We start from the raw sequence: 144,179 nt of genomic DNA on the forward strand, positions 1-144,179 counted from the left end.
GGTTTTAGGGCTCAGTCCTACCAGACCTCCCCCATTTCAGACACTAGTAGCAAGTCCCAAGTCCTCAGGCTACCTGTACTTCTATCTAACTTGGCTACAAATTCAGGGGTTCCCACACCTCTCACACCAGGTCCAATAATTCACTAGAACAACTCACAGAACTCAGGAAAGTGCTGTACTTAGAATTACCATTTTATTATAAAAGGTACAACTCGGAAACAGCCAAATGAAAGAGATGCATATGGCAAGGTCAGGGGTGGGGGTGGTGTAGAGCTGCCTTGCCCTCTCCAGCTGTATCACCCTTCCAGCACTTCCAAGTCTTCATCAACCCGGAAGTTTCTCACACTTCGTTGTTCAAGAGTTTCTATTGAGGCTTCATTATGTAGGTTGATTAAATTATTGCCCATTGGTGGTTGAACTCAATCTTCAGCCCCTCTTCCCTCCCTGGAGGTTGGGGGGTGGGGCTGAAGGTTCCAACCCTCTAATCAAGTGTGCCCCTAGCATCTCCCTTGAAACCATCTAAGGGCCCAACTTGAGTCATCTTGTTTGCATAAACTCAGGTATGGAGTAAAGAAGCTCATTATGAATATCAAAAGACACTCCTATGACTCAGGAAATTCCAAGGGATTTTAAAGCTCTGTTCCAGGAACTGGGGGCAAAGACCAAATATACATTTCTTGTCATACCACAGTACTTGAGTGAGGTACCTCTCTAGCTCTGTAGACTCTTTTGAAGATTAACTGGATCAAAGTAGCTAATTAGAATTTATGAACATTAATTACCTTTCCCTAACCAACTGGTTAAATTAGGCAGTAGACCTGTTTAGGCCTTCCCTAACTTTTCGTCAATAAAGACCTCATCTATTATAATGCCAGAAAGGAGCTTATGTTTTGAAAGATTTTGCTTCTCAAGCTGGTAAATTAAAAATGGGGGAACTCAACGCGTTATTTATAGTTGAAGAAGTAACGGAAAGATACACAGAACAGGTTAGCTCCAACAACATGACCCCACCAGATTGATAACCTTCCAACCAAAATTGAAGAAAAGGCTTATCTGTGTGGCTTCACCTCTGGGAAATGAGTGTCTTTGTATTACAAATGTCTCTGAGTAGAAAGAAGGAACATGGATAATGTTAGAAGTCTCTAGGTTATGGAATTAGGAGCAATTTGTAAACACAGAGAATAAAAATAGAAAACAATGAATGCATGTCCATTTGGAAAACTTGTAAATCATAAAAGTAACTTTTAAATATACAAAAATAAATGAACTAAAATGGCTAATATCTTGGTAGACTTCTAAGCACCCAATTCAAAGCAGATCATCTTTAAGATTCTTTCTAACTTCTAGTATTCACTTATTAACAAATATTTATTGAGTGTCTTCTTGAGCCAGACATCGTTCCAGGCAATGGAGAGAGGGAAGCAAAAGATGCTTGAAATTCTTGCCCTCACAGAGCTCGTGCTCAGTGGCTCAAAATGATTATCATGGTCATAATATATGTTGTACTTCACATATCATATACTATATATCACATCATATTAATAATTGTAATAAGTACACAATAAATATCAGATACGCTAGGGCTGTGCTAAGCATTTTACACGGATAATTTCAGTTGCTCATGAGATTGGTGCTGTTATTATCAAAATCTGAGACCTGGAGGGTTCAGTCAACTGACCAAGGTCACATAGCTACTAAGTGGCAGAAATGAGATTGGTCCCTAAGTCTGGCTGGTCCACACTTTTAACGCCTACTTCTAAGACAGGATTTTCTGCTGGCACTTCTATTCCCTCCTTTTAAAGAGGAAGGCTTTGAAGCATAGAAATGTGTGTATGTGTGTGTAAAATCAGTTTTAAAATTAGCAAATAAAATAATGATTGCTGAGTTTGGCCAGCTGTTTGGAAAATCCGGGTGCTTCTGGCACTCTCTATTGGCAAGACATCAAAGCTTCCGTCCTAATGGGAGCTTATCCCTGAGACACTGAGGCAAGCTGTTTAAGAAGCAAGCAGTAGAAAATTTCAGGTGCAAAATCGTTGGCTGGGATGATAAAGCAGGAACTTGGAATACCCAGGTTTGGGCAAAGGAAACCCTGAAATACTTATTTGAAGGGAGGAAAACCCCTTGTTTGGGGTGGAGTCAGGATTTTTTCCTTCTTCTTTTTTTTTTAAGGCAAAAACAAAAAACAAAAAACCCAAAATGGGCAAAGAGCTCTTGGAAGTTGTGGGCGCAGGGAACAAAATACAGCCCACCTGCCTAGTATTACGTAACAGACCTGCAAGCCAAACCCAAGTGGGGCACTTGAAGTGTTCCTGAACGATGGCCTCTGAGCCTGGGGCAGCCGTCGCCCTTGGCTACACGTAACTTAAAAAACACCAGCCAAGGTTTCTTCTTTCCTGTAAACTCATACTTGGTTTGACCTGTAAGACAAGATGATAAATGGTTGGGCAGGGCGGGATGGGGAGGTGGGGAGTGAGGGAGGTGGGGGGGTCTATTTTCCTTGTACCCCTGTCTTTGAACCGCAGGCCACATGCTTCATGAATTCCTTCCCTCAGGGCAATGGAAATAAAATTACCTGCCCGAGGAATTTCACAGTGAAAAATGAACCCGCAGCCACGATGCTAGGATCCTTCCTAATGCAAAAGTTTAATGGGGGGAAGAGAGGCCACTCGAGGCAGGAGTTGTAATGGAGCAAGTGAAAGGGAACCTGTATCTGAGAGACAAGAGACCTGGGTCCCCTGTCCTGAGCAGGTCACTCCCCATCAACTTCTGCATATTTAAAACCAGAGTATTAGAGATCAGGATCTAAAATGTTCCCAGTTTCTCCAGTAGGAAATTGGATGATTCCAAACCCTGGCAGGGGTAGGAAGGGCTTTGTAGTTCTTGGTGGAGGAAGCATGAGCTGGAGGGATAGCATTTGGCCAAGGAACAGATGCAGCACCTCTTTCATGTGAGCCTGGGTGGAGGCTGGGCTGGGGCGACCCGCAGAGCACAGGACGTGATGTACAGGCAGCGCGGACCCTCCTGGGCACTGGGAGAAGCTGGGTCATGCCTTGATTATCAGCGCCTTGCAAAAGGAAGCTGTCTTCATCTTCTTTATTTTTAATCTGTGACTTCCTTTAAGGTTAGAGAAAATAATTACCTTCAGCTGTCTTTTCCAGTCTCCTTCACAAAATAATGAAAGTAATAAAAAGGGAGACAAGTATATAATCTTGATTTTATTTCCCCTCCTCCCCTCTCCCTCCAACACCACCCCTCCCCCATACCACCAAATGGTGATTTGATTTTTAATATGAGGCCTCCTCTGAAGGTCTAACCGTTTTGAGCAAGTTGTAACTCATCCAGGGAGGCTCACTGTCCTGCTGAGTTCCCTTGGTGGCAGGGGGTGGTGGGGGGGGGTGTCACCGGCTGAGCTGATGGAGACCAGGGTCTGAATCCAGGGACTTTCCTGGACAGCACTGCTTCTCACTGTCTCAAACTAGTTTTTAAAAATTTCAATCTGTCATGGACTAATACTTTTATAAAATTCAATAAAAACCAATTAACGGAGAAATACAGTGAAAAAAAAAGACATACAAACTACAAACCTGAGTTTTTTATTATTAAATTCAATAGACATATAAAAAGTATTCTGTCAAATTGTTCTAAAAGTTTCTAGTTGCTTGTTCTCAGTTTTGGGGCTTGGTCCCAGGACCATACTTCAGTCTGTGTTTCTTCCTCCGCTTTGCCTGGGATCAAACCCGCTCCTCCCCAGGCTGCCTGTGGGACCCGCACAGGCTGCTCTTGGTCTTTTTTTTTTTTTTTAAATGAAAATTTATTAGAACTTTTCTCATTTTTTTGTTTAATTTTTTTTTTTGGGAGATCAGCCCTGTGCTAACATCTGCCAGTCCTCCACTTTTTTTCTTTTTTGCTGAGGAAGACTGGCCCTGGGCTAACATCTGTGCCCATCTTCCTCCACTTTATGTGGTCTTTGACGCTCAGGTTCATCAGTTGTGAGGTGGGGAAAGTAACGCTGACCTTGTAGGATTGCCTTGGGATTGACCGCGGTGGAACGTGTGCGGCTTCCAGCGCATAGCGGTTGCTCCGCAGAGAAGGGGCGGGCCCGACTTTTCGCTCCTGCTCTTGAGTGCACTTGCTCCTCAGTGCGGGCTTTTCTTTCTCCTTCTGCCTTTTGCCTCCCACCCCCTTGCTATTGTTCATCACCGCCCCTCACTTCGTCAGCCCTCCTGCTCTAGCACCCACGAAGATGCCGTGGCTTGTTTCTGTCCCCTGATAACTACAAGCTCCACAGGGCAGAGACTAGATCTGTTCATTTACTCCTATTTATCCCAACTCCCAGCAAGGTGCCTAGCACTCCGTAGGCGACCGAAACTTGCTTAATAAAAATATATAATGTCCTTGTTAAAACTCTGGGCTGGTAGTTGGGGTGAAGGAGCAGCCTCTACCCCAGGGATGACCAGGTACAGATCCCAGAAAGTTATACATGTTCTTTCCTATTACCAAGGCCCACTTGGCAAAGGGAAGGCCTGGGCCCCATGTCTGTTCACATGGGCTGTGGATTAGCCTGCCTCTCAGCAGAGCCCTGAGCTCCTGTGGAGCTGAAGGGAACAGAAGCAGCTGTGTTTTCTTCTCCAGCCACAGAGAATGTCCTCACAACCACATACGGATGTTAGATGGGGTGGAGGTGCATGGGAGGTGAGAGGGGCAGAGGACTAGCTGGCATGGGGAAGGGAAATAAGGTAAAATATGGTACAAAATGATTTAGAATCGTAGACCCACAGAATGTTCAAGCCAGAGGAGTCCTTAGAGGTCATCTAATTCAGCCCTTCCAGAGACATGCTAATGTCACGTATGGACTCTGGGGCCAGATGTCCTGGGTTCAATCCAGCTCCATCCATTCCTAGCTGTGTGACTTTTGGGCACGTTTTTTAACCTCTCTGTCCCTCTGTTCCCTCTGTAGACATGCTTGATGATAATATGTCTACCTTGTAGGGTTGTAAGGACTTAAATGCAGAAATCCATGGCTTATCTTAGTGACTCTTACACAGTAAGTTTATTTAAGAGATAGCAGTTATTATTCTTTTATCTTTTGGGACAACTGAGGCCCAGGATTTGTTTAAGGTTATAGAACTAGGTGGTGACAGAGCCTAGACTGGAATCCCATTCTCTCAAATTTCAGTTCTGCCCCTCCCCTCTTTTTGAACAGACACCTAAAATCTTAGAGCTGAAACATAGCTTGGATATGATCTATCTTCATGCTCCCATTTAACATATAAGGAAATGAACATCCAGGGAGGTTGAGTGATAGGCTCAAAGTCACCCAGCAAGAAAGTACTAGGGCCAGAATAGATCACAGTCTTCCTGACTATGCTCTCCTTCCGGGCCACGCAGAGAGGCTGTTTATGATGAAAAATGGAGATGGAGTAGGAATAAACACTCACGTGCCACATTCAGTCTTCCTCTGGGAAGTCTGTGCAATCAGGGAGCAGTCTAGGCTTCAAATTTTTCCTGGTGAATTAGAAACTGAATAAAAATGGCAATTCAGCTTTGGAAAATTCTGAATTCTTCAGCTTTTGGAAATTTTTAGAATTTGATGGCAGCATTTTCGCTAAAGAGTCTGTCCAAAGAAGTCAGGAGTCTAGGAATGAGCCACCTGAGTGGCAACGGTCTGGTGTTAGTGGGACCTTTGTCTCCGAACATTCTGAGTCCTGAAGTGTCTCTATTTCTCCCTCTCTGTCTATGTATGCATTACAGAAGCTATACCAGCACAGTGAAAGCATTTTGAAAACTGGGATACATAACAGCACCTATAGCACTAACTCAGGTATAGTTGGGAGGGTTAAATGAGTTATTTCATATAAAATGCTTAGGACAGTGCCTGGCAGGTAGTAAATGGTCATTGCAACTCTCAGCCTCTGTAATCTTTGTTTTAATGGTTCTAGAGTATTCCATAGGATGGCTGTATTATAGCTATTGAAATGTTAACCACTGTGTCAACGTGATTATCGAATGCTGATTCTTTTCCTAGCCTTGGTTCTGATCTTTCACCGTTTTAGCTAATGCGTTGATGAACAACTTAATTCGAAAGCAGGGGTCTGCAAACTGTGCTACTTAGGCCAAATCCAGCCCACCCCTTATTTTTGTAAATACAGTTTTATTGAAACAGACACTCCGTTGAAGTATTGCCTCTAGCTGCTTTTGCCATATAATGGCAGAGTTGAGCAGTTGCAACAGAGCCTGGTGTTTTTACTACCTGGTCTTTTTCAGAAAACATTTGCTAATTCCTGTTCTAAGTGAATAATAATAATAGATATGTAAAAAGGTCTTATTTTGTTTTTTGCATAGATTATTAAAACTGTATGTATATATATGTATATATATCTGTATATCCATTTCCCACTAATTTAATGCCTACAACTCTCTTGGCATGTTTCTCTTGAAGAGGACAGTGTGGGAAAGGGAGGGAGAAAGACAGCAGGGCACAAGTCCCGCCCTAACAGGTTGTTAGATGCTGTGGAACCCGTTTTACCTGGCTGTTTTCTGAGTTCATTTATCAATGCGCTTCTTCTTTTAGAATTTTTCTTCAAGGTTCAAGGCTTTGTTAAGTGTAAATTTCCATTTATCTTATGAGGAACATTTGGTACTAGGGAGGAATATGAACTAAAAGAAAGAGTACTGGGCTTGGAGCTCAAGACCTGGGTTCCAGACCTTTTTTTTCACTAATTTGCCACATGACCTTGGGGTAATGACCTATCTTCACAAGATTTCCAGTTCATTCCCAGATTGTCTGTGTGGCCCAGGCTCTAATTGTTTTCCTCTGGACAGTTGAGATAGTCTCCCATCTCCTGGCCTCTCTGCCTTCACTTTGCTCCCTCCAACCCACCCTCCATCTTTTAAAGTGTGTCTTCAGCGATGTCACTCTCTCCCTCAAAAGTTATCCTTGGATCTTCCCTTTACATGTTTTAACCTCCCTGAGACTCAGTTTCCCATAGCAAAAGGTCTCTGGGAAGGTCTTCTTTTCCATGAAGACAACAGCAGTCTACAACTAGGTTATTGTGAAAGTCTTATGAGATCTGTAATTTATTGTTCTAAATGCAAGAGATTACCACCACCGCCACCACAACCACCACCACCACTACTACAACCACCACCACCACCACCACAACCACCACCACCACCACCACAACCACTACAACCACCACAACCACCACCACCACCACCACAACCACTACAACCACCACAACCGTTACAACCACCACTACAACCACCTCCACCACCACCACCACTACAACCACCACCACCACCATCACCACAACCACCACCACCACCACCACAACCACCACCACCACCACCACTACAACCACCACCACCACCACAACCACTACAACTACAACCACCACCACTACCGCCACCACCACCACCACCACCACCACCACCACAACCACTACAACCACCACCACCACCACCACCACCACAACCACTACAACCACCACCACCACTGCCACAACCACCAGCACCACCACCACAACCACTACAACTACAACCACTATAACCACTACCACCACCACCACCACCACCACAACCACTACAACCACCACCACCACTGCCACAACCACCACCACCACAACCACAACCACTACAACCACCACCACCACTGCCACAACCACCACCACCACAACCACAACCACTGCAACTGCAACCACTATAACCACTGCCACCACCACCACCACCACCACTACAATCACCACCACCACCATTGCCACCACAACTGCTACAACCACCACAACCATGGCCATCACCACCACAGTGGAATAGACCCCAAGAACTCTGCTCCCTTGAAACTTGGGCCAGAAATCCTACTCTTTGGGAAACTCAAATACTAGAAGCACTTTTAAAAATCTTTTTCCTCCATCCAAAGTTCTGCCTACTGGCCTGGCATGGTGCAGATGCTTTCACAGGCAGCTGGGATTTTCATGTGTGCCAATAGGCTGCTTGTCCAAAGTATTTGACAATACTTAATCCTCTGACTCCCCCACCTCCCACACATCTACTCTTTCAGTGTTCAGCCTGTCTAAGGATATCTACAAATAGACTCTTGTTTTATCTTCAAATAAACCTTAGAAATAGGCACAGCATATTATTCTTCTATGATAGATAGAGAACTGAGGCCCAGAGAGGTGAAATGAACTGGTCAAGATGAGACAGTCATTTTGCAGCTCAAGTGGGAGTAAAACTCAGATCTCTTAACTCTTGGTCCTGTGCTCTTTCCTCCTTTATAAAAATATTTTTAAATGGCTTTTTGTCTTAAAATTTCCCACACCTGGTCTTAACTCTAAGTAAAATTTTTGTGTATAAAGTCAGTATTGTGGAGCTAAGAGAGAAATTGGTGGGAAAGAAATCTCATGCTAATAGGCTTTGATGCTAGACAGGAACCTTTAAATGGAGAGAAAAAAACAAGCTACAGATGAAATCTCTGCAGAGGAAAAGAAAATGATGTTTGCTTGTAAAGAAAAGGAAATTGGGCCATGCTACCAAGGTATTCAACTCAGATTAATTTCAAGGAACACAAAGACTGTTGACATGAGAACTTCTGCATGGACATGAGAAAAAATATACTTTACTAAGGTTTGAAAGCCCGAGATAATTTCTTTTCCTATTCCGTTTCCAATTTCTTTTCCTAGGTCTCGGCTTCTTCCCTATAAAATGAGAGGGTGGGTATATTACTCAGCTTGGCCTGAGCTTGGCTGCTGTAACAACGAACCCTCAAATGTTAATGGCTTGCAACGACAAAGACTTATTTCTTGCTCTCTCGGATGGGCTGTGGCTCTGCTCCAGGTCTCCTTTTCTCCTGGATCATTTTCCTGGATCATTCGTGGCACATGCCAGTCTCATGGCAGAGAGAAGAGAACCAAAGGAGACCCATTATTTGGCTACTCAAGTTTTTGCTGGAAAATAACATATATCATTTCTTTCACATTTTTTTTTTTGGCCAAAGTGAGTCACATGGACAAGTCCAGTGTCAATGGGGTGAGAATTGAGATTCTCCTCAAAGGGAGGCCCAATAGGGAAGGGCCCTGTAGGAAGGAACAGCACATATTTTGACAATAATACAGTCTACTAAAATGGGGTTAAACTTAGTATATTGAACTGTTTCCTGAACATCTACACTTGGATGTCTCACCTCAAATTCAACAAGTCCAAAACTGAACTCGTCACCTTTGCTCCACAAATATGCCCCTCTTTCTACATCTCTTCTCCACAGAAATGGCCACACCATCTATCTACCCCATCACCCAAACCAGAACTGAGGACTTATTCTAGCCTATCCGTCCTTGGTCTCACCTCTCATGTCCAATTGTTAACTGAGTCCTGTGGATTCTGCCTTTCACGTTCGTCTCCTTCTCCCTGTTTCCTCCAACACTGTCATATCCAAACGGGGTTGATGGAGGCCTGATCTACTATAATAGTTTCCTCATGAATTGCCACACCTCTAGTCTCTGGTATCCAGTGTGGGGTAAAGATTTGAGGGGAGAGGACATTATGAAACCCAAAAATTGTCACAAGATCAGTAAATTAATCCTGAATAAATGGTCAGTAAATTTTTTACTCAAAGTATAGATCTTTCTCCTTTGCTTTTTTCTCTTGGAGGAAGGGATAGGAGACAAATACATTTAAGAAGAGTTGTCATCTTCCCACATTAAATATCAGTGAATTCTATAGTCCTACATTTTAAAGATACAGACAAAGATGATGGGAAATGGAAGCCCTTCAGAAAAGTAGGCCTTCTCACTGTGTGAGGTGACACATTTGAATGGTCTGTTCACCCTGGAAAACAGCCCATTTGATGTGTGGAATTTGGGTTGTCCTTGTTCACTGCTGCTTCTCTGCACACCTGTTCCTGGCCTCTCAGGTTCTAGGGTCTCCAAAGGGAAAGGTAGAGCAGGAAAGGTGGGTGGTGGGTAGGGCCTCAGTCAGGAATGGTGGACCTGGGTACAATTAACTCCTGCCACTTCTCCAGATGTTGGTGACATGAAATTAGAGAGACACACCGTAGGAAGGGACCTCAATTACCAGGGAGTGAGTCAGCTCTACATTTAAAGGTGAAGAATTGAAGTCTCAGAGCAGGGAAATGGCTTGCCCAAGGTCACCTAGCAAGTTAGAAGCAGGACTGAGGCCAGAAGCCAGAACACCTGCATAACAGTGCAGTCTCCTTACGCTGTAACCATCTGTGGCACGGTGCTAGGGCATGTTTAAGGGGAGCCATAAGCCTTGTGTATTGGACTCTTTTCATGAATTTTCTTTTTCAACTATTTCATCTTCTTTTACTGTCACTGACCTTAGCATTGTTCGGCCTATTTTCAGACACAGCAAATACTTCTAGAACTCTCCACTGATATATTTGCATTCGACTTAAAGCCCTGTGGGCCCTGTTGTTGGAAGTGGGCTGGCCAAAACCTGGCTCTACCACTCACTGTATGACCTTAGGCTACTGTTTTGTCTCTCCGAGTCTTGGTTTCCTCGCCCAGAAGATGAGAGTGATAATAATACAAGCCTCCCAAGCTGCTTCTTGTAAAGACTAAATGAGAAGTACGTGGAATTCCTGGTACTGAATTTGATAATTCAATTTGTCACACTTCTACTGAAGTGCTTGCTTAGTGCAAGGGGCCAGAACAACAAAGATTGCCAATGTCACCAGCAAGCACTGGCCACAGTGAGCTCACTGATAACATGGCGGTCTTCTTCATCCACTAATCAATAAATGCAGAATGACAGAAAGTCAGCAAGAAGGGTGCACAAGGCAAAGAAGTAACACAGGGATGGAGGGATGAATTCTTTCCAGAGAATCATAGGCGGCCCTCTGAGAAGGCAATACTGAGAATGTTTTAAAAGATGAAATAGAACTCTCTTAGGTGAGGAATTGGGGTAATTTTAGGGAAATGTAATACCATGAGCAAATGCATGAAGGCATGGACATGTATGGTTTCTGGAAAACTACAGTCAGTAATTTAATACGGCTGGAATGCAGAATAGAAGTGAGGTAGGGGATGGTCAGGGTGGGAAATGAGACTAGAGAGCTTGGTCTGGGCCAGTTCATAGGGCGGCTGCAGTGAGAGGCTCAGGGGTAGGAATTCAGCCTGGGCCAGAGCTCGCAGGATGGTGGCCTGGAGTTCAGCTCAAAGATGTGTTTTGCCTGATTGACACGGGGCCTTAATTTAGGAGGGGCATGCACTCTCCAATTTTACTTTCCATTGTCTTCCTAGCCTTGACCTTGCCCTGCTACTTCTCTTATTTATTTTTTTTGTGAGGAAGATTAGCCCTGACCTAACATCCAATGCCAATCCTCCTCTTTTTGCTGAGGAAGATTGGCCCTGGGCTAACATCCATGCCCACCTTCCTCTATTTTATATGGGACATTGCTACAGCATGGCTTGACAAGCTGTGCACCAGTGCGCTCCCAGGATCCAAACTGGCGAACCCCAGGCTGCCAAAGCAGAGCACGTGCACTTAACCACTACGCCACTGGCTGGCCCCTACTTCTCTTGTTTTCATTCATTGCCTGGACCTTGAAGGCCTTTGAGCTTGAGAGGTTTGGAGCAGAACACGGATGAAATCAGATTTGAGCTCTAGGTTGATGTCTGTGGCTGGACCCCGGGTGGATTATAGCGGTTAACGCTGGCGGTGAAGAATCCTGTTAAGAGACAATTGTAGTAGTTCGGTTGGGAGAAGACGAGATCCTGTTCTGAGGGAGAGGCAGAGGGTACAGGGACAGGGAGATGAAGCTGAGAATTATTTGGGAGGCAAAATCCACAGGACCTGGTAATAAATTAAGATGAGGATAAAAGAGAGAAGAGCTAGACACAAGGGTTTTTGAGGGCAGGCTGTGTTATGACTAGTATCCCTGGTGTCCGGCCCAGTGCCTGACGCAACATAGAACCTCAATAAATAATTCTTGAATGTATAAATAAATGGATGAGGGATTTCAGATGGTTCTCAGGGTATAAACCTGAGAGATGCATAGTAGGTATTCACTACCTACTCAGTTAAATGTTACCTCTCAGTTAATTTACCCCTCTGAGCAGTGCATTTCTAATAACCATGAAGTTTTGGCTCCTGTTTTATTTATTTATTTTTTGTGAGGAAGATCAGCACTGAGCTAACATCTGATGCCAATCCTCCTCTTTTTGCTGAGGAAGATTGGCCCTGAGCTAACATTCGTGCCCAGCTTCCTCTACTTATGTGGGACGCCACCACAACATGGCTCTAAAAGCAGTGCGTCGGTGCGTGCCTGGGATCCGAACCGGTGAACCCTGGGATGCCACAGTGGAGTGCGCACACTTAACCGCTTGCGCGACCAGGCTGGCCCCTTTGGCTCTTGTTTTAAACTGAACACCAATTCCTCCAGATCCAGCTAGCCCAGGGAAGCCCACTGAAGGAAATTGGCTGGCTTCTGAGAAGCATAAATTGGAGGCGCTTGTTAAGGGGGATGTTGTCTGATAGTTCCCTTAGGAGACCTGGGCCAAAAGAGTTCAAACGCTGAGTTCTGTCTCTTACAGAGATAAAAGTTAGAGGCTGTCCAGATCTGGGGCTGCCAGGAGGCGGGGTGCCTTCTGCTTGCTTAGCCCTCTCGCCACTGCAGCAATAACAAAGATACAACCAACAAAATGAATAAGTATTCTATGGATTGAAGAGATAGTGCTTGCACTGGCCAAATATTAAAATATCAAAGGTCCAGGAAAGGAAACAGTTAGAGGGCTTTAATGTACCATAAAGGCCCATTTCATGCACCAGGCAGGAGTATTTCAGGGCAGAGATGGAATGATGTTTTATGTCACCTCTGAGGCATAAAGGGCACTTTATGAGTCAAAGGAAGCCAAGTTCTCAAATGGCCGGAGACTGGCAGGTTACTAGTTTGCAATTTAAACACCAACCCAGATTCCAAAACAAAATGACTCCTGGCCCTCCTTGCCTGAGAGAGTTTTGCTCAGGTTGTTAGAAGCAGTGGAGTGGGATGTGTGCCCCAGGGCCAGGCAGATGGCATCGCAGTTGCTCCAGTCACCAACGGGACCAAGCCCAAAGTGCCGATATTAGCTGATGGGCCCACGCTTACCTAGCCTGGGGGCCGAGGGAGGACCCTGGGCCCAGAAGATTGGGAAAAAAATAAATAAAATACTGGGTTCTCGGGAAATGCTTGCTGGGTGAAGATTGAATGAAGAGTTTTGCCTCGTTCACATCTCTGCTCAAATGTTTCTTCTTCAGGAACCCATTACTCTCTATCCTCTTGCCCTCTTTTATTTCCTTCATTGATATATAATATAATATCAAGAAGTGAAGCATGGTGTTTGTTTCTTAATCGTCTCTTTCACTTTTAGATGATAAGCTTTATGTGGACGTGAGCTCTCCAGTAGAACATTGCCTGACACAAAGAAGGGACTTGTAAACAACTGTCCAATGAATAAATGAATGAAGGCCCCTTAATTGTGCTAAGGCCCATGCTAGATGATTCAGACCTGGTCCCTTCCCTTTTATTTATTTATTTTTTTTTGTGAGGAAGATCAGCCCTGAGCTAACACCTGCCAATCCTCCTCTTTTTGCTGAGGAAGACTGGCCCTGAGCTAACATGTGCCCATCTTCCTCCACTTTATATGGGACGCCGCCACAGCATGGCCTGATAAGCAGTGTGTTGGTACACTCCCAGGATCCGAACCCGGGCCGCCAGCAGCGGAGCGCATGCACTTAACCGCTATGCCACGGGGCCGGCCCTGTGGTCCCTTCCCTTTTAGTGCTCGTAGTCTAATGCGAAAGCCAGCCACCATGTTATATTGAAATTATCAACATCAGTGTAGAGCAATATGCAGTCTGCTAGGGGGCACCAAGAAAACACCTAAGCAAGCTTATTGGAGAAAGACAGGGAAAGCCACCAGGAAAGTGACATTGCAGCTGAGATATGAAGGATGTATAGGATTAGCCAGAAAGAGACATGGGGAGAGTTTTCCCAGCAGGAGAAATGACTTGTGCCAAGTCATGGCACACCCCGTGATGTGGCTGAGTAAAGATGTGTTGAATGAATGAATACATAAATGAATGCCCAAAATGTACAACTTATTTTTCTAATCATTCATTCAAAGAGCCAGCCGAAAAAGTGCCTTTCCACTAACGTGTCATTTTACTGAATTGTGCATTGGCCTATTTTGTTTTTCCTCAAAGAAAATATAAACATTCCCAGGAGCATACGCAGGTTGACATAGGAACGTGGAAAAACAAAACAACCCAAGACGGAAAAGAGACAATACATAATTATTTCCTTCCGCAAACACTCACCCAGCCTTTAAGAAAAGAAAAAGGCTTCAAGTATCACCTAGTGAGGTATGCTGAAAAGGACCCAGGGCTGGAAATTGGAAGGATGGGATTCAAGTATTACGTCAGTGTTTCCCAGACAGGTCATCTTGTGTCTGTCAGTTGTGGTTGCTGAGCTGTGAGAATCAAATGAAAGTACTTTGTGAACCAAAAAGTGATAGACAAATAAGAGTAATTTATTATTATTCTTCCCACTCAATTTATTATTTTAGGCTTTTTTAATGACAGAGTAAAATGCCTTTTTGCTTGGTGTACTGTTCTAGGAATTGTAACACATGTATAGATTTGTGTAACCACCACCACCATCAGAATACAGGATAGTTCTATCACCCCAAAAATTCCCTCATGCTTCTTTGTAATCACATCTTCCCTGCACCCCTCACCTCTGGCAACCACAGATCTATTCTCTGTCACTATACTTTTGTCTTTGTGTAGATGGAGAATGACAGATAAATGGACTCATACAGCCTGCGATCTTTTGAGACTGACTCCTTCCACTCGGTAATATGCCTTTGAAATTCATCCAAGTTTCTGTGTATCAACAAGTCATTCTTTTTATTGCTGAGTAGTATTCCATGGTGTGGATATACCAGTTTATTTATCCATTCTGCCACTGAAGGACAGTTGTTTCTGCTTTTGATGATTATGAAGAGACCTACCATATCCATTTGCATACAGGTGTTTGCGTGAACGTAAGTTTCCATTTCTCTAGAGTGAATACCCAGCAGCGGGATTGATGAATCACAGGTTAAGTATATGATTGACCTTATTAAAAATGCCAAACCATTTTCCGGAGTGGCTGTGCCATTTTGCATCCCCAGGAGCGCAATTTACTTTTGAATAGAGGGAACGTGAGGCCCAGAGAGGAGAAGTGACTCGCTTTCAATCACAGAGCAAACGAGGAGCTGAGGATAAGACTCTTGGAGTTGGGTGAAGTCCCAGTCCTGCAGCACTTTTATTAAACTGCGATTTAACACTGTTCACTTCACGTAATCCTCAAGACAACTCTTTGAGGGGAGGTCTGTTTATGGGTTTGTTCACTTATTTGCCCCATTTTACAGGTGAAGAGACAGGTGGGAAGCAAGGTGTAAGAAGGAAGTGACCTGCCCAAAGTCACACGACTCACACATGGTGGACAGAGTCGGCTCTAAGCCCCTGTTCCTCCCACTGTGCTCATTTCCCCTTGACTGTTGAAAGGAAAAGCCGGAGGTTCATTTTAAATGAATCAACATTTCCACCCTCATGGTTATGCTACATCACAGAGGAAAAATTTCCATGCTTTCATAGCGTGAACTGGGTTTATTAATAACCATTCCTCCTCAATTGCTTCAATTTTCACGTTATTAAAAAGGTAAAGCTTGGCTCACTTGTCATTTTCTTCTCTCTGCTTGGAATGGATTTTTTAAACTGGGGCTAGGACGGAGAAGTGAAAAGAAGGATTTAGATGTGGTGCCCATTGTGCCTGCCAGGCAGTTCCATGCCCCTCGGCCTCTTTCCTGTTGGCGTTTCAACAAGGAGCCGTCTCCAACCTCAGCCTGTGTTGGAGACAATTTGAGAGGGCAGGAGACCCACTCCGGTTCCAGCGTCTCATATCCAGTTTCATGGCTGAAAGGTGTTGAGATGGTTTTTAGTTCAAGGCTGTTTATGTCAGAAGGGAAAACCTGACAGATCACTTTCAGAATTCGGCCTTATGTCACTCCCAGGCTCAAGTTCTCTGCTTGAGTCCTGAAGACAAATAGGTAAAAGGAAGGAAGCAATATAGAGACGGCAGGAGGAAAAAGAGAAAGAAAATAATGGAAGAAGGAGAAACAGAAGACAAAAAAGAAGCAATGAAGAAAAGAGGAAAAAAACTAGAGAGAGAAAGAGAAGGAAAGATGAGAAATGCTACAGAGAAGGGAAAAAAGACTTGAAACCCGGTAGTTTATTTTTCTTCCCTGGTGTTTGTGATGGATTATCCTGGACTAGCTGGAAGGGAACAGAGTAATTGGCCTGAGCTAATTAGATCTTCTCTTGATTTTGTGTTTGTTAGTTTGACTGCTTTGTTCAGAACTTGGCGGGGAGTTTATCGTATATACTCTGCTAACTGGTTTACCTAAAGTGAGATTGAGCATGAACAAAATTGACGTTGGATTTGCTGCTTCAGACCACACAGAAGAGGGGAGAAAACTCAAGCACACACTGATGTCTAGGTGCAGTAGCAGACCTGACAGGGAGACCTCACGGGCCTCTTGGAGTCCTGAGGACAGCAGCATTGACAAGCATGGCTGGGCTGAGCTAACATAGAGTGAGGCCCCAGGAGCAGTGTGGTACCCTCCTAAGAATCTTGAATTTGCAGTCAGACAGATCTGAATTTAATTCTTGGCCTGGCTACTTACTACCTTTTTGTCATCTCTGAGCCTCTCTATTCCCACTTGTGAAATGGGATAATACTGCTTACCCTATCGGGCAGAGGCAAGAGTTATATGAAATAGCAGGGAAGATGTTTAACAGCCAGTATGGCTTTTAGGAAAGGTTTGGTTCCCCCATTCCTCCTTGCCTGGGGAACCGTGTCTGGGAAGGTCAGCCAGAATACTTCTGTTGTTGAGGGGGACTGACACCAAGGTGGTAGGCTATGCCCCAACCATTTATTCACCCTAGTTCCCATGAGAATCAAATTCTGGGACTTGAACAAGGCTTCTTTTCTTCCTGGATTTCAATTGCCCTATTGGTAAAGTATATCCCGAGCAATGACCTATAATGCCAAACACTTGCAGTCTCTGTAACATATACAGAGATTTTGGATTCCCCTCTGAGTGTCCTTGCTCTGTTTGCCTCTCTGACCACTCTCCCTGGGCCTCTCGTTTCAGCTCAGGCATCACCTTCTCTGGTCTCTTCTCCTCCAGGCGCTGGGTTCTGTGCCCCTCCTTGCGGCTCATCTGGCATTCTCTACGATTATACTTGGAGACTATGTCGTGCTGTGCAGTGTATATTGGCGTATTTACCTCTCAGAATGCAAGCTCCTTGAGCTCATGAACTTGCTTCCATCTCTGAGTCTCAAGTTCCTAACCCAATACCCACTAGTGTGACTCTGTGCAAGTTACTTAACCTCGTTATCTCCATTTCCTCATCTGTAATATGAGGATAACAACAGTACCTAATGGCTAATTGACTTGGTACATGTAAAAGCTCTTGGTACTGTTACTTGTACATAGTAAGTGCTCAATGTATATTAGCTATTATAAATGCCATTTTGAATGATTGAATGAATGAATAAATATGAATAAGACATGTTCCCTGCTATTAAGGAGTTTGGTCTAGTGGGGAAATGTGTATAAACAGCTCACAATGAAAAAGGTTGTATTAAAGTAGAAATCCATTAACAAATATAATAATAGAGAAGAAAGATTCATTTAAAATTTGACCATTAAAGTAAGGATGAAAAGTCAAGAAGCACGAAATTTGTGTGTGTGTGTGGGTGTGTGTGTGTGAGTGTGTGTGTGTGTGTGTGTGTGTGTAGTGAGGAAAAGGGGAAGAATAGGTAGAAAGTATCTTAATACCAAGGACTTAGGCTACGAGGAGCTGTGAATGAGAATTCTCCAATTTGCTCTGAGTTTTTTAGGTACCAAAGCAGAAAATTAGGCCAATTTTATATTAAAAATCTTTGATCCTCGCAGTAAGAGATTATCCAGGGATTTTTAGCAAGGGCACCATTGGCGTTATGGGAGGGATGATTCTTTATTGGGTGAGACTGTCTTACATATTGTAGGACATGGGTCTTCCCTGGCTTCTGCCTGCTAAATGTCAGTTGTGTCCTCTAATCACTGTGACAGTCAAGAAAATGTTTCCCCTTAGGGGGCAGAACTACCTCCAGCTGAGAACCACTGAACCTAATCCATCTGGTTTCAATGGAAGAGGATGTCAAGATTCAGAGAGAGGACTTGACTATCCATGATCTCTCAGATCAATAGTGTCAAATCTAGGCCCCAAACTCATGTTTCTTGACTCTGGTTTGGTTTCTACTAATGTTCTATTTCCCAGTGTTTTCTTTATTGTTGTTGTTTTTAATTCTGTTAATTTTATTATTTCAACCATATATTGAAGCAAACTCACTCTTTGCATTTGAAGATTATGCTTTCATTTTCCAATCTGTAAACTATTATCTTGCATGGGGAGACACTGGGGAAAAAATGACCAGTTATCTCATGGGCAGAAACCAGAGGGCCTCAGTGCTCTCAGAAGCTTAGAAAGTTCTGAATGAGAAGTCAGAGTGCCCCATCTCCTCCACTGAGACTGCGCCAACATGGTTTCCTGAGATTTCCCAGACCAGACAGTTTGACTCAGTGATTCCAAGAATTCAGAAGGAAAAGCCCCAATTCTTCCTTTTTTGGCTGCATTTTTTGGTGATTCTGATGGAAGCAGATGGAGGAGTGGAGGACTGTGTCTCTCTGTGTGATTATTATCCTAGTTCAGTGTTAAGAAACTCCTTGCAGATGCTCTGCTACGTAAGGAGGGGCCAGGTGTGATCTGGTTATCTTTGTCAGCCTAAGGATTGGCCAGGACCTATAGATAACTTGGAGGGAAGACTTCTGGATTTACAGCTGGAACCTGACCTGAAGTTTTCTGCCTCTGCAGCTTAGGTCTGTGTGATCTTGATCAAATGCAATTCTCCTCTGGGAACCTTATCCTGAGAGTACCGAACTTCCGTGGTTATTGGGGGTAACCTCGTCAGACCATACTAAGAGAGTTCTTTGCCTTTTCGAGGCAGCATACCACGGCAGAGAACACCAGTGCTTGATATGATTTCCTTTCTTCCTCATGAATACACAGCTAAACCTCATCCCAGCCCCCCTGGCACTTATGATGGAGCCAATGGAAGGTAGGTAGAAGTGACATATTCTTCTTTGCAGGGTACCCCACACACTCTTTCCCTTTCTGTGGCAGGCTTAGAGGTCACATGTTGGACATGGCAGTGCCACAAGATGGGAGGAGTCTGGGCCCCGACTTACCATGAAGAAGACTGCCCCTGAACACTTGATTAGACTGTGGGATGGGCGAGAAGGAGATGTCAAATCTCAGTGGCTTAACACTAAACCTGTGCTTGTCATAGATATAGGTGCTAGCCTAGCCTGACTAATCCAATTGTTAGTATACCCAGCAGACAATGGGAAAAACAAATGAATGAACACTGCTTTCTTCCTCTCCCAGCCTTCAATCCCTGTCCATCTGCTCTCAGGAGAGATTCTGAAGAGAATACTCAGAACTCATTGAGAATTTTCGTTTGTGTCCTTCTTTATCCAATACAATCTGATTTCAAAATCCATTTTTTTTTCCATCGAAGAAGCATTGCTCTTTGAAAGGCCAACAAACCTATGGTTGGACCCTGTTTCTGGAACTTACTCTATGTGACCTTGGGAAGGTCATCTTATTGCTGAGGAGCTGAAGCTCAGAGAAGGACGGTGAGACTAATAGAACCCATATTACTGGATTGTTGTGAAGATTAAATGAGATCACGGACATGAAGCACCTCGCACGGTGCTTAGCACATGGAAAGTGCTCAATGAATGTCGGTCCCAACGTTCCTCATTCTCCCTGAAGAGTGAAGAGCTTTGTTTCCTGTCAAAGAAATCACTGAGCACAGGGAACAGTAGTTAAGGGATTAGGGGAGAGGTATGTAGGCATTTCTTGATCCCCTCACCCCAATGGCAGCTCCATAAAAACCCATCTTTTGAGGCACTCCAGACTAGAAGAAGGGTAGTTTTTTCCAGTCTTGGCTCCTTGGAGAAATAGCTGCGCTTCTTCTCTGGGCTTCAGTTTCTCTTTAAAATGTCAGGGTTGGACTAAATGACCTCTGAGAGCCCTCTAGCTCTGTCCATGTGGAATTCCAAGTTCATATGAGAAGACTGAAAGACTGCAGAGAGAAAGGCATGAGGATGGGGAATGGGCTGGAACAGAGGCTTAGCTGTATCATATAACATGTCTCAAAGGACACAAGCCGTGGTCCAAGGTCATACAGAAAAGATTTACAGTCTTGGAGTCCATAAATAATCCCTGGATGGTGGTGTCCTTTAAAAATCCAGCGACCCTGGATGCCACAATAGGGGAGAAAGCCCGTTATTCTTAGAAACTCGAATGTTATTGTGAACTTTTGCAGGGTTGGATTGAGGCTTGCTTTCTTTTCCTTTTCTTGTCTTTTCTTCTTCCTCTTTCTCTTCCTCCTCCTCTTCCCCTTCCTCCTCCTCCTCCTCCTTCTTCTCTTCCCCACTCTCCTCTTTCTCTCTGGGCTCCTTTCCCCTCCCTTCTCCTCGGACAGTCCTGGTTTGCTACTGACAACTACTTTTCCATTTTTCAAGAACTTTGCTTCTTTCACTTCTCTTTTTGATGCATATGTTTTGTTATCTAGTTTCCAAACCAACTTATTTAGCTTATGGATATTTTTCCCATCTCTTATTTAGCCTCAGCCATCTCTCCAGATACCATGGAGAGAGAGCCAGGTCACTTTTTGATTAAACAATCTTGGTGATTTAATAACAACACTGATAACAGACCAACTGGTTTATAAATTCAAGAGACCAACTGGTTTATAAATTCATTTTAACTACTACTGCAGGCAGTTGAGGTTATTGCAGAAAGAGGTTATGTGGTGTGGTGAGGGGGCAATTCTGAGAAAAAACAAGTTGAAGACAAATCAGCTCTTTCCAATGCTGTTTATAGTCTCTAGGATAATTACGAATTCCAAGTTTTGGGGGACAAGAATCATTAACTCCGACATTCTAATCAACCTTGAAATTAACTCCAACCTGAAACTTCAGCCACTGAGCAGACATTTTTTGATGTGCAATTGTGTGCTTTTTTTCTTTGGAGTAGAAGATGAAGAGCACAATTTGGAATCGTGTGGAGAGTGTTACCATGGCATTTTATTCCCAAGGTGCCTTAATTACAATTACAGAGACACAGTTACAGGGAAATATAGAGATTTCATTTATATTAGGCCTACTTCCTTCCCTTCTTCTTCTTCTTTTTTTTTTGTGAGGAAGATCAGCCCTGAGCTAACATCCATGCCAATCCTTCTCTTTTTGCTGAGGAAGACTGGCCCTGGGCTAACATCTGTGCCCATCTTCCTCCACTTTATTTGGGACACCGCCACAGCGTGGCCTGACAAGTGGTACACCAGTGCGCGCCTGGGATCTGAACCCCAGGCCGCCAGCAGTGGAGTGCTTGCACTTAACCAATACACCATGGGGCCCGCCCGCCTTCCCTTCTTCTTAATATATACAGGTGGAATATTTTGACTAGAAACCACAACACCCCATATTCTTAGCACATTGCCCAGAAGAGGTGTTGTATTCCAAAAGTCAAATGATTTCATTTTCTCAGCCACCCTGTAGCCTAAGTGTCACTATCACCATTAGAGATGAGATTGCAGGAGTTTTGGACTTCAAAGTGGTAGAACTAAGATTTGATTCCTGGTCTTATGATTCCAAAACTTTTGTTCTCACTCTTGTGCCCAGAAATTCCTTCTACTTACCATTGTTTTGCTTACCCAAAGTCGACACCAATGTCTCTCTTTTCTTGTGGAATACAAAAATTTAAAGGGGACAAAACTCTAAACAAAGGAAATATAATAATGTAAGTTTCCATTTTCCACTGAGAAAGCATTTCATGGTTTCATTCATTCATTCCCAATAAACTGTCATCATCATTGCTGCATTATCACAATTTTAGTTTTTTTTTAAATTTTACTTTTGTGGTCTGAATCTTCCACTCTATAACTGTAAGCTTCTGCAGGAGAGAAATCATCTCTGCTGCATTTGCTCTTTTCTATCCAGTGCCAAGTTCAATGTCTGATGTCTGTTGGGTGCTGACATACTAAGTACTCCCTACTATGTGATTACTTTTAACTGATATTTAACTGGTGGCTTCCATGTATAATCATATAGGACCATAAGACCTCAGGTCATTGAATATAGCTGGGGAGAAAAGATTAAAATTGGGAACAAGTAGTTAGCGACAGAAGACACTAAGGACCAAGTGACCAGTGAGTATTTGTGTTCATCTGTCAGCACCTCCATTGTGGTAGGAAATGGATGAAGGGACTGTGCTGGTTATTCCAGGTTGGTCCTTCACATCTACCCTCTACTCTTCTCTCATTCGCTCTGTGCCCTGGAGTCTGACCTCTATGGAATGTATTGCCCAGGCTCCTTGACCTCTGCTTTCCAGTTGAGTTTCTCCAGTAAGTGCTGGCAGGATACTGGAGGGCAGAAAAGAGAGGGAGTGAGTACTGAGTCTTTCTCCTCCTCCCTGCCTCACTGTGGTTTGGGCAGTGGCTGCTTCCCTCTACAACAGCAGTGCCTGCTGGGCAGCCCGTCCTCCCACTCACCGGTCTCATTGGGCTCTGGTAATGCTGGTCCCTCTCCTTGTCCTTTAGCCATTGGGGTGACAACAGCTTTTTTCAATTGTTAATCTCTGGATACATTACTATCCCTCATTGATTCCCTTAACGCTGTCCACACCTCTCTAAATAATCTTTTCGTTAAGTTTTTTTCAGTTGACACATTGGGCCTTCTGTTCTTTGCCAGGACACTGACTGATACAGGGAACATTGGACTGTATACTTGCAGATTATGTGTTAACATGGGCTGGTCAAGCAGAGCCTCTCTCCTGAAGCCAAGGACACATCTGCTTAAGTACGTGAGCAGAGGCTAATGGTCTCTATAGCTCTGTGTAGGCGCTATAGCTCTAAAACCCTCACTCCATTATTCACTCATTCATTCATTCATTCATTCATTCATATGTTTATTCAATTAGTCAATGAATATTTCTGAGGTGGCCACTGTATGTCGGGCAGTCTTCCAAGCTCTGAAGTTAGATCACTAATAAAACTGACAAAATAGCTGGGTGATTGGAGTTTACATTCTAGCTAGAGAAGACAGTCCCTCCCTCCCTCCCTTCCTTCCTTCCTTCCTTCCTTCCTTCCTTCCTTCCTTCCTTCCTCCCTCCCTCCCTCCCTCCCTTTCTTCCTTCCTTCCCTCCCTCCTCTCAGGTGGAGATAGAAGCTATGAACTAGGAGAGGATAGTGAGTAGGGCTGCATGGTGCTATGTTTGCTTAAAAAATTCACCCCCAGAACAAATACTTCTGACTAGTTTTGGGGTCACTAAGTCACAACTCTCTAGAGGGTGAAATCTTGTGGTTCCCTTTCTTGCTACTGGAAAGCAGGCTAGTTTCTATCTTAGACTGCCAATACTAGTCCCAACAAATTTAATCTGGGTCAAAGCCTAATGATGTATGCTTCTGTCCTTGAGCAAAATCAAGTTTTCATGCAGTCATGGACCGAATTTGACATGGGCTGTTGCTCAGCTGAAGAGATGACTTACATTTTATATGTAGACTATCAGATCCAGAAAACAAATATAATCATGGCAGTGCCTGATACAGCACCTAGCACAGAATATGCATTGAACAGGTATTATCATTTCATCCTCACATCAACCCACAACCTAGGAGAGAATTATTATACCTTTCTAACGGATGACAAAGATGAAGCTCGAGAGGATTCAGAAGAAAGGATGTAAAAAACAAAAGAAAGCTTTGAAATAAGATACATGTGACAGATGATTCAAACATAAATATATACCCATGGGCACATTCAGGACTGTGTTCAATTCCCTGTATACTTCATGAAACATCATTTTTTTTTAATTCCCACACAAGTTAGCATCTTAGTATATAAATGAGTGAAAATATTATAGAAATATATTTGAATCCAATTTAACTCACAAAAATGTATAAACCACTTACAATCACTGTTTATTCCTGAATGTTGGTAGTGGCTGACTTATATCAAACCCCATAGCTGACCACAAACACTGGTGTAGCGGCACCACTGCGGAGAAGCATTATTAGTGATGACTTAGTTCAACCATTCTCCAACTTTTCCTCACCAAAGACTTATCTTATTTTTTTTCTTCATAGTTGTCAAGTTTTAAAAATAATTCCATATTTTATCACTGTTAATTAGTCAAATAAAAATTAAAAAGAGGGCAGAATGAATTTATCATTAGTTTAATACTTTAATATTGCTTGCAAAAAAATTGCAAAGTATTTGAAAGAGTGTGGCAAACACAGAAAGGTCGAGAAGCCATCATAAATTGTATGAACAGTTAACTGCATATTTGTGTGGTCACCTCCAGGCTCTCCACTTTTTCAGAACTGCTCTCTGGTCTGTTTTATTATGCATTCCTATGTGCATGGGCATGAGGCCAAGTTCTGTTTGCCTGGCTTGGAGTCATTATACCCTTACCTTGTACACAAACAAATATTTTATATTGTAGTAGAAAATCTATTGAACGGGAAAATCATCATGACATTTTGTTTATAGGAAAATTGTTTATAGAGTACAAAACAGCATTTACAATATACTGTCATTTTGTAGTTAAAAAAAAAAATGTTGACACTGAGATGTCCTGCTATGCATTTCTTTATTTTCTAAAACATCTACATAAGCTTGTGGGACTTTTGGGTTTTTTAAATCTCTATTTTTCATTAGTAAAATATAACTTACACACAATAGAGAATACAAATTTTAAACTTATAGTTTGGTGGATGTTTACCACCTAGATCAAGGTAAGAATCCCTCCCAGGACCTCAAGAGGCTCCCTTATGCGCCCTCCCAGTTAATACACTCTGTACGTGTCACAGCTATTCTGGCTTCTGTCACCATTGATTTGTGTTTCTCTCACAATTCATAAAAGTGAGATACTACAGTTTTTATTCAATTGCACTGCTCTTCCTCTGCTTGTTGTTATGCCAGCGAGCTTGAGGCACGTCCTGTGGAGTGGCAGGTTGATGTTTTTCATTGCTTTGCAGGATTCTGTTGTGTGTTTGTCGGCATTTGGGTCATTTCCAGCTTTTGGCTATCATGCATACCTGCTGTGAGCATCCTGGGACGTGCCTTTTGTTGTAGAAATTAACAAAACTTTTGTTAGCTATACGTTTAGGTGTTGAATCACTCGGTCGTGGACTGTGCCTTTTTCCATCTTAATAGATCCTTCCAGTTTTCAAAGTAGTTGAGCCAGTTTATACCACTGTCAACAGTGCGTGAAAGTTCCAACTGCTCCACACTCTTGGAAATGTTTGGTATTGTCAGGGTTTTTTTGTTTTCATTTTTTTCACTTTAGTAATGCTTGTGGATATGTAGTGGCGTCTCATTGTGGTTTTAACTACATTTTCCTGATGGCTAATAATGCTAAACATGTGTTTATTGGCTATTTGGATATCCTCTTTCATGAAATGCCTCTTTAAGCCTTTTGACCGTTAAAAAATTATCTTATCTGTTCTATTCTTTTGACTTATAGGAGTTCTTTAAATTTTTTACTGTGAATCCTTTGTTGGGTGGTGTAAATATCTTTTCCTACTTTGTTGCCTTTTCACTGTCCCAATAATATCTTTTGATGAACAGAGTTTAATACTAATAAAGTCAATTATATGAATCTTTTTCTTTATGGTTAGTGTATTTTGTGTTCTGCTTAAGAAGTATTTGCCTACCCCAGTGCCATAATATACGCTTTTCTGTTATCTTCTAGAGGCTTTATTTTTTTTTTTGCCTGTCACATTTTGGTTTATAATTCATCTGGAATTGAATTTTGTGTATGTTAGAGTCCAAGGTTTATTTTTCTCTGTGTTAATATCCAATTCATTCAGCATTCAGTTATTAAAAACATCATCCTTTCTCCACTACATGGCAGGCATCTTTGATATAAGTCAAGTGACTGTGTATGTGGGCTTCTGTTTCTGGAATCTTATTTTGTTCCATTAGTTGTTTGTCTACTCCTGTGCCAATACCACACTTATTTTAATTACTGTAAATTTATAGTAATTCTTGAAATCTGGTAGTATAAGCTCTCCAACTTTCTTCCTCTTTTTCCAGGTTGTGTTTGTTTGGCTTGGCTCTTTGCATTTCCATATAAATTTTAGAATCAGCCTGTTGGTTTCCATGTAGTGAGTGTTGTCTATGCTCTACCCAAATACCTTCAGATTCTTTTTACTTTTTATGTCTGCCCTCCTCCTCAGCTTCTGTATGTTTTACTTCCTACAGCCTGCACCTGTGATTCTCTTTGAAGGACTCGTTGAAAGCTACCGGAGCCACTTTTCCCAAGTGTACAGAGAGCTGGAATTGCTTGGGAGTTTATGTCCTCCTGGGGCAGATCTTAGCAATGACTAACTGGTGCATGATACAAAAGTCCAGCTTATTTGCCTTGAAGGGGGAAAGCTTTGAGGTGTCAGTTACTCTCCTGAGCTTCATTGTAGGATTAGGCTGAAATCTGAACTTTGTTTTCTTTCTTCCCTCTGTGTCTACTTATCCATTTCCTGACCAGTTTTTTTCTAAGTCACTTGCACACAAATCCTCGTCTCAGGGTCTGCTTCTGGGTGATCCAAACTAAGACATTACAGAAAAATGTTGCTGAGATTTTAATTGGGATTTCACTGAATGTATAGATCAGATTGGGAAGAACTGACAAAATTACAATATTGAGTCTTTCAATCCATGAACATGGTATATCCTTTAATTTAGACGTCTTCTTTGATTTCTCTCAGTAACGTTTTGTAGTTTTCTATATACAAGCTTTGCAAATCTTTTGTTAGACTAATTCCTATGTCTTTGATGTTCCTTGAAGCTATTATGATATTTCAAAAATTCATTTTTTGATTGTATATTGACCTTGTGAATTTAGTGGTCTTACTATATTCACGTGTTAGTTCTAATAATTTGCCCATAGATTCTTTTAGATTTTCTACATATATCATTAATGTCATCTGTGTATAATAGCAGTCTTATTTATTCCTTTCCCATTCTTGTGCTTTTTTCTCTCTTGGCTTATTGCACTGGCCAAGACCTCTAGTACAATACTGAATAGAAATGGTGATAGTGCAAACAGCAAATTTCACTCCACTGTACACCATGGCCACATGATTTCCTCAGCTCAACCTTTCATCTGAGAAGTATTGTAGGAATAATATATAATCTCAGTTATAAGAAACATAAATTTTATGTATTGATAAAAATTTGGCATCAAACCTGTGAAATATGCAACTTATCTATTGTCACTTGAGAACCACTGACAGTGTATTTAGCAATTAGTGTATTTACCATCATATTTGTGAATCAGTATAACATTCAGAGATTAGGGGTAAGGCTTTTCAGTTAGTCAGTTTTTATAATATTACATTCTGAGTTCAACATTCTTATCTGGCCAATCTATCTTACCTTTTCCACAATGTTCCCAAGAGAACTACACAAACAATAACAAGATTAGGAGCAAAGAATTTTAACTAGTAATAGCCCACGTATTCTATTCTCTAATGTAGGACCTCTTCCCCAAGGAGTCCTTCATTGACCTGCTCAGATGAACTCAGATGAGTGACCTGCAAGTTCCCCCACATACCACTTTCTACGCCTGTCTTTTGTCCTTATTTGTTCAGTGACTTCCCCAGGAGTGGGGACATGCTTGGGTCATGCATGCCTTATTTATTCAGTGCTCTATCCTAAGATCCCAGCAAGTACCTGGTGTAGATCTACCATTTACTGACTCTTACCTAGTATAAGAGAGTTAGATGTCTAAAATATTACTCTATCTACATGACACAAAGCCCCAGTTTACTCATTCATTGTTCGGTCACTCAATAACTATTTATTTGAGGACATGCTAGCTGCCAGGACCTGTGCTAGCTGTTTTCCATCCAATATTTCACTCAGTTTTCACAACATCCCCACAAAGTAGATGTTATTATCCCCATAGATGAGCAAACTGGGGCTAGGGTGTGGCAGAGCTCATATCCAAATTTAAATCTGTTTGAATCCAAAAAAACTAATTCAGTCTAAAAGAAAGAATACAGTAGAAAGAAAGCCTAGTGGGGAATGGTCACTGCTTTGAAAGATCTGAATGGCTGGAATGTGGCACAAGGAGGGACTGTTATGTATGGCTTTAGAAAGCAAAACTGGTACCTGTCACTTAGAAGCTCCAGATTTCAGGGAAAAACAAATAGGAAGAAATTTCTGGTAAGAATAGCTGTTCAACAGGAGAATGGTCAGCTTTAGTGCTATGAGCTACACAAGCTGTTATTCTGGGACATACCCAGTGCTAAGGTATGAATACCATGGGTCACTATGATGCCACCCTGCTTTTTAGGAGTTCGTAGTCTGGAGGTAGAAACAGCACATTATGCCCTAATTAGTCAGTTACTTGTTTACTGCTTGAGAGTGCAGTCCAAGGTACTATGGAGGCACAGAAGTGGGCGCACTCGACAACTCCTTCTCTGCAGAGACTTCCTTGAGAAATCTGGATGTAGTTCGAGAAGGGTGTGAGGGGAAAACTAGGAGAGTCTAGGTGGAGAAGAGAGGGGCACTCCAGGCAGGGCGAATGGTGTGTGAAGAAGCCCAGATGCCTAAAGAGCCTGCACAGTGTATCTGGACAAAATGCTAGTAGCTTAGTTGGGTGAAAGGCTAGCGTGAAGTGCTGGGGCAGTGACCTGGACAAGCAAAGGCGTCAGCTCATGAAGAGCCGTGAAAGACCTCCCAAGGAGCTCGGACTTTGCCTTGTGATTCACAGAGTGGAGTTCTAAGCTGAGGCTTGCCCCCAGCTGACAGTCTATCTCCTCCATGCCTCCCAGTGTCTCTTAGCTAGTCCTATTTCTGCCCCAGTGTGGAAAACGTGTTAATTAATGATGAAAACCACTCTGCTCTCCAGGCCTGTAAAGGCTTCCTGGGAGCACTTTGCAGAAAGAAGTCTTGTCTGTTGCTGTCAACAGTTCCTGTGACTCCCGTAGTAACAGGATTCCTGGTCCCCATCTCATGGGTGTGCCTGCCTCAGCGTCACTCAGAGAATCACGTCACCGCGGCCTGGTGCCCCAGTGTGCACAGACCCATCCAGGCCTGGAACCCGTCAGAGATACAGGGAATTAGATGTGTCAGGCAGAGAGGGGCCGGGCCTTGAGGGCTGGGACAGTTTCCACACAGCTTTTTGACTCCCAGAGGTGTTTGTGGAAAAACAAAACTTTTTGCAGAGGAATGAGGAACTCCCCTCACTACCACCTTTTCTGTTTTTTCTTTTTTGCCCAAGTCATTCTTGTATTTATCTCTGTTTATGACTTTGAAAATATGTTATAGGCCAGTTTATTTTTTAGTTGTAGTACCAATGAAATTATACTTCTCTGATGCAAATCCTCTCTGGCTGACTTTCTCAAGCATTCAGCAATAGGCCACATCTGCAGGTGGAAAGAAAGGGGAAGACGGTCCAAATGTTTGGGGGCAAAGGCTGAGGGGCACGTGAGAACTCAGATGTGATTTACTTGGACAGGCGTTTCAATTCTCTAGTTCACGGCCATTTAATTGGGTAAATCTCCTTAGTAAGGAACCTCAGGAGTTAGGAAAAATTCCTCTCCCTCCCCGCCCCCAACACTCTCCACTCCCATCTAATTGGTGACTATGATGGTTATTCTTCATGTATGCACCTCCCCCGGCCCCATTTTTTTACCCTTCTCTGGCCTGCTGTTGACGCAGGAAGGCTGACATCTACAGATCACATGACCCAGACTCTCCTGACATCTGGCTTCCAGTTGGGTTGGCCAATGAGAGGCACTGGCATGAGATCAGAGTGGAAGGGGAGAGAGGCTGGACATGTTACTTCCTACGCCTCATCACCCTGCCTGGCCATGGTCCGTAGAAGCTGTGTTCCCAGATATGGCTGGAGCTCCTGTTGGGTCAGCCATCTTCCTTGGCTCCTGATTTCTCTGGGCTATTGTAATACCGTTCTCTTCCCTTGTCCCCTCGGGTCTGAGGGTGGCAATGCCTTTCTTCCCTTAGTTGTTCCTGGTTCCCTTAACCCTGCCCATAACTCTCGAGGGGACATTTTATTAAGCTTTCTTGGGTTAAATTCTTCTGAGTGTTCCTCCTGTGTCCTGCCAAACCTAGACTGACAAAGTGGCCAAGCCTATTAATTTTATTTCCCTGGTATCTTTCTCTTTTTTCCCCCACTAACAATTGTCTTCATTTCCAGGTTGGATTTGCACGACAGCCTCCTTCCTCCCTGCCTCCAGTCTGGCCAGCTTCTCTCATCCTCAAGCTAAAGCCAGACGCTTTCCTAAATTGCACATGCAAGCATGCTACTTTTCAATTTATAATCCTTTCATGGCTTTTCATTCCTCTTCAGGTCAAAGCCAAATTCTCTATCTGCTTACAAAGCCCTCCCTGGCACGGCCTCAGCCAGTCTCTCCTTCCACGTGCCACTCCCTCTCATGGGTTCTATGCTCCAGCTATGCGGATGCACTAGCCTCATTCCATGCCCGTCTAGCATGCTTCTGCTCTCCCAAGAAAATGGCTGTACAAGTAATATTTATGGAGCATTTCCTATGTACCAGGCACAAAGCTAAGAGTTTTTTTAATGGATAATTCAATTTAATTCTCACAACAAACTTTGTGGCATATAATATTATAGTCTCCATTTACAAGTTGGATAATCTGGGGAACAGATATGTGAGGGAATGTTCCATGTCACTCAGTTGGAAAGTGGTGAGACAGGTTTCAAATCCAGGCAGCTCAGCTGCAGAGGGCACACTGCCACTGGTGGGAGCCCGAGAGCCAACTCTTCCTTTAGATCCCAACTCACAATTCACCTCCACTGAGATATTTCTCCCGATGCCCTCCAGCTGAAGAAGTCATTCCCTCCTCTGTGTTTCTACAAAATCCTCAACTCAATCCGATATACTGCAGCTGTCGGTTTCCACGCCTATGGATGGTACACACATGGACGGGGAGAAGGCTCCTGAAGGAAAGGTCATCTGCTTCCTGTCAGTGTAGGCACTGAGGTGCTGGGCACGCTGTGTGTGTTCAATAGCTGGGGAATGGGTGGGTGAATGAATACATTTGGAAGGATGGCCATTTAGCTCAAGCCTGTGTCTGTGTATATCAGAAAAGGGAAGGTCAACTCCAAAGATCTCAGACGTTTTGTTGAAATTCCTTGAAATATATGGAGAACCTCTCACATGCCAAGCATTATTTTAGGCATGGGGTAAGAACAATGAGCAAGGTGGACGTGTTTCCCCAACTAATTGCTACATTAACAAACATTGAATTCATGAGTGAGTGAAGGAATGGAAGGAGAAAGGAATGTAAATCACTACCTGAGATGATGTTCTGTAAGGGCTATAAAGAACAATAAAGCAGCAGAACAGAGAGAAGATAATAGAGGGGCAGCTCTTGGAGAGGGAACATTTGAGCAGAGGCTTCCAGGAGGCAGGAGAGGCAGTCCTGTGAGGACAGCAAGTGCAGCCCAGGCGGAGAGAGTTCTTGAGCATGAACAAGCGTGGCGCATCTGAGTGAGAGCAGGACCTTCAGGGTGGCCAGGGCACAGGTGTGAGAGGGACAGGTCAGAGGAGTCAGATGCTGGCGGGCATCGGAGGTGGCAAGGAAATTTAAATTTATTCTAACTGTGAGGGGAAGACATTGATATTTTTGATTGGGACAAAGACATGATCTGATTTTCATAACAAAAGGTACCTTTCTGGCTGCTTTGTGGAGAGCACATTATTTCAACTCTCAGAGTCTCTTGACCTCCACTGTGGTTAAGGTACGTACCATTAGCCAACTTGTTAGTAGTAGTAAAAATAATGATAAAAACAGTGACCAGACCTAAAGCAATTAGACACTAAAAATTTCAACTATGTGCTTTTTAAATTAATGTAATAATTTTCTAGTTATTAAACATGTGCTATTTGCCCAGCACTAAGGTTCTTCATATATTTAACTTGTAGGGATGTTATGAGAATTAAATAAGATAATGATTTTTTTCCACCTGGAAAAGGAAGACAATGAGACCTGGAGAGGTTGAATGATCTTCCTGAGATCATGCAGCTGGCAAATGGAACTAAGATTCAAACTTCAGTCTGTCTGCCCATCTGCCTATGCTTTCCACTCTGCGCCACTTCTTCTCAGGTGTAAATACTGGCCTCTGGGTCTACCGTTATCTGTACATCATGCGGAGGCAGCAGAGCAGAGGGACTGCTAACATTTATGTGAAAGAAAGAATTAGTGGGGCCAGTCCACTGGCGTAGAGGTTGAGTGCGCGTACTCGGCTGCAGCGGCCCGGGATTTGGATCCTGGGCGTGCACCAATGTGCCGCTTGTCAAGCCATGCTGTGGTGGCATGTCATATAAAGTAGAGGAAGATGGGCACGAATGTTAGCCCAGGGCCAGTCTTCCTCAGCAAAAAAGAGGAGGATTGGTGACAGATGTTAGCTCAGGGCTGATCTTCTGCACAAAAAAAAAAAAAAAGAATTAGTTTGATTAATTCTCTCAACAATCCTGTAAGAGGGACATTGATGTAATTACCAATCCTTACTTTACAGAGATAGAGACGAAGGCTTAGAGGTGGCATGCATGAATCACAGAGGCAGAGTTGGACCCCGGTTCTGTCTGACTCCAAAGGCCACGCTCCCTCCTCTATACCAATGTTGTCCAGTGGAGCGTTCTGCAGTGATGGAAATGTTAAGCAATACAGTAGGCACTTGCCACCTGTGGCTACTGAGCACTTGAAATATGGCCAGTGCAACAGATGAATTTTCAATTTTATACAATTTTAATTAACTTAAATTTAAATAATCTCATGTGACTTGTAGCTGCCACAGTAAACAGCTTAACTTGCACCACGCAAATTAACTAAAGACAAGGACTACCCATCTCTCTTTGTCTCCCTCCCATCCCTCTCCTTTTTTTTACTTTCATTACTTACTGAGGACCAACCATGTTTAAGGCAGTGAGTGGATGAAGGGGAGGGTGGAGCATGGATGATCAGCCCCTGTGCCTGCTCTGGCTTCTGTCCAAGGTAGAGAGATTAGACATGTGTATAAATAACTAAAATACAAAGTTGAAGGTTTAATGTTCTAAGTGCCATAAGAGAGGAGCAGATAAGAGGCGAGGGGATAAGAAGGCTCACCCTGTCTCCTTATAGGGCTGTTAGGAGAGTGTGAGATAACTGATGTGAATGTGCGTTAACAGTAACAGACTTCGTAAATGTCAAGCACTCTATAGACGCAAGCCATCAAAAACAGAATTGTCTTAACCTTGTGAGTTGATAATATTCCAAGGGCCTGCATCCATGAGCTCATTTGATCTTCACAAGCTCACTGGGAGGTGTGCATGCAGGCTCCCATCCCCTTTCTGTGATGTGGAAAGGGGCGCTCAGAAAGGGTAAGCAACTGAGTAAAGACAAAGAGTTTGTTGGGACAGAGTCTGCTGTGCATCTCCAGGTTTCTTGACTCCAGAATCAGGGATCTTTGTACCTCCCTTGCTGCCCTTGGCAGATTTTGTGAGTCATTATTATCCATCCACCCTTCTTACTGGCACCAGCAGGGCTCCTAGGGAAATGATCACTGAGGTTTAGGCAACTGTGCTGGAGCTAGCTGGGATGTGCTACAGCTACACCCCTGACCCAGGGCAGGCCTTCTGGATGCACAAAGGCCTTTGTCATAACAGAGGATGCGCCAGAGAATGAGGTCAGCGGTGAGGCCATCCTGACGCGGCCACAAACAGACCCAGATTCCACAGCCCTGCAGGTGGTCCAAATGGGCAGACTTCTGAGGGACCCACCAGCATTCCTGGTATTTATTCCTGAAGGATCTCAGTCCAGGAGAATAATAAAACACTGGTGATCTGAAAGGTTCAGAAGTGCCTTCTAATGTTTCATCCAGCTCCTTCTTTATACACATGGGAAGATCAAGACTCAGAAAAGGGCAGAGGATTTGTACAGCCAAAAGCCAGTTAACTCCCACTTCTGTTATGTGAATTGTATCTTTCTTGACCCCCAAACCATGTCTCCAGTAAAACCATTTTAGTCTGTCTTTGGGGTTTTTTGAAAATTTAATACAAAGAACACCACACGCAAGTGATTGCATAACTGCACGAGGATGTCTTCACAAGATGGCTGCCTGAGGTCTGCCACGGACTTGAGAGTGTTAGAGCTAGGAGGGCCCTTGGAGCTCATCCGTCAAACCCCCTATCTTAAGGGGGTGGGAGGTGTGACCGAAACCCACCTTGTTTCGTGACTTGCTCAGGTCACATAGCAAGCCGGTTCTTCACTGAGACAGGAGTTGTGTGCCAGGAACATACAGTTGAGAAGCTTTGAGGGGAGGGCACCTGCCACGGGCACAGGGTCTCTGCTCTGATGGGGAGCCAGGCAGATGACACATACGGATAACCATTTTCCCTACCTCCTTATGAACTTAGAGTCCCTCTCAGAGGTTCTGATGCAAACGCAGCTCAGCTCCCCTCTTCAAGGCCCAGTTTTAGTTCTGCTTCCTTCAGGGAGACGTCCCTAACTTTTCCAGTATACGCCTTCCTCCTAACTTTCCCACTATGCACCAATTTCTCTCTTCATTTCCCCCTTTACATTTTTATTGTCCATCTCACTCCACTTTGACCTTCTATGGGATGCACAACACTAAGGAAAGGGAATTAGCATGTTTTGAACACCTACTCCAGGCCAGGATTTGCCTGATTATCTCATTGAAGCCTCTCAACAACCCGTGAATTGGATGTCATTATCCCTTCCTCAGAAGGCAGGGTGCTAAGTCTCAGAGGGCAGAGGGAGCTTGCCTGAGACCACACCGTCCATACCTCATTAATTTAGTCAGTAAAATTTTATTGCACACCTGCCATGAACCAGGTACTGCTCTAGGTGGAGTAAAGCCCTTTATCTCATGGAAAGCTTATGGACTAATAAGGGGGGCAGAAAATACACAACTAGATAAATTTATTTAAAGCTCCGTCAAACAGAATTGCTTATTGTTTCTGAAAACATCCAACAACTTGCCTAGTTTGGCTCCTGCTTCTTCCTCCATCAGGAAATCTCTCTTTCTAACTTTAAGTGTTCAAAGTCCACACACCATTCGAGCTCATCTCTACCAGGAAGCCTCCTCTGGTCCTTCAAACTGGATCATAAAAGCTAACATTTATGGAGCACTTACATTGTATCAGATAGTGTTCTAAGCTCGTTACATGGTTTAATCTCTTCTTATCCTCTCAACAACCCAATGAGGTCAATACCACTTTATCCAATTTTACAGACAAGGAAACTGAGGCTCAGAAAGGCTAAACTTGTCCCTCATTGCTCCCTTATTTGCTGTGTCTCATATGTGGTTGAATTAGAATTAGAACTTGGGCAGGCTGTCTTCAGAGCCCATGCACTTAAGTATTACTCTATCTTGAGTCAGACAGAACTCTTTCCACTTCTGAGCCATGTTGAAAGATGCTGTTTGAGGAAGCCTGGTGCAGGGGGAGATCATAACAGTGGTAGACAGTGGTCCAGGAGTGAGCTCAAACTCAAGCAACTATGTCATCTCTCTGGACTTATTATGTTCAAGGCATAGTGGGAGACACAAATATTCATCATACAGGATCATCTGTACATAAATATCCTCTGACATAGCCCCTGAGACTCATAGTAGATGTTCAATAAAGGTTTGCTGAATCTGAATCTGGGTAGGGTAAATATGGTAGTTCTTTTCTCCCTGGTCACACTCTGCCTCTCCAACAAATTAGGTTCCCTTGGTAGTCTATCACTGAAACATGCTACCTTAGAAAAAGAATGTATTTTTTCCTTGTTCATTATCTGATTCTTCTACATATAATCTTCATGCTAGCTGGACCATGTCTTATTCATCACCACAAAACACAGTAGCTCATGCAGCATATAACTTACATAAGATATGTGGTAATTGCTTAATGAATGAAAGAATCCCAAATGGAAAAGCCCTTTACATTTGAAGACCTGCCTTCCTGGCCACATGGCCACACCTGATTGGCCTAATCTGAGTCAGGTGTCCATCCCTGGTCCAATCAATTTCTCTCTCCAAGTAATTTGGAATTGGAACTTAGAGATGGAGTCAGTTGGCTGTATGAGACAAGTCAAAGAGTCCTGTGAACTTTGAGGCTGTTTCAGTTACTCTGGCTGTAAAACAAATCTCCTTAGTGGGGCACAAAGACCATTTATTATGCTCATAGATTCTGAGGGTCTGGAATTTAGACAGGGCACAGCAGGAACAACTTGTGTCTGTTCCACCATGTCTGGGGTCTTAGTTAGAACATTCAAATGTCAGGGCTGGAATCATCTCAAGCTTCATTCACTCACGTGTCTGGCAGCTGATGTTGGCTGCCTACTGGAGGCCTCAATTCCTTTCCATGTGATCTGACCATATGGGCTAGTTTGGGCTCCTCACAGCATAGTGATTAGGTTTACAAGAGTGAGTGTCCCCAGAGAGAGAGTCAGGTGGAAGCCATATTGCCTTTTATGACTTAGCCTCAGATGTCATGCAATGTCATTCATTCTATTCATCAAGGCAGTCACAAAGTTCAGCCCAGCTTCAATGGGAGGAGAAATAGATTCTGTCTCTTGATGGGGAGTGGCCAGTTTCTGGAAGAACATGTAGGATCGAAAACGTTGCAGTAGTCAGTTTGGAAAATACGGTCTGCCACAAGTGCAGAGGCAGCCATTTAGGAGGCAGCCATGATGGGTTATGTTCCAGAAGAAAAGTCACAGATGGATTATAGGGAAACGGGCTGATGAATGGAGCAGACAAACCAAGGAATGGAGAAAAGAAATACCACTTGGCCAGAGAGAGCCAGGGTGTTAGAGGTTGGGTTCTCCAAAGGAGATAGAGTCTGGGGTATAAGAGATCAACACCTGTGAAAGGAAGTGGGAGGAAGCAATACTAGGCAGAGGGAGAAGTTGAACTGTGATTGAGGTCCGACAAAGCTTCAGCCAACACTGACTGGGTATTCTGGAGCAAATTTTGCCCACCAGAGTTGTCCCTTGTCGGGTTGAAATGACTGGGTTGCTTAATCATGGAATGTGGGCTACTCCAACAAGGATATGACCTTGGATGAGGTTAGCCTCTATAACTAAGGCAGACCCTGAACCAGCTACAGGAGCTGATGGCTGGAAGCTTCCTGCTGATGGCACTCCCTTCAGCTGGGCAATAGGTTTTTTCTCTAAGGGGGATCTGTGTGGTGCATCTCTGTGTCTACCACAAGGGGGAAGACTTTCCAGTTCTCACATGTTCTGTTTGTCTGTCGTACAAATGGGTTCCATAAAATACCCTTCCATGTTCACAGTACACCATTCTCCATTAAGTTAAATGAATTTCCATGTCTTGCAACCCAATATACCAGCCTAAGGCTCTGGATCTCAGTTTCTCTACCTATAAAGCAAGGGTGTTCGATAGGCCTTCTTATTTTGAAATCCAGTGATTCTTATCCACTTGGCCGCTGCCTGTTGCATAGCCAGCTCTGCAGAAAGTGCAACACAGCTCTCTTGTTGTTGAGAGCTTCTTATCAGATACAGACCCAGACAGACACAGTCTGGTTTAGCTGTGTTCATGTGATTTATTCGCCCCATTCAGAAGAAAGCACCAGGTGATATCTGAGCTGTGGCAGCAGTCAGCTGGCTTCCAACACATTCCAGGTATAAAAATAGTTCATAGGAGCACCAAGCTCCAATAATTCTGACTTCACACTCTAGGAACCTCAACATGGCCTGGAAAATGTTGGCAACCTCAGTTCCTACCTCTGAGCCCCTAGTTTCTCACTTTGCAAGGTACAACAGTGCAAATGGAAGCAGATTGTTGGGGGCACTAAGGACGTGGATCCTGGGCGATTCTAGCAATCAGACTCTTGGCCATAAGGTTCTTCTTCCAAAGAGCAGAGAACAATAGATTTGGACAACATACAGTTTTGGAGTTGTACAAATATAGATTTAATTACATGTCTATCACGTTCTAATCGTATAACCTCAGTCTCTCTCTTATGTTTTCCTACCTTAAAAACGTATCTAAACCCTATCTCACAGGCTTATTTTGAACACTGAAAAAATACTGTTATAAAGCATTTAGCACAATGCCAGGCACGTTCTTAATGAACATTACTAGCGTCAGAGAGGAACACAGACTTTAAACTATGGAGCCTCTACTCTGCTCCGGGCGCTGTGATAAGTGGCCGGAAAACAAAGCTATCAAAACATGCTTCTGACATGAAGGAATTTCAGTAGAGTAGGAAAACCAAACTGTTGTTCTAAGACAAACTCTGTCACATCCCAGCTACATGACTTTGGACACGTCATTTCACTTCTGTGGGTCTCAGTTTTCTATAAAATAGAGATAATTGTACTTCATTCATAGCACTGTGTTGGCGACCATATGAGATGATGTGTGATAAGATGCCGGGCACATGGCTACCCTTGTTGAGGATCTCTTATTACACCGTGAGCTCTGATCTGGCCTGTTGGCCTTCACTTTTCTGTGGGCTGCTCAGCAGAGGAGACTCCTAAACACCCTGAAACCTCAAGGAATTTTCCCAGCCTCTGTGGCCATTTGACCTTCTCCATATTTTACTGGACATGTTAAAGCAGAAGTTGGAAATCATAGTGGACCAGGTGCCAGGAAACCCCAGGCTCAAGACTGTGCTTTGCCACTTTGAGGTTCAGAAAAATTAAAGCACCACACAGTTACAGCGTCCTCATTTATTGGGGGGATGAGATTTGGAGTCAGGAGCTGGGCTTACAGTACTGACTCTGCTGTTACCGTGAATTCTGACAGATGAGCCTCAGCAGGAGGCCTCAGTTTCCTCATTTGTGCAATGACTCTAGGCTGTCCCTCCTTCACAGGGGTGTTGTGGTATTCATGAGACAGTGCCATAACCTATTTAGTACAGTGTCTGGCTCAGAGTAAGTGATTAATAAATGTTCCCTGTTATTAATGAATATTTTTATAACTCAAACTTAGGAGACGTAATAAAAATGGAGCTAAGAGATGAAGAAATTAGTGCTCAGAGAGTTAATTTGTGATGCTTTATATTTGCGATCTCAGAGTCTGAAACATAGGAAGCACTCAATATATATCTGTCCAATCCCTCTCCAGACAAATGTCAGTTCAGTCCATGTATCATTTTTGAAGAGCATTTCTTTTCTCACATTTTCAGTCTGACTTGTTTTCTCCCAAGGGGCTTGAATCCTTACTCTGTAGATGAAGATTATTTTTCCTACCGGGAAACTTCAGGCAAGGAATTCCTGGGGAAAGTCACAGGGAAGCGAGATGCTGCTTGTTTGCAGAGACAGTCGATGGTCTTGAGTCAGGCCTGGGGTCCCAGGTCCCATACTCACTTGGCCCCATCACTCCAGGCTGTTCATGGTTTGGTGATCACCACTGATGATTCGTGGAGAAGAAACAGTGAGTCCTTTGTGCTGACACACACACACACATGTGTGCACATGTGCAAGTTCCTTATGACTCACCTAATCCTCTCCTAATCACTGCTGATGACTGTGGAAAGCTGGATGGTTCCAGGGAGGGGGCTCTAGTCAAGTGCATCTCTCAGTTCCCAAACTGACTGTATGGACTCAGTGACTCACTGCTCAAAATGCAGCGAGAGAGGACACCACAGTCGGTTTGGCTACCACAGACCATCTTGGAAGCTATGGAGCCTGAAGACAAATCACATTTCTGGGCTTTTGAGAGAGCTATGAAACCCCTTAAATTTAGATTGGGCTCTCTTCTGGGATCAGTCATCTCAGTAAGAGACGTCATTTCGTTATGAAAACCTGCATTGAAATCATAATAGCCCATCATCATGCTGTGCGTTCATGTGCTCCCGGCCTACAGAGATCATCTGGCAGAGGCCTCGAGTTCAGTTGCAGAGTTATTTCCCAGCCCAGGCTCTTTCCAGTCCACAAACAAGGGTTTAGTCATCCCCAACCTGCTTAAAAAGGTGCTAATAATTTCCAAGTGCCTCTCAGGTCCTTTGTGGGCGTTCTGTACAGTCTCTCAGTTAACCCCCTCCCCTCCTCCATGAGATACACATTATTGTCCTCACTTCTTCGAGTTCACAAAGACTCCTGTTGTTTGAATGATTATCCAAGAATGGAGGAATGGTGGCAGAGCCAGGAACTGAATTCTGGTTTGTCTGATTCCAGAATCTCCACTCTTCCTACTAAACCACACAAGCCCGAGTCATGGCCCTCCTTCTACCCCACGATTTCTGTGCTCCTATGTGTCAGATGCAATGATGTCCTCTATGAACCTTTGTTTCTCGTAACTTAGCCCAGTTCCTGACGCACCACGGACAACTAAACACCCATTTTTCACCCAAAAATGAAAGGAGAATGTGATAAAGGGTGTGACACTGGGCAGGACTCAGGTTTTTTGCTCATAAAATGAGAAGTTCGGTTAGATTATCTCCTGGTTTTACTCCCACTTGAACGGTTTAGAGCAGTGGTTTTCAACACAGGCTATGCGTTCAGATCCCCTGGGGAGTTTTCACCACCACCAATGCCCAGGCTTCTTTCCAGAGATTTTGGTTTAATTGGTCTGGAGTGGGATTCAGACATAAGCATTTTCTAAAAGCTTCCCAGTGATTCCAATGGGCAGGCAGGATTGAGAACAACTCGTCCAGTTCCCTGACTCTTCTACTCTTGTACCATATTGGTAAAAATCATTGACTCATTGCATAATTCAGAGTTCTCTTTACCGTTGTCGCACCCAATCTAAGTCCCTCTACCTCCAATATTTGCTGCACTCTGCCCTGTTCTTTCTCTCCTGCTCTCCTCTGAGAAGTCACATTTATCCTGCTGCACTATTGGAGTAGCCACTGTGGTGGGCCGTGGTGGTTGTCCAGTCATCATCCCTGCCCCTCTCCTTGTTCATACTTGAAACTTGATGTTGTGCAAGCATTCATCTCCCCCATACGGCGCAGAGGAAGCGGCCACCATCTCCAGTTTAGGAGTGGATCCTAAAAGACTGAGTCTGGGCATGGTACACTTTTGGCAAATGGTTTTAGTCTGGGATTGGGCTTGTGACCTACGAGGACTAATTAGACTGGAGGGAAGGAAGGCCATCCTTGCCTGGATAGCACTCTTGGTTCCTTATAAAGCCCTGTGGTTGGGTGCTCACAGACCGGGGTTTTCCACTTGTGTCCTGTGTGACGTTATCCCAGACACTTTCTCTCTCTCGGTCTCTCATATCTCTAATTTTGGGAGTTTTGTTGACAGGAACTTGAGAGATTACCTAGGCGAAGATTCCATAAAAAAAAGGCCTGCCTGGTTTTACTCTCTGTGTTTGCTCTGTGGCCAATTAAGCAAGGAAAAATAATTTAAGCCAGTTGTGATAATAGAGGATTAGAACCTGGGCTCATATTTTTTCCTTTCCACCTTGCTGAGTTATAGGGGCAGATGGTGGCTTTAGTGGCAGAGAATGGCTGACATCCCATTCCAGAATGCCACCTTCCCTCCCATTGTGCCACTTGTCAAACTTTCCAAATATGCCCCTTTCACCTTCCATTTCAACATTATTTTCATTCTGAGACTCCTGACATGTTTAATTCCTTGGCTAAGCCCTCTCTCCGTCCAAATGTCGCCACCCTTGTCATACAATTTATTTTCCACACACATGTAAAATCAAGACTGGACATTTTTCTCTACTGTGAACTCTTGAGAAATAGCCTTTGGAGCAGCCATCCATCACAGTGGCAATAATACTCTGAGACTAAATTCTCTTTTATTTGTTTAGCACTTCCCATTCTAGATCAGATTTCATCCAGGGCAGCTTGTGTCAGCAGAAAAATGCCCCTTCATTGGGTATGCAGCTATCCTATCAATCAATCAAGGACAGGGAGAAAGAAACAATCTGAAGCACCTACTACAGACCTGAAGCACCTATTACGTGCCAGCCCTGGTGCTAAGTGTCTTTACATATCCAGTTAATCCTCAAAGCCATCCTGGGAGGAAGGGTGACTAGTCCTCATTATGCTGATGAGGCAGTGGGCTCAGAGAAGTTAAATGAGAGAGAGAGGAGATTGGAGTGAATTTTCTGAATCCTGATTGTATCAGTCAGGGTTCTCCAGAGATACAGAACCAATAGTATATGTACATGGATGTGCATGTGCATGAATATATATATATGAATATATACATTCTCCTCTATCTATCTATAGATATCTATCTATCATCTATCTGTCTACTATCCATTGAGAGATTAATTTCAGGAATTGGGTCATGCGATTATAGGGACTGACAAGTCAGAAATCTGCAGGGCAGGCTGGCAGGCTGGCAATTCAGGTCAGAGTTGATATTGCAATCTTAAGTCTCAATCCTCAGGGCAGGTCAGCAGATTGGAAACTCAGGCAGGGTTTCCATGTTATAGTCTTGAGGCAGAATTCCTTCCTCTCTGGGAAACCTCGCTTTTTGCGCTTATGGCCTTTAACTGATTGGATGAGGCCCACTCACATTGTGGAGGATAATCTACTTTACTTAAAGTCAACTGATTATAAATGTTAATCACATCTACAAAAGATAATCACAGCAACATCTAGACTACTGTTTGACCAAACCACTGTGTACCATAGCCTAGCCAATTGATGTATAAAATTAATCATTGCACTAATCCACTATTCTATTTCTCATACTTCCTTGGACTTAGGGGAGCCCTAAAAGAAAGCTTTCTTAAGTTGTCTTAGATTCAGTTGATGATTTAGAGCACACACAATGGCCAGCATAAGATCTGGACTTGGGAGACTCTCATTGAATGAATGTGGCAGTTATGACCCTTCCAGAAAGCATTGTTGGTTAGGATTTGTGGTTAGAATCTTGCTTAAAAGGCTTTACTGGCTCTTTTGTGCTCTTAGGAAAAGGTCTGAATATCCCAACATGGTTTCTAAGTCCCTTCATTGTAGGGTCTCTGCCCATGTCTGCAGCCTCCTTCTGACGACTTCTCTGCACACTCAGTGCTCCAGCCACAGTGACCTGATTTGTCATTTTTAATGACCAACGCTCTTTTTACCTCCGTGCTTTCTCACTTACCATTTCCTCTGACAGGAACACACTCTTTCCTCCTCTACCTACTGCCCATTCTCACACGAGGAACTCTGAGATGATCCCTTAGGTCTCAGCTTAATTACCATTTTCTTGGGACTCTTTCCAAGTCTGCAGCAGGGCTCTGATCTGCAAGTGTGCTTAGCTGACCATAGTTCTTATCACACTGCCTGCCTGGTTAGCTGCGAGTTTCATGTGGGCAGGGTTTGTGTCTCATTTCACTGGGCCTCTAGTGTACAGAATAACGTCTGGCACATGGTAGACATTTGTTCAATATCAAGTGAAAGAGAAGAATGCAACCTTTGATATTCTTTGTCTTCTTTTCAGTGTTTATGAAGTTGGGTTTTTCTTTTTTTTCCCAAGTAAATTACTGTCTGAACGTGAATTCCTCCAAACACCTGTCATTGTATCATAAATGTTCCTTATGAGGAACAATTACAGAAGTCAAGAGGTGACCATCTCTTCTCAGTGGAATTCATGTCAGCCACACAGTTTGCTCTCTGCTTAGAAGCAAGATCTGGTGAGCAGGTCTGGGCCCATGTCATTAAGGATGCGTTTAGTGGTAGGATGGAAAAATGGAGTCATTGCCCCACGGACTTGCCCTGAGGCTGCTCCAGGAAGAGTGACAGGAAGATGACAGCTACGCATGTTCAGAATTACTTCAAGGTGGTCTCAGTCCCATTTACTTCCCCAGGAGCCTTCTCCAGCGTTTGATGAGGAGACATTAAAGGCGCACAAGGAGACAATGATATATACGTGTTTAGTCTGAACTTGTCCAGCACGGCTGCATCACTGTGGAGTGCAGCTGCCTTGAGAAGGAAAGAAAGATGGGGAGTTAATCATCATGGCAGGGCAGCTCCTCCTCCCTCCTCTATCTGCCATGGCTGTAGGGTCGGTCACCATCTTAGGGGATTTCTATTTTACTCCTCTCTAAAAGTGACGTAGATGCCCTCTGCATTGGCAAACCTTAAGGAATTCAATCCAAGTCCATTTATTTCAACATTTCCAGTTTATTTTTAATTTATTTAAAAATATTTATCGAGGCGCTGAGCTATGCATTAGGAATGCAATCATGAGCAAGGAGATACAGACCCTGTCCTCAGGGAACTTACAGTCTAGTGGGGGAGATACCTACACTCTGCCAAATCTGTGCTCAGGAAAGAGAATGAAGAAATAGACCCCACTCTCCATGTCCTGTTCTGATCATACAGATAAGGAAACAGCCTCAGAGTCCTTTGCAGACTTTGCTAAACAGTGTCAAGTCAGGAAACAGAATAGCTTCAAACTAAGGCCGACTGTCTGTAAAGCCAAACCAGTTCTTCAGCACAGTGCCCTGCTTCTAGTATCAGAAGCATCACCTTAAATCTGATTGGTGGTTCATTTATCTACGTGTTATAACAGAAGTGCATATAAGACACAGAAGAGGGCGCATTTGGGCTGGCCTTCAAAGAATATGTGGACTCCATCATGAGGAAAATGCGGGAGGGTCTTCCAGGCATGGACACAGGGCTGCACCTGGAATGTGGGATGGCTGCTGGGGCCATGAGGTGGAGGGATGAAAGGAAGGGCAGGGAATGAGGCTGCTAAGAGAGACCCCAGTTGTGAGCAGGAATTTTGACTGTTTCCTTAGGGAATGGAAGCCTTTGATTATGTTTAAGCAACAGGGTGATATAATCAGAGGTGAGAGCAAGAAAGAACCAAAAAGGCAGTACGCAGAATTGGCCAGTAGGGGAAACAGAGAGTGCAAGGTTGAGCGATCATTAGGAGGCCATTGGAAGTCTCATAAATGACGATTGTCTGTTGTGGAGCCCGTCAGATCAGCAAGTCCCACGTGTTCTGTTGGGAAGCTGCTGATAGTGGTTTCTTACTGGTTGGTTAGGTAGAAATAATTGTTCCACATTTCTCTCATAATTATAGACTCTTTGGCCAATATCAGAATTTTTTTCAGCCACATGAGGAAATAAATCACTATATTTGTGTAATAATAAAGATAATGTAGAGGACACTGGGATGCATGACCCAGACCTCACCTCTGTACTGAAAGAATTATTCCTCCAGCTGCTGGGAGGGCTGCCAGCAGACAGCCCTCAATTCTTAGTCCCTTTTGAGGATTGCATCAGCTGAAGAAAGCTGCCTTTCCCACGATCACATTGCCTTCCTGGGGCAGCCCACATCCAATGACTGAACTCTGTGAGGATATAAATGCCTGGCCCCCTTTTCCCAATTTGGGGGTAACTCTGAAAGGCCCTCCCCCCTTTAGAGCTCCCTGTAATGTTGGCTGAGACCTCTGCTGAGGCTGCACTGCAGCCCACTTCTTCCTCTGCCTGAGCCTGCTCGTTCCCTTCCCTTTCTCGTGCGGGGATCCCGAGAGCACTCCCTGATCCAGTTTCTGCATGCACCTCCCCATCTCAGCCTGCTGCTTAGGGGACCTGTCTGGCAGCCAATGATAGTCATAGCTAATGTTTATTTGCATCTGACGGCATGTGAGGGGATTTATACACACAGTCTTGTTTCATTCTTACGATAACCACGGGTAGTAGGTAGCCCATAATAATGTTACTATACCATTGCATGGGCACCAAACAATTCCCTATGATCCTAGGTGGGCTTTAATCCTTCCTGGGAGAGGGCACAACAGGTATTTCTAACCCCTTTAGACATGTTAGAAACCGAGGCCCACAGAGAAATAACTTTTCCAAGATCAGAAATCTGCGAATGTGCAGAATTGTCTAACTTTCTGGGCAATTCCATTGCGTATGGATAGTCCCATTTCTGATAACACTTTTTAATATACTAATATCACACGCAGGCTGGGCCCAGGATTTCCATCTCTGGTCTGAAATCTGGGCATTTATCAGCTAGCGCCCACCTTTTAAACTCCCGCTCAAAACATGTGGCCTAAGGCAAAATGGACAGGGTGGCTCTTATACAATGTCAGTGCCGAGGAAGCCCTTAGATCTAACCCGGGAGTTTGAAACTGTTTTCTACAGAGCTGCCTCAGGGGCACTGAGAGAAAAGAACCAGGAAAGACAAAGAATAAGGGGAAAAAGAGGATGGGGAAATAGAGCCTGAGAAGGAAAGAACGGAGGCTGGAGGGGGCAGGGGGAGACAGAGAGAGGGAAAAGGGAGGATGAGGAGGGTGGGAGGGGGGTTGAGAGAGGAGGCGAGGGGAGGGGAGAGAAAGTGACAGGGGTAGACAGGGAGGGGAGGGGAGGAAGGAGCAAGAGGCTGGCGGGCTGCTCTACGAAATAAGAAATAAACAGCGGCAACTTTCCTGCCCATGAGGCAGCCGTGTCATTTGGGGCTTTGAACTCCTCGGGACAGTATTCTTTATCCTCTGGAATAATAAACGCAGACCTGATGGGCTATGGATCAGGCAGGTGGCGGGCTGGGGTGCAGCTCCTCGCTCTGCCAGCAATGGGCAGCCTGCTGTCTGTGTCTGCAGAAAGGAGCAGGGAAGGCGTCCTCCAGGGGGCACTGGGGCCAAGAGGGCTCTCAGCTGGTGCTGAGTGAGCTGTTCAAAGTAAACAAGGGCTCCGGGGCCAGTGGGACCCTCCTGTTGGTGGTAACTCCGACACGATGTGGGCCTGGAAGGAGCTTGGTATTTTTAGCTCTCCAGTTGCTTTGAAAGAAAGGAAGAAGGAAAGAAGCAGAGCCACAGTGTGCAAGTTATTATTTTTTAGGACATAATAGCTAACAGCTCCAGAAACATTCTGGATGTGCTCCACAGCTCATCAACGAGCATATCCCTGCAGAACGAGGACAGGGTCAACACCACAGGTATCAGAGAGCTGGCTGGTGGGGCACGGTGCTAGGGGACCAGCTCTGTGCCTGCCTTTCCTGGGACCAGGGACAGTTACCTGCCGGCTCCTCGGTGCGTCAACCTCCTCCTTGCTCCTGTGATAGAAAGCATTCTGGGGGGATCAGACCCAAGTTGAAGCCCTAATTTCCTAGGCCACTAAGAGGTCACGGAAATCCCACAAGGTTGGGAGGCATTCCAGAGACCTGACCTGCCAACTTGCTTGCTGTGGCCTTGGACGGGTCACGTGGCTGCCTTAAGCCTCAGTGAATTCAGAAGTCTCCTCGAGCCTGAACATTCAACCAGCCTTCAAAAATACAAGGAAGGAGAGGTCCTCAGAAGCCAGCTGGGTCCCAGGGCTCAGCACAAAATAAATAAATATTTGTTGAGTGAATGAGCGAAGAGGAGGTAGCTGAGTGTGGGGTGATGGCCCGCCTTCACCCTTAAGGGTAGAGATAATTGTTCCTTCTTCTGTTACCGGTAGCTTTGTGACCTCTCAGCCTCCCCGAGGGGTAATGAAACTTTAATTTTGTGGTGGTGAACAGAGCAGGCAGCCCTTGGGCCAGGAGCTGGTGGGTGAGCAGAGGGTGGACTGCGGGGGGCTTGGGGACTGCAGGTGCTCTGCAGGGAGCGCCAGAATGCACGTGTGTGTGGCAGGCTCGCCCTGTGCGGGAAGAAAGCTGCACTAGGATCCCCTATGGAAGATCTAGGTTTGCCGTCTGCATGCTGTGGAGACCCTGGGCAGATCTCTGTCCTCCCAGAAGCACAGCCTGGTCTGGCGTTGACTGCCCCAGTCTCCCTGGGCTTTCTGTGCTCTGCTGCAGTGCCACGGGCAGGCCTGGGTGCAGCCTCTGTTCGTCTCCCTCCAGGACGATCCCTCCAGCCTCCTAACTGTTCTCATTGCCCTTCAGCCTTGCTCTGCTCCGCTCCACCCTCGGCACTGCCTCCTCTAAAGTGCTCTTCTAACATGCAGATCAGATAGGGCCTCTCTCTGGCACGCAGCCTCAACAGTCCCTCTGCCTCGGGTGGAAGTCCAAGGACTCAAGGCCTCCCCGAGCTCTGGTCCTTGCTCACAGTTCCAGTTTAGCACCTGTGCCTGCTCGTCTGCGCGCACCTTAGGCTCCAGCTGCATTATTCCCGAAGGCACCACGCTTTCTCAGACGTGCGTACCTTTGTATGTGCTGTTCCTTCTGCACGTGCTCTTCCAAAACTCCTCTGAGGGCAGAGCTCAGGGATGTCCTCATGGACGGAGCAAATCCCTTCCTCTTGTACCCAGTCCCACTACAGTCCCCCATTGCCTGCAACACTCTGTGGGAAGACAGGTGAGAACAGACCTCCATGAGAACCAGGTGTGGTCGTCACCACGCCCCACGGCTGTCACAGGTGTTAGTACTTAGTGGTTCTCAAGAGATGGTCAATTTATGAACATATCTATGAACTAGGGATAAAGATCCCTTCTCTTTCTACTTTTCAGAGCTATTAGGAGGATCCAGAGTGCAAAAACATTAATAAAAGGTAAAGGCTGCACACATTTGAGGGTTTGTCATTATGATCTGGTTCTAGAACAGAAAATAGAGGTGCAGGAACAGAAACAGAATTCCTCCCTTTGTTCCTTCTTTCCTTCCTTCCTTCCTCCCTACCCTTCTTTCTCGAGTCTTTGGCATTGCGCAAGGCCCAAAGAAATACTAGAGAACGAGACAGACAAGACAGACAAGATCTCCTGCCTCATGAGGCATTTTTTCCATGAAAGAGATACAGCAAACAAGTAAATAAACACGATTATTTTTGTCAATGAAGGGCTGAGATAAACAAGAAGCAGGTGCAGCAAGTGCGGTAGCAAGAGAAGTCTTCAGAAACTAGACAGCTCTGCCTCCATCAGGGCAGGGTGGGAAGAGAAGCCTTCGGAAACTAGACAGCTCTGCCTCCATCAGGGCAGGGCAGCTGTGAGCTGTGCAATTTGGTGTCTCAGGACTGCCTGGCCCCTTTCAGTTTCCTTCTCTGCCAGTGGGAGATGATGATGCCCATCTCATGGATAGTTGTGAGGACTGAATAAATAGGCCTGGCTTATGATTTCCTAGGAACTGATCTCCTAGCCAACTCCTTAGTCAAAGTGTTGACTAAGCTCCCCTCCCCATACGGTATCCTAAGGGGAAGGGACTAGCGCTGAGGTCTTGGGTGGCAAAGGGCAGAGTCTTCTCTCCCAGCAAGGGAGCCATACACACCAGGAAAACCATTTTTCTTTGAAGCTTTCTGCATGGATTTCTAGAACTTTCCCAGGTTTGCTATGCATCATGGTTTGCTATGGTCAACTGTGTTCAGACCAGAAATTGACTGCATGGCTAACCTGGGGCCAGTCACTTTCCCTTTCTAGGCCTGTTTATCCATCTGTACAAAAAGGGTGTTGGTGGGGGCCAGCCCATGGCCAAGCGGTTCAAGTTCTGCGCACTCTGCTTTGGCGGCCTGGGTTCACGGGTTCAGATCCTGGCCATGGACCTACTCCACTCATCAGCCATGCTGTGGAGGCATCCCACGTACAAAGTAGAGGAAGATTGGCACAAATGTTAGCTCAGGGCTGTCTTCCTAGAGCAAAAAAAAAAAAAAGAGGAAGATTGCCAACAGATGTTGGCTCAGGGTGAATCTTCCTCATCAAAAAAAAAGAAAAGTGTTGAACTAGAAAATCACCCTCCAGTATCTTCCAGGGCAGGTGTTCTCTGATTTTGATTTGGAAATAATTTTATTACGAGAATGCTTTGCCTCTCCAACTAATGGGTTCGTTAGTTTATCTCTACTAACTGGAAGTTCTGAGACAAAACATTGTGGTCTTGCGTATTTTATTTTCTCGCAGAGAAGATAGTGTATTGGTCCCCTGGAGGTTGTGGAAACACGGTGTTTCTGCCATGAGGACTTGGCGGAGGCCGACTGGAGGCAGACGGAGAACTAGTCCAGACACCATCCCCCCTCCCCACCCCGAGGCTGGGACAGGCTGTGCTCTATTTTGCAGCAGTGAGCCTGGTTAGATGCAAGTGTGTCTGTGCGAGTACATGCGCATGTTCACCCCAGAATCTAGACGCGAGTTCAAAGCCTTCAACAGACCCTTGGCACACAGGCATATCCCCTCATTCTACTCTATGCCCTTCAGTGTTGGAAGTTTTCTTTATTTATTGCTCATTTTCTGTCACGGTATGTTCACTAACTACTTCTATGCATCAAAAACTGCATATAAGTTATTGGTAATTCTTGCAACTACCTTAAGAGATGGGTAACATTCTTTCAACTTTACATATTGAAGAAACTGATGTTCAGAGAGGTTAAGTACCCAGCGTAAGGTTGCACAGCTGGGGAATGGCTGAGCTGTGACCCTAAGTCATATGGGTCTCATGCCAAGGCCCATAAGCCTTTTGTAGCAACTTCCTCTTGGATTGGATTCTCAGTTGAAAGTAAAGGAGTGAACTCATGATCTCAGAGCAGCCTTGATCAATCTACAAGGCTCATCTGTCAAGTTCATGAGATTTATTCAGCAGATTGCTAAGACATGGTTTTCAAATTTTAAAGTGTATAGGAGTCACCTGGTGAGGGTGGGGGTGGGGGTCCTTGCATTTGGAGTCTCTTACTCTACACTCATGGATTCTGCATTATTAGGACACAGGTGGTCTAGAACTGTATGCTGAGAAGCAACCACCTCTCAGGGGTCTGAGGTAGAGTTTGGTGCTTGAATCCCCAGAGTTACCCCTCCTGCCTTGCAGGGTATCCTATACACAAATCCATAACAAAACAGAAAATCAAATACCAATTTTATTAAGTCTGGGAAAGCACAGAATACTCCACTGCAAAGCATTAGTAAAGACTGTGTTGGAGAAAGTGGCCTAGACCTAAGCATGCCCTACTCACAGTCTGGATCTAGATCTCAGCTTATGAAATCAGGTCTGCAAAGTGAGATGTCTGGGTTGGTGAAGCTGACCCCAAGTTCACTTATCCAAAAAATCACACAAATGAGGTTGGCTTGACCTCATCCCATCACAAGCCACATAGAAGGACAGCTGGTGGATGTCTCCCCAGAAGACGCTTATTGCAGGCAGACAGGAAGTGGGCAACAGACTCTGGTGCTTGAGCCCAGAGACTGAGGGAAGGGGCAGGAGATACCGCCCTTCCTCATGCTCAGGAAGTAGAATCGGGTGTATTCATAGCTACGTGGTGCCTTTCCACAGAGTGTCCTTGTCCACTCTCAATTCAGGGGCCAGAACTGTCAGGGTCCATCCAACCATGGGGACAATCCCTTCCCCTCTGGGGACACACTGGTAGTGGGGTAGAGACCCTGAGTACAGGGATGGAAGTAGACATTTCCTCTTCCATGGGCCCAGGCTGAAGTGTGAGGTGAGGGGTGGAGACATGTTCCTTTTGTCAACACAACCCTCAACTGAGCACCAACTCTGCACCAGATCCTGGACTAAAAGTGGAGCTCGCATCTCCTGGAGGAGTGAGCAAGCACTCCATCAATATCTGAGACCTGACTTCACTGAGGTACAGGGCTGGTGAACAAAACAGACGCGGAACCCTGCTCTCACGAGGCTGGCATTCCAGTAGGGGAGACAGCCAGAAACTCTACCATGTAAGCAGAGAAATAAAATAATGACAAATTGGGACAAGCGCTGTGAAGGTAGCCAGCAAGGGGCAGAGACAGAGAACATAATGGGAGAAGCCTCTCTACATAGAGGATCGGGGAGAGAATCTCTGAGGAGGTAAATTACAGACAAGCAATACATATCCTATACAATTTACATGATAATGTGGTGTTGAAAATATTCTGGGAGCAGAGGGGAGGAAATGATGAACTCTCTGCCTGGGAAACGTAAGACATTGAAGCGAGTTGCCCAGAGTCATGAGGTGGGTCACAGGCAAGCCCAGGCTAGAATCTGGGGCCAGAAATGTTTCTTTTCCTTAAAGACTTTATCTCACTCTTTTATTCTTCTATCTTGGATCACTTCCTCTGGATTAGATCGCCTGGCGGGGGAGAGTTGTTGTCCAAGAGTTGGTCTTTCTGTCTTGGAAGAAGAATCAAAGGTCATCGAAAAGAAAACATGTGTCATGCTAAAAGTCTTTTTAAAAGAGACAGTGACAAATTTAAATTCTGCTGTGAGTTTAGGCTTCCAGTACTCTTCTCGCTCTTCAGTGGGTGTATCTGCTCCGTGGGCTGGTTATCAGACTGGGAGAACACCGAAAACACTCTATAGATTGTAAGCCAGGCACACATGCTGGGAATTTTCACATACCTCACACACACCAGAATGAGTGAAGATGTTTACTCTTTTACCTTTAGAAAATCTCTACTCCCATCCCGTCTTTTCTTTGAGAATTAGGAACAAAAGTGGCTTGGTTCTGAAGTGGCGAGAGCTCCTGCAAAAGGCTTTCTGCTCATCCTTCCTTTTATCTTTTCCAGGGACAATCAGCTGGCAGAAATGTGTCACTTCAACCAGCCTTCCACATCTTATTTGGATAAAACTTAGATTATTACCATACCAGTCTGTGCACACTTTTTTCCTCTTCTCTTTTCCAAAAATAGCCATAACCAAGCTTGACAAACTACTGATTTCTACCAAAGTGCTTTCAACACCTTTTACACATCACAGACCAAAGGGATGAGAAGAACTGAAAGCAATCAGGAAACTCAGACAGAAGTTTCTTGAGATCCCAGACCCACGGCTTCCTCCAGGCAGCCTTCCCAGGTTTGCTAGCAGCAAATGAAGATTTTTCTCAAAACCTGCCTCCTGAGCATGGAAATCCTGCAGCTTCTTTTTTTTTTTTTTGCTTTTGTCCCCTCAATCAATGACAAGGCTCTGTTCTGGGCATTGGAGTTGCAATGATGGGCCCTATGACCCAACAAGTTCTCACAGGAGACATAAACAAGTAAAAATATGGTAACGGCATATGGCAAAAAGTGCTGTGAAATGAAATGTTGTAGAAGCACAGAGGAAGGACGGGGAGATGACTTCCTGCTAGAGGGAGGAGGAAAGAGCAGACCTTAATTTTGGACCCTGGAGGAGGTGGTATTTAAAGGTGGTAGGGGTCTTATAGGTAGAGCTAGGGTAGTAGATGCAGGTGTTACATCTTTTAGTGTTGCATCACTAAAAAATAGTTGTTGGTACATTGCAGGTGGGGGGAAAGCAGGAATTAAAGAATAAAGAAGAATCATTTGGGGAGAAATATAACCCAGTTTGCCTGCTGCATACAATGCATGACAAGGGAACTGACTAGTTATCTATAACAGAGAGAACATTTGGACTTGGTGACAGCCAGGGTTCAAATTTAGGTCCATGTTACCCCATTCACTAACTGTATAATCTTAAACACATCTCGTCACTTACGAATGAGGAAGACAATAATGCTTGTCACTTAGAGTGGCAAAGATTTTTTTTTTTTTTTTTGGGTGAGGAAGATTAGTCCCGAGCTAATATCTGTTGCAAATCCTCCTCTTTTTGGTGAGGAAGATTGGCCCTGAGCTAACATCCGTGCCCATCTTCCTCCACCCTACATGCGGGATGCCTGTCACAACATGGCTTGATAAGCGGTGCGTAGGTCCGCGCCCAGGATCCGAACCCGTGAACCCTGGGCTGCAGAAGTGGAGTGCGTGAACTTAACCACTATGCCACCAGGCCGGCCCCTAGAGCGGTGAAGATTTTATGTGCTATTTATATGAGGGTGCTTGGACCAAACTAGCTGCTCAATACATTTGAAAGCCTTGTTGGGTCTCTCAGCGAACAGCTTGAAGCTGTTAAGGGTGGGAACCCAAACAAGGCTGATCTTAGCTGGCCTTGGTATCACAATTTGGTCAGCATGCCTAATCTTCTTTACTATGTCTTCCTGGGCATGAATCTCAATCTCTTTGAGCCTCCACTTCCTTGTCTGGATCGGGGGATTGTTGATCAAGAAGAAACCTCTTCTAGTCTTCCCATATTTCCACCTTGACCCATCGAGGAACCTGAGTGGAACATCTACAGACCCTCTTTCCCCTCTCTTAGAGACTTCTTTCTGGGAAAGTTGTCTAATTTGCTAAGTACCAGTGAAAGTCATACTAACCCTTTGCTAGTGCGTGGAGTCATGGCCTTGGACAACAATCCCTATCTTTTCTTAGTGTTCCCGCTACTCCACCTATAACTGAGCATATCACAGGGAGAGTGGAGGTCACACCACATTCAGATGGAAACCTAAGCCATGCTCTCCAACAGTTAACCCACAACTCTGTCACTTTGAGTTACAGGGTGTAGCAGACTACAAAAATGGCCATAAATTTTTGTACCTTCTCCCTTTGAGAGGTGGAGTCTATTTCTCTACCCCTGTAATCTGGACTGGCCTCAAAGTTAAGCAGCAGAAGTGATTGTATGAGACCTGAGCCTGGGCGTCAAGAGGTTTTACCTGCTTCTCTTTGCTCTCTTAAAACCCTGTGACCTCCATGTGTACAACCCAGGCTAAGTTCCTGAAAGAGGGGAGATCAATGGAGAGAGGTCCCAGTCACCTGAGCCAGCCTAGCCAAGGCCATCATAGACTAGCCATCCTCTAGTGGACCCATTAGTTGATGCATATACGTCAACGAGCCCAGCCAAGATCAGCCAAGCCCAGCCCAGACCAGCAGAACTGCATAGCTGACCTGTAGACTTGTGAGCAATAACAGATGGTTATTGTTTAAACCTCTAAATTTTGAGATGATTTGTTAAGTAGCAAAAACTACCTGATACACATGGTGACTACACAAACTTAAAGAGTGATAGCCCGTTTCCCATTTGGCTGGTAGTCTTGTGTGATGAGACACTCATACTCCAGAAGGAAAGGGGCTATGCAGTACCCTGAACCCCTACAGGAATGACTTCTTCCTCATAAGGTTGTCACCAGTCTTAAGAAGGCCACCAGGTACAACCACACAAGTTATGAATAGCACTATTCTAGGACACCCAAGAGCATTCTGGCCAATGTACTGTGTACTCTTCGAGACTAATGGTGGCCCTTGGATTTATGCACTGCAGTGGTCGTTAGGATTAATCAAGGTAAGGTGTGTAAAGTCTCTGGTATGTAGTTGATGTAAAATAAACATCTATCTTTGTAATAATTCCTTGGTATTGAAATATTTTACTATGTTGAATTTTATGATTATTAATACTTAATTATCAAATAAACCTCCATTTTGCCATCAGAAAAGTGTCTGAGGAGTGGTGATAGTGGATGTGGTGGGCTAGATGGTCTTTAAGGTTGTTTCCAGCATGACTACTCTGTGATTCATGGGCTAACAAAAATCTTCTCATAAAAGGAAGCCAAGTCACATGCCCTGAGCAAGGTCCTTGGTAAAATTGGGGACGCGGCCCCAGCAGCACAGCGTGGCAGGCCATCTGTCAGGCGGCTGTGTCAGCAGCCCGAGAGGCAGCCCGTAAAGCTGCCAAGGCTGCCCTGGGCTTCGCCCCAATCAAAGAGGAGGCAGAGGCAAGGCCTCTGTTCCAGGAAGGCCCCGCTCGGCAGGAAGGAGGCTGTGCTCTGTTCTGAGAGGACAGGCGTGAGGAACCTAAACAGTGAACGCACCCCTGTTGAAGCCACATATAAATCCTATAGTTTGGGATCAAAAGCAAGGGGTGGGGGGGAGGAAACTGAAAAATTAATGAGCTGCCTTGTTCCTCCTCTGTCTCCTTCTCTGCATCTCACCCAGCTCCTGACCGTTGACACCAGACTTAAAGCTAGACCAGCTCTAGAGCAGAATTTCACGTATGGTAGACGGAGCTTGGGGAAGGACACTGAGGCTGGGGGAGGCTGAGTGCCAGTCCTGGGTTTTCTCCTCACCAGCCACATGACCTTGGACCCTGATGCCTGAGCCTTACCCCAGAAGCTCTGATTCAAGTGGCCTGGGCTGGGGCTTGGTTGTGTTAACAGCTCCCCAAGTAATTGTTCACTGCAGCCAGGGTTGAGAACCGCTGATTTAACCCTTTTAGGCTTTCGGTCCCTCATCTGTCCAATGGGGATGGTAAGACCTACTTGGCCGTGTTGTTGGGTGACCCAAGGAAGATAGATAACAGACGTGAAAGGACAATGATTACCATCTGACACAGTTACTTTCTGGAAGAATCCTATGTCGAGGGCCTTGAAACAGGTACACACACGGGTCTTGAGGACCCAGCTGTGTCCTTCTCTAATCAGCCACCTTCAATATCAGAAATCTGTCTCGGTTCCGCAGGGCATGGGTCTGTGTGGGCAAAACTGAGGGGATGTGAGGAATGGTGTGGGATGTATTCATGGTGTCCCAGACACAGGAAATTGCACATTCCACCAGTTACCCAGAGAACTAGGAACATTTGCTCCCACATGCCCCGTTTGAGTGGTAATCAAGTGGGACGTAAAAGTAACTACTATTGTACTACCAATGAATGAATGAAGAGACAACTTTGCCCTATTTACCCAGCCAGTGTTAGGAGCTAGGGGAGAGAGTAGGAGTGGGGAGGGGAGTAGGTGGGTGCGGCACACAGCTGCATCCTATTTCCATTCATTCACTGATTTATTCAGGCATGTCAGCCTGCATTAATCTAACAAACATTCCCATGGGGCTGACTGCTGTGTGCCCATACAAAGGTTATCAGACCCCATCTTTGCCTTTGAGCTGTTCACGGCACAAGGGAGGCAAATCTACAATTACTAGTGTTATTAAAGGTCCAACGCCCAGGACTCATGCTAGTGGAAAGGTGTTCTGAGAAGGGCGATGTTGGTGCAGGGGGGAAACCTTGGGGGAAGATTCTTGGTAGAACTGGGTTTAGGTCACCAATAGGACCATAGTTTGCATCCTTTTACTTTCTCACCTGGGCATGTGTCTTTTTTTTTTTTAATAGTTGGAAGTTTGGCCCTTTACGCTTCCTCCCCCAATCTGTTCTCTGTATCTATGAGCTTGGTTTTGTTTGTTTTGTTTTTTAGATTTCACATATAAGTGAGATCATAAGGTATTTGTTTTTCTTTAAGTTATTTCACTTAACATAATACCCTCAAAGTCCATCCATGTTGTCACAAATGGCAAGATTTTATTCTTTTTTATGGCTGAATAGTATTCCACAGTATATATATACCACATCTTCTTTATCCATTCTTCCATCAATGGAAATTCAGTTTGCTTCCATATCTTGGCTATTATAAATAATGCTGCAGTGTGCATGGGGTATGATATCTTTTCGAATTAGTGTTTTTGTTTTCTTCAGATAAATGTCCAGAAGTGGAATTGCTGGATCATATGGTAGTTCTATTTTTAATTTTTTGTGGAACCTCTGTACTGTTTTCCATAGCGGCTGCACCAATTTGCATTCCCACCAACAATGCACAACAGTTCCCTTTTTCCCAAGTCCTCACCATCACCACTTGTTATCTGGTCTTTTTGATATTAGCCATTCTAACAGGTGTGAAGTAATATCTCATTGCTGTTCTGATTTGCATTTCCCTGATGATTAGTGATGTTGAGCATCTTTTCGTGTACCTGTTGGCAACCTGTATGTCTTTTTTGGAAAAATGTCTGTGTAGAGCCTCTGCCCACTTTTTAATTGGATTGTTTGTTTTTTTGCTATTGAGTTGTATGAGTTCTTTATATACTTTGGATACTAACTTCTTATCAGATATATGATTTGTAAATATTTTCTCCCAATCAGTATGTTGTCTTTTCACTTTGTTGATGGTTTCCTTTGCTGTGCAGATGTCTGATGTAGTCCCACTTGTTTATTTTTGCTTTTGTTGCTTTTGCTTTCGGAGTCAGAGCCAAAAACTCTTTGTTGAGACCAATGTCAAGGAGCTTACCACCTAGGTTTTCTTCTAGGAGTTTTATGGTTTCAGGTCTTACATTTAAGTCTTTAATCCATTTTGAGTTAATTGTTGTCTCGGCACATGTCTGTACCACTCTATTTCCAGTCCTTCATTTTCTAATCCATTTTCCTAAAAGCACAGCTCAAATGGTGTCACTCCCCTGCTCAGACACTTGTAGTGGCCCCCCATCACTACCTACTGAGTAAAAGCTAGATTCTTTAGACAGGTACTTGCAGCCCTCCTTGGCCCAAGCTATCCCCCTTTCTAGCCTCGTCTCCCTCCACATTCCTCCTGGTACTTAGACTCACCTCACATGGAACTGTTTGATATTTGTCCTAACACTCCAGGATCTTTCACACCTGAATACCTTTGCACAAGCCTGAAATGCTTTTCTTTCTTCAGCCATCAATCTCCTCATTTTCTTGCTTTCCACTCTTTTATGTTCGTGCATAAATTATTTCCTCCGTTGTACAAATTATTTCCTCTGTTGGAATAACTTTCCTCCTGTCTTTTGTCTGTCTGAAAAAGTACCTTCTAATCTTTCAAAAACTAATTCAAATCTTGTCTCCTGGTGAGCCTTCTGGTCTCCCCAGTAACAATGGCTTCCCCCTCTGGGTTCCATTTACATTTTTGTGTGTCTCTATCTCACTGACAGCACCAGTGTGTAACAAAATGGACAAAAGTAAGCAATGAGTCTTTGCCATCTTGGGAAACCTAGGGACTGGAATTTCTTTCTCCCTCCTCCATTTAGGCCCCTGTTAAGGGAAAGGGAACATGTCAGCCAGTGGCTAGTAACTTAGTTGGATTTATCTTCACATTGATCTTGCCTTTCTCTGAATTTGGTGTCTAGCTCTTTCCTGGAATTAGATTTTTTTCAAGGCTGAGTAAAACAAAAAATCTCTTGCAATTATTTGCCTGACTTTGCAATATTTTATGCAATTTATGGGTTAAAAGTCTTGCAGACCAACGGATCGAATACACATGAGGCCAACATGCAGAAGTTGGGGAGAAGAGCCAAGAGTGACCCATGGACAAGTCCTTGAATTCTGCGAATTTAGGTCAGAAAATTGGCTTTGAGTTTTATTATTCAGCCCCACTCCCAGGACACAATTTTCTGATTTGCTCTTTTTTTTAAACTCACTTATTTTTATAACCAACAATGTCAAAATTTGGAGAACTCCCTTGTTTTTCTATTAGCCTTGCAATCTCAAAGTACAATGAACTGGAAAGAGCACTGGTTTCCAGTTCTCTACCTATCACTGTGATTTCCTACTCTCTGGACTTGTGTCCTCCTGTAAAATGAGGAAAGAGTCTCCAAGATCTCTTCTAGCTTGAATAGTTTTATTCATTTCTTTGCTGTGTCATCGTATAGCAGTAGTTGATGTACAATCCATTTTTTTTTCTACTAAGTACATGGGCCTTGTATCTTCTTCTTCTCGTCTATCATCGACTAGTTAGCATCACCTAGACTTGTTGATTCCCTACAGAAAACTCCAGGCTCTTTAATTTGACATTCAAGGTCTTCTTTAATCTGCCCTCAACTAACATTTTCTAAGTATTATTTCCCTCAATCCCGGGCTCAATAGACTATTTGCTATTCCCCCAAAATGCCATGTATGTTCAGCATTTATGTTTTGGCACATACTGTTCTCTCTGACTCTAGTGTCCTCTCTGATGTCAGCATTTGGCCAAATCCTACACATGCTGCCCCCAGTCACAGGACATAGGAGTCCTTGTTGGGTGTTTCATAGGATTCTGCATCAAGTTACCTGTTCTGCTCATTCTTCTCCTGCATTGATCCTTGGTTTTGATATTTGGATTCTGCTCATGTTCCTATAATTGGCCTTAGGTCTTGTTCCCGATACCATGTTTTGGTAACTTTTTTGGGACTCCAGTGAAATCCATGCCTGGAAGTCTTTGCTTGCTTCTTCCCTCAATCTTAGAATGGTAACCTTAACCACTCTCCACTCCCATCCAGTTAACTGATTTCTCTCCAACTAATTGAGAGACGTAGCTAATGCCAACTATTGGTCTACCTGGGCTCCCTTTTCCTACTGCCAGACCTTCAGAGGCACTTCCCTCCTGCTCGGACTCTCCTGTTGCCACTTTCAGCCCCCACCTTCCATCACCTGCCTTTTCCTTTCAGCTCTGGAAATGGCTGGATCCTAGAAAGCACACATCTGATCACTGTCGCCACACCCAGCGGACCCCAGTGACCATCTCCCCTAATGACATGCAATAATGAAGGGAATTCTGAGTTTTTTAGATTTTAGGGAGCCACATCCTATAAGAGCAGTCTTATACAAAGCACCAAAGATTTCAAAGATAAAGTTCCTAGTGTTTCTTGAGCCATCTCCTTTTTAAAGTTTTAGAAGAATATCATATCCTTGGTCAGAAACATCACTCCTTTATAGCATGTACATTGTTTAAAAATAAGGTTTGTGGTCAGATGTGTATGTCTCCGAATACTGGTGCTGAATGTTTATTTCTGTGTTACCTCAGGTAAGGTACTTAATCTCTCTGAGCACCAGTGTCCTCAAGTGTAAAATGGCGAAGGTTTTACCTCCATCACCAGGACGTTGTGGGGAATACATGGGGTTGGTTACATACGAAAGTCTAGCATAGGGGCTGCACACAGTCAGTGCCCCCTACACATTGGCTCCTCTGCGTTCTTTCAATAACACAGTGTTTGCTTGGAACTAAAACACAAATTTCATTCTGGGAAAGGGCTTCTCAAGTTTGAGGACTGACTATTGGCTAACAGGAGCCAGACCAAAGCGGGTCTTTGAATGTCAATCAGAGGAGTTCACTCCATTGAACCTCCACCTTCTCATTGCCCCTGGCTCATATAGTCACAGATTCACCTTAATTTGGATGTATAGCCATCCAATTTCAACATGCTCTCACCGAAACGTTTAACCACAGGGGTCTTGGAAGACCTCTGCCTGAACTTCCCTGATTAGGAAAGGAAGGTGGAGCCTGGAGGAGGGTTGTTTAGGATGGTCTCAAGATGGACTAATCTGTGCTAGGAGGATTTCAAAGTGATTTTATATGCTTTATCTCATTTCATTTCTAAGGGACTGTGTGTGTGTGTGTTTGTGTGTGTAGTTACTGCGAAAGCAGCTGCTACTGCTACCATAACTATGATTATTACTATTACTGATACTATTACTATGATTTAATACTAAAGATAGTAGAGACGTGTCATAACAGAGTGGTTAAGGTCATGGTCATTGAAGCCAGACTGCCTGCTTCAGAGCCAAGCTCAGTTTTCTCATCAGATAATTGGAATGAGGCTATAAAACGTACGCATTTCATGGTGTGGTTCTGGAATTAAATGTGTTAACATCCATGAAGAGTTTAGAGAAGTATTTCGTCAGTATGTACGTTGTAGCTACTAGTATTGTGTTAACAGTATTATTATTATTATCATCCTCATTATTATTATGTGCAGTCATGACTTACCTTCAATTTCAGGCTAGGGAATTTAGCGTTTAATTGATACTGAGAATACACCAACCCTCCAAATGCCCAGTTCTGTGGGCTATTTACTATTTATGATGATGTGCATATCATCATAGCATAGTGTGAAATTTCCTTCACTAGACGCTGAGTTTCTCAGGCACAGGACCATGCCCAAAAGATGAAGCAGAAGTAGGAAAAAAGTGCTGGAGGGTCCATGTTTCCCAAATTTGGGAATATTTATGGGGGAGGGATGGTGGCATGTCAATGCTGTATATAAAGAGCTACAGGATAAAGACAGTGCATTTGCATGGAATATCAAATTTACTAGGGGAATGTGAGTAATAAGTTTTAAGTAACAGTAAAACATCCAGAAATATTATGGAATAGAATGTCAAGTTGACATAATTCTTAGATAAGCCATTAGTCCTCAAAGGACTTTTATAGAGGTCTGCTTTGGGGTCTACCTCTGGGACCCTCAGGAGCACCTGATTACTTTCCTCTGTCCTTAAGTGTCCTTGGGGTAATGTTTGAGAAGCACTGTCTAGCTGCACACTCTGGGAAGTGATTAGAGGAGGCAGTAGGGTGTGAGCAAGGCCTTGAAGAGTGAGCAGGGGCTTTGCAACCAACAGTTGCAGGTCACAGTTTTCTGAGGAGAACAATGTGATCAGAGTGGCATTTTTTGGAAGATCATGGTGGCAGCATGTAGCGGTGAATAGGAAGTGGAAGAGACTGGAGGCAGGGGGACTGGTTCAGAGGCTTCTACGGTCATCTAGGAGGGAGGTAAAGGTATCAACTGACTGTAGGACACTCCTCATGAGGCCATAGATGCAGGCTGAAGAGAGAAGGCAGTGCAGCAAGAGTGGGGACCACGGGCATTTGGGCCACTTCTTCATGTAACTTACTTGAGCCTTCAGGGCCTGTTTGAGCCCATTCTTGTATACACCACTTCCACTTCATCATGGAATGAGGCTGTACATGCCCAATTTTATGGCTTGGTGAATCAGACAACATCCAGTTCGTTATAGGCATGCAGAGATGTGGCTACAGGGACGGAGAGAAGGAAAACAATGGGAGAATGTTAAGGGAGGTAGGAATGACATCTCAAGGTAGAAGTAAGCCAATATGTCACAGATCTGAGGCAGACAATACCGAAAGGGATGGGGGAAAACTTCAGGGTGTAGAATCTTGGGGAGGTTACAAGATATAATTTGTGTTCTCCTTTTTCGTATTTAAATTAAAATACTCTGGGTGTGGAATGGGCATTAGTGACAGTATGTTAGGAGTTCAGAGAAGGGAACAATAGCTGTGGGCTGGATGTGGTGGAGAGGTGAGGATCAGAGAAGATTCTAAAAGAGATGGCACTTGGCTTGAGTCTCCAAGACTTGGTAGGACTTTGGGGGAATGGAAGAACATTCTGGACAGGGAAAAGGCATTGAGCCTGAAGTCCTTAAAATAATGAAACTTGGCTCCTGACTTTGATTCACGGGGGAGGGATTCACCCAAGGCTGTCAGCCAGTGGGAGATCTCGAAGGTCGAGGACTGTACCTTTTTTGTAGCCTTTCTCATTTGTTTGAGCTTAAATGAAGCTGAACCCCGCAGGGAAATGAGCACATGTTACACATCTCCAAAGCCAGGAGGCTGCATGGCCAGGAAACTATGCTGGTCGGATAGTAATACCAATGACTAATGTACCCTCCTAGGTCTCTTGTGGTCTGAGACCCCGGGAATCCGGGCCAGGCAGGAGACAAACAGGCGGTGGCTCCAAGCGAGGGTGACTAAGCAAGAGGCAGCTCAGTGTGGTGAAGAGAGTTGTTCTGGGAATTAGGAGAGGGGTTCTCACTCCAGTGGCCCTGAACAAGCCGGGTTTCTTCTCTGGGCTTCAGTTTCCTCATTAACATCTTGATCTGATATCTTAGAGGGCCATGATTTACCACCAAATGTATGCCCCAGTAGCCAGGGCTGCGTCCTAACAACAGATCCTAACATTCAACCACGTACAGGTCCAGACTTAGGAACAAGTCATTTCGCACATATTCCTGCCCACCCTTTAAGATCCAGTTAGCTGACTCCTTCACTGGGGAGCTCTGACTTCCACAGACAGAGCTGGTCATTGCTGTCCTCTGTTCCCATAGCACTCGGAAACACATAATTGTCACAATCGGGACCTAGCAATGAGATGTCAAAACGGCCATCTCCTCTCTTTCCCCTGTGGGCATTTCAAATGCAGGCAAGTCTTCGAATCAGGCTTTTCAGGTCAGAATTTATACAGCTTCTAACACTGGGCCTGCCTGGCAAAAGTGTGAATCAATGAGACACCAAATCCTCAGAGATATGAAATTGCTCCTAATACAGTTGGAGAGACTTATCTGTTACTTGGTCTGTGTGAGTGGGCAACCTCTTCATCTGCTTGAGAGTGGACATCTGTTCGTCATGAGGCTCAGACCCCTAGATGTCCCAGAAAACAACCTCTCCGTTTACTCTTCTCTCCCAGCCCTTTACACTGTAGGTGCAATATTAGAAAGAGATCAGGGCACAGAGTTAGACAGACATGGGTTCAAATCCAAGGTCCGTTTCTTGCTTTGCTGTTTTCTTAGAAAATCCACTTAACCTTTCTGAGTCTTCACTTCTTCATCTATAAACTCCAATAGTAATATTCACTCCAAAGGGTAATTATGAGGATTAAGTCAAGCAGTATACATAAAACTAGCACAGTGGAAGGTTTTAGGAAGTATAAGTTGAACACCTACTGTGTGCTGGTCTAACACCAATACATAATTGGGCTTCCTTGCACGTTACTTGGAAAGTCAGGGAAAGTGAAATTTTCTCCCAGGCAGAGGGGCTGGAGGTGAATTTTCTTCCTTCCTAAATGGACTATAGCAGAAGAGGATTGCAGATGGGTGTCTGCTGTGTGCCTGGCAAACACCCAGCTGGGCTTAGCTGTGTCCATCCTGATGCCAAAAAGCCTCATCCACAGAACAGGGCTTCAGCCCCTAGGAAACCACGGGAGCAGCTGTCCCCAGCTGTGCTCGCCAAACGTGACTGCTCTGCTGAGACAAGCACTATGTGTGACCTACCGCCCGGCCATGTCCCCTCCTCCTGACGCTGACAGGGGCTCTTGTCAGAGCACCCCTCACCATACAACGTGATTCAGATGACAGTCACTGAACTCCTACTCAGCGCCAGGCTGTGTGATCTGCGTTTGCTCATTGAATCTTCACCAGCCTGAGAAGCAGTGACATTGTCCCTATTTTACACTTGGGGAAACTGGAACTGGAAAATCTGTGATACTAGAATTCTTTTCTTTTTCTGAGCTTTAAAAACTGAATTCTTTCCTCTCTATGATACCACAGAATGGAGAAAAATCCATACTTTATCTTCATAGGAAGACATTGATAGTCACAATACAATAATAAATATCACAGTAAAGTTGTAACATTCACCAGGCTATTGTTAGGCATTGTGTAAAGCAGTAGTCCTCAACAGGAAGTGATTTTGCCCCCCAGGGGACATTTGATAATGCCTGGAGACATATTTGGGGTGCTATGGCATCTAGTGGGTAGAGGTCAGGGATGCTGCTAAACATCCTACAATACACAGGACAGCCCCACAACAAAGAATTATCTGGTCCCAAATGCTAGTAGTGTGGAGGTTGAGAAACTCTAATGTAAATCATTTAAATGGATTATGTCTTTTAATCCTCATCTTAATTCAACAAGGTAGGTATAATTATTGTCCCTTTAAGACATGAAGAATCTGAAGCACAGATTGGTTAGGTAAATTCTCCCAAGACAACACTAGGAAGTGGTGATGCTAGGAATTTGAATCCAGGGAGCTGAGTCCAGCACAGCTGACTAGAGCAGGGTCATCAGCTCATTTGGGGTTCCTCATTGTCTTACTCAGTTCAGGCTGCTACAACAGAATACCATAGACTGGGCGGCTTATAAACAACAGAAATTTATCTCTCATGGTTCTGGAGGTTAGAAGTCCAAGATCAAGACACTTGCAGGTTTGGTGTCTGGTGAGAGCCCGCTTCCTGGTTCATAGATGACTGACTTTTCACTGTTCATTCACATGGCAGAAGAGGCAAGAGAGCTCTCTGGGGTTTCTTTTATAAGGGCATGAATCCCATTCATCAGGGCTCCACCATTATGACCTAAGCACCTCCCAAAGGCCCCACCTCCAAATACCATCACATTGGGAGTTAGGATTTAACATATGGATTTGGGGGTACACAAACATTCAGTCTAAAGCACTCATGGCCTAACAGAGTGTCCAGTGCCTTAGGACATGGAGGGGCTATCCTGTGAAGAGAGAGCCTGTGAGTTGGTCTGTCCAGAGATGAGCTGGTATGGACTAAGGAACGGTTTCAGATTTATCACCTCTTCACCAAGGGCTGGGAAGCTTCCAGAAGCAGCAGACAGTTCTGAAGGTAGAGGAAGTCCTAAAAGTCATAGAGAAATCCTCCTGAAAGGAATCATGGGCTAAACTCAGACTTTTCCAAGGTCCCACATGCCAAGCAGATGGGAGGGTCTGGGCCCTAACCCACCCTCCAAGCTCCTTAGAACACTTCACAGGGTCATTTTATGTTCAAATGAGAAAATCAGTGTGAAAGTGCTTACAAAGAGGACCACTGATGTAGGAACACAAGGGATAAATATGTCACATGGTCTTTTCGTGAAAGGAGAATGCCCTAAAGCCTTTAAAATGCACACATCTCTAGAACGTACCTAATATGAAGTGTTCGTGGATGAAGGTCAGAGGGAAATATCTTCAGGCCATAAAATCTTCCGTGGCACCACCCCTTGAACCCCATGTAAGTCACCATCTATGGCTTGAGGCTCATGGTTGACCACTGCACAAATGTGATCCTATATAGGTGACCACAAAGCACTTGCTAACTGGTTTTCTAGATTGTAGCCTTTTGATTGTTTTATTCTTTGAGTCTTAATCAAGGTTCTTAGGTTGACAATTAGTGTTTAATTTGACAACTCCTTCTCAGTTTTCAGTTTACATTGCAATTGTCTCAGCCAAAGGGGGTCTCCCTGGTGTTTCTTACACCCTAGTCCCTTACTTTCTGTACTTAAAATTCTCATGATTCTTTGCTAATAGAGCTTGGAGGGACCTAGAAACTATTTAGTGAAACCCAAACATTTTATGGATGTGGTAATTGGGGCTCAGAGGAAAAGGAAATTACTTTGCTATTATAATAATCACAATCATAATAAGCAAGAATTATGATTATGATTAATATCTCCTCATATGTGTATAAAGCTTTAAAGTTTATAAGTCATTTTTATTTAACTGATCTTGCTTGAACACCATAGCAACATCATCAGGCAAACAGAACAGAGAATGTTCTTCTCATGTTTCAGGTGAGAATTAGACTCAGATGAAGTAAATTGCTCAAAATCACACAGTGAAGAGAAGGTAATCCTAGCCCCCACACCCAAACCCAGGTCGCATGGCAAATTATCGTGTACTCTTGACACTATATGTCTCTGCACATAGCCACTTATGGAGCCAAACCAATCTTCTAGCTTTGTTTATTGCTTTGAAGGGCATGAGACCAAGTTCAAGGAGTCAGACAGGTCTGGGTTCAAGGTCTGTTTCTACTCCTAGTACAAGTGTGACTTTGAACAAATTATTTAACTTGTCTGGACCTCAATGTCTCCATGTGAAAAACAGATTTTTGTACAATTATTGACGATCTATTAGTACCTGTCATAATAAAATGCTGGTTATCACTATTAAAATGGATTATTCTGACTTGGATTCAACTGGCCACCAATGAGGCTACTATATGATTGTCTTCTGCTCTTAGAGATGCAGGGTATTATTCTAGCCCAGATCTCATTCCTATGCCAAAAAAAGACCTATTCCCCTCCCTTGATGGGTAACTTCTTAGTCATGGGCAAGAAAAAGTCAAGCAGAAGTTATGAAGAGTTACTGCAGCCAGAGGCATCCTTCATGATTAAAGTATAAACAAATCTTTTGAGCAGAGTAGAATGTTTCTTTATAACAATAAAAACAATCTTCTACAGTCACATACAATGGCTGTTTTGAAGTTGTTTTCCCACTCCAAGGTCAGATGGGGGCCAAGACTTCATTGTTTTTTCATCTCCTGAATTTATTCCATTTGTAGCTCGATAAGAATCAAAAGACACCAAGAAAACTGATTCTATACCAGGTTGCACTACTGATGTGCAGGTTCCAGTGGCATATCTCCCACAATCCCTCTCCTTTGTATGTCTTGTAGGTTCCTTCAATCTCACTGAAAAGTACACTCATCATCTTGTGCTCCCCAAGCTCCTATGGCCTGCTCCTTCTGTGTCTCAGTCTCAGTGAGTGACATCAGCAATTCTTTTGTCAATCAAAACAGAAATCTGGCAGTTATCTTTGGATAGCAGAGATGAGAGACAACCATGTTCTTTTGAATTTGCCTTTGAGGTGCCTTCCAAATCCAGCCTCTATTTTTAAATTCTAACCCACTATCCTCATTATGACCACTCTCATTTCCTGCTTTAACTGTTAAATAGCCTTTCCCAGTCTGCCTTCAAAAGGTCACTATCACTGGATAGTAATGGTAAGACATACTAGAGGTCCTGTCGTGAAGGCCTTCATATGCTATGCTAAGGGGTTAAGAATTTATTTGGTAAGTAAGGGGGAGCCAAGTGATGATGTCAGATTTGCATTTTAGAAAAATCACTCTAGCTGCAAGTATAGTTGGTGAATTAAATAGTATAAGAGTAGAGGGCAGAGGCCAGGCTAAAGAGGTAATCACCATAATCTATCTTAAAGGTGACTAGAATCTGAAGTAGAATGGTGACAGTAGAGATGGAGCAGAGGAGATGGTTTGAGAGATACTAATGTGGTAGAACTAAAAGGATTGGTATTTAATAGAGTTCAGGGGATAAGGGATACCAGAATCTAGGATTATAACAAGATTTTTTGTCTTGGAATGGATGGAAACATTTACATTGGAAAAGGGAAAACTCGATGAGATGAGATCTTTCTTCAAATACCTCAAAAGCTGTGATAGAAAAAAAATAACATTGATTCAAATTCTGAATGTCTTCTGAAGGAAAAAAAAAAGGGGTGAGGTTGGGAGAGGCAGATTTGGGTGTGGTATAGATAAAGCTTTCTAAAAGATTCCCCCCAAATGGGCTCTAATGGGGAGTTCATTGGTTCACAGATAGGTCCAGTCCCTAGTTGTATAATATAAGGTGAATCACTGATGAACATGAAGATTTCTTTAAACATGGTGATTCTGTGATTCTCTGAGTCCCAGAGGATCAACCTTATGAAGAGGCACAATGATGCCATCAAGACAGTGCTGGGCCGGCAATTTGGTGGCCAGTGTTCTGGTCCCAGTTGTATGCCTGCCTAACTTAGAGGGTGACATTAAGTTGCTTTCCCCCTGGGCTCTAAATGCCATCTACATGAAAGATGAGTTGGAGTAAATAATAATGATAATGAAAACTGAAATAGTAAGCACCCAGTGAACGGTAGCTGTTCTTATTGTGGCCAAGCATTGTGCCTGTGTTTCATGTGTGTTGTGTTCTTTAATCTTGACAATGGCACTGTATTATTAATTTCTCTGTTTTACAGGTGAGGAGCCTAGGGTTCACAGAGATGATCTTTGTCATTCTTCTACTTTGTGATTCTATTGTTTTAATGCCAATGAGAGTAGGAGCTGAGTCTTGCTATTAGAGCATTCTAGAGAAAATGTCTACACACTACTGCTGAGGTCCCTGCCTTTCTGTGGCTTGGTTATTTTACCTTCCCCGGCTTCTGTAAGAGACCCCTTACATCTAGATTCTCAAACTAGCCTGCATTTCAACTCACAGAATGGTAACGATGCACTTGTTGTCAAGGAACTTAAAGTCAAGTGGAGGATCTGATTATATATACAATTTGTGCACAAATGGCCACAAATGATGTGTCTGTCTACCCCTGAGGTCAGGTACCATGTCTGCTTCACTTTTGTTTACTTAGTGCTTAACTCAGGGCCGGCACCTCTCAGGAACTCTGCTAGTATCTGTTGAATGAAATGCCAATGAAATACTTCATAATGATTATGGAAAATGTATTTATAATATTTGTTACAGTATATGTACATTCCCCATCTACACTGAGCACAGAACTGAGCTCTGAAAATGAGAAAAGAACAGATTAATGGAAGAAAAAATTTTAAATTTAGGACATGTTGTATTTGAGATGCCCACTAGCATTCAACTGGAGCTCTCCAGTAGGCATCTGGATCTACCAAATACACAATGAATTAGAGGAAGAGTGGGGCTAGATGTAGAAATTTCAGGGTGATAGTGTCTAGATAGGTGGCATTTAAGTCCATGGGGCCAGAAGAGATCACCTAAAGAATAAAAGTAGATAGAAAATAGGAAATAACCAAAGAAAGAATCTCAAGGCACTCCAACATAGAAGATGGAGAGATAGGAAGAAACTAGCAAAGGGGACTAAAAAATTGTGGCAAATGATACAGGAGAAAAACCAGAAGCCAAGGGAAGTGTACTGGAAGCCAACTGAAGAACATACTTTAAGAAGGAAGTGATCGACTGGTTCAAATGCTGTTGAGAATTTAAGATAGGAGAATTTACCATAGTATTGGGCAATGTGATGTTCATTGGTAACATTGATGAGAGCAGTTCAGAGGTGCAGTGGGTGAACATCTGCATGAAATGGTGTGCAATCATTTGCCTGTTTGATATTACATCCATCCCATCCCTTTTTCTCACTCTGTTCTACATTACAGGGAAATACAGTTTCTAAAATCCCTTGCAAACTGGTTTCAGACCAGATGGAGCTCACAAGAGACCCTGGCAGGAGATTGGAAGCTAGAAGGAGAAGATGAGTGAGAGGATTTCTCCTCTGTTCTCCCTGCTTTGAGTAGCATCTCCAGCAGTGCCTGTATCTCCTCCGTGGACCTGGCTACCTCTGGATAATCCTTTCTCTTTCTGGTCCAAGCTCCCACTGGGCAGGGACCCTGAGGTTCCAGCTTCCATGGAGCTCTGGAAACAGTATCTCCTCCCTCTGTCTCTCTAGTCTTACAGGTGATAGTGGCTTTCTGTCGGGGCTGATATTGGAGTTGCCTCACCCTCCTCTGGTCAATCTTTCATCTCTTTCCTATGTAAAGCCCACTCCCAGAGACAAGTCTGATCGTATTCATCCATTTTTGGTTAGTAGAATCCTGGGCCCTACGTTCCACACATTCTGGGCCATTATCCAGGCATCGCTGTGGTTTCCAGGCACATTTTTGAGAAGGACATGAGGACCCGAGCCCCAAGAACAACAGTTCATTGGGTGTTTCTGGAATGGCTCATGGGGGTGGCTGATAGCCTCTTTCTACTTAGCTGGGGTAGAAGCACTCCTCCCAAGGCGTAAACTCGTCCTCAGATGTGGTGGGCAGGCTCGTCTACAGGAAACGTTTAAGCAAACAAACCTGCTACCACAGTTTTCAAGTGTCCCATCTGAGGAAAGCTGAAAAGAAGGCAACACACATAAATCAACTCAGCATGCTTTGCATAAATGAGTGGGAGGCAAATTCAATTGGCCACAGAAATGGGAAGGGGAGACTCAATTCTACCCAAATATAATTTTTTCCAGTTTAGCCATGAGTTTCTATATTTAAAAATTCTAAGATTCTGAGCGTCCTAGATTTTTGAGTTTTTCAGTATAATTCTTGTGTGTCTAGGCCTCCCCAGTCTATGGACATAGATTGTGACCTCTGAATAATAAGCCACATTTTGCTGGCTATTTCTCCATCTGCTTCTGCAGGCTCCATAGCCCATCCCAAATGTCTTACTGCTGGGCAGGCTCCTCTGTCCCCGCCACAGCCCCTGTCAGATGGGACCTCTTTGGTGGCTCCAGTTTCCATCAGGCTCCGATGACACTGCTTTCTGCCCTTCTCCCTTCAGACCCAGGGGCAGAAAAAGCTTCCCGTAGTTGCTGGCCCCTAGGTGCCTCCCCATCCTTGGTTGATTCCTTTAATCTTCTCTGTATCTCTGTATAAAGTGCCTTCATTAAATTCTTGTTCAGTTAAGCCCTGCTGAGTTTACCATCTCTTTCCTGCCAAGGCCAAGACAATATACCCATGTACTTCTTGGAGTCCCAGGGGAACACTGAGGTGTGTGGCTTGCAAACCACTAGAGGACCTCTCACAACTGCTAGGTTCCACTTGGCCATGCCTTGGAGCTGCCTGTCTCCTGATGTTCCCAAGGCTGCAAACTCTTGCTGTGCCAATGTGGAGTCACGTTTCCTGGAGTCTTCACTGTGCTGAGGCCTTTCTGGTTCTGCTCAGAGTTGAGGAGAACATCCCTCTCTCCTACTCTGACATCTCATTGAGCACAGCTGTCCCAGTGTCTTACAAAACCCCTCCCTCCCATGGAAAATAGCACCCTTTAGCTTCCTCATGTAGACCTCCTCTCTGATCTCTGACACAGGTTTGTGCAGCTGGGCCAGGAGCTCTGAGAGTATTAGGATGAAAAGGATTCTATGACTAAGTAAGTCTGGGAAACATTGGATTCAAAAAGGTAAAAAGGTAGTTTTTTTCTAATTACTAAGAACTTCTCAGTGGGCTGTGAATTTCCAAAATATAGGATACAGCATCTGCCCATGTTATTTGGCCATGGAATACTTCTACCAAGGAGGGTTTCCTGGACTAAACTTTTCAGAAACGATGGTCTATTGTGTTACTGCTTTCCAGATAGAATAGTGCATTACCCAGTATTTCCACTACTTTATGATGACAATGAAGCTTTTTATGTTTTTAAAATTTTACCTTAGGCAGACAGAATGGACTTGCCAATGAGAGGCCATGTGGAGGAGAGGCAACATAGTGTCGTGGACAATAACTGGGGCTTTGGGCTCAGCCAGACTGGAGTCTGAATTCTGCCTCAGTCATCGAGTAGCATTTAGCAAATCACTTAACCTTTCTGGGCCTCAGTTTCCACATCAGTAAAGTGGACCCAGCAGAGGCTATTAAAGGCGATAGTGATGGTCAGGTTTCTACCCTGTGTCTGGAACATACAAGGTGCTCAATGAGTGTGATTTCCCCTTCCTTAGAGACAGATGCTCTATCACATGGACCAAACCGTGCTTGCCTCTTATCCGAAGCCTCGTTGACTTCTTTCCAAACTGAATCCGCATTGAATTTCTTTCAAAATTCTTTCTTATTCGGAACTTCTTCAGCCTCTAAAGGATGGAAAGGATCTGGAGAGGCGGAGAATAGGTCGTAGTGAATTAGAGAAAGTTAAATCAAGAGAGAAATAAACTGTCTTTGCAATTCCAATGCATTAACAATGGCAGCAGCTGGAATAGCTTTGAATTCTTGGACTTGGATCTTAACAATTCCCTTTGAGGCAAAATCCACAAAGATTTCTTCATTTCTTATTCCACATCTGGAAAGAAATATTTTCTCCAATAGTTTCTATTTCTTTTTATTGTTGTTACATAGTCCTTATTATAAAAATAATTCACGCAAAATCCCACCACCTAAACACGTCAGATATTTCCATTTTCGCTGGTGACTTTGGTTTTTGCGATAGCGTAAACTATGTTTGTATCCATCAGACATTACTAAACATAATATCAAATATTACTCCAGGTTGATGCCTTGTTTTAAAATTGTTTCTAATGATCAGATGATATTCAATCAAAGATTATTATGAGAATTAAATTCAGATCATCTTTGGAAAAAAAAGTCTGCTCTGGTGACTGGTTACATAATCCTGTTCCCACTGTTGGATATTTTTTTTGTTTCCAATTCTTTCACCATTTTTTTCTGTCATAGCAATCTTCATGCATATATATCAGGATAATATTTTGATATATTAATTTTTTTCTCTGTGTTCAAGACTCCCTGTCTAAACAAAGATAACTGTTCTTACTCCAGCCCAGAGGATGCTTAAGGTTGGACTAAAAGCACAGCTGTTTACAAAATTCTTTTCTTCTTGACTTGGTTTTCAAGGAACTTGAGGTGGGAGTATGGGTGCTGGTGGGCTGAAAAAAGGGGGCAGCCAGGTGATCTGGGGAGAGACAGAGTGCCTTGGAACATAGAGTAAAAGCGTGATTCCTTCTCTTCTCTTTTTTTGGGGGATGGGGAAGGCACTATCTCCCAAATCTTCTGGGCTAAGGGGAAGTGGAGAAAGAGAAAACTATGTGCCCAAGAACATCAATAAAGCAGGAATCCAAGGTCTTCGTCCTGGCAGAACAACTGGGAAGGTAGCAGACCTGCTAAGAAGGGTTGTGCACAGTGTGGAACCGTGGCAAACAAGTTCTCAGCTTTATCAATGATCCCTTTGCCTTACACACGACAGAAGCAACAGAGAGGCTGAGCTCCAAGGCACTTTAAGGGTGGGGCCACGGATAACTGAACGCCCACCTCTTCCAAGTCCCACAAAGCTTCAGCACTGTGTGTGATCCTAAAACGCTGATACAATCCTGCACTCAGGAATATCCCCATAACTGAGATTAAACTTTCCAGGACCCTCAAAGAAATGGGTTTCAGACTCAGAAATTGAGTTGAGTTACAGAAAATTAGAATGCTTCTTTCTCCCTGAGTATGTGAGCTAAAATTCATACCTATCTTTGGATTATTTTTTTTAAAATAAATTTCCTGAAGAAGAATTTCTGACTCAAGAGATTTTTATATCTTGTTTATGGTTCCAGATCATTTTTCAAAAGAATTCCCTTAATTTACCCTGATACCAAGAATGATTGAAGGTATTACTTTTACCATATATTCACTAGTTTTAGTTACTAGTATTTAAAAAAATTATTGCTGATCGAATAGCGAAAGTGTTACTTCAAATTAATGAGCATTTCTTAATTTACTAGAGAGTTTGAACATTATTACATGTATTTATTTGTGAATTGAATTTCTTCTCATGTTTATCAAGTTTTAGTTAGTGTGTTAACAATTAGCTTTGAAAAAATAAATCATTTTTATCTTTAATAGCTTACTTTTCCTGCAGATAGTGCCTTTCACAGAATATTCTGCATCTTCGGCCTCCTTCCCAATTCAGACCAAACCCCCAACCTCTCACCACTGAAAAATATGTCTTTCATCAAGTGAGTTCAGACCTGACCACCTAAAAGGCCAAGTTCTCCTTTTCCACTGAGATGGACAGGTTCTAATTAGGCAGCATCATGATTATAAGGAAATTATTCACTTATGAAATACAGAGGAAATGTGATCAGGCGTAAGGCAACCCATGCATTATATAAATAGTTGCAGACACTTGGGAGTTAAGACTTGCTACCACTGGCTGCACATTTTCTAAAGGAAATAACCCAGATGAGAAATATACCTTGGGTGGAGACACAAAATATAAGCCTTGTATAAGCAAACCCACATTTTATTTATAAAAATGAGTTTAGAAAAATTACAGCTCCACAAAATGTTACTCAAGAGCACTTTCTTCCACTCAATCCAGGCAAGTTTGAGAGGCCCCAGTGGTGAAACTGAAAAGAGCACTGGATGAGGAGTGCCCTCTTTTTCTTCATCTGCTCCTCTTGGCTGGATAAATTCCCTCACCCTTTCAGCAGCTTGACTCAGGTATTATCTTCTCCAGGTAGCTTCCCTTGACCATGAGATGGAGTAGGTGGTCCTGATCTGTGCTTTGGTAAACATGTTCTCCTGTCTTCTTAGAACTCTCATGCCTCTTCACCCCCTGTCTTTAACTTCTCCCTCTCCACGGAACCCCTTCTGTCAATAATCAAGCATGCCCCGGTCTCTTCCAATTCGTACAAAGACTCCCTGGAGACCACGTTCCTCCCCAGGTACTGCCATCTTTCTCTCCTTCCCTTCACTGCTGAATTTCTTGAAAACATTGTCTATGCTCTGTCTCTACTTCATTTGCATTCTCACTTCAACCCATTCCAATCGGGTTCTGCCCTATAGTTCCACCAAAACGGCTCTCACTAGAGTTACCCTGCGTTGCTGAATCCAGTGAGCTGCTCTGAGTTTTCATTGTACTGCAGTGAGCAGCAGCATTCATCACTGCCGACACCAGCCCTCTGGCTTGATTTACCCTTACCTTGGCTCTGGACACCACATTCACGTGATTTTCTTACCACTTTTCTGGTTGCCCAGCTTGAGCCTTCTTTGCTGGGTACTCATCTTTGTCCTGATCCCTACAGGCTGCCACTCCTCCCCTTCGCTTGTCATCTCTACTCCCAGAGTTTCCATTCAGACATATGCCAACATCTGCCATATTTGTATCTCAGCTCTATGCGTCACTTGTGAGTCTTAGCATCACATATCCAAACTCCAACATAGCCTCTCTCCAAGGTGTTCTGAAAACAGTATGTTCCAAAGAGAATTCATCATCTCTCCCCCAACTGCTCCTTCTCTAGTGTCCTACACTTAGGAATGTTCTTGCAGTTTTGGGTTATTTTTTTCTTTCTAGTTTATGTTTGTTTGCTCATGGATTTATTGATTGATTAATTGATTGGCTCTAAATTATATTTTTCCAACAGTCAAGGAGAAAGCTCGACACTTCATTATCAGCCTAGAAAAACTTCCTGTTTAACCAAAATTGCTTCCTCAACTCTCCTTTCGAATGTGATTCATCAGTATTGTCAGTGACAAATGAATTCTTTGCAAATCCTGAATCCTGAAAAAAATGTATCAGATATGTATCTTTTATTTTAAACTATTGACTTTGGAACCATGAGTTTATAGGGCTTCTTCAGCACTGATGGAACTAGATTTAATGCCAAAAAAGCAGCGTTCACTTTTTTAAAAAGATCTGATGCTTTGAAATGCTTCCAACTATGTGAAAAACAATCACAAAAGGCCTATTCTATCCTCTTTGTGGCTATTGGATGAAGCTGCAGTGGGAGAAGCTACTCAGCTGGGACATATCTTAATCACGTTTCTAGCCAAATGCTTGCAAAAACACATCAGCTAGGAAGATCCTGAATAGTAATGACAATCCCTTAACGCTTGCATAAGCAAACACATGAGTAAGGGATTGCTTCACAATTTGCAAAGCATTTTATAATCATTATCTTGAGTCTTGCAGCTTCCCTGCCAGGTAGGCAGGGCTAACTTTATATTTTACAGATGAGGAAACTGAGGTCCAGAGAGAGGTAAGATGGTTTGGTTTATCAAGTCATGTGGCTTGTAAGCCTCGTCGCAGGAGATGGAATTCAGGTCTCTCTATTTTGAGTCTAGGATTACACCCTCCTACCCCACCCCTGTCCAGCCCCTTGCGCTCTCAGACTACAGGAATCCCAGCAAGTATGCTTTATCATCTCTTCCAGGGAATAATGCAGGCTGGTTTTAGCAGAAGTGGAAAAGCATGGAAAAGAGAGAATTTAGGATGTTAACATGGAGAAGCATGAAATTAGGTTGGCCTGAAAATTAAGGTTCAAGGAAGAGAAGAGCCGGAAATAAGACTGGAAAAGGTGGCTGGAGTCAGAGCAAGAGGGCTTCGAAGGTTAGGCGAAGGAGCTTCACAGAGCACCCTCCCACCACTGGAAGTGGCACTATAGAATCAATTCTCCCCACACTGCAGGATGCATACTCAAAAGTAGCTTTCCAACACGGCGCACTCTGGCTCCCACATCTAAGACGACATTCCTGTGGACCCTGTAACCAGGAAAACATTTCAAAGTGGCTCCAAGTCCAGTCTGGAAAGTGGGGAGCTAACTGATGGTAGTCTGTGCTCTCATTGAGCACCTCAACTCCCCACCACCTCCCTGCACCCCAACTTTACCCTCCATTCATAATTTTTAAAATTGTGTTTGGGAATATTTCCCCTGCTGTATTTCAAGCTCCTTTGTGTGCAGGGGCTACGTAATATTCATGTGTAATTACCTGCCCTTTGTGGCACTTAATATAGAACCTTGCACATAGTAGGCGCTCGACTATAGATGACTAGATAAGGAGATAAAAGGAATGAGGTAGGGAGTTTCAGGGACTAGGCGATGGAGAGGAAGGCAAATGGGGCTGGAGAGAGAGTGAGTTTTGTAGAGAGATTACATTGTAACTCCAATGGGGCACTCAATAACTGCGTTACTTGGACAAGTCCCTTTATTAGTCTGATCCTTATTTTCTTTACATGTGAATTGGAGATACCAACACTAGGTTTATAGTGTTCTAGTAAAGATTGCATTCAATTTAGTGAGATTAATACATAGGTATTTAAATGTATCTGTCACTAAATATTTTCACATTTCTCATATGTCATTTTCTTCTCTGTCCTGAGTATGAAGAAGTTCATACAGTCAGGTATGCAAAACAATATATCGTTGTCTTTTTTTTTTTTTCCTTAGAGCAACTTGATTCTGTTTGAACTCCTAGCCAACTGAGCTGGTAAAAATATAAATTTTAATTATTATTGGGGCTTTCTTCCCCCCAGGGGTTGTGGAATGATTCCAAGGTCTCATGCAAGCCAAGGCCAAGGGACATCCTCTCTGTCCATTGGTCACTTCCCCAGATCTTCCCATGGCTGGCTCTTTTTTTCCACAAATGTCTAAGCTCAAGTATATTCTCAGAGAAGGCTTTGAGACCACTCAGTATGGAGTAATCACTTTCCCTCTATCACACCATTTTATTTTCTTTATAGCATGCAGTAATATTTTATATTTTAATGTTTGATATTATCTGCTCCCACCCTCCAATAGAACATAGGCTCTATGAGAGCAGGGTTTCCCGTGCCTAGAACACCATCCACTTTTGTTGAGTCCATCTCCATGGGTTCTGCCATTGAGCGGCACTAAGATTTGCTAACTAAGGGACCTGATGACTTTGTCTTCAGAATTTCTCCTTCCTTTGTCCTTGCTCTCTCTCCTCTCCCCTAGAGATAATCGTGTATTCTCTTCTGTAGATTTAGGCCATTAAAAAATACAGGAAGAGAGGTTGACTTCTGGCCGCTTCTATTTCTAGCCCCTGCCAAGATATCTGAAGCAAGGAATTATAAAGTTGGCCTTTGTACTTGGAGGGGGCAGGGGTTGGTTCAAGAAGAAAACATGGGGGGGGGTGCGCAAAACATTTATTCCAAAATTTCCGAGGTCACCTGATGTCACAGATACTACTGGTGCCCACCCTGTATCCTCTTGGTACTCACTTCTACATGAGGAAGTCTGCTTCTACCAGTGTCCATAACTCTCTGCCTAGGGGGAGGATGATCAACCATCCTAGTTTGCCTGGGACTGTCCTAGTTTTAGCAATAAAATTTCTGCATTCTGGGAAACCTTTCAGTGCTGGGCACTGAGATGGTTGGCCATCCTGCCTGGAGTAGCCCGGTATTCAGCCTCCAAGCAGGGCAAGCCAGAAGTTTCATAAAGTTAATTCATTCCCTGGAAGCAGCCCTCAATCAATGATGAGCAGTGAGTTGGTGGATAAATACTCAGGTTTTTCATCCTTTGGTAAAGGATAACTGTAGATGTGTTGTCTGCTGTTTCCAGGAGTTCCTCAGCAGGATTAAGCTCTAGTTGTCCACAGTAATAACATTTGATAATACAACATTTATTTTTTATTTATTTCAATAATACAACTTTTATCCCTTCTTTTTTCCACTTCCCTATAGGTATTTCCTGGCATCACTTCCCAAATAAACCAATTGCAGTCAAATCCTTGTCTTAGGTCTGCTTCTTGGGAAACCTGAAGACAAATGACTTTCAAAATGCAGAGCTGGGCTGACACTGGCATTGACGAAGTCCTCATCCTGGTATAACAAAATCTTAAAATGGAATGGGTCCACTCCATTTTGGATGAAGCTTTCAACAGCTGGATACAGAACAGGTGGCAAAGACTTAATGCACGGCTTGCAAAGGGGGTGATCTAAGGGGGTTTTGTGATGCTCAACTTGTTCAAATGTCAACTGTTTCTGTACCTTTGAGGTGTGTCCTGGGCTGAGAAGAAATCTTGATACTTTTGTGGCATTTCGCCCACTCCGCCTCCTCCGTGGATGTTTCCTCATCCCAAGATTAGTGAGGAGGGCCACAAAGAGTCCCTCTGAGAGACGTGTGTGTGTTCCTGGACCTCATTTCTGATCTACATCTGAGAAGTCTTAAGGACAAGCAGTTTTGCTATTTCCCTAGTGGTGGAGCAAAGAGAAGTGGCTGCTTTGGGAACACGCTGCACCTCCCTGTTGTCATGAAACTAGGTCGGCCTTCCTTTGGAGTGACCAGATTGAGGATTGTCTTTAAAGGGAACTCACCCACGGCGACTTCATGCTGGGTTTGGAGGAGGGTGTTGTAAGAGACCAGGTGCCATGTCGTGAGAACACGAGAGCAGCTCTAAGGGGAGATTCACATAGCCAGGAACCGAGGCCTCGGGCCAACAGCCATTTGAATTAGGCCATTTTGGAAACATCTTTCAGCTCTGGTCAACCTTCAGATGACTGCAGTCTCCTGGGAGACCCTGAGCCAGACCACCAGCTAAGCTGATCCTGGATTCCTGAGCACAGGAACCATGTGAGATAATAAATGTATATTGTTTTAAACCTCTAAGTTTTAGGGTATTTTACATATACCTATGTGGTTACAGATAACTAATACTTCTTGTTAAGAGAGTTGTAGTCAAATGTTCCCAGAAGGCTATCACGGAAGGGTCCACCAAAGCAGCCGTTAGAGAAAAGTTCACTTTGAACATTTACCAATCCTGGAGTACACCCACAGAAGACCACAACAGGACCAATCTAGGAAGAACTTTCTTCTCTCTCTTCTCTCTTGTGACTCTGCCCACACTTCCTTGCACCCATATGGCAAGCTGGTGAGAAAAAAGCAAATAGGAGACCAGACATAGATGAGATGCTAACCACTCAAATCTGTGAAAGGAAAGAAGTTCTACTTTCAATGAAATTTGAAATTTTTGACTATCACATGGGGTTGGGTCTTTTCATTACTAAGATGAAAAAGAGTGAGCAGAAGGGTCAAAGGGAACTGCCCTAGATTTCACCCAATGGGCAGAGAAGAAGTAGCCAAACAGAGTGGAATTGAACAGACTATGCGGGAAAAGATTGAAGTTCTGTGTCCTGTGGAGTTGTCTTCTTTCAAATCATCCTTACATTGGCAAAGTCAATTACAAAGTCCTCCACAGCTGAGGTTCCACCTGTCTTTTCAGCATCAACTCTTCGTTGCTAGTGGACCCTCCACTAGTCTTCATAGTATTTTATATCACCTGTTCTAAGCAGAGTCTCTTGGATCCCCTGTGAAAATTAACCTCTTCCTATCCCAGAATATTCTGAATCTTTGTGTCTTGGCTGTCCCTTCCATTTGCCTTTTGTACACACCCCCGTTGTGGAATTTTTTATGTAGTTCTTTAAGGTAAATTTACTTATCTTGCTCTCATACCAGATTGTGAGCTCACTGAAGGTGGATCCTATATGATAAATGCTGTAATAGAGGTCAAGGACTGATAACGGAGAGATTAACAAGACAATTCACTTTGTATTTGAGTTACTGCAGTAAAGTATAGCTGAAAGACGTGCATACCTTCCACAGACCATTAATTGAGTGAGGATAAAAGATTCATAAACAAAGCTCCCAAACCACTAGAGCTTGCTCAAAGATGAAAACAGCGTATGCACTTGAGGTCAGATGCTGGGGCCATAGGCAGGTCACCAGCGAGCATTCACAGAAAATGCTGAATGGACACACTGAGGTCCAGAGAAAGTTGACAGAAGGAGACACAAGTCCAAGAAGGGACAGAATGGAGAGCCAATGTCTGAGAGGCAAATCAAAACCAGGAAAATTGACAGGGACTCAGATTGATTCAGTGGGTCTCCATGAAGTGGTCTGCAAACATCCTGTGATGGTTACAAGGCCCAAAGCCACATACCCTCCAGTGCTCCTTAGCTTAACTTAAAGGTATGATAGCCTGACTTTGGTACAATGGTGATATTTATAAATAGGCAGAGTCTGGGACTGTAGCTGGATCAAAAGGGGACATTTAAAGTACATTTGGAGAGCTTTTCATAAAAGACTGTGTAAGTCATTGAAATTAAAAAGTGGGTGTTGGGTAGGCTATCGCAGTAGATAAAAGGCCAAAGACTTGCCACAGACACTGCTTATGGTACTGGTCCTCAAAAGCTTTGCAAAAAAAAAAAAAAGGAAAGGGTGGCTGATATAAGCTTAATGAATTCAATTTAGTCACCAGGCAAATTTAGAAGTGATCCCACAACCTAGCTGGACCCTAATACGAGTGGGTCAGTTACCCCTCTTTCATTTAATATACCCCACGCAGGAGCCCAGAATCTCTGTGAGACCCTCAGAGGGGACTCCCTCGGGTTATCTAAACAGGAAATCCAGCACTGAACAAGGCTGCTTTCCCTCGAATGGAGGCTTCCAGGTGGTGAGCTCCACGTGAGCAGCAACAGCATGGAGGCAGGACCATCCGTGTCACACTGACTTCCAAGCACCCCACCGCTTGCACCATGAGGCTGTAGTGCAGTGGCCTTGACTGGGCTGCTCAGCTGCCCCTTTCTCTTGCCTCCTCCTCCCGCTTCCCAAAGTGGGACAGTGCTATTTGCCTTGAAAGCTTCAAATGCTGGCTGGTTAGCAGTCAGCTGCAACCCATCACACCGCTGATTAGGCGTTTGAAAGGGTGGAGCATTTTTAAGGCAATGATTGACAGTGGCTTCTATCTCACACACCTGCTGCTCTAAAACCCCCATAAAATGTCAGCAAGGAGTGTAAGTGATATATAGCAGCAGTGCTGCCCAGGGTAGGAATGTTAAGTGCTAGGAGATGGGAGTATCTGAACCTCAGCTACTGGAAAGAAAACAAAGCAAGCACCCAATCTAATCCATTTCTAGAGAGAGAGCCCTCAGGACATATTTCACCAAACCCAGCTTTGCTGCCCTGGGACAGGGATTTCAGCCCTGGCAATCCCTGTTAAGCCCCGACTTGTGGTTACTGTGTGACTACCACAAGACTGTCTCTGCCCAGTGTGGGGCCGGCACCTGGGGACCAGATCAGGTGCCCCAGAGTCATTTCTGGCCACCAGAGAGGTTCCATGTGGCTCAGAGACTGGCCATTTGGAACTGATTTGGGTTCAGGGACTCTGAATGCTTTCCCGGGGCCCTAAGGGTAGAACCCGCTTAGAGTGGCTCTGTGATAGCTTCCTTATAGGCAGGTTGCCAAATCCAGGTGGCCCAATACTAAAATTAACCCAAGCACAAACTTACCCTGGAGCCAAATTATTCTGCCTGGGTGGCCAAAGGCAAAAGAAGGATGAAAAAGATTCCAGGTGGATCTGAGAGCAAGAACAGAGGGGTTAGGTACAAAGTCGAGTCATCACATCAGAGGGTAACCTGAGTACAAACAGTTTGCAAAGATGGTTCTCAGCTGGCAGAGGTCAGTGGGAGGGAGCGGGAGGAGCAGGCCTGGAATATTGCTCTAGAAGGCAAGTAGCGAGGGGAGCCCAGTTCATGGTTCATCGCTGGTGTGGAGGGAATGGCCTAATCTTGGGTAGTTACCACTAGTGAAGAATGGATACTAGGAACTTTATGCTGTGGGGTTAAGTTCTTTTAGTTAATTAGTGTCAGGCACTATGCTGTCCGTCTAATCCAGTCTGATGCGTGTTGCGGGAAATAGGAAAGTACAGGGAGCTTCTGGATTCCCTGGGTCTGAGGGAAAACACAGGGAATCCTAGGAACTGCAGAAATCTATTCTTTTGATTCTATAAGCATTTATTGAGCACCTGCTGTATACCAGGTACTATAAAGGTAATGGGAAACTGCACACTACTATAAACAATTTAAGGACTGAGTTTCAGTTTCTTCTCATCTCTATGTCCACAGAAGCAGAATGTAACAAAGAGACTGTGTCCAGGTGATGGGGTAAAAAAGTGGTATTACAGACTTCGGAGCTTTTTCTTGTAATTATGAAATATTCCAAATATACAAAAATGAGAAAATAATGGAATAGATGCCCAGGTATATCCACCATTCAGATTTAATAGTCATCATGTTGCAAAATTTGCTGCATCTCTCTCTGTCAACAATTATATACACAACTAAAGCCTCTGCCGCAGCCCGCCCCTCTCAGGGGTCAGAGCTCTCCTGAAGTTGGTATCATTCCAAACATTCTAAAACTGTGACTTCACCTGCACCACAAATGTCTTCCCCCTATCTATCCCTTGTCTTGCCACTTCAAGTATGCTGGCTTTTGTTAAACATGTGCTTAATTTTTCATGTGCTCAATTTTATTAATCTCTTCTTTTAGATGCACTTTTTGTATATGGATTAAGAAAATCTTTCCCTACCCTGAAGTCATGAGATGTTTTTCTCTGTTGCCTTCTAATAGTTTCAGAGTTTTTCTTTTATCTTTATGGCTGCAAATCTTCTGAAATTCATTTTTTCATGAATTTTGAAGAAAAGATCTAATTTTATGTTTTGTTCCCACATAGATAGCCAATTCCCCGTGCATCATTTAGTGACAAGTCCTTCTTTGTCCACCAACTTCTAGTGCCCTTTCTCATCCTCATGGTTCTCATATAGCATAGATCCATTTCTAAACACTTTTTAATGGTTTGTCTATCCTTGTGTCAATACTATACTGATTTAGTTTTGATAAATATTCATATCTGGTAAAGTAAATCTCCCCCCATCCTTCCACTGGATTAGTTATTCCTGACCCTTCACTCTTTCTCGTAAAATTTTGCAATCAACATCTTTTTTTTTTTTTTTGAGGAAGATTGGCTCTGAGCTAACATCTGTTACCAATCTTCCTCCTTTTTTCCTTCTCTCTCCAAAGCCCCAGCAGGTAGTTGTATGTCATAGTCGTACATCCTTCTAGTTGCTCTATGTGGGACGCCGCCTCGGCATGGCTTGATGAGCCCTACGTAGGTCCGCGCCCAGGATCCAAACCAGCAAACCCCAGGCTGCCGAAGTGGAGCCGGCAAACTGAACCGGTATGCCACCAGGCCTGCCCCTAGGATCAATATCTTGATTTACATAAAAATCCATTGTAGAGATTTAAAATTTGGATTACATGGATTTTTATGTTAATTTAGAGAAAATGTCATCAATATGATTGTCTCCCCAAATATGAACATGATTTATATCTCCATTTATTTAGATTCTTTTTTACATTCTTCAATAATGTTTTATTATTTCCTCTATAAAGATGTTAACAGATGGCTACGTATGTTTTAAATGACATAAGCCTAGATGCCTTGTATTTTCATTGTTATTGTAAATGGTGTTTAGTTTTTAAGTTGTTGTAGATTTATAGGTTTATAGCAACAACTAAATTTTGTTTATTGATATAGCAACCTGAAACTGTGAACTCTTAGTTTTTCTGTAGCTTCTCTTGAAATTTTCAAGTAGATAATTTTATCTCTGCACATGTTGCAGTTGTATTGATTTGCAGTTTACTAATTCTTCATTTGCATCTTTTCTATGTTCTTCATTGTGTTTATAATGTCGTATTTCATTCCTTGATTCTCCTGATTGTCTTTCACATTGGCCTTTCTTTTCAGAGTGTCTTAGATTAGATTATGCTAGGTTATGCTGTAACAACAAACAATCCCAGACTCCTGATGGCTTAAAACAACAAAATTGTTAACATTTATGCTAAATGTCCTGAAAGAATTGGTGGGATGCCCTGCTTCACACATCTCCTCACAAATCCAGGCTGATCGAAGTACCAATATTTTGTTTCTGCTTCATCTGAAACATGAGGGTTCTCAGTCACTGTGGCAGGGAAAGAGAGCATGCGTTGTTGACTGAACGTTTGTGTTCCCCCCAAATTCATATGTTAAAGCTCTAGCCTGCAGTGTGAAGGTATTTGGAAGTGAGGCCTTTGGGAGGCAATTAGAGTTAGTCATAGGACCATGAGGGTGGGGCCTTCATGATGGGATTAGTGCCCTTATAAGAAGAGATACCTTTTCTTCATCTCTGACATATGATTTTTCCCTTTATTTAGAAACAATAAAACTAGTTGTTACTTTTAATACAGTTTCTAAGAATTTTAGTGAGAGTTTCTATGTGTTATTGTTGTTCATAAAGTTGCCAGAATCTTTGTAGAGCTTCCAAAAGAAGGAACAAATTAATTAAGCATTTAAACATTTATGAATTATCAAGCACCTCTTTTGTATCAGGTCCTGTAGAAGGTTCAGGAAATCCATGTATACATGGCATGATCTCTTGAATTGCTCATAGTCTAGTGGAAGAAAAAGACAAAAAATAATTACAGTATGGTATAAATGAAAAGAACAGAGTAACGAAGTAAAAAGAGAGAAAGAAATTGTTCTCAAAAAGGTAGGTAGTTTTATCGGTCACCATACATAGGTGCTCCTTTACCCCTTTCACCCTCTCCCCACCCCCTTCCACTCTGATAACCACCAATCTATTTTCCTTATCCCTATGTTTATCTTTCACATACAAGTGAAATCATATGGTATTTGTCTTTCTCTGTCTGGCTTATTTTGCTTAGCATAATACCCTCAAGGTCCATCCAGGTTGTCACAAATGGCACAATTTTGTCTTTTTTTATAGCTAAGTAGTATTCCATTTTATGTATATACCATGTCTTCTTTATCCATTCATCAGTTGATGGGCACTTGGATTGCTTTGATGACTTGGCTATTGTGAATGATGCTGCGATGAACATAGGGGTGAACAAATCTCTTTGAATTGTTGATTTCAAGTTCTTTGGATAAATAGCCAGTAGCTGGATCATATGGTATTTCTTTTAAATTTTTTGAGAAATCTCCTTACTGTTTTCCACAGTGGCTGCACCAGTTTGCATTCCCACAAGCAGTGTATGAGGGTTCCCTGTTTTCCACATTTTCTCCAACATTATTCCAACGTTATTTCTTGTCTTGTTAATTATAGCCATTCTGATGGGGGATAGGTTATATCTCATTGTAGTTTTGATATGCATTTCCCTAAGAATTAGTGATGTTGTACATCTTTTCATGTGCCTGTTGGCCATCTGTATATCTTCCTTGGAAAAATGTCTGTCCATATCCTCTGCCCATTTTTTGATTAAGTTGTTTGTTTTTCTGTTGAGTTGTATGAGTTGTTTATATATTTTGGAAATTAACCTCTTCTTCGACATATGATTTGCAAATATTTTCTCCCAGTTGGTAGGTTGTCTTTTTGTTTTGTTCATGGTTTCATTTGCCTTGTAGAAGCTTTTTAGTTTGAGGTAGTCCCATTTATTTGTTATTTCTTTTGTTTCCCTTGCCTGAGTAGACATGGTATTTGAAAAGATGCTGCTAAGACCAATGTCAGAGAGTATAAGGCCTATGTTTTCTTCTAGGAGTTTTATGGTTTCTAGTCTTATATTCACTCTTTAATCCATTTTGAGTTAATTTTTGTGTATGGTGTAAGATAATGGTCTACTTTCAATCTTTTTCCTGTGGCTGTCCAGTTTTCCTAACACCATTTATTGAAGAGACTTCCCTTTCTCCATTGTATGTTGTTGGCTCCTTTGTCAAAGATTAGCTATCCATAGACGTGTGGTTTTATTTCTGGGATTTCAATTCTGTTCTATTGATCTGTGTGTCTGTTTTTCTGCTGGTACCATGCTGTTTGGTTACTGTAGCTTTGTAGTATGTTATGAAGTCAGGGAGTGTGATACCTCCAGCTTTGTTCTTTTTTCTCAGGATTCCTTTGGCTATTCAGGGTCTTTTGTTTTTCCATATAAATTTTAGACTATTGGTGGTGAACACGATGCAGTCTATAAAGAAACTGGGATATAATAACACACACCTGAAATTTATACAATGTTATAAGCCAATATGACCTCAATAAAATAATCAAAAAAAAAAAAGATAGGTAGAAGCCCAGATCCCAGGTCTTAGAATGTCATAGATTTGTTTTTCAACTAGTGATGTTTTCCTTTAGCTGGTTTTATACAAATCATTTTGTGTTAATTTTTATCTCTGAGAGATTGAGATTCTGAAGGAAAGGAGCTAGCATATGTCTTAGGTCCCAAAATAAGTGTGAAGCTCATGGAAGCGGCCTGTGTTTTCAATACTTCTATATTTAAACTCCTTTCTGCAATTCAAGGAAGCTGCCACCAGCTTGATAGTGATGCTAACACTTTGATCCTATCATTGAAACTGAGTAAGGAGGTTGGCAAAGACAGGAAATTTTTATTTCTATTTATTTTATATTCTAACTCTTAAAAATGTGGACAATAACTTTATGAGAGTGGAAAAGTTTTCAATAGAACAGAAAACCTTCAGTGCTCAATACATCTATTGCTTTTACATTTTTCAATGAATTCTTCTAATTATTACATTTTATTGAGTTATTCAAAATTTAATATTTTATTTTAAAATTTTACCTAACCATATATCATGGACATTTTCAATAAAAATATAAAAATTCAGAGGACGGCCCAGTGGTGCAAGTGGTTAAGTGCGTGCGCTTTGCTGCGGCGGCCCAGGGTTCGCCAGTTCGGATCCCCGGTGCACACCAACTCACTGGTTGGCAGGCCATGCTGTGGCTGCTTCCCATATAAAGTGGAGGCAGATGGGCACGGATGTTAGCCCAGGGCCAGTCTTCCTCAACAAAAAAAGAGGAGGATTGGCAGATGTTAGCACAGGGCTGATCTCCTCACAATAATAATAATAATAATAATAATAATAATAATTCAGAATATTCATTTGATAATTGCAGTTCTATTTTGTCCGTTTCCATTTCTTTAATTTCTATGTTTAACTAGTAAATAAATTGAAATTTTTCTTATGAAATAATTTTTGAAAAATATAAATATAGATGTAGCTACATATCATTTTCATTATTAACTTATCTCTGATGAAGTTTTTCTAAGACTTAAGAAGAGAATTTCCTTTATATTCACTTGGAAAACTTTTTTATAGCCATATATCCACTCTCTCAGATACTGAATAAAGATTCTGGTGCTCAATGTTCAGTAAAGTTTGATATTGGAAATCCTCATAGGCAACTTCTCTTTAGTTTTCTTTCTTTAGTAGAAACCATCTTTGGATGAATTCATTAACTTGCCAGAAAGAAGAGATACAATTTTTTTCTTTTAGATCTGAGTATTACGTCTTTATCCTCAGCGTAGTAAGTGAGAGTAATCATGGAATACTATATCACTAGCATAGGTGATCTCATTTCACTCTTGTAAATCTGAGGTAGATGTTACCATTTTGCATTCAAAAAGAAGAAATAGAGGAAGATGTTCAATAATGGTGGCTAAAGAAGTTGGTGATTCCCGTCTACAACAAATAGGTATAAAACTGGACAAAATTGTCAAAAGCAACCATTTCAGGGCACAAGGAATTGACTAAAAGCAGACAAAAAATTGAGAAGCATTTATTCTTTAAAAAACTCCTAGAGCTTGGGTAAGAATGATAGGACTATGGTCTTCTTGCCTGGGTCTGCACCCTCCCTCCATCCCTCCTTCCCTCCTTCCCTCCATCAGATTAGTAGGAAGAACAGTAGCCTTGTCAGCCTGGGATTGACCACAAAACCCAGCAGCTTTACTGCCAGAAGCAATGAATTCAAATAGGGACAGGAAGTAAAAACTTTTGGCTTTCCCAACTAAAATGGCAGATTTAATTGGAAATGGGTGGGGAAAACCCACAGCTGTGTAAGACCAAGATTGCCATTCCAATTGGTCTCACATAGACCATTCTGAAACTTTATGGAGAGATTGTAGAAAGGAGACAGTCGTGAAAAGCCTGAGATAAGCCTTTCCACGCTTTCCTGATGTCTAGAAAACTACACATGCATAGGAGAAACCCAAGAGAGCCTGGCAAAAAGTGAAAGCCAAATATACTTGAGAATTGCCTGAAACTTTAAATAGAATTCCCCAACACACACAGAATAACTGAGAGTGGGTGAAAGACTCTAGACGTTAGATTTCCCACATAAAAACTCCAAAGCAGCCATTATAAATATGTTTAAAGTTGTACAGTAAGCTATGTTCAATGAATTAAAGGAAAATATTCTAACAAAAAATCAACAGGCAGGGAATCTAAGAAATGGAAAATATATTTTAAAAAGAATCAAATGGAAATTTTAACTAGAAAAGTAAAATAATTGAAATGAAAAAATTCACCGGATATGCTCAACAGAATAATTGAGAGGGCAGAGAAAACAATCAATGAACTTGAAGATGAATAGAAATTGTTCATATGGAATAAGAGAAAGAAAAAAAGTTGAAGAAAAATGAGCATAGTGACAGATACTTGCAGGACAGTGTCAGGTGTTCCAATATATGTATAATGGAGACTCAGTAGGAGGGTAGAGATAGAGACAAAAGAATATCTTTGAAGATACATGGTCCAAGCTTCCCAAATTTGATAAAAACCATTAACTTACAGATCCAAGAAGCTCAATAAACCCCAAATAAAAAAGCACAAAGATAACCACATCTAGACACAACATAGTCAAATTACTGAAAGCCAAAGCAAAGAAAGAAATCTTGAAAGCAGAAAGAGAAAAACAACTCATCACATGCAAGCAAACAACAATACAATTCATGGCAACCAAGGAGTCCAGATAGCAGTGGAATGACATATCCAAAGTGTTGAAAGAAAAAAATGTCAGTCAAGAATTCTATACCTAGCAAAATTATCCTTCAAAAATGAAAGGGAAATAAAGACATTTCCCAAATAAACAAAAACTGAAGGAATTCCTTGACAGAATACTTTCCCTACAAGAAATACTAAAGAAAGTCCTTCAGGTTGAAAGGGGATGATTACCCTATGTAGTAACTTGGATTCACAGGAAGGAATGAAGAGCACAAAAATATATACACAGTTTTGCTTTTTTTGTGTCTTAATTTTTCTTTGAAAAACATAAGCAATAACTATAATTCAGTATTACTGGATTTATAGCTTATATAGTTGTAATATATATGACAATATTAGCACAAAGAAGGGGGAAGGAAATGGAGCTATACTGGTACAAAGTAGCTATCTTCTCTAGAGCAGTCTCTAAAAATCCCTCAAAAGTATAACTAAACTATCAAAAATGATGCACTAAAATGATACACTAAAAATGTTAGTATAACACAAGAGAAGGCAATAAAGGAGAGGAGGAACAAAAAGTCACAAAACATTGTAAAACAAATAGCAAAGTGGTAGACATAAATCCATCCACATGAATAAGAGCATTAAATGTGAATAGATTATATACTTCAATCAAAAGGCATTGATTGCCAGACTGGATAAGAAAGCAAGATCCAACTTTAAATTTTGGATTTAAAGACACAAATAAGTTGAAATTTTTTTTTTTAAAAGAGAAAAAGGCAAATCAGGTAAACAGTAGTCATAAGAGAGTTGGAGTGGCTTTATTAATATCACACAAAATAGACTTTAAGACAAAAAATACTACTGGAAACTAAGAGAGTAATTTAATAATGATAAAGGCATCACTATGTCAGAAAGCTATAATAGTTATAAATGTATATGCACCTAAAAACAAAGTCCCAAAATACTTTTTTCTTGGTGAGGAAGATTAGCCCTGAGCTAACATCTGTGGCCAATCCTCCTCTTTTTGCTGAGGAAGATTGGTCCTGGACTAACATCCATGCCCGTCTTTCTCTACTTTATATGTAGGATGCCTGCCACAGCATGGCTTGATCAGTGGTGCATAAGTCTGCACCCGGGATCCAAACCTGCAAACTCCAGGCTGCTGAAGCGGAACTTGAGAACTTAAGCATTCTACCACTGGGCTGTCCCCACAAAATAGATTTTTAAACTGATTTGAAAGGAGTAATAGACAATTGAACAATTATAGTTGTCTATTATATTAATTAGGGTCCTCCAGAGAAACAGAACTGATAGGACATACATTATACTATATAGGATACATATTATATATTATATAGGATATATAATATATCATGTATATGTATATTCTTATAATAAAAAGATTTATTATAAGGAATTGGCTCACATGATTATGGAGGCTGAGAAGTCCCAAGATCTACAGTTGGCAAGTTGGAGAGCTGATGGTGTAGTTCCAACCCAAGTCTCAATGCCTGAGAATCAGGAGAGCTGATGGTGTAAGTTACAGTCCAGGGGCAGGACTGATGTCCCAGGTGAAGCAGTCAGGCAGGCAAAGTTTCTTTTTACTCAGCCTTTTTGTTCTATTTAGGTCTTCAACTGATTAGGTGAGCCCTGCTCACATTAGGGAGAGCAATCTGCTTTACTCAGGCTACCAATTCAAATGTTAATCTTTCCCAGAAACACTCTCCCAAACACACCCATAGCATTTGGCCAAATGTCTGGGCAATCTATGGCCCAGTCATGTTGACACATAAAATTAACGTTCACAGAGATTTCAATACTCCTCTCTCTATAATTGCTATAACAACTAAACAGAAAATCAGTGAAGATATAAAAGATTTGAACAACACGATCAACCAACTTGACCTAACTGACATTTTCTTGCATTAGTTTGCACATGTGTTACACATGAGCGGGTCAGTCTGGCCTAAATGCACACGGGGGAGATAAACAGGGATACTAGGTAGGTTATCCTGTTGGTAACTTAGAGTGCAACCAGGCACAGTGATGAGAAGACTAGGAATGAGAGCTGGGCACAAGGCCAAGAAAGTGGCTTATGCTTATTTTAGTGATCAAGGTCACATCTTGTGTACCAGCTCTGAGTGGCATCAGCAGCTAGGCTGACTTGATACTGAAGACCTCAATCACTTATGGTAGTAGTATCGTTGTACCCAGTTATTCACATCCCTCCTTGTAAAGGATTGTATATAAATGTATCTAACTCCTCTCATGGACTTGTAGTGCCTCGCTACGGGAGGAGTATAATTCCCTGCAACACAGACTTCGTGCTTGGTCATGTGATTTGATTTAGCCAATGGAATGTGAGAGAAAGTGACATACTGATGTCCATGCAGAAACTTTAAGAGCCATTCTGTGGTTCAACCTTTCAAGAATGGCATGTCTCAGACAGAGCCTACTTCTTCATCCTGGATCCCAGAATAAAAAAATTATGTGGAGCAAAGCTGCAGCTGCCCCAAAACTTAGCGTGGAGCCACAGCCTATCTGAAGCCAGCATCTAACATTCGTTACCACTGCAATGTTGTTTATTGTCACAGGATAACCTAGCGAAAGGTGACTGATAAACCTTGACACTGAACATTCCCATTACCTCAGTGTGGTAGACATTTATTGGAATGTCTGCCCAGACACTTTGCTGCAGAAGAGGGTCCTGATTCATAGGTTAATATCATGTGGAATCCATATTGATATTATATCTCCTTATCACCCTTTGGCCATAGCTCATCAAAAGGGTTCAAATTCTCTCCTTTGATAATTTTACCCAAATCCTAGAGCCTAGAAATTGGAAGCCAATTCACATCCATTGAGAAGCTTCCAGAAAAGGTCTACAAACTTCTCCTGGTCCCTGGAGAAATCCTTGTTGTTACCCCACTCTGCTACTTATTAATTTCTCTTGGATTTCCTATGATATCCCAGTATTCTTCAAAAACCCAGCTGCCTTTAAACCTAAGCCAGTGCTAGTTGGTTTGGAAACAAAAGAACCTAACTAATACATCAAGCACCTAAAACTACCCTGATATTACTCAAATTCATCCTTTAAATGTTGGCTCAGCAAAGGCCAGGCCCTGCCAGGGGATACTGCTGCAGTGGCAGGGAATGTGGAAGGTGCCCTGAGCTAAGGGAGTTGGCCACTCCTTTAGGTCTGGCCAGGAACAAAGCAGAACCTGGATTTTCCAAATTCCACCCCTGCGTTCCAGTCTCCACATGACGTATTCTTTTTTCTTCCTCACTTTCCTAAGTAGGGTCCCGGTTTCTAGTTGACCTGGTGCATCCTCTCCCTCTATCACTAGGACAATTGATGGGGCAGAACATGCACAATACAGAGCTCTCCTGCTGTGTGAATGGGTGGTCCCCAGTAGGGTTGTTTTTGGCCAAATGATGCTGGGTATTTTCAGTTACAGTTGCACATCGTTGCCTGCAATTTCTTGGCAGTATTCCAACCTATTGCATTAAAATATAATTGCCTTTATTACGAGAAAGAACAGACATGCATAACACAGGGTTTTGCAAAGTTAGGGACAGCTAACTAATGAAATAAAATTTTGTAAAAAGAAGGCATGGAACTTCTTTTATTGGCATTTTCACATTTTCTTCTGGGCATCTGAAGAAAATGTCCATCCAACTACCAAATTTTTCTAGGATACCTTCCAGATTTCTGGACAAAAAGCTCTAAAGTTTTAGCAGTTGATAGAACAATTAGAGGAGGTGTTTCCCCTCCCCACATGGCTCTAGCCAAAGTGTCCTGATCACTACTATGAGCTTAAGATCCATGTAGCTAAATATCTGCTGGATATTTCCAATCTGGAGGTCAGTCCACCAGGTCTAAACTCAATTTGGTGCAAACAAAATTCACTATATCTCTCCTTCCCCAGAGCCCATATCTCTTTTTCTTCTATATAATCAATTTATGTTGTTACCACTATCTACCCATACAAGCCAATTAGAAGCTTCTCCATCATCCTTGTCTCTACCCTTTCCAGGACATTCCATATCCAATTAGTCACTGTTTTCTATTTGTCTTTCCAAATAGTTTTTGAGTCTGTTGCTTCACTGCCTTAACAGAGATGAAAAAGAGCATTTTAATCAGTTTCCTGATTAAACACTTATTGTAATACCTCTTCTTTAATTAGTCATTCATATTGCTACCAAAGCGATCCTCCAAAAGAATAAATTGAATGATGCTACTCATGGTAAATATGTGAATTTGATGTTGTAGGCAATGTGGAAACACCAAACTCTTTAGAAGAACATTTAAACATTTAAGACCTTGTCATTATGAGCTTTATCTATTTTTCAAATATTAGTGTGTAAAAGGATATAAAAACTTTTGTTAATGCAATGCAAAAGCCAAAGAGAATTATGAGAAAGCCAAAGAATAATTCTGAAAATTATGCTTTTCTCATGTCAAACATTTATTTATCTCATGTTCAAGTAAAGAGAATGGACAAAGAGAAAATTGTGTCCCTTCTTTGAATTTGAAACTTTCTTAGCAGTCCTTAATTTCTGGCCCAGGAGGAGCCACTTATTGGGATGTTTGACCATCATATACTAGTAAGTGTTCAGTTGGGGCCAAAGATAGAAAGATAGATCAGATCACACTCGTTGGGAAGGGGGGGCAGAGAAAAAAGGTACAGAAGTGTTTATCCTGAAGGGAACAAAAAATTCTTTCTTCCAAATACCACTGTTTTCTGTGCTGTCTTAGCCTGTAGGATAGCTGCACAATGTCAGCTGAACTTCATAGATTCTCATCCAGATCTTTCTTATGTACTTTCTAGCAGCATGAAGTGAAGGTCAGATGTGCACATCCTTGTTCTGTATCTCCCTTTTAAAATCCTAGGAGCAACTGCTCATACAACACCATGTCTGCCAATTTTTGCTGGTTCTCATGTGTGTTGTTCAGACCCGTTCTCAAGAAAAAAAAAAAAAAACATTTCTCCACCCAACACTTGGTTTTGTGGGCACCAGCTGTGTAATACATTCACTCTTCTTTGTCTTTTCTCTTACGCAGATCTAAAAACCCTCTCTCCACTATGGAAATCCCACAAGCCCCAGTTCAATGTCACCACTGCTGATCCCCCAGCCAAAATTAATTGCTACCTCCTTTTGCTTGTACTGAATTTGACATAATGCTCTAGTTAGCATTATTTTATTTTGTGTAGTATTATAAAGAAAAACCCCACTGCAAGGTCTAGTTGGTGCAAGAATTCCATCTGTGTTATTTGCCTTGGTTTGTGAGCTCTCTTCTGAAAGGGAATTTAAGCACGGATGTCCCGACCCACTGCCTCAGAGGGATTGACTGGGAAAATATTATTTCTGGCCTCTCAGAATTTGCAGATGTCCCCATTATCAGAAATGCCTTTTTGAAATCCCCATTACAGAAATGTAGTATAACATTGTTTAACCTTCAGGGGCAACAGAACTAATTTTGGGAGTCTGTGTTGTTCACAGAAGGGGCCAGATGATTTCATCCCATCTTTAAAGGTAGGGCGACACATAATTTATTATTTGAACTGAGATATTTTGAGTGCACTAAAATAATTAAATTTACATACTTTTTTGAAATACTTATTGATTGGTTGACAAGTTTGTCAACATACAAATAATTCTATTCACATGTTATTTTCAAAAATAAAATTATTTCTAAAAAATTGAGTAACAGCTCTAGTAATTGAAAAATCTCTTTATATTGTTTATGTGAACTTGAGAGTGACATAAAATAATTATACGTACCCACACGTTACCGAACCAACTGGGCTCGCCTCCTGGTGAGTTAAATAAGACTCTACACCAGTGGAAGTTGTCTCACAAAGTAAAGTGTATTTGCAGCAAATAGGAGGCCATGAGGAATCATTTCCAAAGTCATGGTGTCCTCTAACAAAGGGAAGCAGGGACCTTTATTTTGGACGAGGAATGAATATTCAAAAGGGAGGTGTGGGTATTCCCTTGCACAGGCTCAGTTGGAAAACATGCTTCCACATACATTGCAGGTTACGGTAATGAGGCCTAACCTCCTCCTGGAGAGATCTTAGCATTAAAAATAAGGCAAAGGCAGGGGCCTGCTCGGTGGCACAGCAGTTAAGTGCACGCGCTCCGCTTCAGCAGCCTGGGATTTGCAGGTTCAGATTCTCGGGCTTGCACCAGCACCGCTTGTCAAGCCATGTTGTGGCAGTATCTCATATAAAGTAGAGGAAGATGGGCACAGATGTTAGCCCAGGGCCAACGTTCCTCAGCAAAAAGAGGAGGATTGGCATCAGATCTTAGCTCAAGGCTAATCTTCCTCACAAAAAAGTAAAATAAGGCAAAGGTCATGGGCGTAGCTCTTGTGGTGAGACTCGGACAGTTTCAGGGTGGTTGGTGGTTGCATCTCCTTAACATACAAAAGGGAAAAAACAACTTGGAAAAACAGTTAAATGCCTCCAAACCCTCCCTTCAGTCTCTAGGGGTACCTAGTTGGTGACACACATTCTTTAATCAGTTTCTTCACAGTATCCCTCTGTGGTACCACATCATTGGTCATTTTCTGCAGAATTAATTTTTTCAGTATAGTCTTATTATTTTAATTTTTTTCCACACAATTCCCTGACATATTCTTCAAGTTGTATTTTTTGATTAATAAATTCAATTTATCTTTTGTTTAAGACCATAATATTTTTGAGAAAACTCTATCTACAGGTATTGAAGCATCTGGTAAGCTCAGAGAAAATTCTGTTAAATGAAGATATTTACAATTATTTTTATTTGTGTATTAAAATGTATGTAGCCCAAATATTTTCATGGGTACTATCATTTGCCCCCATTTAGAAAATCTTTATTTGAAAAATATTTTTAGAAGATAAAACTCACCAAATAGGTTGTCTCTATTTATGATTTTCACCAAATTTAGATGTCTCTAAAGTGTAGGTATTCCTCAATGTCATTTGGTTCCAATACAAAATACACATTTATCCAATTAGAAATAGAAGCTTCATCAAAATGTTCTTTCCTCGAGACATTCCAAAGTGCAATTATAGAATTTCAGGATTAAATGTTGCAGACTGCTTGAGTTGTCCTTGTCTAATTTGTTCAGTTTCTCCCTTGCTTATGTAGAGATAAATTCCAATCTCTTCCTGTTTGTAAGCTTTATTTTCTATCATTGCAGTTCACTAAGTTTCAAAAGCTGAATTTTTAATATTCTTTCTGACAAGAGCTTTTCACCTATTGAGGTTTATGGGGTAACTATTCGGGTTCAAAACTGATTAGGCTTGAACTAAAAAGCCTAACTTATGGCCTATCAAACATACATTGTACATCTGCTTAACCATTAAAGTAAAGAATGCACACTCTCAAGATAAGAATGGGTACCTCCCCTCCTACGCCCTATTGGTAAGGCCTGGATTAGCCCCTCTCCTGACATCAGGTCACGTTGACCTGCTAATTTGCAATTGAATACCTCTTTGATATTTTGATAAAAATGTATCATGGGTATGTTTAATGTATGTTCTTTGTTCTAAAAAGACATGAGACTGTACTGAAAACCATGCTTCTCTGGAATGCTTTTTAAGGCCTTCCAGGGTTATAATCCTCATCTGGCTCAAGTAAACTCCCCTTGTTTCTCTTATCTACAGAATGGTCATTGATTATTTTGCATTGACATTTCTTTGAATGACTATATTAAAGATTATTATTATTTGATTTTGAACAAAATGCAATCAAAATTTAGAATTCTCATTTACAAATGACAGGTTGATTTATATAGTTTTTCACGTGCTCAAACATTTCTAAAATCTCATTGAGAGGCAACAAAGAGAGAAAATGCCCACAGGCATGTTAAAATACACATTTTTTGTATTCAACATTATCCTTGCCACAAAATTTCCCTATATATATGTGTTAACAATAAATTTTGATAACTCCAGATTCTATTTTAATTGTAGAATATGACAGTCAATTAGGATACAAGTGTAAATTATGTGTGTTCCCACAACCAATTCCAAGTATATTTGCACACCACCATAAATGTCTTAATATAGTAAGAATATTGTTTTCACCATAACACTGTGTTCTACTAAAATTTTTATTCATATTACCACCACAGAAATACTTTTATCTTCAATATTTGACTTTGTGACTGTAAAATGGCAATATTAGACATTTCACCATTGTCAGAATGAACTTCCAAAAATTTTACTTGATTCTATGAATTTGTAAAAAAAATGCCCATTTGTGAAATTAATTCATTTGTATTTGCAACATCTTATCACACTGATATAAAACTGACATTATTTAACTATTTGCAAATTTTTTTTCTGCTAATGGAGCCAGTTTATTAACATTTATCATTTCATTTCTTATACAAGCACAAGAAAATCTTGAATTGAGAATGAGCAAAATTAATTTTTAAAAAGAGGCAGTCGATCTAAATGAAAAGTCATGCTTCAGAGAATGATATGTAAAAGCACTTCCTATAGCTGCCATGTCAACTTTAGGCAGAGGTTCTTAAATATTTTATTAAAATAAACTAAATTTTGAGATAAATTATTAGATCCTTCTGCAGATGTTGGTGATCTCACTATGGCCCCTATGGTACATAAGAAATATTGCAACTATTTGTAGTTGACATGATTGTTTATGTAGAAAATCCCATCCCATGCTACCAGAAAGATTTGTACTTGTGAGGCATGTGATACTTCATTTCAAACTCGGTTATTGACTCGTGAGTGTATGGACTGTACTAGGACTTTACAAGGAAATGCCAGAGGGAGGAGTGGGAGTTAAGATTTGGATGCTCAGTCTCCATCTTAAAAACTTAAAAATCAAATAAGTGTTCAGTTCCTTATAATTTTCAAAGCACATTTATATTCATGATTCCATATGAACTTCATAACCCTCTGTGAAATCAGCAGAGCAAGTATCATTATTCCCACATTATAGGTGACAACTGAGGTTCAACAAAGTGAACTGGTTTGTTTCTTTTGGTGTAGCTAATGAGACTGCAGGAGGTATTACTTTGGACTGGAAGGAAGTCATGAGCTAGTGATGGACAGGAGACCAGAGATAGACCTTCTGATTTGTATTTTGATACTCTTTCCAAACCAAATTACTCAACAGGTACTTATGCCTGTGATTTGGCCATGGCTCTCATTCTTTTTATTTATTGACTTTTTATTTTTTGGACTTTTGTCCAAGTTGGGGCATCTAGAGTGGGAAACTGAATCTAGACTAATGTTCTTGGACTTGTGAGGGAAAACCCCAACTTGAAATTACTAAGTCAAAACCCTAAACCTGGAAAACAAAACAGCTCAGTGTATTCCGACCTGTTAGAGAGACCATATTTGCATTTAAACAATAATAGAAATACATTACTTCTATTGGGAACTTAAATAGTGAGCGTAAGGACCAATTTTTATCTGAGAGACTAGTCATTCTAACCAAGAAGACATGGTACTAGGAGAAAAAGAGCTGGGAATATGTCCAGGAATTCTGGGTTTGAATTCTGAATCTGCTATTTCCTGTAGTGTGAACTTATGCAGGTCCCTTATGTTCTCTGCACCTCCATTTCCTCACCCATCAGAGAAGTGAGCTAGATGGACAGAGGTCCTTCTAGTCATTATAGTCGAAAGTGTTAATATCAGTTTCCCTTTAGGTAATCTGTCTTTGTTTTTCTCAAGGGGCTAACACAAATCAACCCATTCTAATACCGTGGGACTTTTTTTTTCACAAAACATTCAGAGGAAGAGAATCTATGGTTATGTAATCTAAACTATTTTTTTAAACCAAGTTAGCATACCGTAGTGGAAAGAATAGGAGCATTGGAGCCAGACTTGGGTTCAAATTCTTTATCACTGTGTGACTTTGTACAAGTTACTTGTCTTCCCTGGGCTTTAGTTTTTTTAATTGTAAAATGACAAAGTTAGTATCTCCCTTACAGATTGTTCAGAAAATGAGAACCAATGTAAATAAAATTCCTAAAATATAGTAGATTTTCACAAGGTGGTTGTTATTGATTGAATGTTTGTGTCCCCCCCCAAAATTCATATGTTGAAGCCCTGACCCTCAAAGTAGTGATGGTATTTGGAGGTGGGGCCTTTGGGAGGCAAGTTTGATTAGATGAGGTCATGAGGGTGGGGCCCCCGTGATGGGATTAGTGTCTTTATAATAAGAAGAGACCAGAGGCCTCTCTCTCTCTCCTTCATGTGAGGACACAATGAGAAGGCAGCCATCTGCAAGCCAGGAAGCAGGTTCTCACCGGGAACGAAATCTGCGAGCACCTTGCTCTTAGATTTCCCTGGCTCCAGAACTGTGAGAAATAAACGTCTGTTGTTTAAGCCACCATTCTATGGTATTTGTTATAGCAGCCCGAGCAGACTAAGGCAGTGGCTGTTGTAAACCAGATGAGAAAACTGAGGGACAGAGATCACCCAGCAAATAGTCAGAGCCAAGCCAGAACTTAGGCTGCCTGACCTCCAAACCTCAGGTCAATGCACCGAGCCCCACCACCTTCTGCCCAGTGGTGTTATCTGAAAGGCAATTCTGTTCTACCACTGCATCGTCTGGAAAAAGATGCACCATTTCTATGTGTAGCCATTTTCTCCTTCCACGAAGTGGAAAACATAAACCTTTTCGGCAGACAGCTTGCCTGCACACTCTCAGGAGACACAACGATCCTGGCAAGCTCTGTGCTCCAAAATCACCCTTCTCCAGTTACACTCCCCCAGGTTCCTAGTTAGCAAGCCCCAGCAGCCCCTCTCCACCGAGCCTGTTCTGGGGTTGGGGCCTAATGCATCACAGGTGGGTCCTGGCTCCAAACTCTTTCCAGATGGCCTCACAGTCTAAGCTTCCCAGGAACCCATTATATTTTGGCTATCCTGGGATCATTAATGATGCTGAAGGACCATGAATCCCGAGGATGGCAGAGACACTCTCTGAAACCAGAGCGTGTCTCTGAGAGATCTTGTATATTGGATCACCCACCATAATATATGCATTCACAGGGAGCAAGGGAGCAAGAATATGCTGACCTTGGCACTCAAAGGTCACTGTGAGGGGCCCATGAATTTGACCTCGTGAATGGTCTGTCTGCTGGGGTCACAGAACAAGCATAAAGGAATCATCTGTGCTCTTACAGAAAATAGCTCCATTGCCGCTGGGCTCTAGAGAGTAAAGATATATCCTTGAACCCTAATAATTGCTGCACCAGTTATTCCTGGGGGGAGGGGGACACGCTGGGGCAATTGTTTCGGGGCACAGGGTGAACCTCATGGTTTTTAACCCTTTAACAGCCAGATCTTTTCAGGAAGGGTGTAACATTCTGTTAATTGTATCATTACATTACTAAATAGCCTTATTCTACAAAAGAATTTTAACTCCCTTTCTAGTTGGAAAGCTTCCCAAGGCAGATGCTGCAAGTTGAGCAAATATCAAGCTATTCAAGAGGCTTTTAAATTTATGATATGCTTTGCAAAACAGAAACTCACATTTGGAATTATCCATGTTTCGGGGTCTTAAGAGCTCAGCCAAAAAATCTTAAGGGTCAAGAGCACGGCATTTAAAGCTAGACATTTTTGGATTTAAATCTCAACCCCACCACTTTACAAGCTTGGAGAGTTTGTTGGAGAAACCTCTCACTTTTCTGATGGCCTTTATATGTGAAATTGGGATCATCTCAGTATAAAAGGGTGTTTGTTGGTATTGTTTACTTCCTCACTCATGTGTTTTTCACCTTCATTTGTTTGTTTATTCCGTGAGTGCCTGCTCTGTGCCAGGCACCATGCTAGACGATACAAGAAACCTAGTTTAGGAGACAAAACTGATGTTTAACTCAATTCAGCAAATATTTGTTGAACACTCACTACGTGCCAGTTGCCGTGCTAGGCAATGGGCAGAGGGTGATGGACAACACAATGTCTGTCCTCATGGGGGTTAGGGCTTAGCAGATGTTAAACCAAGTACACTACAGTGTGATTATTGCTGCAATGGGATGTTCTTGTACACTGGAACATGATTGAGCATAGTAGACTTTGCTTCACTGGCTCTCTAATGCCCTCCAAGGAGAAGACAGTCAACCTAGGTTCTGAGGATGTGTCGGCAGGACAGAGCTGGGCAGAAGGAAGTTTATGCAGTAGTTATTCTAGGAGAAGAAATCTGAAGCATACATGAATGCCTGCATTCATTCCATAGACAAATTCCTAAAGTTCTCCAAAAAAATTTCTATTTTTTGGTAACAAGCACATGCTCAATGCCAGAAATAGCAATTTTTACACTTATGTTTTAGTCCTGAAAAATTACAACAAAATAATAAGCATTGTTGATGAGGTTGAAGTTCCTTTCAACCACTGTGGTAGAAACTGCTAGTTGCTTATCTCAATTCATTTTCCCTTCTGCCTTATGGGCAAACCACCCATTTAGTTCTAACTAAAAGACTACATTTGTTGGCCTCCCCTTGATTGAGGGAGATGGTTGGCAATGACATGGTTATTTTGTTTTTAAGTTGGAAATTTAACATGGGTTAAGAGACAGGGTTTTCTTGGATTTATGCAGCAGGAGATTTAAAAGGCTATAACTATACAGCTTTGGGCATAGACCTAAATAAACATGTGATTCTACCATGAGCCTGGGTCTGCAATAAGTGTGCACATGTGTATCAACTCTTTACCTGTATTAAATTTTCACCTCCAAGCAAGCTGCTTCCTGTTTCCACAACTCTCTCACCCAGGCCACACAGTTCATTAGTAACAGGAGTAAGATGCAAACTTCAGTTCATGCCACTACAAATCAGGACTTGCAAGAGTAAGAATAGTGGGACTTGAGACAATCTATGCAACGCACCCAGCATTGGTCTTAGAATATAGTTGGTGCTGAATTGCTTACAGGTTTCCTTTCTTCCCCTCTCTCCCTGTCCCTCTTTACTTCTGGTATACTGGACTCCAGCAAGATCAAAACAAACTTGTTGGCAATCAGTTTGAGTCCTTTTTAGAATGCGTGTGTGTGTAGTGTGTACTCAAGCATGCACGGGCGAGGGAGAGCGGTGGTTTAGAGAACACTGTGCGGGCATCAAGAAGATGCAGTGCCATCTCTTGTGTTTATTTGGACTGCATCAGAGCACGTGTCAGCATCTCATCACCTGGCCTGGAGACCGAACCTCTTGATTGGGACCTGGTTTCAATACCCATTAAGAAATCCACTTTGGCCCATGAGCCAAGCGTATCTTTTTCCCATATTTGTCTTTGCAGTCTCTATAGCATACCTCCTGGATGCCTGGGCTGCTGTACAATGTAAAAATCATGATCAAACAGAGGCCTGAGGGTCAGCTGCTTAGCCAAGACTCAAACAAGCCATATATGTGTATGGTTCCCATACATACATGAACAAATGCAGTATAAAATTGTTCCCAAAAGCAGCTAAAGGAAAAGCAACTAGTAGCAAAAGAAATCAGGGTCAGAGTTGTGAGAGTCTTTTGGCAGCTGCTGGGTGCGGACCCTGCCTGACCACACTTCTGTGCACAACCACATCCACAGATCCTGCCATTGCCCGCCTCCTAGGTCACTGCAGCATCATATTGTTTTTCTCCTATTGCTTTTACTCCTGCTATCCGTTTCTCCTGGGGTGTCATCCATCTAAATCCTACACCTTCCAAGACCTGGTTAAGGCTAGAGGATCTCTTGCAGAGTTCGCCTCTTTCTGCTAAATCATGGACTCCTGGATAGCAGAGATTGTGTGCTTTAGTAATTACAATTCCTCTCCCCAAAAACCTATGTGTATTTAAGGATTTTATTTTAATGTAATGAAATGTTGGTATTAACAGTATTTTGTAAGTGTGTACACAATATAGAACTTGAAAACAAGTGAAACTGAATATATAATACAAATAGAAATATTTATGCATAGTAAAAATCAAATTAAAATGTTATAAAAGTATGGATGTTAAACATATACTATAAACATATACTATTTTAATAAATAGAATAAAAACAATGAACACGACACAAGAAAATTTAATCATAAAAATTTGGAAGTGAAATTTGAATTATAAAATGTACTATCTTAAAAACAGCACCAATTTTATATTGGTTGGAAAGGCACTGTTTGATGAGGAGATGGTTGCCTTTAGTTTTATCTATTCTTGGAGATTCTATTCTTGTAGATGTAGCAGAGAAAACTATATCAAAGCTAAGGGCTCGCTCATTTGAAGATGAAGGAGCTAGCTTATAAGTACAAGAACCAAAAACGCTTCCTCTGGAAGATCAAAGTTTCAATGCTTGAAAAAAATTGTTCAAATAAGTACTCAATTTTTCCCATTCACTGTAGTTACCTTTGTATTCCATGTGTTTGGGAATTTCCCACCTGGAGTGAGAATCAGGGCTGCTCTGGAAGCATTCCTTTACTAATTGTCACTTTCTTCTTCCTCACCATCTCTTGCAGATTACAGAGCCAGAGTACATGTTCTAAATGGGCTTGATTTTGTTCGATTTGAAATGTAAATATTGTATATAACCACCTGGGTAGACCCAAGATATAAATAATTGTGATTTCAGAGCTTGTAAAACTCTGCAATAATGCTATCACACACAAAAATCAATATTTATATAAAAATAGCTTGGTGCTATGGATTTCCAAAAACCAGTATCACAAACTCTACAATTTGATTAATCTCTGCACAGGACTTGGTGGATTTATTTCTTCGAATATTTACTACACACCTTTTAGGGCCTGGGCATATGCTGACTCAGATGTACAGCACAGCCAGAGCCAGGCCACTTTTCTCGTGCAGCTGCTGCTGCGGTGGGGGAGCAGGCACTGAGTAAACACAAATGTGCATCACTGATTGTGACGACTGCTTGGAGGAGAGGAGCAGTGCCCACGGAAGAGTGTGGCAGGAAACGTAACCTAAATCAAGGAGTTCCTGAAAGCCATATAAACAGAAGCCTGAAACATGAGTGGGAATTAGCAGATTGAAATTTGGGAGGTGGAAAGAAAGAAAAGCGTTCTATGCAGAAGAAATAGTGCATGCTGAGGTCTTGAGGCAGAAAGAACTTAAGGTTATTTAGCTCCTCTAGGAGACTGAAATAAGCTAGTTTTTCCCCTATGCAAAGACGTGCTGGGAGACTAGTGTGAAACAAGAGGAGGCGGAGGTAGGCTTGAAGGGCAGTGCCCTCCCGTTAGGGCTACAGCTAGTCTCTAAGTATCCTCAGTGCAAATTAGGAAAGGCTCCCTCTCTGGGCAGATGAAACCCCACCCACAGGACTTGGTAAACAGAGCACAGGATGGATTTTAACCCTATTACTCCATTGGCCTGTGTGTAATGCACACTGGTAGGTGATGGACTGAAGTGATATTATTCAACATGTTCCAAAAATGAGACTTATCAGTTTCCTATTTCCGCATAACAAGTTACCTCAATACTTAGTGGCATAAAACAAGAATAACTACCATCTCATAATTTTTGAGAGTCAGAAATTCAGAAGTGGCTTGACTAGGCAGTTCTGGCTCAGGGTTCCTCAGGAGGTTTAGTCAGATCTTGGCAGAGGCTGCAGGATCCAGTTCCAAGGGGACTCGCTCATGGGGTGGGCAACCATTCTGCTTTGCATGAGATGGAGGGGTTTCCAAGGATGTAGAACTTCCAGTGCTAAATCCAGGGGTGTATCAGGCAAACTGGGATAACTGGTTACCCTACTCACTCAACTCACGGCTGGGGAGTTGGCGCTGGCTGTCTATGAGAGGCCTTGGTTCATGGAGAGTCTCCACCATTCTGCTTGAGTGACCACACAGCACGGTGAACGCTTTGTGCTAGAGTGTAAGTGATTAAAGAGAGCAAGGTAGATGCTGCAATGCCCTTATCACCTTGCATGGAAGTCACACATTGTCATCTCCATCAGTCTATTGGTGACATAAACCAGCTCTGATCTAATGTGGACGGAGACTACACAAGATAGTCAATATCGGGTCACAAGGATTATTAGGGGTCATGTTGGAGACTGCCTATCATAGTTTGTTTGAAAGAGGGGGAAGGTGGAACTAGGAGACTCTTAAACAAGACTAGTTGAGAAATATTAGTGATTTGGACTATAGCACTGGCAGAGTGATGAAGTAAATAAATATGATATAATAATTGGACATGTAATTAATAGGACCTTTTATAGGCTGAACAATACATATCCATTCTTTTGTAGTCTTAGATCCATGTGTTGAAATGGTTGATCACCGGGTTCTTAGAATAAGCTATCCAACTCAGTTCACTTGTAGTAAGTACCTACTATGTGCCATACACATAGTATGGATTGGGAGTTTTAAGGCATTAGATTTCATTTGAGCTTCCCATTTTACAGATTGTTTAGCAGTTATGTAACTCGCCTAAAATCAACAGCTAATGAGTGTTGGAACTGGATCCAAACTCTGGGATTTACGACAGGCAAGTCCATGATATTTATGTTTTCTTAAACAACTAAATATTCCACGCATTTTTAAAGATATGGGCTTCTATTAATTATCTAATAAAGAATAATGAGGCTATTTTCATTTCTAAGTCAAGTAGTACAATTCTTCTCACATGTTAAAAGCATTTTCTCTGACTTTTTAAATAGTTCAACACTATAAACCTATGGTGTACCCATAGGTTTGCCATATATGGTCTATGGTTTAATAGCACAAACCTATATCCATCTTACAGATGAGGATCCAAAAGGCTACATGATGTGACAATGATCTCAGGGATATTTGTAGTCATTGGCAAAGCTCATCCCCAGTGCTCTTTCCATTGTGCCACAGTGCCTTCCTCAGAATCATGAGGCTTCCTAGGTCAGAGGGACAAAGGACAGGAGTGAAAAAAGGGGATCACTCACTCTCCTTCATAGGGAGACAAAAGTGAAGACCATGCTCTTTAGAACCAGAGAGACCTGAGTTCAAATCCCGGCTCTACTACTTACCAGCACCATGTCCTTGGGAAACTTATTTCAGCTCTTGGAGCCTCAGTTTCTCCTTTAGTAAAATAGGGATAATTACAGTTACTTTCGAGTTGTGCAAGGTTTAGATGCGTTAGGATATATTTAGAAAAACACTCGCAGATGCCATGTCCACTGTCAGAATTAATTCAAGTGTCCTCTTCTTGTCCCCTTGATCACCCAACTCTAGGTTCCCTTTGAGGCATATTTGCCTCAGTTCAGTGTTTCAGACACTTGGTGAGATTGGAGGAAAGAGTTTCTCTCCTGGTCTGTGAGCCAGAGCTCTGATTAAAATGCCTGAGGGGGATTTGGAAATGTACATATCTCCCCTAGCATACACCACCCAGAGGCACTGCGTAGATCTCTCAGGCTTGAAGCTGTCAATACATGGCCCTTGCTCAGGAGCCTGGCAGTAACAAAGGGGTCTTCACATATTTTTGGACCACATTTTCCTAATACGCTTATTTTAAGTTTTGGATGTTATTGTGTTTCTCTTCCTTGTAGGCTTTTTTCAAAACTTGGAATGGATAACTATACATTCTAAAACTATGAAATCTAATATATATTAAATTACTTTTGTAGTGTTTTCCAATTTACAAGGCCTTTTCACATATGTTCTGTTGTTTCATCTTGAAATACCGTGGGAAATAGAAAGAACATGAGTTAGTTCCATCTTACAGATGGGCCTGGGCCCAGAGAGGAATTAATAAGTCTGGAAGGTGATTCAGAGGTAGGCGAGAAGATAAGGGTAGCGGACAAGAGAGGAAAGATGTCACAGGCAGGGTTTTAAAAGACAATTTTGGAGAAGTTTGAGAGAATGAAGGAAGATTAGGGCACAGCTGCTGGTTGGGTGTGTGTGTTGGATTGCGGGAAATGTGTAGATGAGCTGACTACCTGGAGAACACATTTACGATGATTTGTTGTGTGCTGTGAAGGGGATCCTTACTTGGCATTGTTCAGGAGACTGCAGTGAAGACTTCAATTACCCTTTAAATAATTTTTGGAGGTTAATCTGATTTCTTCTGATAATGACACTATGCTGAAGGGGATCACAGACTATCAGCTTTGTATAAGCTATATAAATAAAAATTCCTTGAGGCACAGATTGAAAACTAATTGTTACACACTAGTGTGTTTCTCCACAGTTAAGAACTTCAGGTGTCTTCTACGTCTAATGTTCCATCAATCAGTATTCTTTGAAATCCAATTAGAATGTCTACTTTCTAAGCCAAGTGGAATATAGAATGATACAAGTAAAATCCTAGCAATTTGTGAATAGTGAATAGAAATTCTAGTGAATAGTGAATGATATAGGTAAAAATTCTATCCTATAAGTCTTTATTAAATGGTCACTTCCTTTTCTATTAACAATGAGTGTTTGCATTTGAAAAACAAATGTCTCCATGTGTGACAGAGAATTAGCTCTGCTTGTTATCAGTAATTTACCTAAATCAGAGAGCGTAGTCCAGGTCTATTCTAGTCCAAGAACGTGCTCTCTCCATTCTACACTGAATTGTAACAGCAGATCAGTTTGTAATCAGGGACGTACAAATGATGATATATCATACATTACAAAGTTTAATCACTGAAATTACTCTAGATTCATACTAATGGCATGGAAAGAATTGTATGATAAAAAGCTACTTACATGGGAGGGATGGAGTGATGCCAGCAAGACGGCAGACTAGGAGGCTCCAGGCCCTCTTTCCTCCACAAAAACATCAAAACACAACAGCAGATTGACCAAAATAACTTTGTGGGAGCTCTAGAAACCAGTTAAAGATCTGCAGCCACCAAAAGAATGTCCACCCAAGAAAAAGCTACACTCAGAACAGGAGAAAATTTTGTTGCATTTTTGCTCATTCTTTCCTTACTCCCTCCCCAGTGTGGCCCCATGGTCAGGAGGAAGCCGCCCAATTCGCAGTTCCTCCTTTGGGACTGAAGGAAGAGAGCGAACCTTATTTGCAACATTCTGGCTCGTCTGGGGGCTGCTCAAGGAGGACTAGTTTTTGTCTCACCTGACCTGGAGCTCTGACGGGAATGACGACTTAGTTTGGATATCAGGTTGGAGCTGATGAAAAGGAGCCGCAGCTGCCCTGGCACTTGAGCGCTTCAGAGGGACTTCAGGCTCATGAACGCCTGGGGGCAAGACATTATGGGCAGAGGAATACAATAGAATATCTAAGGCCCTGAGGAGAAGCAGACTCGGGGAATCTTAAAGAGATTAAGACATTTAAAAGCTGCTTCGTGCAGGGGAATTGGGGAAAAAAACCAGCATGCACAGGCCCAAGAAAGACAAGCCTAGAAAAGGCCTGAGAAGTCTTAAAGCCCTCCTTGCCCCCTAGGCTGATTAGTGAAGGTCTTCCTCTGCACTGAGGCAATCCGCAAAGACTGGGAGAGGTGGCTATTTTTTCTAATGCCCCATTTTCTTTTTTCCAGCTTTATTGAGATTTAACTGACAAAGTTGTAATATATTTTAAGCGTACAACGTGATGATTTGATATACATTTTGAATGGATTCCCACCATCGAGTAAATTAACACATCCCTCACCTCAGACATGTGCCTTTAAAAAAATTTTTGTGTGGGAACATTTCAATTCTGCTCTCTCAGCAAATTTCAATTATACAATACAGTGTTATCAACTATAGTTACCACGTTATACATTAGATCCTAAGATCTTACTCATTTTATAGCTGAAAATTTATACCCTCTTACCAGTCTCCCCCTATTTCCCCTACCACTCTGGTAACCACCATTCTATTGTTTCTGCGAGTTCGACTTTTTGAAAAATTCCATGTGTAAGTGATACCACGCAGTATTTGTCTTTCTCTGTCTGGCTTATTTTACTTAGCATAATGCCCTCTAGTTTCATCGATGTTGTTGTAAATGGCAGAGTTTCCTCCCTTTGCAAGGCTGAGTGTTATTCCATTGTGTGTGTGTGTGTGTGTGTGTGTGTGTGTGTGTGTACCCCACATTTTCCTTATCCATTCATCTGTCAATGAACATTTATGTTGTTTCCATACCTTGGCTATTTGAATAATGCTGCTATGAACTTGAGAGTATAGATATTTCTTGGGGATTATTTTGTCTCCTTTGGGTATATACTCAGCAGTGGGATTGCTGGATCACATGGTAATTCTATCTTTAGTGTCTTGAGGAACCTCCATACTGTTTTCCATAGTAGCTGTGTCAGTTTACATTCCCACCAACAGTGCACAAGTGTTCCCTTTCCTCTGCAGCCTCCCCAGCAGTTGTTATCTCGTCTTTTTGATAACAGACATTCTAACAGGTTGAGAGGTGCTATCTCATTTTGCTTTTGATTTGCATTTCCCTGATAATTAGTGATTCTGAGGACCTTTTCATGTGCCTGTTGGCCATTTGTATGTTTTCTTTGGAAAAATGTCTGTTCAGGTCCTTTGCTCATTTTTTTTTTTTTTTTTTTTTTGCTATTGAGTTGTACAAATTCCTTGTACATTTTGGATGTTAACTCCTTGTGGATATGTGATTTGCATATATTTTCTTCCATTCCATAGGTTGCCTTTTCATTTTGTTGATTTTGCTGTGCAGAAGATTTTTTGTTTGATGTAGTCCCATTTGTTTATTTTTACTTTTGTGGCCTTTGCTTTTGGTGTCAAATTCAAAAAGTTATTGCCAAGACCCATGTCAAGAAGCTTAACCTTTATGGTTTCTTTTAGGATTTTGAGAATTTCAAGTCTTATGTTCAAATCTTTAATCCATTTTGAGTTGATTTTTGTGTATGGTGTAATATAGGAATACAATTTCATTCTTTACCATGTGGATATCCAGTTTTCCCTATTTATTGAAGAAACTGTTTATTGAAGTGATGATCCTTTATCCATTGTATATTCTTGGCCCCTTTGTTGAAAATTAATTGACCATTTTTGCATGGGTTTATTTCCAGGCTCTCTATTCTGTTCCATTGATCTCTGTGTCTGTTTTTATGCCAGTACCATACTGTTTGGATTACTATAGCTTTGTAATCTAGTTTGAAATCAGAAAGTGTGATGCCTCCAGCTTTGTACTTCTTTCTCAGGATTGCTTTGGCTATTTGCGTCTTTTGTGATTCCATACAAATTTTAGGATTGTTTTTTTCTATTTCTGTGAAAAATGCCATTGAAATTTCAATAGAGATTGCATTGAATCTGTAGATTACTTTGAGTAGTACGGACATTTTAGCAATATTAATTATTCCAATCCATGAACATGGAATATCTTTTCATTTTTCTTCAATTTCTTTCATCAGTTTTTCAGTTTCCAGCATACAGATTTTTAACCTCCATGGTTAAGTTTGTTTTTAAGTATTCTATTCTTTTTAATGCTACTGTAAATGGGATTGTTTTCTTAATTTCTCTTCTGAATAGTTTGTTGTTAATGTTTAGAAATGCAGCTAACTTGTGTATATTGATTTCATATGCTGCAACTTTATTAATTTATTAGTTCTAATAGTTTTTTGGAGGAGTCTTTAGGGTTTTCTATAAATTCTGTCATGTCCTCTGCAAACAGAGACAATTTTACTTCTTCCTTTCCAATTTGGATGCTTTTTATTTCTTTTCTTGCCTAATTGCTCTACTGAGGACTTCTAGTACTATGCTGAATAAAATTGGTGAGAGTGTGTGCCCTTATCTTGTTCCTGATCTTAGAAAAAATACTTTCAGCTTTGCACCATTGAGTATGTTAGCTGTGGGCTTATCATATTTGGTCTTTATTATGTTGAGGTATGTTCATCCTATACCCAGTTTGTTGAGTTTTTAATCATGAAGAAATGTAAAATTTTGTCAAATGCTTTTTCTGTTATCTATTGAGATCATATGATTTTTATTCTTTATTAATGTGGTGTATCACATTGATTGTGTATTTGAACCATCTTTGTATCCCTAGGATAAATCTCACTTGATCTTGGTGTATGATCCTCTTAGTGTACTATTAAATTCAGTTTGTTAGTATTTTGCTGAGGATTTTTGCTTCTATGTTCATCAGGGATATTGACCTGTAATTTTCTTTTCTTGTAGTGTCTTTGGTTTTGGTATCAGGGTAATGCTGGCTTCATAAAATAAGTATGAGAGTGGTCCCTCCTCTATTTTTTGGAAGAATTAGAGAAAGATTGGTATTAACTGTTCTTTAAATATTTGGCAGAATTCACCAGTGAAGCCATCTGATCCTGGACTTTTCTTTGTTGGGAGATTTTTGATTACTGATTCAACCTCCTTACTGGTAATTGGTCTGTTCAGATTTTCTATTTCTTCAGGATTTAGTCTTCATAGGTTATATGTTTCTAGGCATTTATCTATTTCTTCTGGGTTATCTAATTTATTGGCATATATTTGTTCATAGTAGTTTCTTATGATCCTGAGTATTTCTGTGTTATTAGTTGAAATGTCTCCTCTTTCATTTCTGATTTTGAGTCTTCTTCTTAGTCTAGCTAAAGGTTTGTCAATTTTTTTTTCAAAAAAAAAAAACAGCTCTTAGTTTCATTGATCTTTTATATTGTCTTTTTAGTCTTTATTTCCACTCTGATCTTGGTTATTTCCTTCCTTCACACTTTGGGCTTTGTTTGTTCTTTTTCTAGTTCTTTGAGACGTAAAGTCAGGTTATTGAGATCTTTTTTCTTAATGCTGGCATGTATCACTATAAACTTCCCTTTCAGAACTGCTTTTGCTCCGTCCCTTAAGTTATGGTAAATTGTGTTTCCATTTTCATTTGTCTGAAGATATTTTTTTATTTCTCTTTTGGTTTCTTCTTTGACCCATTGGTTGTTCAGGACCATGTTGTTTAATCTTCACTTATTTGTGAATTTTTCAGTTTTCCTCTTGAAATTGATTTCTTGTTTTGTACCATTGTGGTCAGAGAAGATGCTTGATACGATTTCAATCTTCTTAAATCTATTAAGACTTGTTTTGTGGCCTAACATATGATCTATCCTGGAACATGTTCCATGTGTACTTGAAAAGAATGTGTACTTTGCTGCTGTTGGATGGAACTGATCTGTAGGTGTCTGTTAAGTCCATCTGGTCTAACGTGTGGATTCAGTTCAATGTTTTCTTATTTTCTGTCTGAATGATCTGTCCATTATTGAAAGTGGGGTATTAAAGTTCCCTACTGTTATTATATTGTTATTTCTCCCTTCAGGTCTGCTAATATTTGCTTCATATTTTTAGGTGCTCCTACATTGGATGTATAAATATTTACAAAAGTTATGTCCTCCTGTTGGAGTGACCCTTTTATCATTATATAATTACCTTCTTTGTCTCTTGTTGTGGTATTTGGTTAAAAGTCTTTTGTCTGATATAGGTTTAGCTTTCTCTGCTTTCTTTCTATTTCCATTTGTATGGAATATCTTTTTCTGTCTTATCATTTTCAGTCTATTGTGTCTTTAAAGTTGAAGTGAGACTATCATAGACAGCAAATAGTTGAGTCTTTTTTATCCATTCAGCCATCCTCTTTTAATTGGACAATTTACATTTAAAGTAATTATTAATAGGTATGGACTTACTATTGCAATTTTGTTCGTTGTTTTTGGCTATTTTGTAGTTCCTTTATTCCTTTTTTCTGCTCTTCCTCTCTTCTTTTGTGATTTGATGGTTTTCTGTAGTGGTATGCTTAGATTCCTTTTCCTCATCTTTTGTGTATTTACTATAGATTTTTGCTTCGTGGTTACCATGAGGCTTACATAAAACATCTTATAGTTATAACTGTCTATTTTAAGCTAATTATTTTGTTATTTACTTATTTTATTGAGGTCATGTTGGTTTATAACATTGTGTAATTTCAGGCATACCTTATTATCAGTTTCTGTACAGTACATCATGCTCACCTTCAAGAGTCTAGTTTTTATCCATCATGATACATAGGTGTCCCTTTACCCCTTTTCCCCACCCCTCCACCCTCTTCCCTTTGATAACCATTAATCTGTTCTTATCCTTGAATTTGTTCATCTTCCACATATGAGTGAAATCACATGGTATTTGTCTTTCTCTGTCTGGCATATTTCACTTAGCATAATACCCTCAAGGTGCATCCAGATTGTTGCAAATGGCACAGTTTTGTCTTTTTTATGGCTGAGTAGTATTCCATTGTGTATGTGTGTGTGTATACATATATACACACCACAGTTTTTTTATTCATTCTTCCATTGATGGTCACTTGGGTTGCTTCCATGCCTTGGCTATTGTGAATAATGCTGTGATGAACATAGGGGTACGTAAATCTCTTTGAATTGTTGATTTCATGTTCTTTGGATAAATACTCAGTAGTGGGAAGCTGGATCATATGGTATCTCTATTTTTAATTTTTTGAGAAATCTCCATACTGTTTTCCATAGTGGCTGCACCAGTTTGATTCCCGCCAACAGTGTATGAGGGTTCCCTTTTCTCCACCTCCTCTCCAACATTTGATATTTTTTTGTCTTATTAATTATAGCCATTCGGGTGGTCATAAGGTGATGTCTCATTGTAGTTTTGATTTGTATTTCCCTAAGAATTAGTGATGTTGAACATCTTTTCATGTGTCTGTTGGCCATCTGTATATCTTGTTTGGAAAAATGTCTGTTCATATCCCCTGCCCATTTTTTGATCAGGTTTTTTGTTGTTGTTGAGTTGTATGAGTTCTTTATATAGTTTGGAAATTAATCCCTTGTTGGATATATGATTTGCAAATATTTTCTCCCAGTTGGTGGGTTGTCTTTTCGTTTTGTTCCTGGTTTCCTTTGCCTTGCAGAAGCTCTGTGATCTGATGTAGTCCCATTTGTTTATTTTTTCTTTTGTTTCCCTTGCCTGAGTAGACATGGTGTTCAAAAAGATACTGCTAAGACCGATGTCAGAGTGTACTGCCTATATTTTCTTCTAGCAGTTTCATGGTTTCAGGTCTTACATTCAAGTCTTTAATCCATTTTGAGTTAATTTTCATATATGGTGTAAGATAATTGCCTACTTTCATTCTTTTGCCTGTGGCTGTCCAGTTTTCCTAACACCATTTATTGGAGAGACTTTCCTTTCCCCATTGTATGTTCTTGGTTCCTTTGTTAAAGACTAGCTGTCCATAGATGTGGTTTTATTTCTGGGCTTTCAATTCTGTTCCATTGATCTGTGTGTCTATTTTTGTGGCAGTACCATGCTGTTTTGATTACTATAGCTTTGTAGTATATTTTGAAGTTGGGGTGATGCCTCCAGCTTTTTTCTTTTGTCTCAGGATTCCTTTGGCTACTTGGGGTCTTTTGTTTTTCCATATAAATTTTAGGATTCTTCGTTCTATTTCCATTAAGAATGTCATTGAGATTCTGATTGGGATTGCATCGAATCTGTAGATTGCTTTAGGTAATACAGACATATTAACTATGTTTATTCTTCCAATCCATGAGCATGGAATATCTTTCCATTTCTTTATGCCTTCTTTGATTTCTTTCAGTAATATCTTACAGTTTTCAGTGTATAGGTGTTTCACCTCTTGGTTACATTTATTCCTAGATATTTTATTCTTTCTTTTGCAATTGTAAGTGAGATTGTATTCTTGACTTCATTCTCCTTGTTTATTATTAGTGTATAGAAATGCAACTGATTTGGGTATGTTGATTTTGTATTCTGCAACTTTGCTGTAGTTGTTGATTATTTCTAAAAGTTTTCTGATGGATTCTTTAGGGTTTTCTATATATAGAATCATGTCTCCTACAAACAGTGAGAGTTTTACTTCTTCCTTTCCAATTTGGATTCCTTTAATTTCTTTTTCTTGCCTAATTGCTCTGGTTAAAACTTAGCATACTATGTTGAATAAGAGAGGCGAGAGTGGGCACACTTGTCTTGTTCCTGTTCTCAGAGGAATAGCTTTCAGTTTTTCACCATTAAGTATGATGTTGGCTGTGGGTTTGTCATATACGGCCTTTATTATGTTGAGGTACTTTCCCTCTATAACAGTTTTGGGTTTTTATCATAAATGGATTTTGGATCATGTCAAATGCATGTCAGATGCATGTCTGCATCAAATAGATGCAGAGATGAGATGATCATGTGATTTTTATTCTTCATTTTGTTAATGTGGTGTATCACATTGATTGATTTGCAGATGTTGAACCATTTCTGCATCCCTGGTATAAATCCCACTTGATCATGGTGTAGGATACTTTTAATGTATTACTGTATTCACTTTGCCCATATTTTGTTGAGGATTTTTGCGTCAATGTTCATCAGTGATATTGGCATGTAATTTTCCTTTTTTGTGTTGTTCTTCTCTGGTTTTGGTATCAGAGTAATGTTGGCCTTGTAGAATGATTTAGGAAATGTGCTGTCTTCAATTTTTTGGAATAGTTTGAGAAGGATAGGTATTAAATCTTTTTAATGTCTGATAGAATTCTCCAGAGAAGCCATCTGGTCCTGAACTTTTGTTTTTTGAGAGGTTTTTGATTACTGTTTCAGTCTTTTTACTTGTGATTTTTCTATCCAGATTCTCTATTTCTTCTTGGTTCAGTTTTGGGAGGTTGTATGATTCTAAGAATTTATCCCTTTCTTCTAGGTTATCCAATTTGTTGGCATATAGTTTTTCATAGTATTCTCTTACAATCCTTTGTATTTCTGTGGTATCCATTGTAATTTCTCTTCATTTTTAATTTTATTTAACTGGATTTTTTCTTAGTGAGTCTGGCTAAGGGTTGGTGAATTTTATTTGTCTTCTCAAAGAACCAGCTCTTAGTTTCATTGATCCTATTGTTTTTTCAGTCTCTATTTCATTTATATATGCTCTAATTTTTATTATTTCCCTCCTACTCATCAGTACCCAAACTTTGGGCTTTGTTTGTTCTTTTCTTAGTTTTGTTAGGTGTAGTCTAAGATTATTTATTTGAGATTTTTCTTGTTTGTTGAGTTAGGCCTTAATTTCTATAAATTTCCCTCTTAGTACTGCTTTTGCTGCATCTGATAAGAATTGGTATGTTGTGTTTTCATTTGTCTCCAGGTATTTTTTGATTTCTCCTGATTTCTTCATTGATCCAATGGTTATTCAGTAGCATGTTGTTTAGTGTCCACATATTTGTGACTTTCTCAGCTTTTTTCGTGTAGTTGATTTCTAGTTTCATAGCATTGTGGTGGGAAAAAGATGCTTGATATGATTTCAATCTTCTTAAGTGTATTGAGGCTTGCCTTGTTTCCCAATATATGGTCTATCTTTGAGAATGTTATATGAGCACTTGAGAAGAATGTGTCTTCTGCTGTTTTTGGATGGAAAGTTCTATATATATCTTTTAAGTCCATCTGGTCTAGTATTTCATTTAAGGCCACTGCTTCCTTGTTGACTTTCTGTCTGGATGATCTATCCATTGATGTGTGTGGGGTGTTGAGGTCCCCTACTATTATTGTGTTGCTGTCAATTTCTCCCTTTAGGTCTGTTAATAGTTGCTTTATATACTTTGGTGCTCCTATGTTAGATGCATATCTATTCATAAGTGTTATATCCTCCTGGTGGAGTGTTCTCTTTGTCATTGTATACTGCTCCTCTTTGTCTCTTATTATCATTTTTATCTTGAAGTCTGCTTTGTCTGATATAAGTATGGCTGCACCTGGGTTCTTTTGCTTGCCATTTTCTTAGACTATCATCTTCCATCCCTTCACTCTGAACCTATGTTTTTCTTTAGAGCTGATGTGTTTTCTGGAGGCAGCATATTGTTGGGTCTTGTTTTTTAATCCATCTGGCCACTGAGTCTTTTGATTGGAGAATTCAAACCATTTACATTTAGAGTGATTATTGGTATATGAGGGCTTAATACTGCCATTTTATCTCTTGTTTTCCAGTTCTATATTTCTATTGTTTCTTTTCTCTTGTATTTCCAACTGCCATTTCAGTTTGGTAGTTTTCTGTAATTGTTTTCTCAGTTTTCTCTTTATTTATCATTTGTGGGTCTGCTTTTTTGTTTAGTGGTTACCATGAGGTTTGTATAAAAGATCTCATAGATGAGATAGTCCATTTTCTGATAGTCTTTTGTCTCCATTAGCCTAAGCAGGTTCCATCCCTTTCTTCTTCCCCTTTTGTGTTATCATTGTCACAATTGATTGATTTTGAGTTGTGAGTTTGTGACTAAATTGAAGTATTTATGGTTATTCTTGATGCTTTCCTTCCTTTTATCATGTTATAATTGTTTTCTAACCTATTCTGATAGACAGTAGCAATTTTCTGATTTTGTCTGTCTATTTATCTCCTTGCTCAAAGCTTTGTAGACCTTTGCCTTTTCATTTCAGGTAGGAGGGCTCCTTTCATCATTTCTTATAAGGCAGGTCTAGTGGCAATGAACTCCCTCAGCTTTTTTTTTTTTTTTTTTTTTAATCTGGGAAAGCTTTTATTTCTCTGTCAAATCTGAAGGATAATTTCACTGGTTAGAGTATTCTTGGCTGAAAGTTTTTGTCCTTCAGTGTTTTGAATATATAATTCCATTCCCTCTTTACCTGTAATGTTTCTGCTGAGAAATCCACTGAAAGTGCTATAGGGGTGACTTTGTAGGTTATTTTCTTCTGGCTTGCTGCCTTTAATATTTTTTGTCATTGACTTTTGACAGTTTTAATCTTATATTCCTTGGAGAAGGTCTTTTTGCATTGATGTAATTTGGAGTTCTATTGGCTTCATGTACTTGTAAGTCCAGTTCTTTCCCCAGGTTTAGGAAGTTCTCAGCTGTTATTTCTTTGAAGAAGCTCTCTGCTCCTCTCTCTCTTCTCCCTCTGGGGTACCTGTAATCCTTATGTTACTTTTCCTAATTGAGTCAGATATTTCTCAATGAATTTCTTCTTTTTAAATTTTAGCTCTCTCTCCTCCTCCACGTGAAGCATTTCTAGATTTCTATCTCGTATGTCACTAATTCTCTCCTCCATAAGGTCTGCTCTAATTTTTCTGGTTTCTACATTATTTTTTCTCTCCGTTATATTCTTCATATCCAGAATTTCTGTATAGTTTTTTTTAAGGGCTTCAATCTCTTTGGTGAAGTATTCCTTCTGCTCATTAATTTTATTCCTGAGGTCATTGAACTGTCTGTGTTTTCTTGTAACTCATTGAGTTTCTTTATGACAGCTATTTTAAATTCTCTGTCATCTAGATAGTAATCTTCTGTGACTTATGGTATGGTTTCTGGAGACTTGCCATTTTCCTTCTGTTCTGCAGTGTTAATGTAGTTCCTCATGGTGTTTGATGAATTGATCCTCTGCCAGCACATTTGTGGTTGTATCAGGTCACTGATTCCACCTACCACTGCTGGCAATGGGGGTGGTGGTGAAAGGGTCTGTGTTTTCTGTTCTCACCTATCTGCTGGTAGTTGTGCCAGTTGGGCTGCTCTGAATTCATGCAGGCTGGCCTCAGCTGCTCAGTGGGTCATGTGAGTGGGACCATTGTGCTTGGTGGGCGGGTTGTGGCCAGGCCACTGTTCTTGGTGGGAAAGTTCAGCCTTGCTGTTGCACTAGGCAGGCCAGGCAGCTGCACTTGGTGGGTGGGGTGCCTTTGCATGGCCCAGGCCACTGCACTCCATGGGCAGGGCACCTTTGCAATGGCTGAGCCACTCACAAAGCTGGTGAGTTTTGTGCGGGAAGGGTCACCTCAGTAGATGGGTGCTACCACTCCAAAAGCGTTCTTGTGCCAGTGGGCTGCCCCTGTCTCCACTCAGTTACACTGGCCACTATTTGGGGATCTATGACCTGGATCACTGTGACTGGGGAGGGAAGGGGTCAGAGTCCACTCATCTAGTTCCACTGCTTCCTAGGGATCCAGTCCACCCACCTACAGACATATAGCTGCATGGATCTCTCAGGCATCCTGTTGTGCTGTGTAGGGAATCTTCTGTTGGTTAATGGATGTCCATTTCATTGTAACTTGGGAAAGACAAAGGGAACAACTTACTCTGCCATGATGCTGACGTCCACTAATAACTTAAATTTGAACACACACAAAAGCTCTACCTTTTTCACTTCCCCCACATTTTATGTTTTTGATGTCACTATTTATATCTTTTTATACTGTGTAACCATTAACAAATTATTTTAGTTACAGTCATTTTAAATACCTTTGCCTTTTAAATTTTTATACTAGAGTTGTATACAGACAACTCTACAAAGATTCCCTTTGTCTGTAAATTTTGACAATTATAATGTGTCTTGGTTTGGATCTCTTTGGATTATCTTTTTTGGTATTCTTTGGATCTCCTGGATCTGTTTCTTTCTCCAAGTTAGAGAAGTTTTCAGCCATTGTTTCTTTGAATAAGATTCCTGCCCCTTTCTTGTTTCCTTTTAGGATCCTTATAATGCATATATTGGTCTGTTTGATGGTAAAGCTATCTTCACTCTTTTTTCTTTCCTTTTTACTCCTCTGATTGGATAAATTCAACTGCCCTGTCTTCAAGTTTGCTGAGCCATTCTTCTGCTTGATCTAGTTTGCTGTTGAACCCCTCTACTATATTTTTCATTCAGTTATTGACTACTAAGTATTCTTCAGCTCTACCATTTCTGTTTGGTACTTCCTAATATTTTTTTCTCTCTTTGTTGAAGTTATCACTTTGTTCTTTGCTCTCCTGAACTCAGCGAGCACCTTTATTCTGTTATTTTGAGCTTTATTGGGTAAATCACTTATCTCCATATCATTAAAATGGGTTTCTGGAGATTTACCTTGTTCTTGGGTTTAGAACATATTCCCTTGTTTCTTCATTTTCCTTGACTCTCTATGTTGCTTTCTGTCCTTCAGATAAAACAGCTACCTCTCCCAGTCTTGACAGACTGGTCTCATGTAGAAGACAAACTTTGGCAATGAGCCTGGCACAAGCTCCTCATCATCTCTCAAACCTTTGTGATTGTCCAAGCTTCCATCTTTGTTTTTAGTGGCTCCCAGTAGTTGATGGTGTGCAAAGACTCATTTGTAACCCAAAGGGGATGATCACAGTTCACACCTAGATGCAGGCTCATTTGAAGCTGGATCATCAGACAGCAGCTGGCAAGTATGTTGTTAAGTCCCTACCAGGAAGAATCTTGGAGATGGTATTTTGTCTGCTCCCTCTGCCCTGAGCCCATGTGTATAGCCCTGCAAGGGTGTGAGGGCTATTGTTCCCTTTATAAAAAGTTTGCTACAGTCCTATGGGACTTGTGAATGTAAGCTCCATTGGCTATCAGAGCCAGGTGATCCAAGGACCTATATCTTGGGCAGCAGCCACAAAATCTGGGGTGCCTGGTGTATGTATAAGCTCCTTCCACAGAGATGTTAGCAATCTGCTTTTATCATTGGAGCAAGCTGGAGCCAGAAGTGGCAGAAGTGCTGATTCACTGACCCAGGCTCTGTGGAGAATCACAACTAGCCCCTAGATGCACTCAAATTAGAAGCCAGACCCTCAGGCAGCAGATTGTAAAGTATGGAGTCGATCCTCTTCCAGGGAAGGACTAGGAGATGGATGTTTTTGCCTGTGCCCTCTGCACTGAGCCCTGGGATGTTAGTCTCAATGAGTGTTATTAGTGCACATGCCCATTAAGAACTAATTCTTTGTTTCCTATAGTCCCATTGGTGTTGTGGTTGCAAGCCCCATTCACTTTCAGTGATAGGTGTTTTCAGAGCCCATCCCTCTAATGGGACCCTTACAAACTGTGGCACTAGATGTACAGTCCAAACCCCTCACTCCTCCGGGGGAATCTGGGAGTTGGGGGCTCCTTCTCAACTGTATGGCACTATGCTGGGGGTGAGGTTTATGGTGAAAGTGTCTTGGCCTTTCCTACCTGTTTTGATGTGGGTATTTTCTTATTCACCTGATGTGTAGGAGTCACTCAGCTAGTTTCTAGATTTCCACGAGACGGAATTGTTCCATCGGTAGCAGTAAATCTGGTGTATCTATGGGAGGAAGGAAGTTCAGGAGCCTCCCATGTCAACATCTTGGTGCCTCCATTTCAAATGCCCAGTTTTCAACAAAAGATCACAAGGCATACAAAGAAATAGGAAACATTGACCATTCAAATGAACATAACAAATATCCAGAAAGTGACCCTAAAGAAATGGAGGCTTTGAAATTACTTGACAAAGACTTTAAAATAATTGTCTTGAATGTGCTTAAAGAGCTAAAGCAAAACACAGACAACTAAAACAAATCAGGAAAACAATATATGAACAAAATGAGTGTCTACAAATGGATAGATATTATGAAAAAAATACAAGTTCTAGAGCTGAAAAATACAATAAGAAAATTGAAAAATACACTAGAGGATTTCAAAAGCAGAACAAAACAAGCAGGAGAATCAGCAGACTTGAAGCCTTGAGATTATCAAGTCTGATGAGCAAAAAGAATAATAAACTAACAAAAGTGAACAGAGCCTTAGGGACTTACAGGAAACCATCAAGCAGGTCAAAATGCACATTATGAGAGTTCTAGAAGAAGAAGAAGGGGAGAGAGAGAAAGGAGAAGAGAGTGCATTTGAAGAAATAATGGCCAAAAATTTCTCAAATTTGAGGAATGACATGGATATACAAACACAAAAAGCTCAATAAATACAACATAGGATAAATCCAAATAAATTCATACAATGGCATATTATAATCAAACTGTAGAAAGACAAAGAGTGAATCATGAAAGCAGCAAAAGAAAAGTGATTTGTCACATACAAAATATCTTCAGTAAGATAATCAGATGATATCTCAACCAAAACCCTTCAGGCTAAAGGAAGTGGGATGATGTATTTAAAGAGGTCAACTGACAGGTCTATATCTGACAAAATTGTCCTTCAAAAATGAGGGAGCAATTAAGTCATTTCCAGATTTTAAAAAATCTGAGGTAGTTCATTATCACTAGACCTATTGTAAAAGAACTGCTCAAGAATATCCTTCAAATTGGGGGAAAAAAACTAGACAATATCTCAAAGCAATAGGAAAACAAAGTTTTTTGATAAAGGCAAATACATGGACAGATATAAACCTGTATTATTGCAATTTTGGTTCATAATTCCAATTTTAATTTTTTTAATAGAATTTAAAAGACAAGGATAAAAATAATTATTAATCTTGTTAATGGGTACAAAATATATAATGGTATAATGTGCAACATCAATAATGGAGGGGTGGGCAGAGCTGTAAAAGTGTAGAGTTTTGTAAGTGATTAAAGTTAAGTTGGTTTCAGTTTAAAATATATTTCTGTAACTTTAGAATGTTATATGTAATCCCCATGGTAACCGCAATGAAAATATCTATAGAATATACACAAAAAGAAATGAAAAGGGTATCAAAACATCTCACTACGAAAAAAAATCAACTGAAGACAAAGGAGGGCAGTAAGGGAGGAAATGAGAGACAAGAAAGCTATAAGACATAGAAAACAATATGACAATAGTAAGTCCTTCTATCTCAGTAATTACTTAAAATGAAAATAGATTAAACTCCCCAAAAGACATAGATTGAGAGAATAGATAAAAATAGGATCCAAGTATATGTTGTCTATAGGAAACTCACTTTAGGATACATGTAGCTTGAATGTGAAAAGATGGAAAAAGATATTCCATGCAAATAGTAACCAAAAGAGAGCAAGTTTGGCTATACTACTATCAAACAAAATAGACTTTAAGTCAAAAACTGTTACAAGAGAGTAAGAGGGCATTACATAATGATAAAAAGGTAAATTCACCATGAAGATATAACAATTATTTACCTATATGCACTAAACATAACTGCTAAATATATTAATCAAACATTGATAGAATTAAGGGAGAAGTGGACAGCTCTACAATAATAGAAGACTGAAATATCCTACTTTCAATAATGGGTAGAACAACTATATAGAAGATCAATAAGGAAATAGGACTTGAACAACACTGCAAACCAACTGAACCTAACCAACATATACAGAATATTCCATCCAACAACTGCAAAATACACATTTTTCTTAAGTGCATATAGAACATTCTCCAGGATGAACCATATGTTAGGCCACAAAACAACTCTTCACTAAATTTAGAAGACTCTCAAGTCATAACAAGTATCTCTTCTGATTAAAATGAAATGAAACTAGAAATCAATAGCAGAAGGAAATCCACAAATATGTAGAAATTAAACAACACACTCGTATACAACCCACAGACCACAGAATAAATCACAATAGAAATCAGAAAATAGCTTGAGATCAATGAAAATGAAAACACAATATACCAAAATGTATGGGCTGCAGCAAAAGCAGGGCTAAGAGTGAAATTCATAGCTGTAATAGCTTATATTAAAGAAAAATAAAGATCTTAAATCAACAACATAAATTTACAGATTAAGGAACTAGAAAAAGAAAAAACTAAACCAGAGCTTGCAGAAAAGAGGAAATAAAGATTGGAATAGAGATAAATAAAATAGAGAATAGGAAAAACAAAGAAAAAATCAATAAAACCAAAAGTTGATTCTTTGAAAAGATTAACAAAATTGACAAACTTTTGGCTAGATGGACCAAAAAAAAAAAAAGAGAAGACTCAGCTAAAATCAGAAATTAAAGAGGGGCCATTACTACTAATTTTACAGAAATAGAAAGGATTATAAGAGGACTATGAACAATTGCATGCCGACAAATTGGTTAACCTAGACAAAATAGACAATTTCCTAGAAACACACAACCTACTAAGATTGAACCATGAAGAAACAAAGTCTGAACAGACCTATAAGTACCAAGGAGATTGAATCACCAGTCAAAAACCTCTTAGAGAAAAACCTAGAACCAGATGGCTTTGCTGGTAAATTCTACCAAATATTTGAAAAAGAAATTATGTCAATCCTCCTAAAACTCTAAGAAATTGAAGAGGAGGGATCATTTCCAAACTCATTCTGAGGCCAGCATTAGCCTGATGCCAAAGCCAGAAAAAGACACTACAAGAAATCTACAGATCAATATTCCTGTTGAATATTGATGTAAAACTCCTCAGAAAAATACTTGCAAACAGAATTTAACAGCACATTAAAAGAATTACACACTATGACCAAGAGGCATTTATTCCTGGAATGGAAAGATTGTTCAACACATGAAGATCAATAAAATACACACAGTAACAGAAGGAAGGAAATAAAACTACATAACCATCTCAATTGGTGCAGAAAAAGCATTTGATAAAATTCAACAACCTTTTATAGTCAAACTAATAATAGAAGGCAACCACTTCAATGTAATAAAGGCCATATATGAAAATGCTACAGCTAATATCATAATGGTAAAAGACTGAAAACTTTTAAGAACAAGACAAGGATGCCCACTTTTGCCACATTGTTCAACATAATACTAGAAGTTCTAGCTTAAGAAATTAACCAAGAAATAAAAGACATCCAAATTGGAAAGAAAGAAGTAAAATTATATTTATTTTCAGCTTACGTGATCTTCTATGTAGAAAATGCTATATATTCCATAAAAAAAGTGTTAGAGAGCCAGCCCTCATGGCCTAGTGGTTAAAGTTTGGCTCGCTCTGCTTTGGCAGCCCAAGTTTGGTTCCTGGGCATGGAACCATACCACTTGTCTGTCAGTAGCCATGCTGTGGCAGCGGCTCACATAGAAGAACTAGAAGGACTTACAACTAGAATATATACAACTATGTACCAGGGCTTTGGGGAGGGGAAAAAAAAAAAAGAGAGGAAGATTGGCAACAGATGTTAGCTTAGGGAAAATCTTTCCCCGGGGAAAAAAAACAAACACGAAACACTGTTAGAACTAATAAGTGCATACAGCAAAGTTGTAGCATACAAAATCAATACATAAAAATCAGTTTTATTTCTATACACCAACAATAAACACTCGAAAAAGGAAATTGAGAAAACAGTGCCATTTACAAAAACATCAAGAAGAATAAAAGACTTAGGAACAAATTTAACCAAGGAGGTGAAAGATTTGTACACTGAAAAACTACAAAACATTACTGAAAGAAATTAGAGTAGACACTGATAAATTGAAAGACGTCCTGCGTCATGGATTGGAAGGCTTAATATTGTTAAGATGTCAGTACTACCCAAGGGATCTGCAGATTCAACGCAATCCGTATCAAAATCCCAAAGACATTTTTCAGAAATAGAAAAATCCATCCTAAAATTCATGTGAAATATCAAAAGACTCTGAACGGCTAAAACCATCGTGAAATGGAACAAGTAGGAGGTCATACTTCCTGATTTCAAAACTTACTGTAAAGCTACGATAATCAAAATAGTGTGGTACTTACACAAAGACAGACATATAGACCAGTGGGACAAGATAGAAAGCCCAGAAATAAATGCTTACATATTGGATCAAATGATTTTTGACAAGGGTGCCAAGATCATTCAATGGGGAAAGGACAGTCATTTCAACAAATGGTGCTGGGAAAACTGGATATCTACATGAATAAGAATGATTTTGGACACTTACACCATAAACAAAGTTTAACTCAAAATAGGCCAAAGACCTAAACATTAGAGCTAAAACTATAAAAGAAGAAAAGAGAGAAAAAGCTTCATGACATTCGATTTGGCAATGATTTCTTGGATATGACACCAAAAGCATAGGCAATGAAAGTAAAAATAGATAAAGTGGACTACATCAAAATTTAAAACTTCTATGCAAAGGACGCAGAGTGAATAGACAACCCATAGGATGGGAGAACATATTTGCAAATCATATGTCTGATAAGAAGCTAATATCCAGAATATATAAATAACTTCTACAACTGAGCAACAACAAAAATAACAACCCAATTCGAAAATGGACAAAGGACTTGAATAAACATTTTTCCAAAGAAGATATGCAAATTGCCAGTAAGCACATGAAAAGATACTCAACTTCACTAATCACTGGACAGATGCAAATCCAAACCACAATGAGATGCCATCTCACACCCATTAGGATGGCTATGATCAAAAAAAAGGAAACCAAGTGTTGGAGAGGATGTGAAGAAATTGGAACCTCTGTGTACTGTTTGTAGGAATGTAAATATTGCAGCTACTAAGGAAAACAGGATAGCCATTCCTCCAAAATTAAAAATAGAATTACCACATGATCCAGCAATTCCACTTCTGGGCCTATACTCAGAATTGAAATCAGTGTCTCGAAGAGGTATTTGTATGCCTGTGTTCATAGCAACATTACTCCAAACAGTCAAAAGGTGGAAAAAATCCAAGTGTCCATAGACAGATAAATGGATAAAGAAAAAGTAGTATACACATACAATGGAACATTAGCTTTAAAAAGGAAGGAAATTCTGGCACACACTACCATGTGTCATGGCCATGTGAACATAGCTGAACCTTGAGGACAATAAGCTAAGTGAAATAAGCCAGCCACAAAAGGATAAAACTGTACAATTCCACTTAAATGATGTACCTAGAGTAATTAAACTCAGAGACAGAATAGTGGAATGCCAGAGGCTGGAGGGAGAGAGGAATGAGGAGTTGTTAATATAGGTACAGAGTTCCAGTTTTGCAAGATGAAAATAATTCTCTGGGTGTATGGTGGTGATGGTAGCACAACAATATAAAACGTGCTTAATGCCACTGAACTGTACACTTAAAAATAGTTAAGATGGTAAATTTTATGTTGTGTATTTCATCACAATTAAAAATTTTAAGAAGTTCCATGAGAGTAGGTTCAGGACACTCATTTATAAAAAAAAGTTTATAGGTATATGTATTTGCTCTGTCCCAGCACATACAGAGTGCTGACTGAGGAGAATTTAATGAAGGGACTCTTTTCAGAGGAATCTGCAGGATTAAGGGACACGCTGGATATCATCCATTTACCCTTCCAAATTCACTCTCCACCCAGCTCTTCTTCGCTCTGCGTCCCAGAAAGCTGACCGGTATGGACCACATCCATAATTTCCTTTGTCCTCTGCCTCTGGCCGAGCTTGGCCAATGGGAAATATCTGTTCATGATCTTTGCACATTTTTCTATTATGTTATTGGCCTTTGTCATACTGATTTGTAAGAGCTCTTTATAAAACTAAGTAGCCCACAGCAATAAGTTTCTAAGTGCAGATACGATAGGCCAAAGTTGCTGTGGGAGAGGAACAGATAGTTCTCCTACAAGAACAGTGCCGGTTCTCCACAGCACACACAGCACACACAGCACACACAGCACGTACAGCACGCTGTGGGACTCCTCGCCTCCCCGTGAGCCGCTCTGCCCTCCACGCTTTCCAGTCCATCCAGGCTGATCTACTTGGTGCGACCTCCACAGATCTTACTGGTGGACATTCCTGTGATGCTCCATACTCGGAGGGAACAGGGAAGAGTGGAAAGAGTACTTGTCTTTGGACGAACCAGGAGACCCTGGTTTGATTTGTCATCGTCTAACTGGGTAACCTGGGTCAAGTTATTGTATTTTCTAGTTAAGTGGCTGACAATACCTACTTTGTAGGTTACGGTGAAGCTTTTACAATACATGTGATGGAATCTAGCAGATTGCCTAGTATATGGAAGGTGCACAATAGATGCTAGCTAAAGGTGGAAGAGGATGAGGGAAATTATCTAAAGCATACTCATCCCTCAAGAATCAAAGAAATATAGGGGGGAAGGTGAAAGGGGTAAACGGGTGGAGAGGCACACGTGTACGGTGACTTATGGCAACTAGACTTTTGGTAATAAACACGATGCGGTCTATACAGAAGTTGAAACATAATAATGTTCACCTGAAATGTATATAATGTTATAAAGCAACGTGACCTCAATAAAAAAAAATTCTCTCACTTCCTTCAAAAGACTTCCCCGGAATATCTCCCTGACTTAGATACAAGAGAAATATTTCAAAGCTCGTTCTTTGTTTGACATAATCAAATGCTGCTCTTACTAATGCAATACTATCTTTTATTCCTCCTGGACAGCGTTTCTCGGTTTCTGCAAACGTTTCCATGTTCAATCCCTCATTTGAACTTTGCATCTGCCCTCTCTGCTCCAGCCCAACAGCCATTATACTCACTCAGAGCCTCCTCTCCCTCAATTTGACTGTGGTAGTAGCCTCCTCATCCTGTCTTCTTGCCTCTAGCCCTGCTCAGCTGGCTTCGCAATTCCCCCACAGCCTCCGGGAGGAGTTGTGACCTCCTGGCATGGAACGCAAAGTCTGCTACAAAAATCCACATCTGCTGAAATCCTGCATCCACTATCACTGCTGGAGAATGACTTTTGCCTCATTTCTGCCTTTCATGTCTCACGTGAATGCATCTTATTGACGTGGAACCCTAGAGGCAAGAAAGTTTGGGAAATGTGGTTCCCAGGCTTCCAGCCCTGAGGATAAAGAAGACAAAGAAGCATGTAGAAAAGAATATTAAAACACAAACCAAAGCCCCACATCATCCAGAATATCCCTTCCTGATGTTTGGGCCCCCATGTCCTCTTCAGCTCCTCCTACCTGACTCTCTATGCCCCAGTCTCACTGAACATCTGGCTCTTTCCTGTGATGCATCCCAGCTCGTGCTCCTCTCTCTCCCTAGAAGGCCTTTTCTTCCTGCAGTTGGCCTAGCTCGCTTTCACTCTTCCTTTAGCATCGGTTGACAAATCACCTTCTTGTGGGAGCTGCCCTGACGGCCCTGTCTGGTTGGGTCTACTCTCCTCATGCTCCCTCATCACCATACACTCATGTCATGTTTTATACTCATCTGTTTACTTGTCTGTCCTTCCCAGAGGCTGAAACTTCTAGAAGTTGAGGATTGTATTTCAGTGTGTGTCTATAGCACAGTGCCTTTTATGTAGTGCTCAGTTGTCCACAGGAAAGAAGACAGACATTCAGCACATTTACTGGGCACTTACCACGAGCCGGGTGCTGTGAGGGTCTCATTCAAAGAGCAAGTGCAGAAGAGGAGAGCCATGCTGTAAAGTTCTCATCTATTAAAAAAACGGTCATGGGTAATTTTCGCCATGCATTCTCTCCTTTTCCAGTTGAGGAGTGGAAGAGCCACCTCTGGAGCCAAGTTTCTACCCTACCCTGCTTCTGCATAATCGTCCCCTTCCGTCGCCAAGAACAGGACAGTCACCAGAGACCTCAGACTCCTCTTCTGAATCGTTACAGGAAGAAACACATCCACAAACTGCTCCACCCCCAGCCGTGAGCAAGACCAGTGAAGCACAGGACAACTCCCCTAGGATGGCCAACCCCTCAGGACACCCGTGTCTCCCCGAGCCCGAGGGCCTCGAGGTTTCTGGCCCCATCAAGGGTAATCAGGGCTGCCAGGACAAAGGAAGCCTGCAGTCCATCAAACGAGCAGGCAGATGTGGTTGGCGGCGAGTGGGGCCGTGGCTTAGAAACTACTGGAATCTCATTATGGAGACACAGGATCCTTGTGTGCTTTGCTTAGAGAAAGCCAGACCCTCCTTTTATTTTATTTTTTTTCTATGCTTTAAATGGATCTGCAGCCCTGGGATTGCTCATTAGACAAGAAATGTGAAAGTACATAAAATCTGATCTTTTTAGATACAGAATTTTGTGTTTATACTTGATGTTTAAAACGCTAAGGCTTTGGTCTCAGGGCCGTAGGCTGGAAGCAGGACATATGTACTCAGGTCGTCTCTACTTAAGCCTGATTCCAGCTCATTTTCCTGCTCTATAAAGTAAAAAGGCTGATTCCTAACCTTTTCTCTTGTCACAGATCCCTTTGGAAATCTGGCAAAAGCTATGGATCCTCAGAAAGTGAATAAGTGTAACTCCCGGCTTAGCCACGTTAAAACTTTAGTTTTTGTCTCTCACTGTCCCTCTACGGTGGAATAATTGGGGCATGTTTTCCCTTCACCTAGATGCCAACTCCAACAGATCCATGGCTTTTCTGTACACCCTTCTGGAATATTCCTCCTCGGGTCAATTAGGTCAAAACATGGGTTTACTTCAGAAGCCAGAATAACCAGAACAAGATATTAACCCAAACTCCAAACTTGACTTAGAGTGGATTTTTCCCCTTCTTCCATTTTGGGCTGGCTTGGGTGGCAGTTCCTGACCTGAGGGACAGCGCTCAGGGAGAAGAGGGTGAGGGGACAGCAAACTTCCTACTGGAACTGGCCTTGCTCTCTGATTGTGGCAGCTGTTTGGAGTGGACTCCTTTTCTCCTAGGCTCTTCCAGGAGGCCTTGGAGGTGCCTACCGGCTACCGCCTGAGACTATTATTCCTGTGATGTGGGCCAGGCACACTTCAGGCTGCCGCTGGGCCTCTCCCTCAGCTCTGTGTTTCAGATTCTTGCTCTTGAGTTCTCTAGTCCTCTGGCAGAAGCTCTTTTGGGCAGGTTTCAAAACACCTCCAGGCAGCTGTTTTTCCCCTACTTCTAGCTCCAGGAAACACTCCTGTACCTCTAGTCCCACCAAAGTCTGGAGTGCAGACTGATTGTGGTACAGCCCCTCCATCCTGCTGCCACAGGCAGCTTCAGCTTTCTCAGGTGAGTCCTGCATACTCTTGTGTCTCCCAAACTCAGGAAAGGCTTATCAAACTCTTCCAATGGTCCCATGGAAGCCTCCTTGACGTTAGGCTGGAGGTGAAGAAATTAACACCCACACCACTGCCATTCCCCTCTTGGATGGAGGAAGATTCTCTCAGACAGTAATGGCTCTCTTCACAAATCCTTCATTTTCCTTACATCCTTTTCTCTTCTTATGCCATTGATCTACCTGAGGATCCTAGAGTTCTGAAACGGGTTCTCTGAACTTCTTTTGGTACCTATATCTGAGAATATGGAATTAAAAAGGGCACGAGAGACAATCATATTGATGATTCAGTAAAAATGGAGGCAGGAAAATCCCAACATCTTAGAAAATATATACAAACCTTTTTGCCTATGGTTTCAGGGATTCAAGCCAATAAATGGAAGGCCAGACAAACTTGGGTTACATTCACTGATCCAAGTTTTATTAAGTTCTGGTTACAGGTTGGGCATCAATTAAAATAATAGAAATGTGAGGTTAATATCTATGGTCCCCTACCTTTTAAAATATGTAAACAGGTTCTTAGAGTGCTCTGTGATAAACGCTATAATGGAGCAGGGAAATGTGTGTGGCGGGGAAGAGCATCTGGTTTCATTAAGGGGATGCAGGAAAGAACTCAGAAGAAATAACACTTAGCAGGAGACTCAAGGGGACAAAGTAGGGGGACAGGTAGTTGATGGCATCCTAGGCAGAAGGAACATGTGCAAAGGTATAATCATGTCAGCATGGAGAAAGCAAGGCTCATGGAGCCACTTGCTGGAGGTTGAGGGGAGGAAAGTCAGGCAGGTGCATGGGGCCTTGAGTGCCTCGCTTAGAAGGTTCTTCAACATTCTTCCCATTCTCCATTTTGCTTATTTGAGTAAACCCCAGCTCAGTGACAGACAGGAAATCATTTTGGAGCACCTTGAGTAGTTGATGCATGAGATTATGACAGCTTGGATAAAAGTCCTGGCAGGGGTAGAGCTGGCCCGGTGGCATAGTGGTTAAGTTCACACGCTCTGTTTCGGCAGCCTGGGGTCTACAGTTTCGGATCCAGGGCGTGGACCTACACACCGCTTGTCAAGCCATGCTGTGGCAGAGTCCCATATAAAGCAGAGGAAGATGGGCACAGATGTTAGCCCAGGGCCAATCTTCCTCAGCAAAAAGAGGAGGATTGGCAGCAGATGTTAGCTCAGGGCTAATCTTCCTCACCAAAAAAAAAAAGTCCTGGCAGGGGCAATGAGGGACAAGGTAGAGTTGGTAAAACTTAAATGTAGTGAGGATGAGGGAGATGGAAAATCTAATAAGACTCTAAAGTTTCTGGCTTAAAAAATACAGTGGTGGTTTTCAGAGAAAGAGAACACAAAAAGGAGCCAATTAAGGGAGGAGTCGTTATGATTCCTTCGTTTGGGAGCATGTTGAATTTGAGGTGGAGATGTCTAGAGGGCCGGCACACGTGGCTGTAGAAGAGGATTTGGTGATTTGCAGGGCTCCAGGAACCGCCCGGTTTCCGCCCTCTGCTCTCGATAATTTTCCCGCAGTGCTCAGTATCAGAGGCTGGGACAGGTGAGATGTATTTGATGGGCAGGGTGACATTTGTAAATCAGGGCTAAGATAGGCCTTTGGTCCTCCATTTCGCCTTTATTCACAGAAGCCAAGGGGCTGAAATTCACAGCCAATTCAAAAAATGATTCAAAGGTCAGTTCGTTCTGATGGTAGGTCAAAGCCATTGCTTAATATACAGATTTAAGGTGCCTGGACTCAACCCAGTTTGGCTCAGGCAGCTCTACTTATTGGTCAACGGGCATCGGGCTAAATGATCAGATCTGGGTCTCGTTCATGGGGTGAGGCGAACACAGCTGACAGGCCAGTCACCGGGAATCCCAGGGCCTACAGGGTACCAGGCAGCGAATTATGTCCATGTGCCAACCACTCAATTGAAGGGGATTGCATAGTGTAGATGAGAGAAGAAGCTAAGAGCACAGGGTACAGGAGCCCCATCAAGCTTTAGCCTCAAAGGACAAGAAAAGGAATCGAGAGGTTAGGAACAGAGAAAGGCTTTCTTGATCCCCTTCCTAAGTCAGGTCTCGTTATCCACCCCACCAATTTTGTCTCAGCTCCTTATGTGTTTCCCTTACGGCACTTATCAAAGGTTGTTGTTTCTACATCTATTTACTTGTGACTTCACTAAACTTGAAAGCAGCAACTTGCTGTCTTTTCTACTCCTTTATCTCCAGTGCCTAGAGCAGGGACTGCCACATAGTAGACACCCGTATTTGTTGAGCAAATGAAGTGGAACACGAGGTGGGTTGAAGCAAACGGTTCCGGAGCTGGGTCACAAACAAGGTGAAGCGGAGTACCACCTTTTTTTATTAGGGGCTCACTATGTACAGGGTGAGCTGACATGTCAGAGGGAGGACCCTGACCAGACCAGTCACTCTATGGTTCCTGTCTAGTCAAGTCCCTTCTAATAACGGCCTTTTATGTCCTAGAACCAAAGACTTTCATTTGGTTTCTATCTGCCACCTCCACTCCTGCCCAAATAGAGTGCTTGCATCGTCTCTAACGTACCCCTGGCCTCCATTGTCCATCCTGTACGTACAGCTACTTCCAAGGGTCGGGAGCCCCTGCCTCTGCAGTGAGCCCTGTGCTCTCTGGCTAGCTCTGACTGCCATGCTTTGTTACAATATTGGGAATATCTGATGTTTATCTGTTTTTACCACTCACAGCCCTTTACTGAAGAAGCCCTGTCTATGCTTGTTTTCGTGTACACAGAAATGAGGAAAAGGTAAACATCTGTAGCTGAGTCTTTAAACAAAGTTTCAAGAGATATTCTTTGATTACTCTTCACTTATTGGAGCTGTGGGAAGTGATAAATACTTGGCTTTTTTCAGTCTTGAAGAGGCTGTGACCCAGTCACTACATGATGAACAGCAAGCAGTACAGTAACTTCAGGGTATAGAGGGTAAGCCAGTGACTGGGGCCGGGAAAGAGGTGGATGAACTTCAAATATGATCTGGGAGGCAAAGGCAGTAACTGGGGAGGTGCACTCAAGGCCACTTGCCAAGGGTCAGTGGCTGCAGGTCATATCCTAGCCGGGAGGCATTAGGTCAGAGTTGAAGGATGGAATTGGGGGCAGTTAGTGAGGTTTTGATTGATATTTGCCACCTTGGCATTAGGCGACCCTAAGAGTTGTAACATGGACAGAAGTCACCTAAGGAATGTTAACTGTGGGCACTTTAGAATAGCGGTCAAGAACAGGACTTGGGTATCTGACAAACTTCTCCCTCAAGCTCCAGAATCACACATACAACCACTGACTGAATATCTCCCTTGGTTGTCTCCAAATTGACATGGCCAAAGCCATGGTCATGGGCATGGACTGAAGGAAGGATGCTGGCGCATCAGTGGTGGGTCTGGGCTATCTGCTCATTAGTTTGCTTGGACCTTTTGGTTCTGCCATTGTTTGATCTTGAATGTACAATTTCCAACTTTTGATGGAGTGTTGCTGGGCCCATTTGATCTCATGATCTGGTGGGTCTGACAGGATTGAGCTCATGATAGGAAGCTGCAGGCACATGGTCATTTGGTGGTAGCATTCTATCTCTACCAGGGCCCAGTAGCACAACAATTGTTGTATTTAAAAATAATGCCAGGGCCGGCCCCGTGGCTTAGCGGTTGAGTGCGCGCGCTCTGCTGCTGGCGGCCTGGGTTCGGATCCCGGGCGTGCACCGACACACCGCTTCTCTGGCCATGCTGAGGCCGCGTCCCACATACAGCAACTAGAAGGATGTGCAACTATGACATACAACTATCTACTGGGGCTTTGGGGGAAAAATAAATAAATAAAATTATAAAAAAAAAATAATGCCAAAGCGGTAAAATTTCAGAATGAGCTTATTTTCCAGAAGTTGTTAGTCAAAAATGATTCTGATCAGCAAAAGATGAACAAAGAATACTATACCATATTCACCATTTTGGTGTGTGTGAGGGTGGTGTCTGAACTGCTTTAATTGAAGATAGAGTAAAAAAAAAAGAAGCAGAAATATCCAACATCTATTCCACTTCTATTTTCTCTATCAAAGAGAACAATTTTCAAAGTATTTATGATGGCATAAACATAAGATTAGGTGAAAAGATAATAAGATAAACTAAGTTATAAACTATAATAAATTATTTTAATTTTTACAGGTTCAGAAGAGCACGTCTTAAGATAATCAAAAAAAATAAAACTTGTAAATTTGATGCAGAAATATTTTTAGTAATCATAGAGAAATAGAAAATAGGATACATGAGTTGAAAATACACTTCAACTTTCAAGAAAGAAAAGAGTAGAGTTTTGGAAACTATAGACCAATGAGCTTAATGTCAACCCCCAAGAAATTCTAGAAGGGATTATTAGGTTATTGAGAAGTAATAAAGAAGAAAGCAATAACTATGAGGAACTATTATTTAATACCTTACCATCTAAATTCCTTTAAAAATAAAAGTTCTGAATTGATAAAATAAATAAAAAGACGTACAATTATCCACTGAAAATGAGTGGCCTTCCTTGCCGAAGAGGCCCAGAGGCCTGTGTTGTGATTGTCCCCCTGGGACTTGCCACAAATTCCACACGCATCTTTTTCTAGTACTGACACCTCCATCATCATAGGGGCTGCCAGCTCATATGGCCCAAGCAGTAGGGCTGCTTTTAATACACACAAATCTGGCCCTTTAAAAGCACATGGAGCCTCATTGGGTGAGCTTGCTTGGAACTGGAAAGGTTAGCAGAGTGACTTGAATACATGTGGGAAACACAGAAGAGGAGAAAGGAAATCCTGTTCTCATGTCCATCCTATACAGAAAAACACAGGGCAAAGTGCTGACCCAGCTTATCTCCCAGGAAACCCAAGAAGCCTGACTCCTGCCTAACAGCGTCTGGATTCGCAGGGTCAAGTGTGTCTTGTAGTGGGTTATGTAGTTGCTGCCCTAGGTTGTATGAAGCTGAGCCACATGAAATCACCAGCTGCCTCCTCTCTTCTCTGATGACAATTTCCGCTTTGATTCACCTTACTAAATTTCCTCTTATGTTACGGGTTACCAGCCACCCAAGCAGAGTCAACACGGTGAGAACTGCGAGAAAGCCAAGGGCAAAATGGAAGGGCTTGATTTTTGTTGGCTATTGTTTATGTCAGGAAATATGTTGGGCACTTTTTACATTAAACAAACACTCAACGCTCATTATGTACAACCATCTCATTTAATCTTTAAGCTCCGTTAAGTTCATTTTACGTAAAAGTTAACTCAGGGGTTTAATTTGCTGAAAGTCACACACAGAGCCTAAAACGTATATGGGTAGAGTTTTGACTCACTTCCCTAGAAAAGAAGCCTGAGTCTAAAGTTTGTGTAACACTTTGCTTGGGAGTAAAATTTTAGGGAAGCAGAGGTGAGGGAAAAGGAGGAGTGAGGCAGAGGAGAAGAGTAAATATAACTGCATTCTGCGCTGCCCCAGCTTGGCAACGAACTGATTCCCTGGTCTTCTGGCATCTTCAGAGAGGATGTATGAAACTCCTGTGCCTCCAAACTGTCTGTCTGGAAGAAAGCATGTCCATCAGCTCCCATCTCCCACCAGTCAGGGATGGCTCCATGGAGTGTTAACTCTCCTGCACTTCTAGATTGTTCAACTGAAGATGTTAGGGAGTTGGTCCCATGATGGTTGAGCTGTGATACGAAAGCCCCAGGGCAGAAGGTAATAGGCTAATGGTTTGGGCACTGGCAGGGCAAGCTCTCAAGGGACCTGAGGGATAAGTAGAAATTGCCTCTGCTCCTGATGGTCTTTGCAGGCCCCTCTGTAGCAGAAGCAGCCCAAGATCTCATGGGAACCAAGCAAGTCTTCTCCAGGCCTGCGCTGGTCAGAGAGCAAGGTGACGGGGCAGATCCTGGCTAGGGCATAGTCTGAATTCTCTACAGTGAGGGTGCATGGACCTGCCCTCCCTCTTTACCTTTGAACCATTCCTACAATGTTTCAACCAAAATCAGCATTGAAAGGAAGGGTTAATTAGAACACTATGAACATCTTTTAGGTTCTGAGGGTCAGATGCCATTTCTTAAGACCTGATGTTTTCCTCTAGATGATTTCAAAATTATACAAGCTGGTTATTATTCTCATTGCAGAAACATTAGAGAAAATTTGGAAAAAAAAAGAGTAAGGAAGAAAGTAAAACTCTCATATCAACAATACCTAGAAAAAACCATGGGTAGTATTATGTGTATGTGAGCACGTAAGAAATAAAGGCAGGCTTTACATAAACGTTAAGTAAAAAATGAACAAAAACGGCATGTAGGCAGTGTGTTGGGTAAATCTTTTTAAAAATATATTTTATTGTGGTAAAGTGTATATAACATAAAATGTCATTTTAGCCATTTATTAAAGAGTAGATAACTCAGTGGTGTTAGTACCCCTTCTACTCTTTGTATCCCCTTTGCTATGGACACAACTGGGCATGTCTCTTGGAGATTCCATTCCTGTCAACAGCAAAATGTCATTTCACAACTGTAGCCTGATAAGAGTGAAGTGATGAAGGCTCAGAGATGCAGAATGGGAGTCTGCTGAGGGGCACTAGAGGGTCCAAGGGATCTGGGAGGGACACTGAGAGCATCTTCTGTACTTCTGTGGGGTCCTCAAAGAATAAGGAAAGGATCTCTCTTCCTTAAACCACAGCCCAGAGGTCTGTAAGGCTCCAGTTTAATGCCCACCATGGAAGGGTGGGTCTGTGTGTCAAAATCACCTGCCCCAATGCTGAAACCCACAGCATCCAGAAGAGACGCTGATTCCCTTCTGAGATAGGCCTAGGTCTTTCGGTGATGAGGGTCTATATCACTCCACTAGGCAATTACCCTGAGCCTCCTGAAGTGCAGGCTGAGCTTGGGGGAAACCCAGAGTGGGTAATGGAGGAGGGAGATGTTGACTATCAGTTACAACCTGGGACTACCTGCAATAGTGAGACTGGAGCTTGTCCCACTAACCCAACTGTATTGAGTCTTGAGGAGATTGCAGTGAGCAATCTTGAGATGGAGCAGAAGTAGTGACCGGCGTCACTGGTGTAAAGGATGGCCTGTCTAACATGCCTCTTGTGCCCTCCCCTCCCCTCACCCACTGCTGAAGGACTAGCTTTGCACAGGTGTAAACTTAACCCTTCCTCCTTGTTTTCTGCCCCAGGTTTTCCCCGGCACCTCAGAGTGGGAGGTCCATGGGAACTCGCTCAGTACTCACACCTGTACTTCCTGCACATGGAGGGGGCAACACCCATGGTAAGCCTTGACCAATGGGGATGGAGTTGGTGGATACATCCTCCCTTCTCTCATCCATTCAGTGGATGATGCTGAGGCACATATACACAGCTCCTCGGAGGGTCCCACTGGGACTGAGCCCCCTCAGTGGTGACAAGCTTGATAATGCATCCTTGCATTGGTTTTCCTGTCTCACTCTTTCCATCCCCCCACTCCTCTCTCCTAGAATAACTTCCCAAAATAAATTACATGCTAGCAAGCTCTTATCTTAGCCTGGGTTCTCCTAGAAAGCACAGCCTAAGATTAGTATGTATCCAACTCTATGTAAATATCATAAGCCTGTCTCCTTATCATTATAAATTATATAAACATTTTTAATGGTTGTAACATAAAGCAGACTCTAGAGTCACACTGCCTGTCAAATAACTGCCTGGTAAGTAACCTCGGAAAAGTTATTTAACTTTCTGGTGTCAGCTTTCTTATACATAAAATGGTGATAATAGTAATAATACCCTCATAGGGTTATTGAGAGAATTAATATGTTAGTTCAGATTAAGTGCTTTGAAATTTGCCTGGCACAGAATAGCTAATGCATTGTGCTTTCTATTATTTTCATGATGACAACAAATTGGCTAATTACAATTTTCCCACTGTTTCCACAATTTTTCCACTGCTAAATAATGCACTGTGTGAACCACATCAGCATGAACAGTGTCTGCCGATAACAATGATCACTGTGTGAACAATCTCTGTGTAAATCATGTCTGCGCTTCAGATTATTTCCTTAGGATAGATTCCTAGAAGCAAGATTTCTGGGTCCAATACCCCACGCCTACTGCAGTTGTAGCACTTCACACTTCCATTGTAATAGGCTGTTATTGCCTCTGACCCCCAAGATGTAAGCCCTGTGGGTAGGAGCCAGGGCTTTTTGATCTTCATTGCATCCTCAGCACTTGACAAATTAAGTCCCTTCTCTGTGCTAGCCCCAATGTTAAGCAAACAAACACAAACACTACTCTATTGATATATATTTCTAAGATGTTTTCCAGTTTAGGTGGCACATCCTTAATACTTGTAGTGAGCTTGTAGAATATAACAAAGATCTAAATAAATTGATCAGGACACGTAGGACATTTAGTTAGAAACTCACACAAGACATATTCTGAGCTTCAGCTCTTATAAACTCTGATCATATTACTGTAATATAAACTTACTCATCCAGCCCCAATAAAAAAAGTAAACGTTTCATATTCCAACTGTGTCAATAACCGAGGGGCAGAAATGGATCCCATAAGAAAACAAACATTTGGCCTTCATAATTAAAAGTCAATATTAGACAAAGACCCCAAATAGGCCAGGCAATTACCTGCCTCTTCTTAGCTCATGCCTTGATGATTCCTCCCTGCACACCGTGGGAGAAACAGCTGCTTCGCCAAGGCTCACCTGGTTAGAATTTTTCATGGAGCGTGACTTCGAGAAAAAAAGCCCAGTCAAGCAAAACTGTGCAAATTAATTTGGGTTTACATTACCAAGTGTGTATCCCAAACGGTGTCTGCAAAGCGGTCAGAAGGAAAATTGAAACATAAAATGCCATATAAACAGAAAAATAATTGACGACTTTGGAAGCAATAAAGTTAGTACCTTCTGGGAAATTAAACTCAGTCACAAACGCATATTAAGTGTAAACAGAATTGATAGAAGCAGGCACGATATACACAGCTATTAATCTGGAGATGGTGGGATTTTAAAACATCTTTAAATTATTACTGTGCATCTTCATACCTGTTTTGTGACATGTATTAGAAGCATGGGGATGAGGACACACTCTCTTCCATTAGGATTATATAGTTACAATATGATGCATGTTATAACAGACTGCAATGGATACACAGATGCTGGAGCAATTAGTTTTGCTTGTTATTAGGGGGTGGTTACGGAAAACTTAATATATATATTTCCAGATATAATGAAGACAAGATGAGTCACCCTGCTCTTCGAGATACAAAAGTATTTGTCCTGAACTCCCATCTTACAAGATGAGCAACTCACTGCCCTTCTAATCTCCTTGGGATTCTTGGGTGGTAGTGTTCTGGGTAGGTTTGTATTTCTCCTGGTTATAATGACTGGCTATGGGTTCTTGATTCTAGTGAATTAGACCATTTTATCAATCACCTGGCTGTCCACACATGTGGTCCCTTTTCCCCATTGCATGAAGCCAGACTGAAAACCACCCCATCTTTTACTCCCCCAACCACACTGATACCAGCTGTGCAGCACCAGACTTTTACTGAGTGGTTGGACAATAGAGGGGGTCTCAAACTGTAGCATCAATCACAACAACTGGAGTATTTAAATGTTCATATTCTTAAGTTGTTTATCCACTTGGCCACTAGGAGTTTGTTATTTCTTACCCCCTTCTCCCTTTGAGTCTACTTCTCAATGCTGTTCACCCCAAACTCCCAATCCTTGTAGCTATTTTTCACTAATAATTTTATTTCACTTTTTTTTATAGATTTCTTTTTTGGGTCTATCACGGTAGTTTCTTTTAAAGTGGAGGTGGGGGGGCCAGCCGGTGGTGCAGCAGTTAAGTGCGCAAGCTCCACTTCAGCGGCCCGGGGTTCACCGGTTCAGATCCCGGGCGCACACCGACGCACCGCTTGTTGAGCCATGCTGTGACGGCGTCCCATATAAAGTAGAGGACGATGGGTGTGAATGTTAGCTCAGGGCCAGTCTTCCTCAACAAAAAAAGAGGAGGATTGGTGTCAGATGCTAGCTCAGGGCTGATCTTCCTCACAAAAAAAATAAATAAATAAAATGGAGGAGGCATGTTATTACTTGTTCCAGGGGATAATGGCACAACAGGAAAAAGAACAGGGACATTGGGATCAGACAGAACTCTTTTCAAACCCTAGATCTGGTCTGAGTTGTGTAACCACGGACAAATGAGCACTATCTGAGCCTGTATGTCCTCAAATTGAAAATGGGAACACTCCCATCCATCTCATAGGTTGCTGGATCTGACGAAATGGCATATGGGGGACATCTGTGCACAGACGGGGATCAAACATGGAGAGCTTAGGGAAACACTGAAGTAATCTGCAGGCTGTGGCCCAAAGAGCCTCAAGACAAATGACTTCTCGTATTTTTTGGTTTCTGTTTTTCAGCATACCCGTACTTTTTCAAGTCAAGTTAGTTGTAAATATTTTTAAAAAATAGAATATTTCACATGAAAATCTGGTGTTCAGCAATTTAAAGGGTCAGAAGATCTGAAAAAAAATAAAAAAATGGGGCCTGCCTTCTCCCTGGCAACAGCTGGCTGGGGCGTTATTAATGATTGCCCCATTCCAGCCCTATTCCCTCAGCTGTTAGGTCTGCAACTCCCATCCAACGTGTGATTCCAGGGACCAGCCTGCTGAGGGCAAAACTAGAACACCTGGTCTGATGAGACTGCGGGCAAACACATCAGGACAAAACAATTGAATTTGGGATTCTCCTGGAACATGCAAAATACATGGTTTCTAGAATAATGTAATGGTGTTGGGTAAAGGTTGGTAAGAGGTAGGGATGTGATGGAGACTAAAAGTTTAGATTAGAGCCCTCCTCAGCAATCTTGCAGCAGTCACTCAGGCCTAGTGACCTGTTCAGTGCAGTTTGCATGGCCACGAGGGCTTTCGTTTCATTTCTAGGAGTCTAAGTTCATTCTTGCCCTGTTTCCTCTTATCTTATCAAAACACGATTTCAGCAGCTAGAGAATGCAGGTAGGTAGGGGCCCCTCTGTCTGCTGATTCCTTCCAGATGTAAGTTATTTTATTTTCCAAGGGGCCCTAGGGTTTGAGAAAACTACTTGTCCAGTGTAATCACCTATGAGCTAGTACAAACTCAAGCTTTACTGCAATTTATTAGTCACTGACACGCCAAAAGGAAAAAAGCTTTAGAGAAACTAAGAAAACAGCCATTCAAGATTTTAATCTGAGGTTCATTTGAGCATGTTTGGGGCTTAAAAAATAAATAGGTCCATTTCTATCAGCATCCATGCAACATCCTACAGATATTTTAAAGCCAGCATGGCTTGTGTGAGCCCACATTTCTAAAACAGCCCAAGAATGTGCTTCAGCAGCTCTCCCCGGATCCCAGGAATACTGGTGTTGGAAACCCTCTCATGAGAAATTGAAGCCTTGGGTCTGTATTAGTCTTGCTCTGTAAATTTCAGATTGCCCAAAACATCTTTTAAGGGGTGAAGTTGGTATGCCCTAGAGCAGATGAATGTCTTCCCTGTAATCTGAAGAGCCATCACATTAGTGCTGAGTAGTTCCTTGAAAACCTCCAACCCTCTCCCTTTAAAAGGCAGGGAAATTTAAGTCCAAATTCACTCAGCAAGCCACCAAACCCTTACTCCTCATTGTGACACTGTGTCATAGTTGGAAGAGAACCCTTGCCCTCGTGGAGCATAAACACTGGCAGATGAGACAGATACACAATAAATAAATGTAAAACTATGTCTTGGATATGTACTATAGAGAAGTGTATCCATAGACATGTTTAATCTGGGCTGGTGGAGGATCTCTGAGGAAGTGAGGGCTAAGAGGTCTTCCGGGTGAGTGGGTATTAACTAGGCAAACCAAGTCAAATCGTGGGGTGGGAGATATCCTGCCAAGCGCGTAAGGAGTTAGGAGATTTGGTTATGGGCAGTGGCGGAGACAATGCTCTCTGCAGTGTTTTTTATCCCTCCACACCCATGTCCCTCCAAATAAGTTTTAGATTGTTGCTACTCTTGCTTTTAATTATCTTTAGACATTTCTGTGCAGCACACTATCCTAGGCATTGCAAATGCTTGATTATTTTTATCCCCAAGTCCAAGGACTGTTATAGAATCTATGATTGCTGAGATTTCTGCTTTATGTCCCCTATTTGTTTACTTTCTGCTGGAGGTGCTAATTGACAGAAAATCTTCCAAAAGATTTTCCAAATTGTCCAAACCTGCAAAGAGGAAAGAGGTGGAACTCCCTGACTAATTGGACTTCAACTCAAAATTTTATCGCTCTAAATTAGCTGTCAGAGAAGTCAGTGACCAATAAAATGATGTGCAGATGGCTCCCACATTCAAGCTTCTTCTGTTCCTGTTGCTATATGGGATTAGAATAACTGGAAAATATCAACAAACAGATCTGTGATGAGAGGCACCTGGATATCTTGGCCCCATTTTATAGTAGTGATCATCGAATGGTTCATTAGTGCGAATGTTAACAAGATTAAGCAAATGTTTCTGCTGAATCATCTTCAGTCAAAATGATATTGCTTTTGGCCATAGACATTACAAGTTACATAGAGCAAAGGGTAGTTATAATGTATTTTAATAATCATGTTCAAACAGTCACATTCAAAAAGTCATACTAACCTTGTTTGAAGAATTAGGTCCACAAAAAATCGGATCCATATATTGTCATTTTGAATATAATGCTAAAAATAGCCTTAGCTCTGATTTTATAAGAAATTGATATAAAGAATGTACATAAACACATACATATAAATATCTGATAATAGGTTACTTTCCTGAGGTAGTGGATACTAGTTAAAATCATCTCAAGAAAGCTGTAGTCATGGTTCCAAATTCCTTGGATAGGATTAAGATGAATGTAGTATAACCCAAATAAAATTGAGATGCCTAGTGGTTCAGCCTCCTAATGATGTCACATGAAAAACAATCAGTAAGTTATTTTTCACATTTTTAGAAGTATTTCAAAAACGTAAAAGGGAGAGATTCCACATGACGTTGTCACATTTCCTAAAGTTTTCTTTTCCCATGTCTCTCTCACAGCTGTCCTGCAGTCTCCTTTCCCTTTCCAAACT

Source organism: Diceros bicornis, chromosome 13 (genome assembly GCF_020826845.1).
Source record: "Diceros bicornis minor isolate mBicDic1 chromosome 13, mDicBic1.mat.cur, whole genome shotgun sequence".
In the NCBI taxonomy this organism is placed as follows: Eukaryota; Metazoa; Chordata; class Mammalia; order Perissodactyla; family Rhinocerotidae; genus Diceros; species Diceros bicornis.